A 144,179-nucleotide genomic window follows, 5' to 3' on the forward strand; every position below is an offset into this window, starting at 1 on the left:
AGTTAGCATCTTTCATATCATGTACAATGAAAAGAAGAAGAAATCAGTAGTTTTCACAAAAATGGATCCAAACTTTATAATCACCCTTTGTGTGTGTGTGTGTGTATATATATATATATACACACACACACACACACACATATATATATGAACACAGAACTGAATGTGTTGGCTAAATACGTATAAGCTTATTGTTGACGCAATGATCGCGATTGTCGAGAGCAATTGCACCCAAGTTTTAATCTTGATGTTACTTGTACTGCCTATGTTTTAAAGAATACAAAAACACATTTGAACACATTGTTGGTCTGAATCTGTTGGTTACAATACTGTATAAGTTGATTGTTGGCAAGATGATAGAGATTGTTGAGCGATTTCTTACATACCTAGCAGAGGAACGACAGAAGAACAACAGAAAAAAATATGAAAAACTTTGAAAGTTCGTGTTAAATGAGATCTAATGACGCAACGGACTAAAAAAACAGTTCGTAATTCGTGGTAACCGAAATTCGCGTTAACCGATAAAACTTTCTATAAGATACAATACATCCCTGCTGGGACCAACATTTTGTTCATGTTAACCGAGTGTTCGTCTTAAGCGAGTTCGTGTTAACGAGGGTTTACTGTATTTGCTTTCTCTATTTCTTGTGATTTTTTTTTAAATCTTCCCGTTTTGACTACCTCACCCTATATATATATATATATATATATATATACACCTGTAGTTTCCTTATTTTACGTCACTTTTCTGCATATTCGGTTAATACGAGTAGCAGTGATAAAGATGAATGATGAACCTATGAAATGGGCAATAAAAGAAAGACAATTGTACACTCACCGGCAATAAAAATGGGACAACCAGATCCTAAAATACTCGCTTCCCTGCAAAGTGTTATGTGTGTTGCCTAACTCTAAAGAGATAAGGGGATTTTAATAGTGAATTTTCAATGGCAACTTCTACCAACGCCTCTAGAGTTAGGCAATACACCTAACAGGGAAGGGAGCATTCCAGGATCTAAAGTGTAAATCACCAACCCTGAGACCTTCTGTAAACAAACCGTCTCACCGATTCGATGTATCACTGAACACGGACACCTTCCCGCACGCATAGAACTCGCCATGTTGAAAGTGGCACTACTTCCTTGCTGTTCACATGATTATTTTTAGAAAATAACCAATGTTATAAAATATCATTATGTACACAAATCTCTAAGCTCATTGAAAGTTACAATGCATATTCCTACAAAATGTTCACACTTATCTTGCCTTGCCATGTCACCAAGTTATTTTACGAAGTGCACTATGTTTGGCGGAGCAAAAATCGTTATTACGATGCTTGTCAAAGTTTCCATTTTGATCATCATCATCAATATATTTATTGGACTTACAGCATTGCATGTGGCTGTTTATGCCAATTATATATTTTATTTACATAAGATACAATTTACATAAAATCTACAAACAAATTTTCAAATATACTCCTATCTATATCAAACCTTAGAAATATACATTACCATGTTATATCATTTTGTCTAAACAAATGCAAGTAAAATATTTTCAATTCGCATGCAAGAAAGAGGCCAAATTTATGGGAAATGTTACTGGTGCAAAGAGTTAACCATAAAGGTGAAGCAATAAGTACAAAAGAAAGAGCATTGGGTTTAAAGTGAGACGTCATTTGCGGCAGCGTATCCCATACTACAAATTGGCCGTCGTTTTACCTTACGTAATGAATCCTGTAACAACGCTGGATTTTCGTGTGGATTATTTTACTTCTATGAGTTTGCAATGCTTTCTGCATGCACGTGGTGTTGTTTACAGAAGGTCTAAGGGTTGGTGATTTGAACTTTAGTTGTCCCATTTTATTGCCGGTCACCGTACAGTTGGATTCTGAAGTATTACGAAGCAAATTGTTCATCACCGTGTTCATTTTACGCAATGGGAGATTCAAGAATTGGACAAAAAAAAAACACCTAAGAAGATGCTCACAACCGTTGCAACAGTGTACGTAAAAATTCATTACTTAAAAACACGTAGGATGCAAGTGAAAAATTAATGAAAATAGTCTTGGACAATTTTCCGAGCAATACTTTTGCATCCCACTGTACATTCATGCCTGTCCAGGGTTTCAACCTGAGACATTTGGCCTTTGCTATTATTTTTCTCAACATTGTTATGTGTGCTAAATGCCATTATTATTATTATTATTATTATTATTATTAATATTATATGTGGCGAAAGAGGGAAACTTTTCCTCTTGCAAAGGGAAATTATGCGTAATGCTTGTGGCAACACTGCCCCCACCCCTCCCTCTCTGAAAAACCCATCCACAGAGCTATATGAAACTCACGTGACATCGTTGACCTTCTGCCCACGTTTATTTCGTTGGGGCAGGGAGAGAAAAAAAAATTGGAAGCGTGCAAGATCGAGAAACAACAATAGCAATCTTGCGTGGATTCGACAACAATTAACATGTCTTTAAGTTGTAAGTTAACAGGCAGGTAAGATGCTCGCTCGACCTACCTAATGTTCTGTATAGCTGGCCATGGTAAATTGTCTGGGTGTGTGTGTGTGTGTGTGTGTGTAACATATAAGACAGGCCCCCTTACTTCAAAGGGTTTTATGAGTCTTCCGAAACTCGAAAAAAATAAAATCATTACTGAAGTTTTTCTATTAAACTTACTATTTATTAAATATGTGCTGGGATGAGATGACGTCAGCGTCTGGGTTGCTGATTGGAGGATTCAGGAGTCGTGACTCGCTTCCTGGCTTCTTTGCAGAATAGCCGGCCTCCATGGTTAGCACAGCGCGCCACGACGCCAGGGGTAACGGGTTCGAATTCCGGCCTGGGCATGGGTGTTCATTGTGAGTGTCCGTTCATCTTATCAATCACGCATTCACATCGTCGCGATTAGCCAAAAGTGGCAGAAAGCGAAGTGAAATTAACCAAATCAATCAATCAATATATTCATATGTGTGTGTGTGTAGGTTCACATTAGGGATGGGTGGTTGAATATGAATTCACTTGTATATACAGAGTGTCCCATAAAGGGGTTTACACTATTTGAATGTTAATGACAGAAAGTATTACAGATAACCTGATGGAACTTGCTGTATCTGGATCTGTCATGATTAGTGCTTGTTGGCATTCATTTGTTTTTCTTTAATTTCAGTTCAGTTGCCAGTAGTGACAAGTAATTGACAAGATGGCTGGGGACCTTTCCGTTGAGCAACGGAAGTGGATTTTAAAGTGTTTTTGGAAATGTGTGAACATGAAAGAAGTGCAGAGACGATGTTAGTACACCACACCTATTTATGTCATTTGTGGGCCTTCAAATGTGGATCATGAAGTAAAAGTCGAAGTGAAATTGAAAAATAAGTTAACATATTCATCAACTCCATGTTAAAATGCAGTTTTGTATATCTTACCGAGATATGTGAAAATGAAATATAGATGATTATGGGCTGAATCAGCTTAGGCTGACATTTTATGTTTCTACTATTATTGTCAGATTAAAACGATGTTCGATTGAATGTTATAACTGCATTCTATTATTTCGCAGAATATGATTATCCTTTTCGGTAAGTGAACTCCGATATGCACGTACTTGTTGCACTGTGATACGATATTTGTAATTGCTTAGGCAGGTCTCCGAGCATATGTATCTATTTTACGTTTCGGTCTGTAGATATTGCATACTTTCATATGTGCTGTATTTGAGTCTTACATAATGTACGAAATTATTATATAGAATTGTAATTGCGTAGAGTGGTTTCCTTCCATGTATGGGTTTTAGGGTGACAGTGCTGCTTATTTAGACTGAAACACGGGCCGTTGTCAGTAATCCCACTATGAGTGCGGTACGATCGAGCGTATCACACTCGAGCGTGGGAGATTCGATCTAGTATTTTCGAGCGAAAGTGGTCCAATGCAGTATAGGCGAGGATATACGAGCGGAAAACAACCAAACACAGGAAAAACATCGTACACTTGCCTCGCCACCCACACCCGAGCGAGAAACAAGTGAGTGAAGACACTTGTGGAGGCGCTGCATTGTTCTGGCTGTCCCTCCCCAGGAGAGGAGAACAGGAAGCCGATCTTTTTTCCCACGGCTCCCTCGGCCAGGTGACCTTGCCTCGCTTTCTTCTCCCAGCCCGGAGGAGGCTGATGAGGTAATAAGGATCGAAAGACAGGAAGTGGTCTTCGGGTCCCACAATAGACATTTGCCGGCAAAGGAGTGTACTAGCTCTTGTAGGCTGAACGCCTCATTCAATATTTCATAGGCAGGCACGTTTCTATACCCTGTCTCAGTCATCTCTGGAGCAAGGCCGCTCATAGCGAAGAAGTACACGATGCTGCAAAGGCTGGTAACTGCAGTCGCTCACCCTAAACGCAATCCCGTTCCCTCTCACGTGTTCGTTGGTGGAGCCGTCTCGCGTCACTGCTTGCGCAGAGACTTGTTCTCGTTCGCCTGCTCCAGAGATAGTTGGGACAGGGTATAGAACTATGTTTCAGGAGGGGTCCGAAGAAAGTGTCTCACGTCTAGGGCTAGGATTTTAATGACTTAGCATATTTCTTTTGGTAAGGGTGATGTGTTCCCCAAACATATAGAAATTCATATTATGAAGAAAATGATTAAGTTAAGGCGCTTTTTAAGGACATATTTTGGCATATTTAGCCATTTTTGCGTGGTAGAGCATATTTTGATGGAATTTCGGTCATATTCAGCATATTTTTGCATTTTCAAGAAATATACAGTAATTTTTTAAGTGGATTCGTTCTTACTCTCATGTTTACTCGAGAGTTCATTTTTCTTTGGACAGTAGCAAAATCTTTTTCATTTTTATTTGAGAATTTAGAGCAAGTATTCATTGTGCATTGCAACAAAAAGATATGATATGTCCCCACGACAAAATAACGTGAATTATAATAATCTGCTTGACATATTTGGTTTTAAGAGTCTTAGTGATAGGAGGAAAATATTAGAACAGTTGTACTTGTATATAACAATTAATGGTGTTTTAGACAACAGCTTCTTTCTCGGTCAAATACAATTCAATATAAGAAAAAATAATCTGCGTAATAGAAATATTCTAACTTCTAAAATTTCAAAAACTCTGAAATATAGAAACTCACCAATAAATAGAATGTGTCACAGTTACAATATCCTTGTTGCGAACAACCAATGTGTAGATTTTTCACTTCCATTTGACAGATATAAAATAATAATAGATTCAGTGCTATAGAAAACCAAAGTGTGATAGAATATATGTAGATTGTTTAATATAAATGTTACCATTTACAGTGTGCAATATTTGTGAATTACGTATAAACCTATTGTATAAATGTATGTAGATAAGTGTATATATCATTTTAATGGCGCCCACGGACCACAGATTCGTGTAGAGGACATCAAAACAAACAACTTTTTTCAGTAACATTTTTCTCGTTGGTGCGTCGTTTCGGTGCTACAGTCGTTCAAAAAAGCCCGTTTTGCCGCCTGAATGCTGGCAACCACACACAACATTTGATTGCATTTGTGACGTCATATCCCGTCTTGAAGCGATGCGTTACAGGGTTGCCAGGAACACACATATTCTGTGAAAAATTACATAGCTACAATCAGCCACATTATGTGCCGTAACACAAAACGAGAAAACACGTTCTGTAACCTAACAGGTAGTAAACAAACGATACGTAAAATGGCAGAAAGAAAATAGAATTCAAGTGGAAGTGGTCATATCGAATTTTGTATCAGCTTGCATGTCAAATATTTGCAAATTTAGTTACCACGTTGGCATATACAATTTAGTCTATCCACTTCGTCCTTCTGATACTAGTTGTCTGTGACTCACTGAACAGGTGACAAAATAGAAATGAAAGAACTAAAAATTCCAAAGGTAAGCAACAGATAATACAATGTATATTCAGAGCATTATGAGGCAAGTGGGAAAAATGATTGAAAATACAGGGATATAGTAAGTAGTAGTACGAGTAATACAAGCTCTAAGACGACTATGTTTTTATCTACGCACCGGATATACTATTACAAATGTGAACAGGGTAGTATATTCGGTACTGATTCATCATTAGATTGTTACTGGGGTTGTACTTGTTTTAGCCGTAATGTAACAACGTGAACCTCGGATACTTCCGTTATCAGCACAAAAGTACCGCATGGCTTTGGTTTGGTTTGATTTGGTGTTTTAAGTCCACTTTATGCGCAGTAAGGCTAATCGGGACTGGACCTACAGTTTTAAAGTGGGATCCGAACCACTTGTGCCTCCACCGGGTAACGAACCCGGGACCCCTTGATTACAAGGCAATGACGCTATCACTGCGCCATGGGGGAGGCCCTAGTACCGCATGGCATCTGGATACAAACCTGTAGATATCAACCTTGCAACGAGATTTGCAAATATTTGACATGTATTGGGCGTAAACAGCCACGTGTAAGCTGTAAGTCCAATAAAATTTATTGTTGTTGGTATTTTAGATGTAAGCTGAGACAAAATCCGGCATGACATTTCATTTTGAATACGTGTTTTACCATTTCTCATATCGTTGGTCCACTTTCCCCTTCCCCTGAGATGACTGCTGATCTTCTGGCTGGTAGGCTATGATGTTCGGTCTACTGGACACGTTTCTCGTTTCGTTTTACAGCTAATAATGTGGTTGGTAGTTTGTCATTTTTCACAAAATTTGTGTGTTCCTTGCAACCCTACCGTGCGCTGTTTCGTCGCAAGAAATGACGTCACGGATACGATGAAATGTTGTGTTGGGTTGCCAGCATCCAGGCGGCAAAACGGTCTTTTTTGATCGGCTGTAGCGTCGAATTGACGCACCAACGTGAAAAATGTTACTGAGAAAAGTTGTTTGTTTTGATGTCCTCTACACGAATCTGTGGTCCGTGGGCGCCATTAAAATGACACCCTGTATATCTCATGTGTTACGTATGTGAATGAATGAATATGTGTTTGTATTTTTTTTCATGTAATTTCTATTGTATTAATCAAACACAGTGTAAGCCTTCTGTAATTGGAGTTTCAATCCTCTGTAGAAGTGCAAAGCATAAATAAATACGTAAATAAATAAATAAACTCAGGGCCCATAAGTGAACTAAAAATAGTACGTATGTGAAAATATCTCAGCATTTAGATATTGATGTTCGAAACAGTGCAGTTATAAGGGCATGTTTTGTAAAATTTTTAGGTCATAAGAGCATATTTTATTGGGCCTACCCCGTGGCTCAGTGGTAGCGTCGTCGCCTTGTAATCATGCGGTCCCGGGTTCGATACCCGGTGGAGGCACGTAGTGGTTCGGATCCCACTTTAAACTGTTGGTCCAGTCCCGATTAGCCTTACTGTGCATAAAGTGGACTTAAAACAGCAAATCAGCAGCAGAAATCAGCAGCATATTTTATTTTGCATATTTTGGTGACTTTAGGTAATAAATATCCTAACCCTATTAATAATAATAATAATTGACTGATTGATTGATTTGTTTAGTGCCTTCACGTTGGCGCAGTGTTAACGTCTAAGCCTTGTGATCAAAGGGTCCGGGTTCGATGCCCGGTGGAGGCACATAGTGGTTCGGATCCCACTTTAAACTGTACGTCCAGTCTCGATTAGTCTATCTGTGCATAAAGAAGACTTAAAACAAAGACTCAACAATATAAACAACTCAATAATTGATTTGGTTCGCTTTTCTGCAACTTTTGGCTAATCGCATAGATGAGGATAAGTGATGATATAATGAAATTGATGAAGAGACATGCCCAAGCCGGGATTCGAACCCGGAAAACCTGGCATCGTAGCACGCTGTGTTAACCACTCCGCCGCAATAATATAGGGCCTACGTGCCGTCACCAACGGCGGGCTGTCAGTGCGAGTGCTGTCGCCACTTTCAAAGCATATCTTTACTCCGTTTAATAAAAATCTGTATAAAATCGGTTTCGCAATGTGAATCGACAATGTTAATGGGTTTTAAAAGCAGCTGCAAAGAGCTTCAAAATAAGACCAAGGTCGTACTTGTAGTACGTACCCAATACTAAGAAAAAGTTGTTTCACAAAATTAATAATAACTTTTTTTTGTAGATTTTAAAAATCTTAAAATTGAGAATTGTATTTAAAACCTTTATACCTACACTATATTTAAATTTCATCACGATCGGACCACACGGTTTCTATTTATAGAATTTTAATGAGAGTGTACGTTTTGAAACCCCCAAAACGCTGTCACTTCTTTGTTTTCACGACGATAAAAATACGAAGGTATATTCGAGTTAAAAATGGTTACCATAGCTTAATGCAGAATTGAGTAAACTCAATTTTGATGTAACTCTGTTTTACGTAGGCCTACTCGTTAATTTTTAATTGCTGTTCAAAGTGGAATATCCATAATTGTTAATCCGATAAAGCTAAAGCCATGAAAATAGTCCAGTCAAGGTCACGTACAGTGTTGCCAAAATGCAATAATTTCAACCGACGAAATCAGCCGCATGCGTACAATCAACGGGAAAGATAATGCTAGGCAAATTGTCCACCGCTATTTTAATTACTTTTTTATTCTACATCCTGTGTTGTTTTAAGGAAAGAAACTATGTTGGTTCAAATCAGGCATTCATCTCTGTTTATTGACGTTATTATTTCAATTCATTGTCATCGCAATGTGTAATACAGACCGAATTAAAATGGTGGTGGACAATTCGCCTACTGTTTCTTTCGCCGTTGGGTGTACAACGCGCGAAGTGTCGACTGAGCAACTTATGAGAAGTGTGGCAACCCTGGAGGGCCATAAGCGGAAGATCCGACCTTGGCTGGTCTATTTTCATGGAGAGAGCAATCAATAGTAAGTACGTTTCTAAAGTCCCTGAACTCAGACTTTAAAAATTCATTGTTGCGCAACAATGCAATTTTTTTAGAAACTGTTGCTTGTGATTGTTTGTTGGTGTTGTTGGAACATACAAATCAACACTAGACGACAATGAACAACGATGCATGCGCAGTAGGCAGCAAGAATGAAAGCCAGATGTCCCATATCCGAGTATTCTGACTATTCACGTATCCACACAAATGGAACCAGGCCTCATCACTGAAAAATATTTTGTTCAGTTTGTTGACTACATTGTTTCACGTAAATCTGTTGAACCACTGACAATAATTTCTGCGTTTCTCGAAATCCAATGGGTGCAGGTCTTGAACTACTCGCACCTTGTATGCTCGGAACTTCAGACGTTTTGCAGCCCTGTGACAAGATGACAAAGATTTTCCTACCTCTTGTGAAAGCCGCTTCAGAGACTTCGTAGGGGAGTTCTGCAATTCTTCACCAACATCCACAAGAAAGTCTTCTGTGAAAATTGATGTTCGTCCGCTCCTTGGCTTATCTGAAACGTTTCCTGTTTCGCGAAACCGTTTTATTAAATCATACACTGTTGTTTTTCCAGGTGAAGGAGCGTTGGGATATCTCCTATGAAACATCTCTATACAGCGTTCGTATGATTTAACTTGAAAGTAAGCTTCCAAAACAGCAACCCTCTGCTCCCGTGTAAGACTCATGGTGAACTGAATTCGTGCGCGTTTTAAACTGGATATCTGGCTTTCATTCTTGCTGCCTACTGCGCATGCATCGTTGTTCATTGTCGTCTAGTGTTGATTTGATTTGTATGTTCCAACAACACCAACAAACAATCACAAGCAACAGTTTCTAAAAAAAATGCTTTGTTGCTCAACAATTAATTTTTAAAGTCAGAGTTCGGGGACTTTAGAAACGCAGTCTGTAGGTGCTGCAGTCGAAGTGCAGTTCGAAAGATTTTTCGCTTCCAGTCCAATGCTTCAAGACTGAACTGGACCGTTCTCTGAGGATGCTCGCTTCAAGTACGGTCTTGCATCTTTCCGACACGGTCTATGTTTTCTAGGTTAAACTGAATAAGGAGAGATAAACCAAAGGTTTGCAGCAGTTTAAACTTAAACCTGTTCTGTGTAAGACGTCAGAGGAAGTACGTGCCAAAGGAAATATGCACCCAAAAAAAGAAAACCCGTGACGTTTGATTCTAATTCACCCTCGTGGAATCACGACCCGGTACCCGAAGACCCAGTTCCCGTCTTCCGTGATTGGCCAAATTGAACCGGATTGCAGGGTGCCATGGCGGCGATGCTTCCTGCATGACCAGGCACCCACACATGGAAGGAGGACGTTATCTGGAGCTTTTAATAACGTCCACCGACGCACGCAAAGGGCAATTAGGGCCGACGGACGAATTAAACCAATATTTTTTTTCCTCTCCGGGAAATTCGATACCTGCTGCTCCTCAAGAAGTGGAAGGCCTTGGCAGTGTTGCCAACTTGAAATTTTTCCTCTCGAATTCAATTTCGGACGACAGCTTGGTTTGAGTTTGGTTTCGAGCGTGCTTTAGGCACAGAGAGGCTAATCGGGACTGGATCTACAGTGTAAGGTGGGATCCGAACCAATTTCCGCCCTCCCCCTCCAATCTTTCTACCCTTGTTCTCCTTCTTTTCACTTTCTTCCAATAAAAATATCACCATGTTATATATTTATGGTTTTAATTAGCAAAAATAATGGCCTTACTTTTTGTTACTGTTAAATAACACGTTTATTGTACGTATGTGTTTATTTATTACCTGCATAATGACATCAAAATAACAGTATATACTCTTCTCTTAAATTTGCTACATGATTTTGAAATATACTTATTATTAGGGCTCGAAAGTTGAATTCCAATAAATTGCCAAAAAAGACCTATAAAAAAGACCTAAAAATATAAAAAAAAGACCTAAAAACGGAAAAAAGGACGTATAAATGTGACCCAAATTAATTAATAACTTCAGTTTTAATTACATATTTAATTAAAAAAATACAACATTCTGGTGGTATGGAACACACAGTGCGAAAAAAAAAACTATATGAATGAAATGCATCTTCTTTCAGACATCATATATTTTTTTAGATTAACGTAATTTGAAAAATCATATTTGAAGATTCATATTTGGCCTAACCACACTAGAGTTACAGAAATAGGACTTCGGAAACCTTACCTCAGTTGGCATTGCAATAGTCATCTCCAGCGCGACCTTACAGGCAAGTTACGTTTAAAGGACCTTGTACCGTACCTGCTTCAGTCGTCCAAAAATGTTTTTCTCTCGTTTCAGAATCGGTTCAAATATATTTCTTTCTTTTTTTTATTTCCTTACTACAGAAAGGATGTTTAAGAGGTGATGAACTGATGATGATTCGAATTGAGAATGGGCAGTAAAAACGTAGTTGAAGAAGGTGAAGTTGCAAAAAAAAAAAAAGCCGTTAAGACCTAAAAAAGGCTAAAAAAAAAAGGACCAATAAGCCAAAAAACGCCGAAAAAAGCAAAAAAAGAACAAATAAAATCCACCTTATTCTGGCCTGCAATGACCCAGAATGAACATATATTATGTTGGGCCTCGTCTTCGGACACCTGGAAATAAAAGGATTTTTCCTCAACTTCCAATACTTATTATATTATGCAGCAGTAACTTCAATCTTGTCGACAATAAACCTAACTCTTTTGAAAACAAATAACCACGCAGTCTCTTGTTCGGATCCCACTTTAGACTGTAGGTCCAGTCCCGATTAGCCTTTCTGCGAATAAACTGGACTTAACAATATATTCTAAGAAACAAACAAACAAACACATACACACACTCATATAATCAGATATAAGATTCTGGCGCTAATCAAGGGGGGACGCCCGACCCTTAAGCCGGCCCCGATCAATCATGCTCATCTTTGCCATTAACCCAAGAGCTAGAAAACGACTTAAAAAACCGAAATAGAAGATGTATGAGTTGCAGTTTCAATAACAATTGGTATAAGTCTGTAATTTGCTCCAGAAATTTCTGAGCATTGTGCAAAGAAGAGTCCAAAAAATGTTAAAGTGAATACCATAAGAAAAACAGAAAATACTAATGAACATAGATCATTTTCAGCAACATAATTGGAAACACTGACAATGGCCGCCGCTGGTTACGTTTTTCGCCTTGTGAATCTGTCAGGAGTCTTTCGTCATGTCCAATACTGGCATGCGTGCCGTATCGGCGTCCCTAGCAACGCATGGAATCCCGTGTTTAAGCCTACCGAACAGGTCCCTGTACAAGTAGGTATGCATGTCGGATCGGGGGGCTGGCTACCTTCGACAGGCTGATATTTGGAGGCCGAAAGGGTTAAGTCCCGGCTGCCACTCTTCCTGATTGGTTGCCAGATAACTACGAGATCTGACGCGGAAAGCTCTGCTATACCTAGTAATTTATGTAAATGCCTTTCAAAATTGGTTTCTCTGGATGCATTCTTGAAATTGGTGAATACTTTCCCTTTCTTGTGATATTTTTCGAGAAAATTTGGGTGATCAGGAGCCGACCTTCGTGGCGGAGTGGTTAGCACAGGGAACCCGAGATCGAATCACGGACTGGACATTGGCGTTCTTTGTGAGTGTCCCTTCATCAGTTTCATGACATTCTCATCCTCATCGTCGCGATTAGCCAAAAGTAGCAGAAGAGCGACGTAAAGTAATCTAATTCAATCAATTAATCAATCAGGTGATCAAGAGGGACTTCATTTAGAATGATTGATTGAATTCACTGTTGCTTTAAGTCTACTTTATGCACAGATAGGGTAATCGGGACTGGACCTACAGTTTAAAGTGGGATACGAACACTGTGCAATGTGTCTCCACCGGGTATCGAACCGGGACCCTTTGATTACAAGGCGAAATTTTTAGAATGGAAATAACCTCACCGTTAATATGTCATGGCCGGGGTTAATATTTTTCCGACGTAAGTACAAAAAAGTAAATGCATCAGTAGAAAGAAAAAAAATTGGCAACTTTACCAAATTTGGTAAATTTGACTAAATTTTTTAGAACACTAAGTACACGTGCACTAGAATACTGCATGGGACCACTTAGGTTCGCTAGTACTCCGTATTCGCTCGAGCGTAATGTAACAATAACCGTAGACAATGTAAATTATCCGTCCTGGAAATTTCAGCCCACAATCATGTTTCATTTTCACATATCAGAATTTGATTCTGGTGAGCAGAAGTAACCATTGTGTAGTTAACCAGATTAATATAATTTTAAAGACTAAGTTTTAAAATATATATTTATAATGCACGCAACTGCAATTTATAACTTCTATATTTTCATATACCTATGTTAAAGTATTCAAATTGAAAAAAAAAATCGGTTAATCCCCGTTTTTGTAAATGAACAGCACAGTGTCAAGTTTAACGATAAATTCTAGCAATTTATGTACAGCAAATAATACTTGACGAAATAAAATTTTTCTGAGTAAAAATTAATCACCGAAATATGTAAAATACAAATGCTTTTATAACCTAAGTTTTGTCATGTTTTCTCTAAACTTATATCTGTAAGGTTTTTGAGCAGATAAAAAAATGATTTTTCTTTTTGATGTATCAATTGAAACAGGATTTATAAAAAGGAAGAGAAATCTGAGCGGTTCATCACTCATAAAAGCTAATATAAGTTTGTACTTAATACATAGTGTCTTTCATGTAATTTCATATAACTATTTCAGAAGAAAAAGAAGTAAAAGATGTAAAATTTAAAAGCATTTGTGCAATTTATATTATACCTAATATCAGCACCTTCTACCGGGATATTTTTACATACTTGTCGATACTTCACTTAATGAATTTGAAATGTATCTACAGTGATTCATGTGTACAAGTTTGCAAAAGTAAATTATAACTATTGCCAGCCAACGTAGTTTTGTAGTTAGTAAAGGTTCTATCCACTATCTATTTTATCCATTTCGGAAATAGCTAAGTGCATAAGCAAAGCTCTCTATACCACGAAGATGTTAAGAATATACTGAATATGACCAGAAATGCTTAAAATATGCTCTATTGTATAGGAAATGATCAAATATGCATAACGAAGCATCTTAATTTGTTATCATAACACGAATTTCTATATTTTCAGAAACATATCACCGTTAAGAAGAAAAGAATGCTGTCGCCCAAGCTTCAGTGATGGCGTCGTTTCACAGAAGAAATAATGACGATTCCTAGAAGAATTGTGTACTTTTGACCAATGTTCTCCATCAATGTTTGAACTTTGAACTTGAACGTTTGAATTGTGCTACTCAACTTCGAATTGATAAGAAGATTCACATGGACGAGGTACCGATTTTAAGGTAAGTGCTATTTCCTTATGTGTTTCTGTCTATGTACTCTAATACTAAGGCCGTTATGCGTTAAAATGTATATATTTGTTTGATCTGAAGTTAATCCTCGTTCTGCAGCGGAAAGTTGCATATACTCTGTTCCAGCTAACTGTATAGCAGGCAAGGGAAATCAAGTCTCTGCGCAAGTAGTGACGCGAGACGGCTCCACCAATGAACACTTGAGAAGGAACGGGGCTGCGTGGAGTGGGGCAAAGCGACTGCCTTCCCAGCAGCGTGTACGTGTAATGCTTTGCTCTGGCCAATAGATTTTCATCGCGGCCTTGCTCCACAGCAAGCTGGGACAGGCTATAGGTTCAGCAGTGTGCGAATCACAAAAAAAAAATATCCCCGGCAAAAGAAAATTACACTGGGGAACAAAAAAAAGATTTTATTTTGCGGCATAAAGTTTAATAACAGTTTCAGCACACAAAACATCTGTGATTGCCAATTGTATGATTGGTTCAGTTGAATTGACTCCAGTTATAAAAATAAACACACCATGGAAAATGTAGGAGATAAATTACTCTACGCTTTTCTCTGTAATATCAAAATTTGATAATGGGCTGAAATTCCCATTAAGAAACTTATTTATTTATTTGTACATTGTTGCTAGGCAACTTATGAAGCATTGCTAGGCAATATATCGGACACTCAACAAAGCTTAAGGAAGAATACCAAAACATAAAAATGGTTTTAGAAAAGAAATGAATATGCTGAACATAAGTGGCTCGTGTGTGTGGATTTGAAGATGTTGAATTTTTTACTAGGTCAGCAAAGTGGGTACGCAAAATATCCCTGTTTCCTATGTTTATGGAATAGTCGTGGTAAGGAAAAGCATTGGACGATATAAGTTTGACCCCCACGGGAAAATATTAGTGGGAAAAGCTAATATCATTCATGAACCGCCGATAGATAGGGACAAAATCATCCTTCCGCCACTGCATATTAAACTTGGGTTGATAAAACAGTTTGTCAAGGCCTTAGATACAAGTGGTGATTGTTTCAAATATATATGCCACACTTTTCCAGGACTAAGTATTGAAAAATTGAAGGCAGGAATCTTTGACGAACCACCACAAATTCGTACACTTATAAATGATGCCAATTTTACAACTTACATGTCTTACATCGAATCTGAGGCCTGGCTGAGCTTTGTGTCCGTCGTCAAAAACTTTTTGGGGAATCACAGAGCAGAAAGGTACCCCGATATAGTTGGAAATATGTTGAAAAATGTTGAGAAATTGGGAGCTAATATGAGTGTGAAGATACATTTTCTACATATCCACGTTGACAGATTCCCTGAGAACTTTGGTGATTTTAGTGAAGAACGGGGAGAAAGGTTCCATCAGGATATAAGGATAATGGAAGAAAGGTTCCAGGGACGGTGGGATCGCCACGTGATGGCCGACTACTCTTGGAGCTTACGGAGGGATTGTCCTTAAAAGCAATACAGCAGGAAATCGTATAGAAAACGTTTCACATAGTTTGTTACGTCATTGTGTACATATTTTCTTAATTATTATCATCATAGGCCTATATAAATTTATTTTTATAATAATGATTGTAATCACAAAAATAAATATTAAATTCTTGTTGGAAGTTCATTTATATGTATGTCTTATGTTTCCGCCATTTTGATTTAGTTGCATTTATTTCATAAATTAGAGCCAATTCAGGAAATATATTATTATATCATTATTCAGCAGCATGAAATTGCCCTAAATTAGCTCTCAAACACTGTGCCGCAATTTCACTGTTCCCCAGTGTTATCTTTATCCTTGCCAGGGATGTTTTATCCGCATTAAAAAAAATGAGGTCGAATCCATGCAGTATACCATTTCTTTGAAAATTGAGAAATCATTCGTATCCATTAATGGTCCAGCCATCAAAGATATACCTGACGAAAAGTATGCAGCCTTGTGGATTAAAGAAGCCCATCACTCTGCAACTGACCAACCTCACCAAATCGAGAAAACAGCTGGTAGTTTCCACTTAAGTTTTCATGGCGTTTAATCTCTTCTCTCTATATATAAAAATGGATGTATGTATGTGTGTGTATATATATATATGTTTGTTCCGGCATAACTCTCGAACGCCTGGAGCGATTTCAACCGAACTTGGAACACGTATCACTTGCAATCTCGAAAGAAATACTGTGTGGGTAAGACACCCCTGGCACCCCTATGGCCGGACATGTAAAAATAATCGAAAACGACCGATATTTTTGTGGAATCCATAGTTTTCGGGGACGATAAGATCAATAGTGACACTCTCAATACCGTTCAACTCTAAGTTCATCACCTATCGGGATGGGGGGTGGGAGGGGGTGAAAAATAAAATGTCAAAACTGACCTAGATTAGTGTCGAATCCATAGTTTTCGGAGTCGCTAAGCTAATTGGTGAACAAACTTGGTATACATATGACTTACAATCTGGAAATAAATACTGTGGGGGTAAGACACCCCTGGTACCCCTAGGGGTGGGGATGGGAAGGGGTGACATGTAAAACGACCGATATTAGTGTGGAATTCATAGTTTTCGGCGTTGATAAGATGAATAGCGACACTCCCAATGCCGTTCAACTCCAAGACACCCCTGGCACCCCTAGTGATTGAGGTGGGAAGGGGGTGACATGCAGTGACGGATTAAGAAGTGTGCTATTGATGCTGCAGCATTAGGCCCATTCCTGAAATAGGACCAGATGAAAACAGACGAGAATTTTCCGAAAGCTGAACAGTTTTCTCTTGCTATATTAACCTGAAAATAAATCTTAGAATGAAATTTCGAGCCCCAATTTCGGACGCCTAGACACAGCGTTACTTATTATACAGTTACTATTATTCTTTGCGCCGTGACGTAACTATAACGTCGTTGTGTTTATTGTTCACCGAAGATTTCAAGTTAATGTCTATCAATTTTACGTTAAACAGTTTACTTAGTAATTTAGCTGCGTTTCTTCCAATATATTGGCGATTGTTGCCACTTTATTATTGTTCGGCAAGTGTGACGTAGTAATTTTTTCACCTTGCAGCATCAGCCCCAGTTTCTTGGTCGCTAAGATGAATAGCGACACTCCCAATGCCGTTCAACTCGAAGTTAATTTTACACTATAGTTAGAATTCATTATTTTCCTGTCTAATAGAAGATTGGGATAAATAAATACCCGGGCAACGCCGGGCAATCAGCTAGAGTGCGCGTCAAATCTCCTGCATATGGCCTTGAACGGCTGAACAGCACTAGCGAATCACAGACTTTCGGCGTTGCCTATTCCGCTCAACCACGCTGTCTCTTTTCCGTGTGAGATTTCGACATGGCACCGCTGCAGTGCGCTGCTATTGGCTAGCGTCATATGCAGGAGATTTGACGCGCACTCTAGTGTTAGAACCAATGTTGTAAGGGACTTAGAACCTCAAAGCAATAGTTTTTAGTTTACTAACTGGTAACATATTCAAATTTTCATACTCCCTTCCCCCCAAAAGTATCTTTAGAAATGTATGTGTCATTAGGTATAACTTGGTCATATTTTGTCTCCGTTGGACTACTATTACAGCTGATGCTTTATAGATTTCAAAATAACTATTTCCGTTTCTGGGAATGCGTACAAATAAACCATTGTTCCTCGTTCTAGAAACGAGCAGAGACAATGATCTAAAGAGGGACAGAGATAATAGGAATATAAAAGCGGAAGAGAAGGCTGACTGTCAGAGGAAACAGGTGTAAGCACGTCTGCGCTGTTTGTGTAAAACTGATTAGGCATGTGCATCGTAATACAAGCAAGGCATAAGTTTAGAGATCCAAGATATACCCACAGCCACAGCCCTAAACATAACGGGGCGTCATGTTCCAGGGGGAGTGCAGGGGGCTCCACCCCAACTAGATCCAAGTATTCTTGGTAGCAAAGGTAAATGTTTCACTACCAGCATGACTGAAACTTATATAAGTAAATCATAGTCACATTTGTAGTATTTTTTGGTATTTTACTTCGCTTTTCTGCAACTTTTGGCAGGGTGAGTGATGAATAGACCCCTGATATTGCCGTAAATTACTATTTTCTGCCCTTGATCAGATTCGTATTGTTTCAGTATGAAAGCACTAAATGCCTAAATGGCCTATTCCGATTCATAGTGCCTACTTCGAGGAACCAAATGGTCGGGGACCCCTCCCCCTCTCCCCCCTGTTTTGGCACCCAATCGCCCCTACTGCTTGTCCACTGTTGTCTAATATGAAGTTTCCCAGAACAATTTTACGTTGACAGTTTCTGCGAAATTTATGCGTATCACTACCACTAATAATACGCATAAAAAAAAGAACCAGGGGCTTTAATTTTCATCATCTGAGTACATCACATTAAAATAAACATAGGGCTATATTTTAATATGGATTTTTAGAGGTGAGAACAAAGTTCAAAGTATCTAAATCCTAGTACTTGAAAAAAGGTCACAAACATAACGTAACAAGTACGAACATGAAAATGAACATTCTGTCACTATTTTTGCACTAAATCATTATTTTTCACGTTGCTGTTGAAACGTTCAGAAAAGTAACTATTGATTGATTAAATATGGGTAATTTTGGTCGCTTTTCTGCCACTTTTGGCCAATCGCGACGATGGGGATGAATTGTTATGGGCAATCACTAACACGTATGGGCACTACAGAAGCCCCACAGAGCATTTATACTGGCGCCAGAGCCTCGCTATTCTGCAAGAAAACAGTACAGGGTGCAAGAGAGATTGACATTTGGGTGTCCTTAGAAAGGGCCACTCCTTACATCATAGAAAAGTAACTATAATATTAGCTACAGTATTACTTCAAAATATTAAATTGGTTATCACTTCTAACCTTGACACTTACGCATAGACATTTTTTTTTTTACTTCAGAAATACATTTCAACAATTCGCGATCTTCGTAACGTAAAGAGATGATAATTATGTATTAAAAGAAAGGAAGGATAATCGTTGAGCCGAACCCTGTGGCTGAGTGGTTAGCACATCGTGCTGCGACGCCAAGGGTCCCGGCTTCGAATCCCGCTCGGGCATGGTTGTTTGTGAATCAATTTCATCATTTCATCACTCGTCCCCATGTTCGCAAATTAGCCAAGAGGCACAAAACGCGAAGTAAAATAAAATAAATCAAATCAAAAATAATCGTTGAAAATCAGGAAAGGGGAAATTTAGTAAGATAAAAGATGTCATTATTCCCAGACAGTTAGCAATGAGCCCAGCCAGGAAATATTAATGGAATGCTTATGTCAGTTACTGCCGAGTTGGGTTTACTGAGGGAGATTCAATCGTGAGTCGTTCGTGAAACAGGAATTGGGGATTTTCTCCGCAGTTCTGAGGAGATTCACGTCTATCGCTGAGACTGGTAAGAATCCTTACTCTGATATCCAAATATGTGCCGGGTCCAACCATGACGATGTAAAATGCATTTGAGTGTGCGAGTCCTTGAAAGTTCTTTTAAAGTTGTGTTTTCACCCCTCGCAGCTAAGACCACGGAGGATTACCATTATTTCTTATAAGTGGGTGAATAAGATCGAGCTTACACACCCCAGGAAATCTATCCCCGTACCAAGAGTTTGTTACCCATGGAGGCGAGCCCGTCTTTACAGTTTCCAGGTAACTGAAGGTACGATACGGTAAGATTTAAGTTAAAAAAAATAACAAAAGAATTATGAATAACATTTTTAATAAAAATCTGAGCAAATATTTGTATATACATCACTGATTTTTATAAGTATTTTAAGGACTGGCACGACATACACAAAACATGGCAATACATACATTCACATTCATAAATCATACTTACATATAAATGAAACATATAGACTGAATATCGGCATACTATGCAAATTATCTAAAATTTGTGTTCTTTAGATAAAAATACAAGATTCAAAATATTTATCTTCTTCTAGAAATCTACTGAAAACAATTTACACTGAGCAATGTACCATGGGAGAATATTATCACAGAATTATTCCGTAATTTTAAATTTTTCCGCGTTAAAATTTTAACATCAACCAGCACATATTGATTGGAAACATTTTCTTAATTATTGTTCGTTATCACTCCACAGAATGAAGCATACTGCTACATTATTATTCAGATTGCAATATGGCCACTAATTATCACCTTCATATGTTTGTATTAATAAAATTACAAATTGATTTTTGTTGAACAAAATTAATCTGATCAAGATAGTCTTCTTTGGAGATAATTCGTTACGTACACATTTATTATAAGTACCTAACCATAATATTAAAAATGTGTTCTTGCAGTTACTAGATTTTACTGTTAGTATGGAATTTCATAACATACGTTCAATGAAACTTAGATTTGAGGATGTGTTATTTCCTCACAAAAAATTACATGTGGATAGAGAATACGTCACGTGTTCCAGAAAGTTTCATTGTTGCAATGATGCCCAAGATTTGATAATATTTTCATAAAATATAAATGTATAGATTAAACAGAACTGCCCTGTTTTCTTTTTTATAATATGGCTAGAATATACATTCGTTGCTTTACACATTATATTTATAGTTATAAAAGTTCACTACTCTTCTTTTTAATTGTTGTATGGCACCTTATACTCAGGGATAGACAAAACAAGTTTGTTTCCGTATTCAAGTTATTTTATGTTTGGCAATTTTGTTTTTTGGAGCATGTGATGAACTCGTATAGTTTCACTGGCTAAATTTCTTACAACTATATGCAAGCCTTAAACCGTTTAGAATCGTCAACGATGTGTGAACTTACGCATTTGATTAAGGTGGTTGCATGTTCAATAGACAGAAAACTGTGTGAAAAATCGATGAAGCAGATAATGTTATAAAATATTATTAAGATATTCTGTAGGGCTTACGACAGAGTGATTTCTGGATAGAATTATTCGATATCGAGAGAGAAGAGACACCTTCACTCAACTCAACACCCAACTTTTTGTCACTTTTTTGCCTCCGCACTATTGCCTCTTAATGCTAAACCTTTTCTGCTGTAAGAAAGTAAACTTTCCTTACCCCAGAGTTTTGGCACCAAATCGCCGCCACTGCTTGCACTCTAAAGTTTACAATAATTTGCTGTTAAAATTTAACAGTGTGCACGTCAATTTACCAAACTGGGTTCGACCGCGTCTTTATTTGAATTTTAATAGAGTCATGTGAATGACATTTGATCATTAGAATGAGCCAATTGGAGTAATAGTTAATAATAACATTTGAGTTGCATATAGATAATGGTTGTAAATTGCAACTGAATACACCTTATCTATGTACATTTAAAAACATAATCATTATAAATTACATCAGTTAGATTAAATATGTAATGATCGTTTTATGGCAGCTAAAATTGATAACCTTACACATTTACCAGTCAACAGTTTACAGTTTGAAACCCGACGAGAAAATCTTCAAATCAAGCTATATCATACAAAATGAAAAGATCACTTTCAAGACATCTTCAATATCCTCATGATTGTCATATATTCATCAAACAAAAACCTTATTTTTTTGAAAAAACAAAATCACTTCTGTAAAAGAAACGAGCCGAATCAAATACTCAGTTTTATAAAAAACATTCTAGGTTGACTTGCAAAAAGCATACCTTACATAGAAAGAAAACGATGTACGTCGATAAAAAGTATACATTCGTCAACATATTATACAATGTATTCCACACTTTCACACATTCTAGTCACTAGCACAACCTTGGTACAAAAGTGAAAAATAAAGTTTATACTCTTTTCGCACAAAGGCAAGTCACTATTTTGGCACAATTCACTCATCTCTGCTCGTATCTTAGCAGGTAATATAGTTTCATATTGTTCGCTATCTATTAGCTATCGTTGTACGAAGGTTGTTCCCGACAGGGTGTACCTGAAAGACAGAAAAAAGACAGTGTTAAGCCAAGCAAGAATAACACACAAGTTAAAATGCAAGTTAGACAGGTACAATTTTTTCTGCACAACCTTACGTTATACATCTATATATTAATTCCAAGGAGAATTGTACAGTCAGCGACAATAATAATGAGACACCTATATCCTGAAATACTCGTTTCCTTGCAAGCGTTACGCCCGACCCTGTGGCCGAGTGGTTAGCACATCGCGCTGCGACGCCAAGGGTCCCGGGTTCGAATCCCGGTCGGGCTTGGTTGTTTGTGAATGTCCATTCATCAATTTCATCATTTCATCATTCATCCCCATCTTCGCAAATTAGCCAAGAGGCACAAAACGCGAAGTAAAATAAACTAAATCAAATCAAATCAAAAATCAAACCTTGCAAGCGTTATGTGTGTTGCCTAACTCCTCGGCGGTGTTAGAAGTTACCATTGAAAATTTGCTATTAAAATCCACTTATTGACCTAGAATTTGGCAACACACATAAGGCCTTGGTAGATATGATCCATAAAATGACATAAATAACCTTGTTTTAAGTCCCTTTTGTGTTCATATAGGCTAATCTGGAATGGGCCTACAGTTTAAAGTGGAATCTGAACTACCAAAACCCTCCACGGGGATTGAACCCGGGATCCCTTGATTGCAATGCAAGGACGTTACCCACTACACCATCTGGGTGGCTCAAAGTAAGTTCAATTTTTGAGCATAATAATTATTTACAGGAAGTTCATGTAGCCATGTTTTGGAAGGTCGAATTTTGAATCACCCTGTATTCACTATTGCGTCAATTATAACTAGGGAACGGATTTTAAGGTGCAGCACCTTTCCAAGCACATGTATCCCTTTTTACCCCCGACCCTCTTTTGATGCTTCGGCACCTTTACCCTTCCTTTTCTTTCATGTTATGTTAAAAAAAAATGTACAGAAAAATAAACTATTTTCACTCTTCTGAAGCAGCTACATAAAATCCCATAGTCTCATTTCGTAGAGATGGACGAGAGCTATAAAATAGTATAATATAATCATTTTAGCCCCAATAGTTCGCAAGATAATGTAGCAAAACCCGCGAGAGAGAACACAAACTTCAACAAAACCTGTTCGTCAGAACCTCAGTTCTCTACGCGGTCCGCGCGCATTATATATAGAAAGCGCAGAAACGGAGAGTTGAATAATGAGATTTTATCAGCACCTTTATGAAGACATTTTCAGGCCTTTTTTCCCATTTCCCGATCATAATTTTGCACCTTAAAATCCGTTCCGTAATTATAACTGTTCCCGAGTTGCCAGTCGTCTGTGTAGTGACTAGTATAGCGCGCTACGACACCAATGGTCCTGGGTTCGAATCCCGACCTGGTGTTCCTTCATCAGTTTCATCATATCATCACTCATCCTAATCGTCGCGATTAGCCAAACGTGGCAGAAAAGCTAAGTAAAATAACATAACACCATACCAAACCGAGTTGCCAGCGGGTATCAGTATTTAAAGTAAGATACACAGACGTAGTGTGGTATTTGAAAAATACTCAGTGTGGGGTTTCCTGTAACTACACATACAGTTAACCCCCCCCCCCCCATGTCAAAATGCCAAAAACTATAGGAACCAAACTGAGAATTCAGAAACATGAGGGGAAAAGTCCCCTTCATACCCCTTTTAAATACCACCCTACACCAGTGATGTGCCGTAGACTATACGTTTACGCCTACATGCGTTGTCTACACGTAATCTACGCGGGTTTTAGTTTACATAGACTACGTAGACAATCTAAAGTGCATTAAAATTAATTTTCAAAGGTTTCATGAAAGGAAAGTGACATTTTCAACTGTATTGGTTCCGAACGAAATGAAAAGAACCCTATTTACAACAAAATTTCTCGTCTCTTCTATTATCAACTATGGAAGAAGATAAATAGTATGCAAAAAACAACAACAGATGGCAGTCGTGAGGCAAGAGTGGTCTCTTTCCCATAAAACACTGGAATGTTGCCTATATTAGGTTTTTTCCTAGGTGAGAAATTGTTCGAATTAGGAAGAAAGAGTATGAAAAGTTCTCCTCACACATCAGCAACTGATACGCAGTATAATTTTCTTTTAATTCCACGGCGCCCTTTGCTAAGTTATCACATTTCGCCATGTTGTTTACATAGATTACGTAATCTACGTGTAGAAAATAGTCTACGTGTAGAATGTAGACTATCGTTGTTTATGCGTAGACGCACATCACTGCCCTACACAGACAGAGAAATCGAAATTGTGTGTGTGTGTGTGGTCACCTTTATATCTCTACCTAATCTACCTCCCGAGATATGGATTACTGATGAAGAAACAGAACCCTAATTACCTGCAATTAACTTCTAAAGAAAGAGAAGCAATGAAACGATCGAGACAAGCTTTGCATCTTGTCATTCGTTGTCAACGGAAGGCAGCTATCCTCGTGGCACATGTCATTCTTTTTCTCTTATCGGACTTAAATTAATAACCACTTACCAACAGTAATAGCGGTTGCAAATATTTAGATTGTTAGTATTCTGTTACAAAGTTGTCATGAAATGTTCTTTAAACATTACATTCACGTGCCAATTAAGTTAAAGGAGGATTAATGTATGCAGATTATTGGTTTTCTGTAGTGATGACAGACATGCGAGGCAACCTGTTTTTTTGCAGGTGTTCCGTTCTGTTACACACACGCATATTTTACACGGGGTACGAATTGAATTCTGACAATTCCAGTGGCCACTGTTAGCGGAAATGTTTCACTAGCGTTACCAGAGCACTAGCAGAGAAGAGAAGGACATGCTGTTCCAAAGTATAGGACATCTCAGTCAAAACGTAATACACAAATCATTCGCAACAAATAATACACGTTACCAGAACTCATAGGCGTAAATTGGCAGGAGAACGTGCCCCCCTCCCCCATCAATTTAGGTTTATTAAAATTGAAAACTTAGAGGCACTTATGTTAACCTATGAAGACCTGAATAGTAAGAAAATAGAAAGTAATACTTGTGACTTCGAGATTGTAACACTTATTCAGCAAACCATCCTTGGTGCTATTTTTATTGGGATGGAAACCTTTATGATTCTCTTCCCCTACATAGTAAAGCCGCAAATTCGATTCTGCTCCATCAAAATCAGGCTCCAACTTACACGAATGCTAGAACTTGTTAGCAAATAATACGGTATATACTTGACTCATTTTCAGTTTAAAAAATATAATGATTTTTGAGTAATTTCTTAAATACAAAATTCCGTAACTTGTAATCAGCACTAAATGAAAATTCCCTAACTTGTAATCAGTACTAAACAAAAATTCCCTAACTTGTAATCAGAACTAACAAAAAATTCCCTAACTTGTAATCAGTACTAATCAAAAATTCCCTAACTTGTAATCAGTACTAAACAAAAATTCCCTAACTTGTAATCAGTACTAAACAAAAATTCCCTAACTTGTAATCAGTACTAAACAAAAATTCCCTAACTTGTAATCAGTACTAATCAAATATTCCCTAATTTGTAATCAGTACTAAACAAAAATTCCCTAACTTGTAATCAGTACTAATCAAAAATTCCCTAACGTGTAATCAGTACTAAGCAGTACACTGCAGATGTTTTCGATCGTACTTCTCAGAGGAGACAATTTTCTCAAAATTTCAGGTTTTGTCAAAATATACTAAGAAACCCTGAACAGTTAAAAAAAAATTAAGTAAAAAAAAGAGTTTACACCTAGGCACCACGCTACAATATGTGCAATGAGGCGGCAGGGGTGGGGTGGGTTGCAGAGTATATTTCTTTGCTAATTCATTTACTTTACCTGGTTCCAAATCACTTTTGCTACTAGGTGCTCCATACTTAATACGTTAGATGAACAAAAGGAAGAATTTACGAAAATTTAGATCAAGTAAAGTGCTCAGTGAGGCTAACAAAAAGTGACTTTTCAGTAATAGAATAGTAATAGACTCGTTTTCGTAATTAAGTACTTTATGGGGATTATGACATGATCTGGGATGGGACGCGTCATTGCCTTTGGGGGGGGGGCACCTTGGTTGAAGAGGTTACTATCCTGCCTCCTCAGAATCTGAGCGGTACAAAGTACCTCTGTACGCCCCTGTTCCTGCACCGCTGAATAAACTGATTATATACACGAAAAGATATAAACAATAGCTTCGAATCTAGGGCTGTTTCTTTACCTAGTCGTTTCTTACACTAAGAATCAGAATTATCAGTCGAGGGGGAGCGTGACGTCATTCTTAGGTGTAAAGGTGCTGTCAATTTCAACGCCAAAGAAATTAACACTTTCCCATTTTAGCGGCGCCAAAAAAGTTAAAGAGTGTTGGATAATCTGGTGTATCACTGACCCATTCCACGACAAGTGTCAATTTACACCAATGGTAATGTCTGTTAAGCTAGAGTGGTATCATTGTCGCCACGTAATCAAGAGATCCCAGGATTGATACCAGGTGGAATCACATACTGATTCAGATCTCACTTTAATCTGTAGACCAATCGCGATTAGCCTATATGTAGATAAAATGGACTTAAAACAAAAACTTAAAGTATCCATACCATATTATCAGGTATTTGTTCATACACTCGATGAAATCATCAATAGCGACCATGTACAAACTCTTTTGCTAAGGAGTAATAAGTTTACTAATTAATACAATGCATATATTAAAGACGTGTAAACTACTTTTTGGTGAATATATTTAACCGTAATTTCCATTAACAAAAGAAAATAATTTAATATAAGCTTTCGAAAGGTAACTCAGCCCACAATTGGTCACATGACCCCGTCCTTTCTCCAATGAAACGGACCTAAGTTCGCGAGAAAGTAAGTTTTTCGTGTAGACAATGCGAACTTTCCATAGTTATATGATCCTTAAAGCATGCCATAACATTTCTATATTCCTTTAGCCAGACAAGGGAAAATCATTGTTTCCTACGTTGTAGAAATGTCAATGTTTTTTTAAAAATTAGTCTTAACAAAGATCCTGTCTCTACCAGCTAACGTTCATAAACTTGTACAAAAATTGACTGAAGAGTTTCGAGTTCGCTTTACAAACAGATAAGCTAATCGGAACTGGGCCTACAGTTTAAAGTGGGATCCGAACCACTGTGTGCCTCCACCGGGTATCTAGGCCTTCTCGATGGCGCAGTGGTATCGTCGTTGCCTTGTAATCAATGGGTCTCGAGTTCGATACCCGGTGGAGGCACATAGTGGTTCGGATTCCACTTTAAACTGTAGGTCCAGTCCCGATTATCCTTTCTGTGCATACAGTGGACTTAAAACACCAAATCAATCAATTCCGCCGTGTATCTAACCCGTGCCCCTTACGTTACCAGTACACCCATCTATGCCTGAAGGGAAACATAGCAGTAATTACACCAGAAGTTGTTTCCGATACTTGAAATTAGTTGGATTTAATTTTTGTTGATTAGCGTCGCTTTTATGTACCTATTGGATAATCGCGACGATGAGGATCAACTATCTGCGAAGCCTGAAGTCTAGAGAATAAATTACAGGAGAAAAATCGATCAGAAATTGTAAATACAATTATTCATATCAGTGAGATGATGATGGTGATTCTGGAGTTGGCAACCTGTTTTCTCGTGAGTTGGCAACATGCTTTCTTATGAGTTGGCAACCTGATTTCCTGAGAGTTGGCAACCTGATTTCCTGAGAGTTGGCAACCTGATTTTTTATGAGTTGGGAACCTGATTTCTTATGAGTTGGCAACCTGATTTCTTATGAGTTGGTAAACTTATTTCTATTCATAGCCTAGGACCACGTGACATAGTCAAACATCCCAGAGCTTAGACTCAGTATACGCCACTGCCGACACTCCTGTGCTAACCACTCTCCCACGGAGGTCGGCGATACTTGAAATTAGTGGGTGAGCCTTTCCTTAACGTGAAGGATTGAAAATCCTTTTAATGGAGAAAATATTATTTCTTGCAACACAGTTCCATATTAAGTTACATATTGTTCACATTCTAACGATTGTTTGAATTGGGTTTTTAAGTACACTTTATGCACATTTAGGGCTAACTGGGACTGGACTTAAAGTTTTAAGTGTGATCCGAGCAATTGTGGAATGTGCCTCCATCGGGTATCGAACCCAGAACCCCTTGGTTACAAAGGCGACGACCTTACCACTACAACGTTCCAAAGATATTATATAACTAAATCACTGATATTATCACACCATCTATGTATGTTAAGGCAGTTAGTTAACAATGACAAATTACACATAACTGCCAATTATTAACAGAGGCGTAGCCACAAAGTGGACTGGGGTGGGCTTCATTTTGGTAAGATAATCTTCCCCCCTCCAGCTAAACTATAATATTCTTCATGATATTTGAGTTTTTGTTTTAAGTTCACTTTATGCACAGGTAGGCTAATCGTAACTGGGCCTTCAGTTAAAGTGGGACGTGTCTCCGACGGGTATCGAACCCGGGAACCCCTTGGTTAGAAGGCGACAACGTTACCAATACACCTTCTGGGAGGCCTCACCATGGAAAAGAGGATACAATATTTACGTAAGAGCAAATAGAAGGAAGGAAGCAGAGAATGGGTAGAGAAAGTGAGCAGGAAGATAGGTAAAAGTAGAGAGAAAGAGATGAGAATGATGATTTGAACAGAAATAGTTATAGAAGACAAGAAAGGATGAAGGAAGGAGATATGGCTGGAAAGAATAAAAGAGAATGCGATTTGAGTGAGAATTTGGACAGAAAAGGTGATAGAAGCAAGAACGAAAGAAATAAAGAGAAAAATACATAGCTGGAAAGAATAAGAGAAATGTATGAAGAAGCGGGAAATAATTAAACAAGAAGAATATAACAGAAAAAGAGAGGGAAGAAAAGATTAAAGATGAAAGAGAGAGAAGAAAAGTTGAAATAAAAAATAAGGAAAGATGGAAACATTGAATAGGAAGATAAGATAGTAAGAAACAAAGGAACAAAGAAAGAAAATAAGAATCTAGAAGAAAGAAGGAGAAAGAATTCCATGACCACTGATGGAAGTGAAGACTATTCGTAAATGTTTCGTCCACCCCTGAACCTACTCAACAGGAAATTCTCTGACAAACCCACTATTAATTAACTGAAGACTAAAATTGGTAAACGCTGTAAGTGCCACAATAATTCAAACACAGTTTTCCACGTTAAACTGAGAAATGTGCCATGCTTTATAACGTGGTAAACGTGAAAAGTGGCTGGTAGCCCTCTAAGTAGTTCAAAGTGCGTGTAAGGAGGTCACTAGTGTGAACGTTCTTACGGGCTGATGTGCTGAACGATGCGATTTCCCAACACTTTCGCTTTTGGCACTTACAACGCTTACCACTTCTAGTCCTCAATTCATTATACTGAATAAAAGTGAAGGAAGGTGTGTGTTAAATTATTTTTGATTTCTATACGACATGCTGCATTGATCTTGACCATGAGTCAAACACAGGATTCGAACCAAGAACGCTAACCACTCCGCCACCCAGCAACCGTGTTATGAACCCGTGATATGATTACAAAACCATTTTGCCAACAACTAGTGGGCTACCCGAAGGACCACAATTATAAATAAAAGTATTTCATTCATATTTGCTCAGGCCCCATCCGATGGCGTAGTAGTAACGTCGTTGCCTTATAATCAAAGGGTTTTGGGTTCGATACCCGGTTGTTCGGATCCCACTTTAAACTATAGGTCCAGTCGCGATTTACCTATCCGTGCACAAAGTGAACTTAAAACTTTAATTCAATATTATCTCAGGTTCTCAGAGAGGATAAAAAGTTGGAAATAATCACTTACGTCAATGCTGAAATTGTCATTACAAGAACGAAGCATTTAAGAAGAGCTAAGTATCAAAGTAGAAAAAAGCACCGGTTAACATTTCTGCTATAAAGGTTAAGGCTGCAAGGGGAAGCGGGGGGGGGGGGGGGGGTTACAATCCAATAAGCCTTTAAAGTTACAAATATAGAATAGAGATCACTATTGGTACGATTACAGTCACCATAAGTGGCATTTTTCATGAGTATTCATATACCGGAAATCAAGTGTTTATATATTCACACTTTTCATGGATAAGGAATCATGAATGATCTGACAACTTCCAAAATTTTCGCGACACCTTCCTAAATTTTCGCGAATTTAATCATGTGCTAAATTTATCGTTATATCGCCCTAATACTGACCGTACCCAGATGCCACCTCGGCGGCTGAACGCGTTGAGGGGTCGACACGTGTTCGCGCTAGCTATTATTGCAGGTTAGAGTTCTGGAATGAGCACCCCTTCATCAATTTTATGTCATCACCATTCATCTTCATTGTCACGATTAGCCATAAGGTGGCTATAAAACAACGTAGAATAAGAAATTTAAAAAAATACAGATTGAGAATTCTGGACCAGCACTCCTGCTTTTCTCTTGTTTACATTTTTTTTTTCAGTTTCCTGTAATCTTAACAACAATATTCACGAACTTACATGCTGACGTGGCTAACGTAATTCACTACGAAACCTAAGGTTGGAAGTTCTTATAGTGGTCAAGGCATCGTGTGTGTTCTGTTTCGTCAATTCATCATTCATCTGTTTCGTCCCAATGGACCGAGAATGGTGGAAAATTGACGTAAAAGTAAGAAATATATAAATAACAAGATTTACACTTTACACATTTGTTATTTAAAAAAATGATTGCAAATGCACGAATTTTCGTCTAAATATTGAATACAAAATTGTGCTGAACCAAAAGTGACCTAATTATGTGACCTGGAGTCCCTATAACACTTGCATCTTCAAGTAGTGCACAAAATTTCATCATATTATCATAGGCGCATAACGACCAAATTGTCACTTACTATGTTTTAGCCCCGAACCCTTCAAATCATAAAAAATAGTTATTTCTTTGATTCCCGGGTCTGATGAGGTTAACAAAAGTGCAATTAACTTATAAATTGTAATACATTTACATTTTGGAGGGGACCAGTGCCCACTTGCCCCCGCCAATTTACGCCTATGTATATAATGTTTAAGAATAAAGCAAGAATATATATTATATCTTGGCTTACCTGGTATTTTCGTCCTTTTGGAGGTCGGTTTGAAGCCTCAGGTCCATCACTGGAGAAGTTCGTAGAGGGCGTTGATGTAGCTTTGGGCCATCTGGAGTGTCTCGTATTTTGACAACTGACGGTCGTTTCCCAATGATGGAAGGACTGATCGAAGACGGTCGAATGCCGTGTTGAGATTCTGCATCCGCCTCCTTTCCCTCGCGTTCGCTGCCAATCTTCTCTTCTTCATCACCACTGGACTCACGAGCTTTGTCGACCGTCTTTTCAAACTGGAAGGCAACTTCTGCGATTTCGCGTCGCAGGAGGGCTTGTGGTCCGGGAGCTCGAACCCGCACCTCTCGCACAGTTCGTCGTACATGTCCTCGTCGTCACCGAAAACGTCACTGTCGTTGGACAAGAGATCGTTGGGGATGGACTTCCGGTTGTCATTGTCGACGACACCGGCAACGTCCCTCTTGGGCTCCGGATGGACTTTGGACAGGTAGCGGTGGTAATGGGGCGGCAAGAGGGCGGTGTAGTGCTTGGACGGCTCGATGTCCGACATGGGACTCGGTGACCGGAAGCTGTCCGGACTGGGCGTGTGGCAACCGTCCGACAGGTTGTCCAGCGTCCGGTGGTGGCGGAGGGTGTCCGTTTTCGGGGTCGAACACAGCGACGACGGCGACGAGGGTGGGTACACTGGCGCCTGGTAGACGGTGGTCGGTTGCGAACCCGTGACCCCCGGTGCGTGCAGAGGTGGGGAGATCGAGTGAACACTGTCCGGGGAATCGCCGCACAAGTAGATGTACCTGAACATTTCAGCCATCGGTGTCAGCAAGCTTCGAAGACCATATCACAACCTCAACAATGGGCTTCCGCTCTTCACACCTGTTGCGAGGTTCTTCCGACAATGCAGCGACAGCACAACTTTCTTCCTCGGGATCCCCCTACCGACTAACCACGTCAAACTCTTCCGACCTGTTCATCAACATCCCCCACCACCTGACTTTTCATATATACCGGCGCCCTTGGCCAACAGCAACTTAAGGAGTTCCGACCAGCGCGTGCCGGCCGACCAATTAGAATCGACAACGGAAGTCACGTGTTCCAAGACGAACCTTCAGGTAATCCCACCGTCTGGGGGTCCTAGTTTTTTTCGTTCCATAATCATGTTTTTCCTTACCTGTTGTCTCGAGATGAATAGAGTACGGAACATGTGTTCCATGATTACCCTTACACGCTGGAGTTTTTGCTTCTGGAGTTGTGTCAGATGGCATGGTCCTGGAGCATCTTTTCTTTCATAAGCACGAGATGCGTTTTTGTTTTTCATTTTTTTTACTTACCCCCCCCCCTTCCCCGATCCCCACCTAAATTGCCACAAGGACTCGTGCGTGAGATGTTACAAAGACACAGAGCGAAATGTCCCATTCAAGCCTCCGAGTCACACAACCCCAAGTTTGCCATTTTCATCCGAAAAGCTAATCTTTTGTCAGCGTTCTTCGAAATCTTATCCTTTCTTACTTCAAGCGAAGTTTTTGGGAAATCCATGTCTTTTGTCGTCTAGTTTTCGGAAATCGTGTTTTTTGTATTGACAATGGAGGTCAACCATATTCTGTCTCAATGATGAACGCTTTCTTTGACTGCAAGTGACAGAGTAAGTGCCAAACACTGCACAAAAAGGCTAATTTGGACTGGACCTACAGGTTAAAGTCGAATAGAATAGAATGGTCCTTATTTAAGGAGGCGTGTTTCGGCCTCGTGGGCCGTTCTTACAACCAACCCTTGTCAAATATACAATAAAAGAATAAAAACATAGAAAAAAATCACATTGATCATGATAATATAGTGTGTACATAAACTCCTGACCCAATTTGAAAAATATATTTGCCACAACCTACGAAATTTATCACCATCAGGAATACAAAATATTTTAGAGAATACATGAAAGTTTCTTTACATGGCAATTTGGCAGTGGCGTCTCGTGGCCTCAAATTTGGCCGGGGCTTATTTTTTAAACAATTTAAAATATAATGACAATTCACATGAATTACAAAAAAAGGTATTTTTTTTTCTTCTAGGCTACAAAACTGGACTTACTTTATTGAAAGAATTTAAAATATAATGGCAATTCTGATTACAAAAGAAACAGGTATTGTTGTGAAACATACCTTTCTACGAACGTTGATTCCTGTTCTTCTGCTCAGCAAATTTTATTATTACTTTTTCGTTGAAGCCCTCTATGTTTGAAATGTATTCTTTTTCTATTGTAAGCAAGTGCCAAGGCATTTGGTCTGTCTTGTCCCATTGCATTTCTTAATCAGGTTTTAATACGCTTCAATGTGCTGAAACATCGTTCAGATTCAGCTGTTGCCACTGGAGTTATTAAAACTATGTTTGTCATTTTTACTGTTTCTGAAAAGGTACCCTCTAAATAATTTTAAATAAAAAATGAATGCAATCTACTGATAGAGTTTATGTTTTTCAACTCTTCACTACAATAAAGAACACGAAGTTCCCTCTTTAGTTTTCCCTCTTCTATGAAGGGATAATAAATCTGGGAAGATGCTTTTGTTTAAAGATTGTTCTCTTTCATTATGTCCTCGTAGAGCAAGTTCATGTCGACCACAGAATTTTAAGCAATCGATAATTCTATTTAATATATGCCTATTTTTCCGGACAAATTCATTGTGTCTTGTAATTGACAACCTATGTCCTTCATCAATTTGTGTTCGAACATCAACCCTGCCAAACTCACTCAAACATAGCGAATGAAAGCCACCAAAACCCTACAGAACAACACGCGAGATCGAACGCGACGCAACGGAGCTAGCCCCGAACCAGCACTCAAATCCATTGCACTCTTCCCTCCTCTCTCTGCTAGCATGTGACCTTCACTGTAGCGTAGGTGGGTGTAGGCCACGCCTTCCTTTGCGACGTGCCCCGGAAAACGATAATTGACATCAATGCCGCTAGGAGCGCTGTCGTATCCATTGCAACAGACGATGAATTTACGTGGGTAAAAATCGCCTTTTAAAAGACTGTGTGATAGATATGCGTTATGGTGATTGATAATTACGTGAATACGTCCGTTTTTCTTTAGGGGCTAAGCCACGGAAGCCCCAAGGGACGAGACGCCACTGCAATTTGGTTACAAATGCTCTATGTAGGAACCGTGGATGACCCGACAAATGTCTACACGCTAATAAAACTCCTGGCAAACACGGCTCAACATGTCCTCTGTAACTGTGGCTGTTGCTTGCTCAATTCTCCCCCTACGTTCCACAACATCACGTGGGAGAGGAGGGACATAAAAAAAGTTCTTCACATATCCCAATAGAAAATCGCAGGGGGTGATATCGGGGGACCTAGGGGGCCACTTCATCACACACTGGTCACCGTTTCCTGCACGACCAATCCAGCGGTTGGGAAGCTCTGCGTTAATAAATGCCCGAACAGCACAGTGAAAATGCGGAGGAGCTCCGTCTAACTGTAGCACATAGTTTTAGTATTCACAAAATCACAGTCTTTTTGTTGCAATGCACAGCAAAAATCAAATCGCCTGTCTTTATCTTGGGGATATAACTTTTGCATTAACTCGCCGTGATGAATCTGGCACTCTCTAGCGGCAGAAAATGGAACTACTAGAAACACCTGCAAAACAAAGAAGAAAATCAACTTTACTCTTTAAAATAATCTACTTTGTTACTCGATAGTGCTAACATTTTGTCTACAATAAATTTTTCAATGTGGGTCCGGAGTTTATGCACACACTGTACAATGAAGATAATATAAAGAATATACAATAATAAAATGATACATTGAATTGATAAGTATAAAAGATAAGTAATAAGTCTTCAGTAGTTCATTGTGTGTGTGTGCGGTGGAGGGGGGGGGGTGTTACGTATGCATTGTGTGATGTGTAAGTGCAGGTTCAATTGTTTACATATGATGTCCCGGTAATCTCTGGGGCAAGCGAACGAAGACAAGTCTCTGCGCAAGTAGTGACGCGAGACGGCTCCACCAATGAACGCGTTAGAGGGAACGGGATTGCGTGGAGGGGGAAAGTGACTGCAGTTACCAACCTTCGCAGCAGCGTGTACTGCTTCGCTCTGCCCAGTCCACTCCCCTTCTCTGCAGTTATGCGCGGCCTATCTCCAGAGATACCCGGACAGAGTATATGTATCTTCACCGGGTAACACACCAGGGACACGCCTTGATTAGAAGGTGACAACTGTCGGGGAGACAGACGCGAATAATACACAATAATAATAATAGTATAATAATGGCGAATATCGAGGACCTTCCGATAACGTAGTGGTAACGTCGTCGCCTTCTAATCAAGCGATCACGTGTCCGATACCCAGTGGAGACACATAGTGGTTCCACTTTAAATTGTAGGTCCAGTCCCGATTAGCCTTTCTGTGTATAAAGTGGACTTAAAAACTCACCGATGCCGAAATAAATGCAAATGGGTGACGTCGCAATAATCACGAATGTGAAACTGTGACTCATATTCCACCCTTGGTTTATTCTCATGTTGAACCTTCTTTGCTTTCATATTTGTAATTTTGTTATTTCACATTGTTTTCTCCACTTCTAGTGGCTCAAGAACGTGGAAGGGGGGGGGGTACACGGGTTCACTGTAGCTCCTACATTTGGGAGAGGGGCCACAGAACCCCCTAAATCATTTGATTGGAATTGTGCCACTTGAACACCTTTCAAATTATATGGCCGTTGAGAGAATCTCGTTTTTAAAGGTAAATGCAAAAAGTTTATTTTCTATACATTATCTCCTTACTCGAAACAATTTAAAGCTACAACAATGTAGTTATTACAGTATATTGTTGTACTACCCCGCCGTGCTCTTGGTAAACTTGATAAGGAACTAAAAAATTTACGATGAGTGTGAAACGATGGCTTTATCTGTTTCGGAATGTTTCTAAAATCTGTTTAAAACTTCTTGAAAATAACCATAATTTTTTTTAAAAAAAAAAATCCGATTCATTTTATGAATATTAACTTTTTATTGGCAGCACAAGGTTATGCAAAAAAAATTCCATTAAAAATTGAAAGCTCCGTGGAGTGTCCTGAAGTGGAATATGCAGGGTGAGTAGAAAGTCAGGTCACATAGGAAGTTTCTGACTGGGAGTAAAGGAAGCTGACAAAAGACGAAAGGGTGGAGGTGATTTTCCTGAGTGGCCACCTCGGTCTCCAGACCTGACACCAATGGATTTTGTCCTTTGGGGTCATTTAAAGACGCTTGTCCACTCAGTTAAGATTCAGAACATCCAACACCTGAAGGAACGCATTGCATAATGTGTAGAGATGATTATGCTGCAGAAGGTTCTGGAGAACTGGAAACGTCACGTGCACAAATGCATTGTTAAAGGTGCACACACTGAAGATATACTATAAATTTCTATGTAACCTGACGTTTGACTCACCCTGTATATCGTGCCTTTTTGCCTGCCTAGTTGGGAAATCTTCTCCTAAATGATACTGCTAAATAGCAGACAAGTCATTCAGCAGTGTGGGCAGAACAAAATTAAATTTTTCTCTGTGTAGAAAGACAGTATTTAAGTTGAAATAAATCTATTACTTTAAAGTTATAGCTCTGTAAGAGTCCTGCAGGACTTTTAAAAACACGTTGTATATTATGGGAAATATAGAATCACGATAAATTCTGTTCGTTAAACTTAGAATAAATTCAAATCATTTAAATACATAAACCACTTGTTGGGGAAAAGTAAGAGTTGTTAGAGCACTGGAACTTTTATTTCCAGATGTGAACACGTCCCAGTGACGCATTAGTGCCTGTTATAGAGACGTTCCACCATATACCGTTACGCGCTACAATCTGCAGCACACCCCTAACTCGCAAGCGGCGCTTCTGCCGACAATTACATCACAGCCAGATAGTATAGTACCGTTTTTTCCCCTGGACCAGCCCTTTCTAGCTGCGTCCTGGTGGTCTCTGAAGGTCGAAATGACCACAGCTGAAAACAAAAGAGTGGCCGTGACTACAGGGTACAATACGCCGATGACACCAGGGGAGTCATAAGTTGAGACAAAACATACCCCTTGCAGGAGACGTCTTGTTAGGACCGTGTTGTGAAAAATCGCTATGGTTTTTGCTAACTGTAATTTGAGAAGGGGAGAGCGAATCTGTGTTTGAACAAAAGACGCTCTCTGTTGGGGTTAATAAGCATGTTACCGGACTCAAGGGTGGTGGGCGTCATTGACAAGGTAATGTTTGGTCAGTTTTGTGACGAGAAACGGATGTGTTTTGTTTTTACGTTCGTACCACTGATAACCTTGTTAGCTGTTCGCCGACTCGGTGGCGAAGTGGGCTCGATACGACGCCAGAGGTCTTTGGTTCGAATCTCGGCCTGGGAATGTGTTTTCTTTGCATTGTTGTTAAAGGTCCAGGAATTTTAAATAGATTCAATTCCGGTCCAGGAAGCGTAAATGAGTTCTGGACCGAAAAGAACCTTTTTATCTGCAAGGAATTTCAATTCTTGTCCAGGAACCTTTCCTTCGGATCAATTTAAATGCGGTCCAGAAACCTTTTTTCAACGAAACAAAACACTACTTGGAACGAATTTAAATTTTGTGAGAAAGATGGTTTCGGTCCTGTTGTGGAACTCAATAGAACCGATTGGCTTCCTGGTGCATTAACAACCCTAGTTCTTTGTGGGTGTCCCTTCATCAATTTCATCATATCATCATCGCTCATCCTCATCGTCGCGATCAGTCAACAGTGGGAGAGAAGCGAAGCAAAAGTAAACCAAACTAATCAATCAACTTCGCAAACCGGTCCCTGGGGGTGTCAAAAGGTCCTCGGAAAGTCTTTTAGTTTCGTATTTGTTATCAAATTCGATCCTAAGGACCTCGTCCATATTTGTCATAAAGTTTTCTTGTACTGTGTGAAATTGGGAATAAACAAGAAGAAGAATATTATTCCTGAAACCTTTTATTATAAAGAAAATGTATAAATCACACACCGAAGACCACGTCAGGGCCTGGTCATAAAGCTTGTAACGCTCTTTGGGGGGGGGGGGGGTAGAGACGTTACATGGGATGCGTAGCTCAGATCTTTATACATTTGAAAATATGACACTCTTTCATATTTCTTACAATTTATTCACCAAAGCTTATACATAGAATATTTTAAAGTTCTTTCCCTAACAGCTAAGTCTAAAGCCCCTATCACACGGAACTGGATTTCTAGTAGGAATGCCCTAGTTGGCGCTGAACTAACTTTCTAGGTAGCAATCATGGCCGCCTGCTTGACTGGTTTGGAGGAATAGGACATGTTCTAATTGCTACTTGCTTTCCTCGACTGGATCCTGTGGAACAGCCAATCAGAGCAAAGTTTCGCCATGTGAAGATAATCTGTGAGTGTGCAAAGGGGCGTTTTTGTCTGTGGTTTCCGAGTGTTGTATACAGCATAAAAGGCGTGTTGAGTTACACCATCTATGCCGAGTGCACGGTATTTACATTTGAAACAACTAAAATATTCTTCCATACGTGTACAGTAAACGTTATAAAGTATGTATTTAAGCAGCGCCATTGGTTTGTACCTAATAACGTTTTATACGAAACGCTATTCCTCTCGGTTCAATAGTTATCGGCTTTTAAAAATGTGAAGTGATACAGGCATACCTACTGGAAATCCAGTTCCGTGCGATGCGGGCTTTAGTTCTCTGTACGAGAGTATCCAAGATTAGTCTAAGTAAGAAAAGACGTTCATTACCGTGTTCAGAGGTATGAACTGGCGCTGTCCTGAGTCGGGCAGCAGTTCCCCTGGACTTGGATACTGTTCCATATTAGCGTTGGGGGAGGGGGGTGGTATAGCAAAATATCTTCCTGTCCCTTTGTTTACCAGTGACCTTTCAAAGTTATTCTCAGTGGCTCTTTATACATAAGTCCATTTCCTCAATTTGCTCATGATGGCTAATCACCAGATTCCCAAATTTAGTCCATAGAGCAATTATCCATATTTGGGAAATCACACGTTCACTGTTTCCCTTGTTTTCAGAGAACTTTGAAGTTGTTTACTACTCTTAAAATAGTTCACCCTTTTATGGGTTAGTCATTCCTCAAATTGGCCTTTAGCCAATGGATTGGGCTTATTCCTTTTTCATGCGGGTTGTAAGGGGTGATTTTCCACGTAGTACACCCTGGACTGCATTTTGCACACGAACGAGGCTCTGGCGACTGGTACTATGGCCAGTATAATTCTGTGTGTCCTGTCTTTTGTCCTTGTGTGTGCTGAGTGCATTGATGTGCCGTAGACTATAAGTTTACGTATACATGCGTTGTCTACACGTAATCTACGCGTAGATTACATTGGGTTGTAGTTTACATAGACTACGTATAGACTACGTAGACAATCTAAAGTGCATTAAAATTAATTTTCAAGGCTTTCATGAAAGGAAAGTGACATTTTCAACTATATTGGTTCCTAACGAAATGAAAAGAATCCTATTTACAACAAAATTTCTCTTCTCTTCTATTATCAACTATGGAAGAAGATAAATAGTATGCAAAAAACAACAACAGATGGCAGTCGTGAGGCAAGAGTGTTTTTTTAATACATAAAACACTAGAATATTGCCTATATTAGGTTTCTTCCTAGGTGAGAAATTGTTCGAATTTGAATGAAAGATTATGAAAAGTTCTCCTCACACATCAGCAACTGATACGCAATATAATTTTCTTTTAATTCCACGGCGCCCTTTGTTAAGTTATCACCTTTCGCCATGTTGTTTACATAGATTACGTAATCTACGTGTATAAAATAGTCTACGTGTAGAATGTAGACTATCGTTGTTTACGCGTAGACGCACATCACTGGCTGAGTGCCTCCTTACAGCCTCAGCTTTTAACAGAAGTCAGAACATTTTAAGATTCTAGTTATGCAACGTTAGAGATGTTATTTGTAACGGTAAGGGGCTGGACCCCGTATAATGTGACGGGTGCAAAATAGCCTAAGTGCTGACGCAACCAAAATAAAAAAATAACTTTTTCATGCTGCTGGTTCGCAAAGAGACAGAGACTGTATGCTTTAGTGTTACACCCTGATATGCGTAAAGTGAAGTAAAGATCCAGTATTGCTGAGACTGGCACCAAATCAGTACCCTGAGCTCAAATATTACAATAAAGATAAATGTATTCTACTAAATGGTCCGTTGTAAAGGAGGGTTGAAAATCCATTCGTTACAGGCTAAAATAATAATAATAATAATAAGTGGTAGCGAACCTTAACCAGAAGCAGGCCCGAGAGAACCAGTAGGTGCGTGTCACTGTCACAGTTGGAATTAGTATTAAACTTTGAGGTCAACTCTTTCTACCAAAGTTATATTATACAGAAGTGATCCAGAAGCAGTGATGTGCGTCTACGCGTAAAGAACGATAGTCTACATTCTACAGGTAGACTATTTTATACAAGTAGATTACGTAATCTATGTAAACAACATGGCGAAAAAGGTGATAACTTAGCAAAGGGCGCCGTGGAATTAAAAGAAAATTATACTGCGTATCAGTTGCTGATGTGTGAGGAGAACTTTTCATACTCTTTCTTCCAAATTCGAACAATTTCTCACCTAGGAAGAAACCTAATATAGGAAATATTATAGTGTTTTATGGGAAAAAGACCACTCTTGGCTCACGACTGCCATCTGTTGTCTTTTTTGCATACTATTTATCTTCTTCCATACTTGATGATGGAAGAGAAGAGAAATTTTGTTGTAAATAGGATTCTTTTTAGTTCGTTAGGAACCAATATAGTTGAATATGTCACTTTCCTTTCATGAAAGCCTTGAAAATTAATTTTAATGCAATTTATATTGTCTACGTAGTCTATGTAAACTACAGCCCAATGTAATCTACGCGTAGATTACGTGTAGACAACGCATGTAGACGTAAACTTATAGTCTACGGCACATCACTGTCCAGAAGTGAGTTTCTAAGGTGGCCTATTGCTGATTTGGTTGCTTTAACTTCGCTTTTTCCGGCACTTTCGGCTAATCGCGAAAGATGAGAATGAGTGATATTGTGATGAAATTGATGAAGAGAAACTCACAAAGAACATCCATACCCAGACCCAGATTCGAACCAGGAACCCTTGGCGTAGAGGCTGTGGTAATCATTCCTCCTCGAAAGTCGGCTATTCGTCGATACTGTATATAATGCATGCCAGTAGAATGACAGCATTATATTCCTACGCGTCAGCAAAAATTTGATGCGGCTGGTGTTATGTTACATCCGGTGGTAGCGGGCCACGAGCGATTTTATTGTTGAGTCAGCAGAACGTGTCTGATCACCTTGAAGACATCGGAAGCGGTGGGGAGGGGGTCAATGGATTTGTCACGTTGTTTCTTGATGTATGCTAACCTAACACGTGTTTGTGTGTGTGTAGAGGAAATGCGCGCGCAACCATTGCGTATGATTCAAAGACATGAAGAAATGATTTAAAGATGGCGCCGAAGGTTCTGTACCCCCCGCAAGCTTAGCGGCTAAGGTTATTGCTCTGTAAAACAAGAGGCGTCGAGGGTTCGATTCCTGGTAGAGTCAATATTGATTGATTGATAGATTGAGTTAGTTTTTTTAAGTCCACTTTATGCACGGCAAGACTAATCAGGAGTGGAGCTACAGTTGAAAAGTGGTGATTCGGACCACTATGTGCCTCCACCGAGTATCGAACCTGGGACCCCCTTGATTACAAGTCGACGATGTCAATATTGAATGGTCTCGATTAGCCTGTGTGTAAATAAAGGCAACAAAATGGTTGAGTTCGAAAATCGAGTTGGGTTAGTGGTTAATGTTGTCACCTGGCAATGAAGAGGTCGCGGGTTCGATTCTCTAGGTAATTAAATTAGGCCAATTGTTTAGTCCCGCCATTATAGGTCCTCGATTAGTCCATCTGTGCATAAGTAGTGTTTGAATAAAATCAAGATGGCGGCCTTGGGTTAGTGGTTAATGTTGTCGCCTGGTAATGAAGAGGTCGCGGGTTCGATTCTCTAGGTAGTTAAATGAGGCCAATTGTTTTGTCCCGCCATTATAGGTCCCGATTAGTCCATCTGTGCATAAATAGTATTTGAATAAAATCAAAATGGCGGCCGCGTTTTGTGTTTAGCGGCGGCGGCGGCGGCGACCGGGGCGCGGGGCGGAGCGGGGCGGAGCGGGGCGGCGCGGGGCGGAGCGGGGCGGCGCGGGCGGGAGTTTTTTATTCCGCGAGATGTTTCAACCAAGTGGTTGAGGGTTCGATTCCCAATGTTGGTGAAAATTGGATATTCAGTTGTATTTGTTTAAAAGTTCCGATTAGCTTTTTGTGCACAAAGAGAAAATGAACTAATTGGAAATAGGATGTTTATGCTGTAATGAAAGGTCCCCGGGTTCGATTCACAATGTCAAATTGGCTGATAATGATGTTGTTTTTAAAATAAAAAAAGAAGTGTGTTGAGTCCCCATTAGTATTTAGGCAGGAACAGATATTAAAAATCAAAACAAAATGCCTTTTGATTGCAACGCAAAGACTTTACCGCTAATGTATAAAGATAAATTAGAATCTGTTGTTTTGCCGTGTGGGGCCCCAGTACCGATTAGCTTAAATGCATAAAGAGTAGGTAAAATAAGCAAGATGGCCGTCACTATTGTTTTGTGATCAAAGAGGAGTCACAGGTTCGTTTCAATCAAAGGAGGCAAGATTCTATGTTTCAATTCCATGTAAAAGTCTAAAGTTATGTTTCGATTAACCTCAATGCATAAAGAGGAATTAAACAAAAACAAGCAAAATGGCGACAGATGTGATAAAAGAAAAATTGAATTAGTTTTTTATAGTGACAAGAAAAAATAGCGAATCATTGTTAGAAATAGAATGAAAATAAAGATACTTGCCTTTGCGTGTCCAGCGCTGTGCAGAAAAGCTCTCATGCTTTATCTCCGACAAGTCCACAATACACATTTTTTTTATTGTATAGTTAATTATTAATGTTGTTATTAACACAGATTCTTACCAGTGTGAAGAAAAGCTCTCATGCTTTATCTCCGACAAATCCACAATACACACTTTTTCATTATATAGTTAATTATTAATGTTGTTATTAACACCGAGTTTTACCAGTGTGAAGAAAAGCTCTCATGCTTTATCTTCGACAAGTCCACAATACACACTTTTTCATTATATAGTTAATTATTAATGTTGTTATTAACGATTGTTACCAGTAAAAATATAAACCATGAGGATTTTTAAAGGGGTGATAAGTGAAAAAAAGCCAAGACATATATTTTATCCCTGTTTATTACCAATATTTACAAAATTCAAAAGAGCCGCACACACACACACACACACATACATATGTAAAATGTTTATATTGTGTCACCAGTTTATCAGCATGTTATTTAACAAGTTTTTATTCTTCAAGTTTGTTCACTCACCCACATAAGGAATTGTGTCACTATCATATCCATTTTCTGCTGCAACCACTGAATTAAAATGTTTCACTATTATTTCCACAAGCATGTTCTCGCAAAAAACAAACACTTCTTTGGAAAGTCTTTTTCCGTCGATGTTTTGTATAGACAAAGGCTCAGGTTTTGTACATCCATGTAGATGGGAAAGCACAAACTTCTCCTTATTACATGCATGGACAGGGGAAATATCTGTGCAACCGAAACATTGTTCGCGAAGGTCGAGAATGCAAGATTCCACACAGTTTCCAAAATATGATTTCAGATACGGCGACACTGTTTCACACATAACTTTCGCATGCTCGATGCACACAAATATCTTCATAAAGTTCCGCCACGAACTTTCTGCGATGAACACTATCTCCAGGGAACCGTAAGCTGGTTTCTTCCTTATAATGATCTGACGGCGATTGTACAGTGTGGTTATCAGCAATTCATGTTGCTCACTTAGTGGGTAGGAAACACGAGGCTGCTCACCTGGAATAGCGATGTAATTGTCGATTACTGGAAACAATTCCTGAAGAGCGTGCCACTCCTGCAACTGTAGTTCAACACCGGCCGCCCCGCTTCTGTGTAGCCTGACCACAGGTTGGAAATCCAGATGAGAGGAAAGTCCGATTGAGATAACTTTTGTTTTCGAAGCATTCAAATAGTAGACGTGATCAAATAATATCGACTGGCGTATAAGACTAGTTACTTGTTTTTGTTCTTCAGGTAAATGCTGATCGCTCTCTTTCTGAAGAACCCCCTTGAAATTAGTGTACGGTTGAAATCTTTTTTTCAGCGGCATCGAAATAGAGGATTCCATGACTAAGAACTGCGAGATACTGCATGTCGCAGCGTGCAGGTATACATTTGAAGAAATGCGTGGGTGTGTTTTTGAGACGCATGCGCGCGTAGCAAACCAAGCATGTGCTGGACAAAAAAGGTGGAGGGGGCGGGGCATTACAAAGATCAATGGTGAGAGAAAAATCAGCAGAATATCATAAACGTCATATTGAGGAAATATTGGATAACAAATATTAATTAATTTAATTAAAGCATCAACCGCATTGTCGATCTGAAATTAGGTTTATAGACAGGGGGCAAAATGGAAAATATCGACGATGTTCTAGTGTTGGATTGTTTCTGTATTTCCATCGGTATAATCCTCCACCACATTTGAAGCATACTGTTTTATCCTCTTTTTGAATGTAAAATAATCCTGCTTCGGACAGAGCTTCTACAAACGGGAATTCTTTTGATTGCCAGTTTCTGAAAGAGGACAATCTAGCATTGAAAGATCCCATCTCTGGATATTGCGTCATTGTTCTGTAAAGACACAAAACAAGATAAATATTATAAGTAAGCTGTTGTAAACTGTAACGCTACAAAATTATTAATATACTATTAGGACTATATGTAACTTGTATAAAATTTCAAACAGTATTTACTGTCAATATTTTCTAGTATACGTACCGAGTATTATAAATTTAATTTACGAGTCAGCAAATAAGTTGTTATAATATTGTCGTTTTTTATCGGTACTGGGAATAAAATTTGAAATTTATGCATGGGTTTACCAGAGGCTCTATGGAATAAATACAGAAAACAGTAATGCCCACAGTACACAGACCCGTAACTTTGTATCTGATGAGTGTTGTACGTATAGAATTTAGAGTTATTTTCCAAAAATCGCAAATGGTTATGCACATGTGGAGGTTTTCCGTAACTATCAAAAAATTCCCCCCGGGAGTTACTGTCTATGAAAATTGCTACCCAGTGCTTCCCGGGGCTATCTTTGGGATCTGTATTTACAATCAACGCTGCTGGTAGTTCCACATGTACAGGTAATTCATTAGCTGCGAAAACCCCAACATGATGATTGTCAAAGGCTCTATTTGATATTAACCCGTGAAGCAAATTTAAAGTCGACAGCATTGCTGGACACTAAATAGTAATATTGTGCAACTCACCTTTTTATACTTCAAAGTAGACGGTACACGTCACAGTAGATTCCAGAACCAATTTGATCTGGGCCACCAAGCTGTTTATCGTTGTTGAAGCAATGGAGAGCTATCTAACACAACGCTGATGCTCGGAATATGTAGGCGGGGTTTACAAACGCGCATGCGTACAATGCTATCAGGCATTTGTTGTGCTGTTGTAAAATGAATTTTGTACTATAACAAAATTGTCTGTATGTGTGTGTGTGTATATATATATATATATACAGACACACACGCATATTTATTTATTGATGAAGTGTATATATATATATATATATAATACAATACAATATAATATATATATATGTAATTTGAAGATACAACATATCAGTAAAATCTAACAACTAGAAAAATATTCATAACATTCGACTTTTATATATGTAATTTAAAACATTCTTCACAGTTTGAGAAATGGAGTGCTTGTGGAAACACCCGTTCTCTGCAATATTGGCTGGTCCATCAGGATGTGGAAAGACATATTTTGTGAAGCATTTTCTCCAGTGTTTACCCCAAATGGTAAATGTAAAATTCAACAATATTTTGGTGTGCTACGGGGAATGGCAATCTGCATACAATGATTTCCCTGGTTTTGTACAATTTCGGGAAGGAATGCCTAATATTGACCAATTTGTGCCAAATTCTGGACCTCATCTTATTATTATCGATGATCAGATGAGGGAATGCGATCAAAGAGTCACAGATTTATTTACAAAAGGGTGTCATCATCGTGATATTAGTCTTTTCTTTATCACTCAAAATCTATTCCATCAGGGAAAAGGGAATAGGGATATATCTTTAAATAGTCATTATATTGTATGCTTCAAAAATCCAAGAGACAGAGCCCAAATTAATTATTTATCTAGACAAGTATACCCGGAGAATCCAAATTTTATAAAAGATGCATATTACAATGCCACCGCTGAACCCCATGGATATTTGCTGTTTGATCTGAAGCAGAACACTCCGGAAGAAGTACGTTTTCGGTCGCGGATATTTCCCGACGATGATATCAATTATGTATATATTCCTACAAAAAAAGCAAGCATAATCACTAGTCGTTTATTCTGTCATCATGGCTCCAAGAGTGAAACACGCTAAAGTGCTCCAAGTTTTGTCGGATGCTAAACCAGCTCTTCGCACAGCGATATTACAAGCTGCTGATTCTTCCTTAGTTAATTCAATCTGTGAGTGTTGTTACAATGTTCTAAAAGGGAATGTTCCTCTTTCAACACCTCAGAAAACAAGATTGAGCCGGTACAAGAAGGTGATACGTAATCTCTCTGCCAAAGGACACTCTACAAAGCAGAAGAAACAGATACTAGTGCAACACGGAGGATTTCTACCTGCGTTATTAGCCCCTTTAATAGGAGGTGTGTTATCAAGTTTATTTAAGTGAAAAAAAATCTGAACATGGAGCATGCCAAAAAAATGGTTATAATACCTCAAGAATTTATGGATAACATGAGACATCCTGTTATGTCTGCACCGTCTACATCCTTATCGCAATTGGATCAGGATATGCAAGTAATTTTGAATCTCAAAGGTCTTTCGGATGATGAAAAATGGAATCGTTACAGTATTGTGCTCCAAAAATTTCTGTCTATTACTCGAAAACAAAGAGAACCTGTGTCGCTACCGATTACAGAATCTACTGAGAAGTTGACTGATATGAAAGAAGAAATTCTAGCTGCTACACCTAGCATGTATCGTAGAAAAGCCGAACTGTTGTATGAATGTCTTTTACATAATAGTAATATTGATTGGGATAAATATGGGGCAGTTTTTATTAACAATAATAAAATTGAAGGCTCAAATATTGTCGATCTAGTATCGGATATAATTCGACCACGAAAAACAAGCAATCCTGTTGGGTGGCAACTATTCAATAGAGCTCTGGCGTTATCTAATATTCCTCAAGAATATATTGGAAACCCCCGGAGACAGGAGTTTATTCAACAGATTGTTTTTGGCAACCCCGGACGCCATATTCCGCTGTCCGGAGCTAACCAAGAAGAGGCACAAGAATTAACAGAAGCAGAAGAAGAAGAAGAAGAAAAGGAACCAATTTCTTTTGTATCATCATTTCCAGGGCACAAACGTAAACGTACTGTTCCAGTTTGGTCAAGATACAAACCATGAGCGAAAAAATATTAGAGAATATCTGGTACAATCCATCTCATCCAGCATCCTATTCTACAGCTTCAACACTATGGAAAGCTGTAAAAAAATCCATACCATTGTCAACAATCAAACATTGGTTGACAAAGCAAACTGCATACACTTTGCATAGACCTGTAAAGCGTCGATTTCCGAGAAACTTTTATTTTGTGCATAATATCGATGACCAATGGCAGGCTGACTTGAATGACATGCAGAGTTTGCGGAATCACAACAAAGGGTACAGATATATACTCACAGTTATCGATATTTTTAGCAGGCATGCTTGGGCTGTCCCTGTAAAAAATAAAACTGGTGTATGTATAAAAAAGGCTTTCCAGCAAATTTTCAAACAAAGCAAAAGAAAACCTTTGAAATTACAAACTGACAAAGGCCGTGAGTTTACCAACAGTATTGTGCAGGAATATCTCAAGAAACAAAATGTAATTTATTTTACAACAAAGAATCCTGATATTAAAGCTAGTATTGTTGAAAGATTCAACAGAACTTTAAAGGAACGCATGTGGAAGTATTGTACTAAGCAAAGAACCAGCTGTTATGTTAATGTACTCCCAAAGCTTTTGAAAGCTTATAATCATAAAATTCACTCGAGTATTAAAATGGCACCAGCAGATGTTACTCCTGAGAAGGTTTTGAAAGTATGGCACAATATGTATGACAAAAAACTCAAATCTGATTCATCTCCACTATTGTCATTGAAGATGCCATTCAAAATAGGAGATACAGTGAGAATAACAAAAACCAAAAAACGCTTTGACAAAGGTTACATGGAAAATTGGACAAGAGAAATATTTGTGGTGGAACGTATTTTGAAAAGAAATCCTCAAGTGTATGAATTAAAAGATCTACAAGGACATAAAATCGATGGAACATTTTATACGGAAGAGTTGCAATTGGTCCGCTTACCGGATATGCATGAAATTGATAAAATCCTTGCGACCAAAGGTAAGGGAGCCAGTAAAAAGTTGTTAGTTCATTGGAAAGGTTACTCCAGATTATTTGACAGTTGGATTAGCGCATCGTTTTTGGAGTCAAAAAAAGAGAGAGAGAGGCATAAATTTTTGTAGGTATTCTCATCAGTGGTACAAATAACCTTCATAACACATCATGAGAAAAGCAAACGCTTTCTACCTTACTTTGCCTAGTAACAGTTCCATGAAATATTTCCCAAGTAATACTCTAACTAATTACACCACAAAGCTTCAGAATCGTGTGGAGTTGGACACCAACAAATGGGAGATGGCATTGGTAGAAGTGCATTATCCTTATTCAATACTAAACATTACAAGATTTAACAACTATATTCAATATAAATCTATGGATGATGTCAAATGGAACGAACTTCGAATATCCGAAGGCTATTACGCATCTATAAACAGCATTGTTGCAGAAATCAATAAATATTCTCAAACATTAAATTTTAGTCTCCGAAATCATCCTGCGTACAAACATGTGACTGTTGATATATCTACCAAGCAGAGAAACATAAATGTACGATTGTCACCTCAACTGGCACGGATATTAGGTTTTAAACCGACCGATGATCTATCAGAAGTAAAAATTGGACGCTCGCCTCCAAATGTTGTGAGAGAAATTCCTTCCCAGATGTATATTTACACAGATATTGCGGAATCACATATGGTGGGAGATGCTGTCGCCCCTCTATTACGTATTATAAACATTAATCCTATGGAACATACTTTTGGAAGTGATGGTGTGCAAATTTTCGATTCACCACATTACATCCCAGTGCAGAAACATAATTTCGAACAAATAGAAATTGACTTAAGGGATAGCACTGGTGCACACATCCCATTCTCCTTCGGACTAGTGTGTTTGAAACTTCATTTTAGACGTTGTGGTGAAAAGCTCTGATTATGAATGACCCATATTTTCAATACTACCATCAACAAGCTGGATCTGGTGTGGGTAACATATATTACGGTGCTGCCTATCAAAAAGGACATGGCATTGGAAGTTTTCTTGGAGGACTTTTTCGGTCAGCTTTGCCTCTTATCAAAAAAAGGAGCGAAAGCTGTAGGGAAAGAAATGTTAAAAACAGGGGTAAATGTGTTAGGTGATGTTGTAGACAAAACACCCCTAAAACAGTCACTACAATCCAGAATTTCGGATGCCAGATCAAATCTTAAAAGAAAAGCTGAAACAAAGCTAAAGGAAATGATTGGTTCAGGTTATCAGGGGCATAAACATTTCAAAAGGAATCACTCTGCTTCGGGACAGCGAACTGGAAGGATCGCTCAGAGAAAGAAGAGATCCAGTGCCAATACAAACACCAAGAAAACAACCAAACGCAACCGTAAGAAAATTCAAATAACATCAGATATTTTTGATTAGATATGGCGCTAATTAGGGAGAAATCATGTGAGTGTTTTAAAAGTGAATTGGATATTTTCTCGGTAAAACCTACTCAGACAAGCATCTTAGAACACCACACCATCGGATACAAACCTGTTAGTTCTCTGGCAGATAATGCCCCCACCGAGTTTGTAATACCTGGACATGGTGATGATTATATGGATTTAGCACACACAATGTTGAATATAGATGCCAGAATTGTAAAAGCGAATGGTCAGTTATTGCTACCCACAGATAAAACAATTGGACCTGTCAATGATTTTCTCAACGCAATGTTCAGCGAAGTACAAATCTACTTAAATAACAAACTCATCTCGTTTCCATCTCACATGCACCCATACAGGTCTTATTTTGAAAAAGCACTGAACTATGACATATCTGCAAAATCATCTCATCTCCAAAGTGCATTGTGGTACAAAGATACAGCAGGCGCTTTTGATAACGTTTCGGAAGACAACAAAGGCTTTACAAAACGTAACCAACTAACAAAACAGAGTAAAACATTTGATATGTTTGGTTACTTGCATTCTGATATTTTCAATCAAGAGAAATTTTTGATCAATGGAGTGGAAATGCGAATAAAACTGATTCCTTCGAAAAACACTTTCTGCTTGATGGGATTAGATGACAGTGAAGGCAAAGTGGAAATTCTGGATGCTACACTATATGTGAGAAAAATATCGGTCAGTTCATCCATCAAACTTAGTCACAATCGCATATTGCAAAAACATACAGCAAAATACCCTCTAACAAGAGTACAACTTAAAGCTGTAACTATTCCAAAAGATATTGTTTCAAAAACAATTGACAATGTGATACTTGGACGTCTTCCGAAACGATTAGTTGTGGGGTTTGTTACCAACGATGCATTCAACGGCACTCTGTCTACAAACCCATTCAATTTTCAACATTTCAATTACAACTTCTTTACTTTATATGTTGATGGAGTCCAAATTCCCGGCAAACCACTTCAACCAGACTTCGAAAACAACAAGTACATAACAGCATATCACACATTATTCTCTGGAACAGGGATACACTATATGGATTTGCTTCACGGGTTAATATCAAATAGAGCCTTTGACAATCATCATGTTGGGGTTTTCGCAGCTAATGAATTACCTGTACATGTGGAACTACCAGCAGCGTTGATTGTAAATACAGATCCCAAAGATAGCCCCGGGAAGCACTGGGTAGCAATTTACATAGACAGTAACTCCCGGGGGGAATTTTTTGATAGTTACGGAAAACCTCCACATGTGCATAACCATTTGCGATTTTTGGAAAATAACTCTAAATTCTATACGTACAACACTCATCAGATACAAAGTTACGGGTCTGTGTACTGTGGGCATTACTGTTTTCTGTATTTATTCCATAGAGCCTCTGGTAAACCCATGCATAAATTTCAAATTTTATTCCCAGTACCGATAAAAAACGACAATATTATAACAACTTATTTGCTGACTCGTAAATTAAATTTATAATACTCGGTACGTATACTAGAAAATATTGACAGTAAATACTGTTTGAAATTTTATACAAGTTACATATAGTCCTAATAGTATATTAATAATTTTGTAGCGTTACAGTTTACAACAGCTTACTTATAATATTTATCTTGTTTTGTGTCTTTACAGAACAATGACGCAATATCCAGAGATGGGATCTTTCAATGCTAGATTGTCCTCTTTCAGAAACTGGCAATCAAAAGAATTCCCGTTTGTAGAAGCTCTGTCCGAAGCAGGATTATTTTACATTCAAAAAGAGGATAAAACAGTATGCTTCAAATGTGGTGGAGGATTATACCGATGGAAATACAGAAACAATCCAACACTAGAACATCGTCGATATTTTCCATTTTGCCCCCTGTCTATAAACCTAATTTCAGATCGACAATGCGGTTGATGCTTTAATTAAATTAATTAATATTTGTTATCCAATATTTCCTCAATATGACGTTTATGATATTCTGCTGATTTTTCTCTCACCATTGATCTTTGTAATGCCCCGCCCCCTCCACCTTTTTTGTCCAGCACATGCTTGGTTTGCTACGCGCGCATGCGTCTCAAAAACACACCCACGCATTTCTTCAAATGTATACCTGCACGCTGCGACATGCAGTATCTCGCAGTTCTTAGTCATGGAATCCTCTATTTCGATGCCGCTGAAAAAAAGATTTCAACCGTACACTAATTTCAAGGGGGTTCTTCAGAAAGAGAGCGATCAGCATTTACCTGAAGAACAAAAACAAGTAACTAGTCTTATACGCCAGTCGATATTATTTGATCACGTCTACTATTTGAATGCTTCGAAAACAAAAGTTATCTCAATCGGACTTTCCTCTCATCTGGATTTCCAACCTGTGGTCAGGCTACACAGAAGCGGGGCGGCCGGTGTTGAACTACAGTTGCAGGAGTGGCACGCTCTTCAGGAATTGTTTCCAGTAATCGACAATTACATCGCTATTCCAGGTGAGCAGCCTCGTGTTTCCTACCCACTAAGTGAGCAACATGAATTGCTGATAACCACACTGTACAATCGCCGTCAGATCATTATAAGGAAGAAACCAGCTTACGGTTCCCTGGAGATAGTGTTCATCGCAGAAAGTTCGTGGCGGAACTTTATGAAGATATTTGTGTGCATCGAGCATGCGAAAGTTATGTGTGAAACAGTGTCGCCGTATCTGAAATCATATTTTGGAAACTGTGTGGAATCTTGCATTCTCGACCTTCGCGAACAATGTTTCGGTTGCACAGATATTTCCCCTGTCCATGCATGTAATAAGGAGAAGTTTGTGCTTTCCCATCTACATGGATGTACAAAACCTGAGCCTTTGTCTATACAAAACATCGACGGAAAAAGACTTTCCAAAGAAGTGTTTGTTTTTTGCGAGAACATGCTTGTGGAAATAATAGTGAAACATTTTAATTCAGTGGTTGCAGCAGAAAATGGATATGATAGTGACACAATTCCTTATGTGAGTGCCCGACCCTGTGGCCGAGTGGTTAGCACATCGCGCTGCGACGCCAAGGGTCCCGGGTTCGAATCCCGGTCGGGCTTGGTTGTTTGTGAATGTCCATTCATCAATTTCATCATTTCATCACTCATCCCCATCTTCGCAAATTAGCCAAGAGGCACAAAACGCGAAGTAAAATAAACTAAATCAAATCAAATCAAACCTTATGTGGGTGAGTGAACAAACTTGAAGAATAAAAACTTGTTAAATAACATGCTGATAAACTGGTGACACAATATAAACATTTTACATATGTATGTGTGTGTGTGTGTGTGTGCGGCTCTTTTGAATTTTGTAAATATTGGTAATAAACAGGGATAAAATATATGTCTTGGCTTTTTTTCACTTATCACCCCTTTAAAAATCCTCATGGTTTATATTTTTACTGGTAACAATCGTTAATAACAACATTAATAATTAACTATATAATGAAAAAGTGTGTATTGTGGACTTGTCGAAGATAAAGCATGAGAGCTTTTCTTCACACTGGTAAAACTCGGTGTTAATAACAACATTAATAATTAACTATATAATGAAAAAGTGTGTATTGTGGATTTGTCGGAGATAAAGCATGAGAGCTTTTCTTCACACTGGTAAGAATCTGTGTTAATAACAACATTAATAATTAACTATACAATAAAAAAAATGTGTATTGTGGACTTGTCGGAGATAAAGCATGAGAGCTTTTCTGCACAGCGCTGGACACGCAAAGGCAAGTATCTTTATTTTCATTCTATTTCTAACAATGATTCGCTATTTTTTCTTGTCACTATAAAAAACTAATTCAATTTTTCTTTTATCACATCTGTCGCCATTTTGCTTGTTTTTGTTTAATTCCTCTTTATGCATTGAGGTTAATCGAAACATAACTTTAGACTTTTACATGGAATTGAAACATAGAATCTTGCCTCCTTTGATTGAAACGAACCTGTGACTCCTCTTTGATCACAAAACAATAGTGACGGCCATCTTGCTTATTTTACCTACTCTTTATGCATTTAAGCTAATCGGTACTGGGGCCCCACACGGCAAAACAACAGATTCTAATTTATCTTTATACATTAGCGGTAAAGTCTTTGCGTTGCAATCAAAAGGCATTTTGTTTTGATTTTTAATATCTGTTCCTGCCTAAATACTAATGGGGACTCAACACACTTCTTTTTTTATTTTAAAAACAACATCATTATCAGCCAATTTGACATTGTGAATCGAACCCGGGGACCTTTCATTACAGCATAAACATCCTATTTCCAATTAGTTCATTTTCTCTTTGTGCACAAAAAGCTAATCGGAACTTTTAAACAAATACAACTGAATATCCAATTTTCACCAACATTGGGAATCGAACCCTCAACCACTTGGTTGAAACATCTCGCGGAATAAAAAACTCCCGCCCGCGCCGCGCCGCGCCGCCCCGCGCCGCCCCGCGCCGCCCCGCGCCGCCCCGCGCCCCGGTCGCCGCCGCCGCCGCCGCCGCCGCCGCTAAACACAAAACGCGGCCGCCATTTTGATTTTATTCAAATACTATTTATGCACAGATGGACTAATCGGGACCTATAATGGCGGGACAAAACAATTGGCCTCATTTAACTACCTAGAGAATCGAACCCGCGACCTCTTCATTACCAGGCGACAACATTAACCACTAACCCAAGGCCGCCATCTTGATTTTATTCAAACACTACTTATGCACAGATGGACTAATCGAGGACCTATAATGGCGGGACTAAACAATTGGCCTAATTTAACTACCTAGAGAATCGAACCCGCGACCTCTTCATTGCCAGGTGACAACATTAACCACTAACCCAACTCGATTTTCGAACTCAACCATTTTGTTGCCTTTATTTACACACAGGCTAATCGAGACCATTCAATATTGACATCGTCGCCTTGTAATCAAAGGGTCCCAGGTTCGATACTCGGTGGAGGCACATAGTGGTCCGGATCACCACTTTTCAACTGTAGGTCCACTCCTGATTAGTCTTGCCGTGCATAAAGTGGACTTAAAAAAACTAACTCAATCTATCAATCAATCAATATTGACTCTACCAGGAATCGAACCCTCGACGCCTCTTGTTTTACAGAGCAATAACCTTAGCCGCTAAGTTTGCGGGGGGTACAGAACCTTCGGCGCCATCTTTAAATCATTTCTTCATGTCTTTGAATCATACGCAATGGTTGCGCGCGCATTTCCTCCACACACACACAAACATACGCACGTGTTAGGTTAGCATACATCAAGAAACAACGTGACAAATCCATTGACCCCCCTCCCCCCACCGCTTCCGATGTCTTCAAGGTGATCAGACACGTTCTGCTGACTCAACAATAAAATCGCTCGTACCCCGCTACACCGGATGTAACATAACACCAGCCGCATCAAATTTTTGCTGACGCGTAGGAACATAATGCTGTCATTCTACTCATGCCAACAATCAAAAGTTTGAGACCAGCACTTTTCTCTAATAAATTGTAGGAACGTGAATAAACATGAGTAAATATTTTTTCTTGAGCATAAGAAATATTTTCTAAGTAACTATTGGGACTCCTGTACCTAGGGTGGCGAAAATGTAACGGTTTTGTGATTCTTTTCTTTTTAAAAAAGGTTACAAGTAATTAGTTATACAAGGTAGCGCAAAAGCCATCACCTGATTTTCTTAGCCTATAGCTTGGGTTTTAAATTAAACAAAGTAGTTTTTGGTGTTAAACTTTTATTGATACTTGTACGTTTTATGTCCTCAATTTTTAAAGATAACATCCAATAAATGACCACCATTCGAATTGATGCAAATTTAGGCTCTTTTTATTGCGTTTTCCATGGTGTTGGAAATCTGCGGGGAAATGTTTTCAATTTCATGCTGAATATTGTCTTTTAGTTGCTGTAACGTCTCTGGCTTATTCACATAAACCAATGACTTCAAATATCCCAAAGGAAAAAATCTGGAGCGGACAAATCGGGGGACCTGGCAGGCCATGGCAAATCACCAAAACGGGATATTACTCTGCCCAGAAAAGTGTCACGCAAAATTGTCACAATTTTTCCACGTTCTTGTGAGATATTCATTTTCGCTACACAATGAATTTCGTGAGTAGGCTATATTATATTTATCTGACGAAACACTACTGATATAAACAACAAGATGTCAAAATAAAGGTCAGTTCAAATAGGATGATGACTTTTGCGCCACACTTTAGTAGCTATTTCTTTCAATTTCAGAAATTTATCTCATATTAGAGGTTTGTAAATTGCCATAGAAGCTAAACTATGGCCATTGTTGGTTCACCTTTCGTATATAAGAAATTGTGTTAGGTGATGGATACACTCACTAATCTATCTCAAAGCGCGTTGTGCTGTTCCTGAACACATTTTGTACATGTAAAAAATATAATTAAATTCGCCATATGGTATATGAAACAACTTGAATGTATCAAGTATAAGAACAGCATTGAGTTTTATAGATTTGTTCACAACCATTTTTTACAGTGTACGAAAACCAAACGAATAATTTAAATTTAATGAAATGGAGTTATATAAAGAGAAGTAGTGGTGCGTGTTTCTTCAGTAGAAACAAAAGAATGTGTGCACGACTTGACCAAAAAAACAGATCATGACCTAAACGCCATCAATAATCAAATATTTCTGGTTAATTCGCTTCGCTTTATCTAAAATACATCACGTTTTGGATATAAAACGGAAGCATGTCTTGTGGAACAGAGGTGCTGCCATCTGTTGGTCTATAACCACAATGAAGCGGGCGCACAAGCCTTCCATGCTATTTCTTTGATTAAAAGAAATTAAAATATTTCAAGAAAATGATCGTTTACTGTACTTGCGTGACCGTGGAAGCAAATGTTGCGTAGGAGATGATCACAACGCAAGCTCGAGTCGAAATATGGGCGTTGTACATGTGTAATAAACACCTAGGAGTTTTATTGCGCCGTTTCCCTTGATGGGAGAAAATGAGAGACAAAACACAATCTTCCAGACACGAGAACATCCGACCGATGCCTTGTTAGTGGTTGTCATAAATGAATTCTGTCTGAAGGGCAGAAAAGGATTGTAAAGTTATGTTTTCAAAGACACTTTTCCGGAAATGCAGAAGTATATTAAGGGATTTCTTCGATTCGAATTATAGACGCCAGAGACTCGCTGGTCTGCAAAATGCAGTCCACGGTCTGTTAGAGTTACTACAAAGATAACATTTGACGGAATACCATATCTCTTGTAATGACGTCCAATTCGGAGGTGTTGGTTAGGGCACTGTACGCAGTGGCGGCGATTGGGTTCAAAAACCGGGTGAGGGGGCAAGTACCAAAACTGGGGGGGGGGGGGCAAAGACAGTATATTTCCCTTTGTAGATGAGGTTTAGCATAGTGCGGGGACAAAAGTGGGGGGCAAATGTTCCCACTCGCCCTCTCCCAAACGCCGCCACTGACTACAAATTAAGCTTTTTACTTTGGGGTGGATGGCCACTCAGTGACGTATTTGTGATTTATTTATTTATTGAACACAACGGGCAAATGTCCAATTACAGTATTCTACATTTTCTGCTTTGAGATTGTAAGTTTACATGATTTCATGATAAGAAATATTCTTGAAGTTGCAGAAATGTAAATAAACATAAAACATGTCAACGCTAAATTAAATGTATACAACAGAAAGTATATAGTTACCAAAGCGAGTTATAATAATAATACATGTTAATTGAAGAGAGTGGAATAAAATATCAGACTATTATGTACAATAATAGCCTACATGAATGCAATATTTCAAATATTACAATGCACAACGTATTATCTTTACACTCAGTATTTCAGATCTTTACCACCATGCACATTTTGGAAATTTGTCTTTTTTCGGGGGGTGGGTATATAAATTTGTATATATGTTGCCAGGTGAGTCGATAAACGAAAGTATTTCCTTGCGGTTCTAACTAGGTACCTTAGCGATTCTAACCTAGGTAAGCATGTATTGTGGAATAGATGTGCTGCCATCTGTTGGTCCTTCTTTAATCCACAAGGCTGCATACTTTTAGGCAGGGATATCTTTAATGCAGGGTGCGAAATCCTGGAGGGATTTCCCCCACCAACAATCTTGGCCTCAACCTCCCCCCCCACCAAAAATTTTCTGGGGGAGAGTTTTTGTTACAACAAACAAAAGATAAACAATTACTTTTAATTTCAAATATACTTTCTAAGAATAATATCGAGAACATATACAAATTAGTGTCGTTGTGAGTGTTCAATGTTTTTTTCTCTCTCAAGAGCTCAGTAACAAATCTACATCAATACGCACAATAAAAGTAAAACAAGAAAACGCAAAACAATAATAACTATGAAATCTAATTGATTTATATTAACATAAAGCAAAAACTAAATAAAAACTTACACATAATAAAACCACTTCAACTATTTCATAATTTATTAACATCTTTAACCAGTTAGTAAAGGAAGTAGTTTGCTACATTGTAATATCCGACATACATAAAAGTAACAAATTCATTTCTTTGTGTGTAATTAATAATAATACTATTTTTAATTACTAATTTAGTAATTTAATTTAGTAATTTATTTTTACTTTTAATAACATTATAAATAGGCTATGTATTGTATAATTTTTATGTATGTTTGTGGGGGAGGGTGTGTGTAGATCTTTCCCCCCACCAGTCGTAAATGATTTCGCACCCTGCTTTAATGGGCACGAATGGTTTTTCAATTGTGTTTGTAACATTTCAAGTCCATATTCTTTGAGGGGATGAAAACATCCCTGGCAGGAATAACACTCATTTTTTTTGCCGGGGATAATTTGTGTGTGGGGGAGATCCCCCCACGTTAATTCGCACACTGGGTTAGGGCCTCAACCAGCTTCAAGTGGAGGAGGTCACCGATGTCCTTGGAAGTATCCAGCCTCAATATTTTCTTCCCAAAAGACGTTTTTATTGCTTGCCAATGCGGGCTGAAGCAACAGACGGCGTGATCTCGTGGCAGGCGCTCTTTTTGCCCACTTCTGTGGCTGCATCTATCTTCTGGTCGAGGGGGAAGAAGACATTGAGGACTCTTCTTGCACATGGAGGCAGAAGACGTCCCGCACCTCACACAAGAGATCTTCTTGTGCCTTTGCGCCTTCTAAGAGTCATCCTCGATTCTCTACAGTGACAGTGTTGCCAATCCTAGGGCGCAAAATTTCCCTTCGGAACTTAATTATCCTCACGTCACCCCCCTCCCCTTCATTTACCCTAACACGTTTAATCCCGCCTAGAGAGTAAATGGAACATAACAGTCTTTTCTCGTGGAGTCAGGCTGACCTCCGTGGACCTTGGTGGAGTGTTTAGCATACCGCGCTACGACGCCAGAAGTCCCGGGTTCGACTCCCAGCCGCCCGAGACTTTATGTTATAACATATTTTTCAATTGGCTTCGGATCTATTATTGGGGGTGAGATCTTTACATATCTGATGAAAATCAGCCGAAATAGACAAACTTGACAAAGCATATTTTGACATATTTCATCAGTTTCGCGTTTTTACAACATATTTCTTCAATTTTGTTGTAATAAGACATATTTCTGTATAATTTCGTAATTCTCTCGCACATAATCGGTTATTTCATATTTTTTTCTACTTAGCTTTAGCACAACGGATATTTCATATTGTCGATGGCAGGATATGGAAATTGCGGAGGAAGAAAGGTGCCGTCTTTTCTTAGTACAGAACAATAATACCCCACTTTTTTTTATCTCGCCGACAATTGATAGCCATGCAAACATTATTGAGGAAAAATGTTCTCTCTCATTGTTGCACGGGAAGTAAAGAAGTTTCGTTCTCATTTATTTTGCCTTTTTTGCTTTTCACAAAAATCAGTCAATGAAATGAGTGATGAAATGATGAAATTGATGAAGGGGCACTCACAATGAAGGTCTTGTGTCCACTACTAACAGTACAAAACACTACTTGCTAAGTTTCATTGATTGGCTTAATATACTTGATGCAGATGTGCACACCAAAGTAAATGTTTAAAATGCCAATAGATGTCGCTAGCTGCAAGTTTAATATGCAATCAAAGTTGCATATTTTCTGCGACGGAATGATTTGTTTAAATAGAGAAAAAACAAATATATGCTCACCAGCAGTAAACTTTTTTGGTAATCATTACCAAGATTGGCATATTCTTTTTAAAATATTAAGTTTAGTTGAGACTTCCATGTATTTTTATTTGAGTTTATGAAAGTTTCCACGAAACGTTTTTTAAGTTTTATGTAGATGTAACACTCGAATTCCCATAATCTGCTAGAGGTTCGTTTAGTTTCTTGAACTACCCAGCCTAGGAACTTCCTATATTAAGCCATGCCTTTTCCTAATTTTCACCCAATGGTTCGTCAGGTGCCTGGGCTTGCTTAGTGTTCACGGGTTCCCGGAATAATCAATTCTGCTGAAATGGAGCTTTGATAGATTGATTAGTTTAATTTACTTCTCTTTTGGCTAATCCCGAGGATGTGGATGGATGGTGATGATTGATTGATTTGGTTTATTTTACTTCGCTCTTTTTGCCACTTTTGGCTAATCGCGAAGATGAGAATAAGGGATGATATGATGAAACTGATGAAGAAACGCTCACAATGAACACACATGCTCAGGCCAGGGATTCGAACCCTGGGTCGGAGGGCGCTGTGCTAACGACTCCGTCATGAAGTCGGCCAATGAAATGAACGATGTCAATTTCGAGAAGGGGGTGGGATTCGACGAACAGGTTTTATCCTCTTCCCGACGGCCATGACTTGTAATTAAGTGAACACGGATTAAATCCCTTCAGTGTTTTGGATCTCCACTTTTCAACTGTAGGTGAAGACCCGAGTCAACTATTGTAGACATTAAGATATTTGACATGTCCCTGCTTAACAGCAAATTCCCTCCAACAAAAGGGATATTTTTTTCGTCAATGAAAATATTTCCCTTTTGAGGGATATTTCCCTCCACCTGGCAACACTGATCCGTGCTCATCTGGATCGTCTGTTCCTCCGCCAACCTGACCCACCTACCATCTGCCACACGCCCAAATGACCACCACTGTAATTAGTGCTTGTTGAGTGGTGGCCCCCTTTTTCTTTCGGGATAACAGGTGCCCAAGTCCCGAACTAAATCTTCAACAATATCGGTCTTTGGGCCAAAAATGCCTCCTTGATCAGGCGTCGGCAACGGCCCAGAAGCTCCCAAGGCCTTCCAAATCGCACACCTCGCCAGAATACAGTTTTACAGCCCCGTGGCCCTGTTTCTAAACAAAAATTAGTCACAGGGATTGTTCGTTACCATCTAAACTGCTCTGATTCGCTTTGGACCTATTTTTCAGCGAGCTCTGTGTATTCTTTCGCCGCCAGAACAAACTTTGATTAATGTCCAAGTCCCTGGGAAACGAATTCCTCTCTTTGTACCGTTACCGTTATTCGCCAATCAATCAATCCGGTATTATACTAACGGTTCGCACTATAGTTTTGGCACTTTCATATTGGTTTAGTTTCTCTGTATTTTGTAAATCTGCATTATAATCCAAAGTGTGTTGCTACAACATTGTCAATATTATATCTTGATTATAGTATGAGCAATTCCACATGTAACAGATTAACACTTTAGAAGCATTTTTATTTCTATTTTATTTCTTTGTATACGATTCATGAAACATATAATGAAAAATTTAACCCAGGAAATTTACGAGTAATAGTCTATCTTCTTGCATAGCAAAATTTCTCCAACTGTATTCTGCCAGCACTATACAAAATAAATTTGAAGGGAACAGCTGACACAATTGGCAACCTATGAATCTGGGTTTTCTGAATTAAATTTAGTGGAATAGTACTTGATGACGTAATTTTGTACAGACAAATTTTAGAGTTTGGAAACACATGTACTGTATATTCCAGGAGCGTATATTATAGGCTTCCTAGGCTATCTACGAAGCCTAAAGCCTATGGAGTAAAATACTGAAGAAGAATAAATTTACTCATTTCATTAAGAAAATATTGACGATTCGAAGTTGGCAACCTGAATTCTTAGGAGTTGGCAACCTGGCTACCGTTGGGATGGCAACCTGGCTGCCTTGAAAACGTAGCAGGTGTCACACTGAGCTGGTCCAGCTCTTGGACTCAGCATACGCTACTGGTATATTCCAATCTACAGATGTTCTTTTTTTTTATGTACAGTACCTGGCACTTGAATAGAAACTGTGAGTTACTTTAATCGTTACTATTTTCTGAAAATTTTCTTATAAACAAATGATACACAACCAGTAATCATTAATTGTTGTAAAGTAAATATACACCGTGTCCATAAATATACTGTCATACTTTAAAGTGGTATTACGTCGCTTTGGATAATCGTATTTAAACGAAATTGGTGACATTTGAAAGAAAAACTCAAATATTTGTGTGCATGTCAACAATGGACACCAATATCAGCAATGGACAACAATGAACGAGATCAAACATAGAAACTGAAATAAATTCACTCCTGACAACAATGGACGATGCGGGTTCATTGTTGGATATTTAGCAGGCAGGCAGGTTACATGTGAATGTTTTCCTTTAAAATTGTGTTGTTATTACAGAAGATTTAAGAACGTAGTTGGTGTGTTTTAGAATATCATTACACGCAGAGTTTGGTGAACGTGTTGGTGTGTTTTATCATTCCACGCAGAGTTTGGTGAAGGTCTTCTACAATTGGCCGCCGAGGTCACCTGAGTTGACGGTCTGTGACTTTTTTTTATGGGGTTACATAAAAGATTGTGTCTATGAACCCACATTGCCTCAAAACCTGCAAGAACTGCAAATTCGCATCACTTCTGCAAACCAGTCCATCCCTGTGGATATGTTGGAGCGTGTGTGGCATGAATGGGAATATCGCCTTGATGTCTGCAGGGCCACTCGTGGGGGCCACATTCAATGTCTATGAGTTGTAAAAATATTTGAGTTTTTCTTTCAAATTTCACCAATATCATTTAAATACGATTATCCAAAGCGACGTAATACCACTTTAAAGTATGGCAGTATATTTATGGACACTGTGTATTAAGACTTACATATGTTATATTTATGTTTCTGGTTCGTAATGTAAGTACACTATTACAAGTAAATGATGGAACGAGGAGTCAGCTTTGATTGAATGGTTTTATTTTACTCTATATTTATGCATATACCTTAAAGAAGATTCATTCGCTTTATTAGGCATGTAAATATTATATTCAATTGTTAAAGGTAATTCCATTAGAAGCTCGACTCCTTTTCAATTTTTGGCTATCACTTTCAAAATAAATGCAACAATTACAAATGATGAATTGCAATAATCTTAAATGTTCCAACTTTTTGCATGCAACGAGGCATAGCTCCTTTGCTGTAGGCGATTCCATGAAAATTCTTTCACCTTAGCATCCATAAAAGACACACGGGGTTGCCAAATTTAGCTCTTCCCCATATAAAAAGTAACTGTTCGTAACGCTGCTCTTGTTGCAAAAATAACGCTGTTTTAGTTAAGGCTACTTACTTTTTAAAGTAACTAGTCACAGTTAGAATTTCTGAAAAAGTAAGTGTTACTTGTAGTTGTGTTACTAGTTACTTCCAAACACTGAAATGTAACACCAAGATAGAGTGTGACAAGTTTCCACATTTCGACTGGTTGAATCCATTGGTGTTCCTTAGTGAATTGTCAAGCAATTGGGTAGTTTATGATCAGTGGCGGAGATTAGGGGTGGGGTGGGGTGGGGACTTTTAGCCACTTTTGCCCCCGCACTATGCTAAACCTTATCCACCAAGGGAGAGTAAACTGTCCCTGCCCCCACCAGTTTTGGCACATTGTTCCCCCCAACCAGTTTTGGAACCAAATCTCCGCCACAGTTTATGAACTTAATAACACAACACTTATCTATTTTAAGTCGAGCAGAAACATAATTTATAGATACTTCCTTGTGCCATTGCTCATCTGGTATGTACACTCACCGGCAATAAAACTGGGACACCTAGATCCTGAAGTACTCGCTTCCCTGCAAGACGATATGTATCTTGCCTAACTCTAAGAGGATTTTAATAGCAAATTTTCAATGGCAACCTCTACCACCGCCCTAGAGTTAGGCAACACACATAACGCCTAGCAGGGAACCGAGTAATTCACGATATGGGTGTCCTATTTTTTTGCCGTTGACTAATGACTGTACATGTAGGAATGTTGTCGAGACAAGACGAGACATTATCAGAGGCGCAACCACGAATTCTTGTCTGGGGGGTGCAAGTACTAGGATAAACATACCAATAATAATAATAATAATGCTAATAATAATAATATTATTTTAACATTATTATTTACTATTATTCTTGTTATTATTATTATTGATTTGCTTTATTTTACTTCGCTTCTTGTGCCACTTTTGGTTAATTTACGAAGATGGGGATGATTGATAATATGATGAAATTGATGAATGGACACTCGTAAACATCTATGCCCAAGCCGGAATTCGAACCTGGGAACAACATTATTATTATTATTATTATTATTATTATTATTATTATTATTACTAGTAGTAGTAGTAGTAGTAATAGTAATAGTAGTATCAAAGACGTTATTATCCTCGTAAATTATGCAAGAAGGGGGTAGAAGTTGGTGCTAAAGCATTGTGTTCGAACAAACTATTTGAATTATTTTTCAACACGTTCAATTTCACATTAATAATGGAAAACAAGCACATAAACTATTTTTGAAAGACAGAAAGTGATTGATAAATGCATTCCAAATATAATTATTTTTTACATTAAGATGTATAACTTTCATGCACGATATGTTTCACATATATGCAACATGGAGCGACGTGTACACTAAATTATGTATGTATTCAAAGATTATTTAATACATATTATATAAAAAAGGTAAAGTGTTCCCCTGTGCTTAGCACCACGCCATGAAGGCGTATAGGGGGTGTAGGGGTAACGCCCCACACTTTCTTGATCCGGTCGTGAGTGGGGGTGATGTGATCAGCATCACGCCCCTGGCCGCCTTTACCCCCCAGGGTTTCTCCCAGGTACCCATGTTATTCGACGCTGGGTGGGCGCCGGGGCCGCTTCCAACGTTAGAAAAGTTCCCGGATTTGAACCTTCCGGGGATAATACATATTATATACATATATTATTTAAATACATTACAATTAATCCAACTCACAATAAACCAACAGCAAAAATTACATAAATTGTCGCGCTACGACGCCAGGGGATCCTGGCCTATGTCCATTCATCAATTTCATCATATCATCACTCATCGCATCTTCGCAAATTAACCAAAAGAGGTACAAAACGCAAAGTAAAATAAAGCAAATCAATTAATCAATACATAGATTCCCTCAAATGTGCACGCTCCCTTTCCTCAAAACAATTGTTCATGCATCTGCTCTCCCCCCCCCCTCTTGTGGTTGCGCCAGTGCTCGATATTGTCTCGACTAGTAAATATCTGTCTCGGTCTCCCACTTATGGCTTAATCGTGACCATTTCTTGTACTACTAACCTTATTTAGTATTAGAAAAGGTTGCTTTGTTACCTGTCACGAATTAATTAAGAAATGCAAGAAAAGTTCGCATTTAGCAAATGACATCTGACTTCTACGAAATCCCTTCCGAAACATGTAAAGCCAGCCAACAAAGAAAAATAGCATTGGCTTATATAATATAGCCCCTTTTTTTGTCGATACATTTTTCAACATTAATTGCCCCTGAATCGTGCTGTGTGGTAAACACGTAATTGAATAAAACAAGAACCAGTGACGTGCATTTTCCGTATAAAATGAAACAAGAAAGAAGAAGACGAAACGCTGGGCGGGTATAACATTGTTTGTCCACAAGAGCAGCTTTTTTTTTCTATTAGTAGCATGTGGCGCGTCGTGAGAAACGGTTCGAAAAAAGAAGATTACAGACTCGCTTCTTGGTAAGTTGATGCCAAAAAGTGTTAGGACACGGGTTGAGACGCCTTCAAACAAACGCTCTATTATTCAAGACAAGAAACCTTTTACTGCGGTTTGCGCCGAGATCCGTGACCACTTCGTGAGAATGTTGCTTCGAGAGAAGTCTTTATTTTCTTTTCGGAATGCAATTGAAAAAGAGCAGTTGCATGTATCTGAACTGATTGTGTGTACACTTGAACTTATGTGCATCGCAGCACGGGCGCACTGGCATAATAAGTAGGGTCAATTAGTGTGGCAATTTTAATGCAAATTTAATTATTACAATCACCACTGCTTCTTGATATATACATTTTCGATGTCTACGGGTGGGGTGGAGGGTTCTATAATATACTAGCTGATTACCCGCCCCGGCGTTGCCTGGGTATTTATTTATCCCATTCTTCTATTATAGTTGTACGTGGGAGAAACATGGCGACCTTAAATGCACTCCGCAGTACTTAATAGACTGCCCTCGTGATCGAGAAAGCAAGTCTCTCTCTCTCTCTCTCTCAAAAGTCATCATGAATGTCACCAATTAGCTTAGCGATTCCGAAAACTATGGATTCCACACTAATATCGGTCGTTTTTTATTATTTTTACATGTCACCCCTTCCCAACCCCACCCCTAGTGGTGCCAGGAGTGTCTTACCCACACAATATATATTTCCAGATTGTAAGTCACATGTGTACCAAGTGTGGTTGAAATTTCTACAGGCGTTCGAGAGTTATGCCGGAACAAACATACACACATACATCCATTTTTATATAAAGGGTCTTTCATTAAGAGTGATACTTTTTAAATTTTTTTTAAAAAAATAAACTACTCAACGTATCAAAGTAAATTGTACTTTATTTTGAAGCTTAGACATTGCAGTTATGTTTTGAACAAAATATCGTTCAAATGTCCACCATGTCTTTGAACACACTGACTCCCACGATAGCTCCACTGAACCTGATTTCAGTGGAAAAATCATCTTCTCAGACGAGGCGCATTGTTGTCTTAGTGGATTCGTCAATATGCAAAATTGTCGTTATTGGAGCGAGAAGAACCCACAAGTGGTCCATGAGGTGCCATTGCATTCAGAAAAATGCACTGTGTGGTGCGGTTTATGGCGTGGCGGCGTCATTGGACCTTATTTCTTTCGAGATTATGAGAGAAGAACCGTTACCATCAATGGCAACCGCTACAGATTCATGTTACACGAATTTCCGGGGCCAGAACTTGAGACCATAGATATCGAAAACATGTGGTTCCAGCAGGATGGTGCTACGTGCTACACAGCTCATGCTACGCTCGATTTGCTGAGGGAGAAGTTTGGCGACCGGATCATCTCAAGACGTGGATGTGTGAATTGGCCGCCACGGTCGTGTGATTTAACACCCATGGATTTTTTTCTTTGGCGCTACATCAAAGCCCAGGTCTATGCTGACAAGCCACGAACTTTGGAACATTTGGAGGCGAACATTCGTCAGGCTATCGCAGACATAACGCCACTAATGTTGGACAGAGTGATTAACAATTGGAGCCATCGTGTTCAAAGACATGGTGGACATTTGAACGATATTTTGTTCAGAACATAACTGCAATGTCTAAGCTTCAAAATAAAGCACAATTTACTTTGATACGTTGAGTGGTTTATTTTTTATTCAAATTTTAAAAAGTATCACTCTTAATGAAAGACCCTATATATATTGACTCTCGTACTTTCGACGTAGCCTTTGGCCACGTCTTGTGCGCTCGCATACGTGACCTTCGGCAACGTTTTGGGTTCCTCAATGCTCATAATGTATTTGAAAATATCGACATGGAGGAAGAGAAAGGATTAATTATGTTCTCTTATTTGAGGAATTTAGAACATAACGTTATGTATGTAACGGCTTTTATATTCTACAAATATACCAAATATATAAAATTCTCTAATTTTTTAATAATAAACTGATTAAGCAATAACCGTTTCAAGATAAATATTGGATGTTTTATATAAACGAATTCCATAGCGACACTAGATTAAATTGGAAAACCAATATTGCTACGTTTCGGAGAGAGTAACCCCAGTCCAGCTTAGGCCAGAATAAAACATGAGATACTCAGGGCAACTAAAACCGAATGATAACAAGGAATTAAAGGAAACGACTCGTTTAACCCACTACAGAAGGTACGAACCGACATATATTCTGAAAAGGTTGATATAATACATTTCAGATACTGGGTTAATTTTCTTTATACAATTTCAGATTAAAATGTTTGCCTTTTTAATACGTCAACTTTCTTCTTCTTTGGAAATTCTTCTGGAGGTCACCGTCTTTTATGTATATCTATATGTCTATATTTCCACAGGCCTCTTCTTCTATGGAATGGACTGATGAGCTTTTTCTTCTATATAAAATTCCACATGCTTTTACTTCTATGGATTAATCAGTTTCTTCTATGGATTAATCTTCTTCTTCTATGCTAAATTCCACAGACTTCTACTTCTATGGATTAATCTTCTTCTTCTTCTATGCGAAATTCCACAGACTTCTACTTCTATGGATTTATCAGCTTCTTCTTCTATGCAAAACTCCACAGGCTTCTTCTTCTATGGATTAATCAGCTTCTTTTATACAACTTCTTCTATGCTCCCATTCTATGGAATAGACTGATGGTTTTCTTCTTCTATGTAATAATAGGTTTCATCTTCTTATATGAAATTCCCCAGGCTTCTTCTTCTATAGACTTCTCGGCTTCTTCTATATGGAATTCTACAGGCTTCTACTTTTATGGACTACTCTGCTTCTTCTTCTAGAGTCTTCATCTTCTATGGACTACTCGGCTTCTTCGTCTGAAGATTTTCTGCTTACATCTGCATGCGTGTATTCTTCTCAGATTACAACCCTTTATCTGCATACATTTATTCTTCTGGGATTACAACCCTTTATCTGCATACATTTATTCTTCTTCCATAAGGTCGCTAACTAGCTTGCAGCGCCACCGCCTAATACGAGCAGAAAAATGGGGTAATCAAGGGGCGCCGCTTGTCCCGCGCTCGACCTTGATCCGGGTCTGCAATAGATGCGCCTACACAGAAGTGCTTGGGGGCAGTCACAGAGTTGGCTCCACACCAGGGAAACAACCAAAATGTCCTGCAAGAAATCTCATTCCTGCTAGAACGATAGTCACAAAATCGTAATCACTTTCCGACTTGTTTAAGTTCTACATATTATCATATAGGCTATACATGGCAATCATTTGTTTTTCTAGCCTCAATCCTATTTCATTATTATTCTCAGTTCATAAATTAAGATAAACATAATCGATTCCAATATTCAAAAACACTTTCATTCGATTTCCATACTCAATGTTTCTATAATCAACGTTCCTAATACATTCGTCACGTGCTGCCATCTATCGGCCATTATATCAAACATCCGCTAACTGTTCTCGCCATGCGGGCACGTGACATAATGTCCCCCTCCTTTGGGTGGAAATTTTCTCATCGCAGAACTTCGTAGATGGAGGAAAATTTTTCTCAACTACATGTTTAACCTCGCTGCACGTCCAACGTTTCTTAACTCTTCGTTCGTCCACTGGCTGTTCTGCATTCCATCTTTCATTCTGCATTTGGTTTCTCACTAATTCCACTGCTTCTCTTTGTTCTTCATTCATTTCTACATTTCCTCTTTCATTAATCTCGTTATAGCTATTTCCTCTATATTCACGATTACATCTACAAGATCCTACGTTTCTACAAGCAATGTACTTGGTGCAGAGTCTGAAGAAGACCTTGCTAGAAGGTTGAAGCGTTACGTTTAGTTTGTTTTATAATAAAATAAATTTCTGCCTTGGTCAGGATATTGAGTTTTTCATATCATGGAAACAAGGTTTAATGGTGTTACCATCATGGAAGTACAGCGCCACATTTCAGCCTGGTGGCGGAAAATTTAGCTATTTTTTTATAGCCATCCTCTTCCCCATGGTCTGCATAGTCGATTCACCAAATTTCAGAGTTCTAGGATTCCTCAAACAGGCTACAGAGGGCTCTGAGTTTGGTAACTTTAATTCTGGCCACCTGGTACATGTTAAATTTGTAATGACTTTCACAGTCATAATAATAATTAAATATATCCACTTTGTATTGTGTCGGCTCAAAAACAGCCCACCGTAATATTATTGCGGTCAGAGCCCACGAGCCAAACGTTCCCTTGCCAATTTTCCATTCATTGGCGTCGCCAGAAGGGGGCTAGATGGGTGGATGTCATTACTCGATCAGTCAGCTCCTTCTACCGCCTCCGCAACAAAGTATAACCTATTACCCTAAACATGCATTTTTACATATGTAAATATACTCTTGCACCTTCATATGTTTTTTATTGGTGACGTTACTGCCTTGATGTAACACTAATCTAAGAACTAGCTTTCATCTATTTTTTTGGTCTTATTCTTCAAAGTTGGCGCTACTGATAGATTTGATTCGTATAAAAGTATTAAAATTTTTCAATATGCCTTACCTGTAAAATTAATGTCTGGGGGTTTGCTGTTGAAATGCATATCTGAATGATATAATTGGACAGAGGTTGAATCGGTTTCCCTTTTGCTGTTTTGGCTACACACCCGCCACCTACAGGCAGACTTCGGAACCACAAAGCAGACCACCGCTGGGCGACCACAAATGACGCTACGCTGACAGATACGTCACCACAGGAAGTCGGCCTTCCAATTTCGATTCTTCCTGCTGTCATTCACTGGCCGCGTCTTCCGAATTCCCTTGTAAACAGAAGCACCTGCTGAGTGACCACGAGGATGAGGCCATGTCAATGAAAGGCTATCAATATGCTGTCGAAGATACCTTCTACGAGGGGAGGTTGTTTTTCGTCTGTAAAGGCCTCAATAGAAGGTGTTGTGCATGGAGACAGAGGGTAATTTAACACTAATATGCGCACACGTTGGTTCGTTTTCGTATAATAAACATTATGGGGATCCGCAGTAACAACGATTTCAGTCCACAACTTAGATTATGGAACGAAGATGTCTGTCGTGCTTAATGTATTTAATTAGCGCTTGCACATCACACGATGCAAGTAGATTGAATATGTGTTTATCTTATCTGCGACTTAATCAACCTTTGCCCTTGTACATGTTTAGTTCATCAACTGTGACTTCATCAAAGTTTGACCTTGAACGTGATTTAGTTTATCCAGTAGCGTACGCAGGATTTCGTCAAGGGGGGGGGTTATTTCTAAAACTTTATCCAAATTCACATTACCTTTGATTTATTATACTTTAATTAAATAATAATAATCACAGTTAATTAATAATACTTATAATTAATTAATTAGCTGAATTACTACTAAAAATACTACTAATACCACTACTACTATTATGTAGTAGAGATCTACATAAATATACCATTTATGAAAACAATAGAAAGAAATTACTTTCTAATCATTCAATTTTTATCAAATCCTGGGAGCATTTTTTTGTTTTTGTTTTTGTTTTTTGTCTGGTCAACGAGGTGAGACATTTTAAGGGTGAAGAAAATTCATAAAACAAGAAAATATATTAAAATAAATGGAAATAATTAAAGTATGGAACTCATCCAAGAAGCTGCGGTGGTCTGGTCGGTAGAGCGTCTGACAATCACGCGGGAGATCCGGATTCGATTCCCGAAATTGGTTGGAATTTTTCCGGCTTCTTCTCCGCATAAATGTCCCCGATAATTCACATCTGGATTGTCTCACTGTTCTTACCAACAAAACATTTTCCAATAGTTAAGCTTATTGTCGTTTGAATAATTGTCTAGTCAACAAGGTGAGACTTTTTAAAGAGAGACATTCAAACGTGCTGCGGTAAATAATACAATGGGAAGGCAGACTGGTGACTGTATTCTTGTCCGCCTAGCCTTTGTCTATGCATTAGCCTCTAACAACGAACCAAAAACTTTCTTTAGTTAATTCTCATTGTTCACACAAAAAAAATACATGTTCGTTGAACACTGGCGTACGTAGAGGCATGGCCGATGGTTAGAGGCACATACTTTTGGTAAATAAAAAAGCAAAATTTCAGTATAAAAACAGAGTCAATTTCGGGTTCAAAAGCTGTAAATAAAATGAAATTTCGCTGTTATAGCGGTGAAAAAGCGGTATATAAAATTACATTTTGGTTTTAAAAATGTGAATATAATCCAATTGATTTAAAAACTGCACTATTACACAAAATAAACATATCCCTTCTAATAGCACATTAAATCATTACCAGAATATTAAGTTTATTCCTGTATAGAGGAGTCCATTTTTGCTTTTCAAATATTTACAGCAAAATTAATCAATTTTCCGTGAATTGCATAACACACAGGATACTTCAGACTTCAGAAAGTGTCGCGTCGGTATATAAACTGTAAATTTCGTGTTTAAGAGTCTGTTTCGCATTTTGCAGTTCATTTCGCATCATTTCGTGACAAAACAGGGTAGGAAAATGCACCTCACACCTTTCAGAAACATTAAAAATTAACATTAGAATGTGTTATTTCAAATTTCGTTTTCTTTTTGTCAAAAACGAAATATGCATGCCTCTACCGATGATGCTACAGCCCCTACCAAAATTTTGAGAAAATCAGAATTTTCAAATAAAAATCCGTTAAGAACTTTAAAAAATCAAAATGTGTAAATACGACACCTCTTTTAAAGTGAGTCCCGATTACCATTTTTGTCTTTGAATACAATTTTAATAGACTGAAAAGCTCCAAAAATACGAAATATTTTATTATGCATCCTGCCCTCCAAAACGAAGCCATGTGTTATCCACATTTACTATTCCGGCCCCTCCCCCCCAAAAAAAACTGCGTACGCCAGAGTATTGAACATTGTTGCAACTGAAATACAAAACATTTTATTTTTCTTTTAAATCATAGTTACCCTCATATTTCACTTTCAAGAACTTGTGCTTATTTTCAAGGCTTTCTCTCTGAAAGACGCGTGTGCTTGGAATGCTGTGCTTTTCTCCATGCTACATGGAAATAATAATTCAAATTATTATTATTATTATTATTAGTGGTAGTAGTAGTAGTAGTAGTAGAAGATGTAGTAATAGTAATAGTATTGTCCCAGATCTTTGACTGTGGTAAATTGGCCATTTAAAATTTTTCCACAGCATTTTTCATAATATTTCACAAGCTCAAGGGGGGGTTTAAACCCCGTAACCCCCCCCTTGCGTACGCCACTGAGTTTATCAACCACAACCTAAACACGGTTTGCCATTGTACACTCACCTCAATTAGTACTCCAGCAGTTTGTTTCTTTATACAGCATATTTGCAAAAGATACAATTCAACATACACGTGCATCAATATACGCGGTATAAAATACACCTTACTACAGAGTGTCCGAAAAGTCACGCAACCCGGTGTTTACGACCGTATAACGGAATAGCGAAACGGAATGAGAAGAAACGCTTTCTGCCAAGAGAATGCCCTGTATATTGGGAAAATTTAGAGAGACAAACATATGTAAGAACATGCGTGTTTTAATAACAAATAAGCAAAGTGTTGCCAAAGGCGGAAAAAAAATATTTGCAAATCGTGTATATTGATGCACAGAACTCACTGAGGTAAATTATTGCAACATTTCACAATACCAACGAACAATTTGGATGGCCATCTAATGAATTTGACAGAAAAATAACTTTGGCGAAGTTTCAAAAACATTGCAGAAGGGAATAAATGGGCTGTTCCAAAAATCGATGTTTTCACAATATTACGAGGGACACTGGCAACACTGTTCGTGTCACGTGTCACTAACAGACGTGTTTCACCTCAGGCTATCACACCAAGGCACTTTTAACGACAAAGGAGAAAGTTGGTTATTCTCGAACATATGCAATAAATTACATACACCTTGCAACCCTGAAATGTGGTTTCAATTGGATAGGTATGTCAACAGCCAAAATTCCAGGCATTGGTCGACAGAAAACCCACATCAGTTGCATGAACTACCCTTGCACTCTCCGAAAATCGGTGTATGGTGGGAACGTTATTCTTTGAGACAACAGTGGATACCGCTGTGTACGGGGATCTCATAATGCAATTCGTTGCTCTCCTGGAAGAAGAAGAACGTGATGTTTGGCTACAACAAGATGGTCCAACTTGCCATACATCTAATGAATCTCTTCGTATGCTGAGAGAATTTTTTTTGGTGATCGTCTAATATCCAAGGATTTATGACCCAGTCGCTCGCCCGATTTAACATCTGGAGATTTTTTCTGTGGGGTTACTTAAAGGGGAAAGTATACCAAACGAGACCCAGAACATTGGAGGAGCTGAAACGAAACATTACACAGGAAATTAATAATATCGGTGCTGCAACCCTCAGGAAGGTATCTGAGAACATGATGAAGCGAATCAACTTATGTATCCAAGAAAATGGTTGACACTTCAAACATTTGCTTTAGTTTGTAGTGATACCCACATTTCAGGGTTGCAAGATGTATGTAATTTATTGCATATGTTCGAGAATAACCAACTTTCTCCTTTGTCGTTAAAAGTGCCTTGGTGTGATAGCCTGAGGTGAAACACGTCTGTTAGTGACACGTGACACCAACAGTGTTGCCAGTGTCCCTCGTAATATTGTGAAAACATCGATTTTTGGAACAGCCCATTTATTCCCTTCTGCAATGTTTTTGAAACTTCGCCAAAGTTATTTTTCTGTCAAATTCATTAGATGGCCATCCAAATTGTTCGTTGGTATTGTGAAATGTTGCAATAATTTACCTCAGTGAGTTCTGTGCATCAATATACACGATTTGCAAATATTTTTTTTCCGCCTTTGGCAACACTTTGCTTATTTGTTATTAAATCATGCATGTTCTTACATATGTTTGTCTCTCTAAATTTTCCCAATATACAGGGCATTCTCTTGGGAGAAAGCGTTTCTTCTCATTCCGTTTCGCTATTCCGTTATACGGTCGTAAACACCGGGTTGCGTGACTTTTCGGACACTCTGTACTACAGTCCAGCAGAATTAACTTGAAAGAAATAGCCGCTCGGTGAGTGATGCAACTGCGCTCGAATTGGCTAGAGCGGGGGACTTACCACTGTAACGGGCCAATGGAAATCTACTCTAGAGCTTCGTTGACCATATACATATTTCAGTTTATCAACTTCGACTTGACCAAGGTTTTCTCTTGAGCATGTTTCAGCTTGTCAAGCGCGACTGCGAATTGAGAGAGAGAGGAACAAATTAAGAAAGAGAAAGGTCTTTCTGTTCTTCGTACGAATGTTAAGGCAGAGGGAGAGAGAGAAATAGGTGCGTGAAAGAAAGAGCGAGAAAGAAGTGAAGTGAAAGAAGCCGGAGGAGGAAAGAGAGAGAGATAGAAATAAATCAAAGGGAGGAAGAGAGAAACAAAGAATGAGAGGAAGAAAGAGAGAAAGATAAAAACTAAAGAGATAAGGGAAAAAGTAGAAAAAAGAGAGAGAAGACATTATCAGCAGCCGTGGCCACCGAAACAGACCCCACATAAAAACATTTCACCCGCCTCTGAACCCACCCGAACAACCTGAGAATCTTCCCCAACTTTTTTTTTTATCTAATCCTCTCATTTTTGACGGACAAGAGCTGACCCCCAACAAACACCCTTGGAAAAGGATAGGAAGACACCAAGGTTGGATCCGAAACTTGGAAGAAGAAGCATTAATTCACAAGAAATTCCTAACGGAAGGAACGAAACGCTTTTTTTCCTCACCTCTCTCACCTTCACAAAGAAGCCTGGACACTTCCTGGCCATTTTTTTGGTTGAATTCACGGCGGAGCCTTTTGTCTGAGCTGATTCACTAATACAGCCAACTCCCCTCTCCTCCTCGGACAGGTTAATTTGTCACTTTGCCACCGGGGGGGGGGGGGGCACGATGACGGGAATTCAGGATTGATGACTCGGTTTTTACTTTCTGGTTCTTCTGGAAAATGAAATTACGGGAGATGCCAGGGAAGGAAGTGAGTGGTCTTCCAATCTTCTCGCCTTGGTTGTCAGGTCAGGATTGGATGACCCATTGCCGGACTAGCTCAAGACTGCAGACATTCCGAAAGTGGGGCAGTGAGCAGTAGCGTGCCCAGGATTTTCGAAAGGGAGGGGTTACATACCCTACGCATTTTTTGGTACTTGCTCCTCATTTTGCCATCTTTTCCTATCTTCGACTTTTTTTTTTTAGAAATTCCGGGCCAAAGAGGGGGTTATAACCATCACCAAACCCCCCCCCCCTGGACACGCCACTGGCAGTGAGACACAAATCAAGTTAATGATATTGTTCAATATTAGTCAGGAAGAAACTAAGGACACTTAACTTCCTGGCTAATACAGCGTGGACATTAAAGTCTTTTCCTAACCAAAAACTTATACTATAGATGGATTTCAGGTGACGTCAGGATAAGCACAGCCGCCATGTTTTCTCGTTTGCAAAGAAATATCCACCAAGTAGCGTTCGTTACATATGCACCAACCACAAGTTTGTTTTAAATCACTAATGTTTGTGCTAATATCTTCCGCCTGTATTCTTGACTTCCGTATGCTTGCAAGAACTGGCCTCCATCATGGCTGCTCGATCCCACAATGCAACAGTTTGTGACGTAGGTGAAACACACCTTGCCATCTCCTATGCGTGATTTTTTTTTTTTTTTTTTTTTTGCCGGAATCCGGGGCGGAGTAGTTAGGACAGAGGTCCCGGGTTCCAATCCAGGCCTTATCGTGGATGTTGTTTGTAAGTGTACTTTCATCAATTTCATCATATCATCACTCATCTTTGCGATTAACCAAAAGTGGCAGAAAAGCGAAATGAACTGAACTAAATCAATTAATCAATTGTAACTGTGTTGCAGTCAGTATCATTCAAAATGGTGTCTGCGCAGGAGAAAATCAGAATCAGCATGTAACCGCTTTAGACTTCATAGATAGCCTAGTTAACAAAAATAAAATGTCAAAAAAAATCCTTTGTTTTACTTAAAATCTGCTTTTTATCATTTGCATATAATTTAAACAGAATAGCTGACTGAAGAAAATTAAACTAGATTCACTAACAGCTTTTTATTGTGAACAATGAACCATTAATATTATAGAATCACGTACAGCCCCTCCCCCTGGAAAGCTTGAAAAGGATTACGAAAAGCATCTCCCAACCTGTCTGGTCAACGTGTTAAACCATTGAAATTTCCAAATATCAAGTTATTTCGCCACTTTTTTAAGCATAAAAGAATATTTAGTATGCTCGAAATCCTTGAAAACCTTGTAAAGCATCAATTGAAAGTCGTTGGTTGATTCCAACACGTATCAACTGTAGGTGATTTCTAAGTCTCTTGCAGAAGTTAATAATTTCATATTACTGAACTATTTTAGGGGGGGAGGTCCGTCAAGAGGCTTCTCGTTTCGTTGTGTGTGATCACAACAAGACCACGGTTCGAAGTATTTAGACCAGGGAGACCAGAAACTTGTCGAGACGAGACAGAGCGAAACAAGCTTCTACATTCATAAGTGTCGTGCAGTCTTGCCTGGTACTATCTCTTGCGTCACTGTATCGAGTCTCATCATTGTTTGTTTCTTACTTGTTCTTTTCATGTGTCTCCCTACAGGATACCTATAGCTGTCCTTGAGATGAGTCAACAACAAAATTTTCAGAATCCCACCGGGGACCTATTCCTATCATTTTAATCCTATCATAATAAAAGCGAACACAACTGAAAATTTTAGAACGCACCTCATTGGATCACCCTTTATGTACATGCCTTGTTCCAGAACGCAAGATAAGTTACATCATTTCCATTTCCGATATATCTCAACAGATGCAATCTTCACAAATAACAGGAAATCAAGGGCAATATACCGTGTGCCTCGCGTGAAAAGAAATGAACGCCATTAACCCCATCCTTTCCTAATGCGAATATAATTTCACCCTGTGCAAGGGCAGGGGTTTGTGGAAGACGCGGGGCATTAGGCAAAACCCGCTGTAAAAAAGAGAAAGTTGCTACTAAGACAGAAGGGGATTAGGACCAGGGAATAAGATATTTCAAAGAAAGGAGAATCATATTTCATTACCCGTGTGCTTGCTTTGTAATCAACTTCCACTAAAAACTATCAATCACGGGTAAATGTGTTACATTTTAGTGTCTAACGTGTTAAATGCAGTCAGAGAAGAATGATTTTCGTCACGAATCTCGGTGGTGTAGAAAAGATTAGTGAAGTAATGTGCTACGGTAATACAAGAAAACCCCACCCAGTGCAGAGGTGCAAAGAAGAAAAAGAATGTACCAAATCATAGTGTTTAAGAATGACAAGGTGTGATCACTGTCTAGTTAGTGAGTTGACGACTACGCGAGCGCCGCCAGTGGCGGTGCGGAGGAAATAGCAGGGCCATCGCGAGCTGCAGAAGAAGGGACGAAAATTTGGGAGTGTGATAGATTACAGAATGATTTCTTCGACCTAAATGTAGGGCAAGGGCAGTAGGTGGTTTGTGCACTCGAATCTAAATTCAATAACAAAGGATAAAACCAGTGCGTGACGTTGCTTTTCTTTGAAAAGAAACGAACGGTTCAGCGTGGCCAATCATGCACGCAATATTCACTAGTAAAACTATACTTAGAGGAGGAACCATAAGCTGAGGAATGTTCTCGTGAATTCCTGCAACGTTACGAGGCTCTGGTGATAATGCTAGGACAATCCTTTGTGGAAACTGTGTGGTATATCGACTTTTGTGTGCCTAGTGCTCTTTTACACCCGAGTTTCTATCAAAGCTGCACTTGTTTTATTTCTTAGATACATTTTCTTTGTTTTTGATAAGCAGTTCACCTCCATAGCCATTAATTACAGACAAGACATATGTTCTTTAAATTTGCCGAATCAAGTTAGTTAACTGAAGGTAACTATGTCCCCCAGTGGCGTACGCAAGGGGGGTTACCGGGTTTAAACCCCCCTCCCCCTTGAGCTTTTGAAATATTATGGAAAATGTTGTAGAAAAAATTAAAAATGGCTAATTTATCACAGTCAAAGATCTGCGACAGTAATAATAATAATAATACTAATAATAATAATTTGAATTATTATTCCAATGTACTCGTAGAATGGAGAAAAACAACATTCCAAACACAATCTAAGCGGCCACAAAGTTCAATTTTGCAATTATTTTGCAAAAAGTCGCGCAGTCTCTCGCGAGAATTGTGAAAATTCCTTGCTTCGTCGCAGTGTGCCGACCTTATTGCAAACGTTCTTCCCGGTACTGATTTCACATCCCCTTGTGAACTCTCAAGTGATGCTGAGTCTACATCCACATCATTAAATAATGTTGAAGAAGTGCTTTGTGAATCACCTAGAAGTTATAAATGTGTTGGAATGTCTATAAACTTACTTTTGAACGAAAACATACTCAGTGGAATTTGGCAACATGTATTCTCGCGGCTCATCATCATCCTGGGTGAGTTCCATAGGTAAAGGTATTGTAAATTTCCCCGTGCATAGCACCGTGCCATGAAGGCACATGTAGTGGTGTGCTGGAGCCCACACATTCTCGATCTCGGCAGCCTTTATCCCCCAGGGTTGCTCTCAGGTACCCATTAATATGAGTGGGTGCGGAGACAAGGCTGGATAAATTCCAACCAATTCCTGGAATCGAACCCGGATCTCCCACGAGGTTGTCAGACTAGACCACCGCGGACCCTTGAATGAGGTTCATATTTTGATTTCAATAAATTTAATATATTTGCTTGTTTTTATGGATTTTCTTCACACTTAGAATGTCTCACCTATCATATACAAATAACAGTTGACTAGACAATTATTTCGTTGGAAACAAAAAGAAATGTAATTTTGTTCTATTGCTTTCATAAATATATTTATGAAGATCTCTACTACTTAATAATAGTAGTGATATAAGTAGTAACAGCAGCTGCATTAGTAGTATTATTAGTAGTAATTAAACTAATTAATTAATTGAAAGTATTATTAATTATTATTAATTAATTAAAGTATAATAAAACAATGGTAATTGAATTTGTAGAAAGGTTTCGAAATAACCCACCCCTTGATGAAATCCTGCGTACGCTACTGATGTCCCCGTATTAGCAGCAAAGTACACATAAACTTTGAGTTGACAACTACGCGAGCGCCGCCAGTGGCGGTGAGGAGGAATTAGTGAGTCGTTCTCGGTCTCACTTCGAGGTACAATGATTTCGCTCTCATTTCAGGCTCGAAATGAAAACCTCGATTTCGTCTTCAGTTTATAAATAATAGATACCAAAAAAATAAAGTTATTGAATGGAACAAGAAACATAATTTCTTGAAAATTAATCAACTCTTGTAGCATATATTTAAACAAATAATGAGACATTTACCACTTGGTATGTCTTAGTACCTCCCTTAGCAAAACGAATTTGATTAAGGATAGATTTTTCATATTCTTTCAGTGGCGTGCCCAGAATTTTCTTAATGGGGGTTATGTCTTCTTCTTTTAACAGTCATATCTATGATTCGTCAACTTTTCTTGCATGTGACTTCTTTTTAGGAATGTTGGGCCAAAGAGGAGTTCGAACTCTGGCGCTCACCACCATCACCCTCCTTGAGCACGCCACTCTATCGTATCGTACCCAAGGTATTGGGCAAGAAGTATAAAGTCTTAGCATAGCAGGTAATAGAGAAAGGAATGCTGAATAAGTAATCAGGCAAAGGTCGGGTGATTGACTTGGAAGGGGTATGTGGCATGAGTGTTGGAATTGTCAGGAGGTGTGATGAGTTGGCGAGAATACGAGAGAGAGTAAGGACTACGGATTGTGAGAGAGGAGCAAAGTGGGGAACGACTATTGGACGATGGTGTGTGACAAGAGACAAGTGATAGTTGAGAGGACAAGCGTGGGAACAATCTTCATATATTTGTAAGGCAAGTAATATCCTTTTCTTAACCAATCCATATCGGTTCAGTCATGGAGAGTATAAAACCCATATCCAATCTAAGCTAATTTCTATCGCCATTCCTTTAAAAGGTAACCTCTTGCATTTATCACATTTAGGCCAAGCGAATGATAACCATCTGAGAGATGAATGAGGAATAGCTACATCACCCAATTAAATCTAGAGGTTCTTGGTTCGATCCCAAACGCAGCATGGGAGTTGCGTTACGTGGTGGAGGCTGCTTAGGGCTTCTCATCCATTTTTTTGCAAATGCGATGCGAAAACACTGCAGTACGTGAAATACTGCTATTTTCATCTATTTCATCCCGAAATATGATGGAAATAATAGAGCCTTCTAGCTTTTCAAATTACGTACGGGAGATATGGCGCCGGAATTTTCACTTGTTAGCGCTTCACGTTGTGTTAATAATCAATTGTTACCAAAGATCAAGAAAAGAAAGCAAAAGGTAGGCCTAGCAATACGCTACGCGGTAAGGCACAAATAAATAAGGGTAGAGCTTCAACTAGGTTATTCGGCGATTGGGTTGTGTAAAAAGGAGAATCAACATTAGGATGTTGCATAAAGGTTGGTTAAATATTTTAAAGATGTGTTCGGTACTATCGTCACTCTGTTACGCGATTGTTGAACCTAACTTATCAAATTTCCGGGAGAGTAAATAATTGCTAATAATGTCCTGTCAAAGCCACGGGGGGATGAGAAAAGAAAACAAGCAACTTAGTGCTAATTTTAAGCTAATCAAGCATTTTTCCTGCGCATAGGCTAATCATAGAATCATGGCTCAATCTAGATTTATCCACCCCAACATTCTCGAAACTATCCAGTTTCAAGGTAACATTCACGAGGATGTATTAAAATTCATTGACAAATTTGAAAGTTTAGCTATTCTTAATGAGTGGAATGACTCAAAGAAAAGGCAATTGCTACCGGCATTTTTGGCTGATTCAGCATTGGAATGGTTCAATACTTGGAGTCGAACTCAGGAAGCACAGGATATAGATTTTGTAACTTTAAAAACTAAAATTGTGGAAGAATTTACGGAACCGGGGGACACTTTTCAATTAGAAGAACAAATCAGATTACGCTTCCATCAGGAAAATGAACCTGTTTCAAAATATGTGAGAGAAAAACAGTTATTGTTATTAAAATTAGATCCTGCCATGGACATTAGTGAGCAAATTAAGCAAATAAGCGGTGGTTTACAACCTAACTTTATGAAAGAAGTTTATAACAGGGAATATGATTCAGTGCATGAAATGTTACGAGACCTGAAACATGTTGAACAATTCAAATATCTTGTGCAAAAACGTAAAATTCTAGAAACTGAATGTGAGACAATGAAAGCCCTGTCGTGTTCTGAATCGAGTCGAGCCTACATGCCGACTCAGCAAGCTATCACGTTGCAGCGCACGGTCAATGGTCATGTTGACATAAGTTATTCTCAGGCTAATCGGGAGATCGAGGAAAGATTAAATGCACTACAACAAGACCTTGATCAATTACAGTCGAACGCGGGACTCCAGTCTCATGAGTCAGATTTAGTTTTGCAATTTCAGAATCTTGAGGCTAAAGTAAATGCACTTGCAGAACATCGGAAAAAACATTCATTCACTGAGTCATCATTCTCATATACAGTTAGAGAAAATGAACATAGAAATAGAAACAATAGGAGAACCTATTATCATAATAGTAATCATAGAGCTCAGAATAGAAATACTTGGCATAATAACCACAATAATAATCTCGACACACAGTCGCAAAGCTCGCATAGGGGGCGATGGCGCAATGGCGGTAACCCTCGATTTCAGCGTTCGCATTTTTCATCTTCATCGCCGCGAACATTTTTGGAGCAACAACAGGGGCGCGAAGATCCAAATAATCATACTAATCAGGATGTAAATGCAAATTACTCTACTTTTCGTAAGAACAGAAGCAATTTTAAACGAGTGAGACCTACATATGAAGGGGACCTAGGTGTAGGACCTTCGGGGAAAACACTAACGGTCTCTACTTTTCCTTCTGAAGATCTGATTTACATCAATGTGAAAGTAGATGGGGAAATTCGACAGTTCATCCTGGATAGTGGAAGTCAAATTTCGGTTACGGGAGATAAGAACATACCAGTCAATGCCAAGCGATTTAATATAAACACTGCGATTAGAGGGGTCACTAATAGTCAACTGACGGTTAAGGAAATTGTGTTACTACCATTTTCTATACATAACCAAACATTTGTTCATCCATTTAGAATTGTTAAGGATTTTAATCAAATTACTATATTAGGAAATGATTTCTTGAAGGGACAAAAGGCTAAGTTAGATTTTGAGGAGAATAAGCTTACATTGCATAGATTCGGCACACCTCCTAGAAACCAAATTAAAAATGAGAATAAGAAAGCTTTTGACGTGTCAATCAAAGTTTCTCATTTGTTACATCATGTTTTGCAACCAGAATTTGTAGCTGCTAAAAAGATAAAAGTGAAACCCAGGACGCATTTGTGCATTCCATTGAAATTGGCTAATTCATATGACAAGGATAGAACACTCTTGGAACCGGACCTACAGTTTCAAAAGAAAACGGGATTGATGGTTGCCAGAGCAATTATTAATCCGGATTCGAATCTTATTTGGATCACAAATCCTTTAAATTATAATGTTACAATTAAGAAAGGCACTATTATCGGGAAAGCTGAAACATGGGATAGGCCAATCATGAGTAACAATAATGATGAGAATAAGGATGAAATTGGTGAACAGGCACAGGTTTTTGCGACGGAAGAGTCAGGGAACGTCAGTGACGCACGGGCGGACCCTAGTCGGTTTGATGTGAATCCGAATTTAGAACCTCAGCAAAAAGAGCAACTTTTGGCTGTTTTAATGAAATATCCACATGTTTTTGCGTGGTCAAAGGATGATATAGGTAGAGCCACGAATTATAAACATAGAATTCAACTAAAAGATGACACAGAATTTCACTTAAAATCCTATCCAATTCCAGTTCACCTTCGCGATGAAATTAAAGATCAGATTGAGACTTTATTAAAGCAAGGTGTTATTTCTCCTACAAAATCACCCTTTAACTCTCCAGTTATCCTTGTAAAGAAGGCAAAGGGGGGTTATAGATTATGCCAGGATTATCGCAGATTGAATGTTTCGTCTGTATTTGACGCTCTGGGTGTGAATAACATCAATGAAATATTATACAATATGGGGGGCAAGAAATATTACTGTACGGCAGACTTGAAGAGCGGATTCTTTAATATTCCTCTCACCGAGGACAGTAAGCAATATACAGCATTTACAATACCAGGAATGTCACAATATCAAATGAACGTCGTGCCACAGGGCCACGTCAGTTCATCAAGTGCAATGACTCGTTGCATTCACCTAGCGTGCTCAAATTTAGATCCCAATCACTTTGCGCATTATGTGGACGATTTATTTTGCTTCGGAAATACCTTTGAAGAAATGCTCGTAACTCTGGAGAAAATGTTACAATGTTTACAGGCCGCGGGATTGAAACTTGCAATAGAAAAATGTCACTTTGGATACACTGAGATTATTGCTTTAGGACATAAAATTTCAAAATTTGGCTATCGGATCAATGATAAAATCATTGATTCTATCAAGAAATATAAGACACCGACAACTGTGAAACAAGTTCGCACATTTCTCGGATTAACATCTTATGTCAGGAAGTTTTTAAAATCATATTCCGAGATGGCACTTCCCTTGCAAAAATTGATAGGAAAAAAAAGAAGAAATTTCTCTGGGGGGAAGAACAGCAAACTGCGTTTGAGAGGTTGAAAGAGGCTTTACTTACAGCTCCTGTATTAATGGCATATGATCCATCCAAAGAAGTAAGGGTATATACGGATGCAAGCAGTAAGGCTATTGGCGCGGTGATTTTACAACCGAATGCGAACGGTGATTTTCAGCCTATTTCCTATTGCAGTAGAGTTTTAAAAGACCATGAAACTCGACTTTCAACCATCGAGCAAGAATTGTTGGCAATCATATACGCATTTAAGTCATTCAGATTCTTTTTACTTGGGAGACATTTCGAATTATTTACCGACAACCAAGCAATCACATTCATTCGCTCCTCAACGCAACTTTCAAACAAATTATTTAGATGGTACACGTTGATGGCCGAGTTCGATTTTACGCCAATTCACTGCAAAACTACACAAAATATGGCGGATGCTATCAGCAGAGAAACAGAACATGATCCACAGTCTGAGGACGAGGAGCTTCCAGAGCCACGTACATTGTTATTGTTAGATGAGACAATTGATGTTGCTATACACCAACGAGAGGATTCTTATTTTGGAAATATCATAAATATTTTGGAAGGAAAAGAAGACGAGGGGGGCAACAACCCACCCAACCCCTCCCTGCAGAGGCAAGCTTGCTATTATGTTATGGAAAATGGACTTCTTTATAGACAACATAAACTGGGAGCTACGACTAAAAAATTATTATGCATACCGAAGTCACTTCGCAACACTGTCATTGAGACATTACATAGTTTACCAGCTGGAGGAGCGCATTACGGCTTCACTAAAACATACAAAAATGCACTGGATAGGATTTACTTTCCATTTATGAAGAACCATATTCAGAAAATGGTCAAGGAGTGTGTAATTTGTCAGCAGAATAAGCGCATAAAAGGAGCACCATATGGAGAACTTCTAACGTTCAACTCACAGAAACCATTCGATAGAATCGCTTTAGATTTTAGCGGACCGTATCCACCAAGTGGTTTGCTCCGCCATAAATATATACTAAGTGCAATCGATCATGGTACTCGATTTTTAATTGCTCAATCAGTAGCAGACACTTCAAGTGAGACAGCAGCTAACTTCCTTTTTGAAAATGTAATTTTACGCTACGGATGTCCGTCTCATTTAGATACAGACAGAGGTACTTCATTCACAGCTAGTTTATTTAAAGAACTATCGGAGAAATGTGGAATCCATCTTAAATTCGCTCCAGCAGCTAATCACAATTTAATTGGATTATTGGAACGATCACATGCTATTTTACAGGGACTTATGAAAAACTTCGTGAACTCAAAACACACAGACTGGCTTTTATACTTGCAATCGGCCGTGTGGTCGTACAATGTTAATTACCAGGAGAATTTGAAGAACAGTCCATTTTTTCTTCTTCATGGATTTACGCCTAGATTAGTCTGGGAGAGCGGACTACATTTAACGCCCAGTGTGAATGTGAACAACGAGATGAGATTCAAGATTCTCGAAAAAGCACGAGAAGCAGCTTATGAGTCTCTACGGAAACGCCACCGACAAGCAAAAAAGTACTACGATAAACGTCATCAGTCCATTGAATTTACGCCAGGAGAATTGGTTCTAGTATACGATGGTAGTCATCGTGTACACACCGCTAAATGCTTTTCGGGAGTATATAAAGGACCTTGTAAAATTATAGCAAAAGAAAATCCCAATGTTTACAAAGTGGAATATAAGACAAAACGGGGACAGACAGTCGTAGACTCAATTTCGGTCCAGAGATTGAAGAAATACTATGCTTCGGAACACGGTAGCGGCGATGAGAATGTAAATGGTGATGATGAGACTGAAGAACAGGAACAGTCAGGAGTGAATGAGTGAGAACATACCTTTTACCCTGTACGTAACTTATTTTTCAGTACTCTGATGCACTAAATAAATTTTACATCTTGCAAATACTTTTTTTTTTTTTAAACGAACAAACACTAAAATTATGTGAAATATTATTGTTTAGCCCTTAATAATTGCACGGCAGTGTAAAACTAGTTATTACCACACTAAAATCATTAGTTATAACACGTAGACATCGAGGTTTCATAATAATGAACAACAAGTACAGTAACGCGCAAAAATAATAATAATTTATATTATTGTATTCACGGATAGTGAACAAAGGGAATGGTGATGAATATAAATTGCGCGGAAGGAATTTTCCTCAGATTTCTGTAGGCCTGCAGAGAACTGATGGAAATAATCTTTTGTGAACTACAAAAGATAAATAGTATAAGTCAATAATAGACTTTAGTATTTTTTATGAATAAAATGTGTTAAACACATTCGGTAAGGAAAATGAGATTAACATTCTCTATGATTTAGCGTGGTTAGTCAAAATAGGGTTTAAACAAGTACACATTTTAATATTTCAATTGTTAAATTTAAGTTAATTACATTTATAATTTTAATAACTAAATAAATGACAGAAATATGAGATTATCAGTTTTATAAGATTTAAATAACGTTAAATAAAGAGAACAGTTATAATAAGAGCTGACTAGGCATACAGCCAGTAAATTATTCAATTAAACAAGTTACAGATCAATAATAACTAAATAAGAATTGCGATAATAAGAATTATAATATAAATAATAATAATAACGAAGAGCATAGTGAACATATTGAGTTCTTGGATACTTATAAAGCTCAAATCAAATGTATCACATGGAAATAATATAAATATTAAGATTACTTTTATAATTATACGCATTCTATATTAAGAGTTAATTATTTTATATATCTTTCTTACATAACTTTACATAAAAGCTAGATTTGAAATCTAACATGAAGATTAATAAGTCAATTAAGAGCATAGGAGAAATAAGTAGTATTTTAAACATACAGTTACGATCATGTGTTATCAGCAGCCACTTGTCACATTTTGTTAACAATTTAACGACATAGTCATGAGATGAATTACGACACTCTTGAAGAAGTAAAGTATATTTCATTAAACATGTACATTACATTGATCCATCTAATTTGGGATACTACATTCCAAATACGACTCAATTAGTTTATTGAATGTTATAATCAAGTTACTTAGAGTACTTCCTATTTTTTTTTCTTCCGCATGGTAGAAATTTCCCATCTTGTAAAATTCCCACTTAAAATTTCCCTCACATGTATTTCACACTTCTCGAAGCGATATCCAAAGTCAACTTCAAATGCCTTCATGGTAAAATATCTTTCGTCAGCAAAAGGATAAAGTTCAACTCGAACGCAACGGAAATGTCCTTCCTCCTTAAGCAATGGGGAAACTTGAGTTACATTCAGAAAGACAGAACAACTGAAGAAATATGCAAGTTAGGCATTCTATTCGTTTCTTACGGCAACGATATCTACCTACATCGGCAGGAGCAACATTCTCTCTTGACATGAAGTAACCAACACGTTGCAAATTAAACAGCAGATATCTCACATTCCACATTAGCCGGCGAACTGAATAAACTGCCGACAGAGCATTCTTTCAACTCAGGCTATCGACTTCAAGGATACAAAAGAACATGCAACCTTATGTCCGTTCAGAACGATATTTCTTCATCTGGCAACATTTGGAATATAAATTGCAATTAAGTTTTCATTTTTATGTCATTTAATTTTAGGTGATTATATATATATATATTTAGTTAAACACTACCAATTATCAACTTTTATTTTTTTTCTCTCCATATTTTTTTTGTATACACAATTGTATATTATTTTCCTTGAATATTCTTAGGCTGATTGCAATATCATTAAGGGAGAAAGAGTCTATAATGGACAACGAAATTTCGGATTCTTAGAATATTATCTGATGCATTTCAATTTATGTGGACAATATTAGCAAGTGCAAAGGAAAGTTTACAATTACTCTTTATTAATGACGATATTTTATCAATATTATACTAACAGAAGGACGATTGATCAACACATTATTTTTAGTAATATTTAAAGTATTTTATTCAATTCAATGGTTATTTATAAATATTTTCAGACATCAATTATAATTTAAATTTTGCAGTAGTATACAGTATACACTCATAAAATCTTCAAGAGTATTTACAGTATTCCATTTAATTCATATGTAAAGTTCAATTTGCTTTTAGTAATTATTAGTAGTTATATTTATTTATTTTCTCTCCTCAACATTGTAATTATATTTGGTGTGTAAAGGATGGCATTAATCAGAATTTGGGTAATTTTTAGTAAGAGTAAATGTTATGACTGAATCGGTACTCCTTTTCAAATTCCATTTCCTCAAATATAACAACCCTCAACTACAAGATTTTTCATACTTGTAATATTTACAAGCACTACTTTCTTAAAATAAGGGTGACTTAGAGGCGCCCTTGTCTCAACAAAACCTCTACACATACCGACATATTAAGTTCTCTCACATACAACATTACACTAACGATCAGGAGGAAATGCCTGTTCGGTATATGAAGCAAATTTCCTTTCCAAAACCTACCTGAATTGCCTCACAGATAATTCAAATTTTAACGGTGAAATGCACATTTTAACAATATTATGAAACCATGTTAACGGTCCTCAGTTCAGCTTTTTCACAGATGTCAACGTCTAGAGATGGTCACCAGCTAAAACCTTGGAGAAATAAGAAATCAACACGAATTACACCTGAAGGACGCAGAGAAATTATTTGTCCTACGATTTTTTTTTGAGAATTTCTCAAGATTTTTATTTCTGAGATTTTTCTTTTATTTTTTCGACACGTGGAAACAGGAATTACAATTATACCTTTCATCAATTTTAATTACGCAGTTCAGCGAAATCAGTTGATAAGCACCAAATCGTTTAACACGGATCTCCTTCATTCTATTCTAATTAACTCCTACTAAAGTCAAGTAATAGTGACACCTGATATTCAACGCTGATAATACATACATCGATTTGAAGGAATATTTACATACAACTAAATACTTCACATTCACAATTCGACGATATGCAGTTCTCTACTGTACGTTTTTCATCAATGACAATATTTGTAGCTGCAAAGTTAATGCATCAAAGTGAAAAACATTTTTCACGGCCACAAGGAACTAATATATACATATATACGTGGTTTGGTTCAAGAAGAAACTTCATTGCTATGCGCAAAGACTATTAAGTGATGATAACAAGAGTAAAATAATGGTATTTTACTTGAACTTTTTGTGAGAATCAGGATAACTCAAGGATTATTTTATGGACAAATGTTAGTGCTGTGATTTTATCTATCGAACACTATTATATTCTTATTTTCAAATACATAAATTCATGTACATATATTATTATTCAAGGACAGTTATTGATACAGTGTATATATTTTGATTAACTTCAAATTTTCTAATTAAATATTTATTGTGATAGTTGACATATATTATAAATAAAAACGACAGCGATATTTACATGATGCACTAAAGTAAGAGACGGTGAAATTTACATCGATAATATGACATATGTGTGCAAGTGTAACTCGGATGAGTATCACAAACGTTGCTGATTTTGTAAATATTAACTTCAAAATATTTAATAGTGTTGTGCAGTGTCAGTGTTTACAGGATCAATTACATACTACTTCGCTAGTGTGTCATTGAGACATAAATTTTAACAAGATCCATTCTTGTGGAACAATGCTTTTATAATTTTCTTACGTGGTGTCAGAGTGTTGCATGCTTATGCACGGACTTTGCTACGTCATCACGTAGTATGGGAACTCAGGTGTGGAGCGTAAGCCTCTCAATGAATACGCGCACGAGCAGATTGTCGAGTTAGCATAACAAACTCACGTGCCAGTGTTTACCTTTTATATGCTTTACGCAGACATGTATTTTTTCTTCTTTTTTTTTTCTATCGAGACTTGTGATATATCTATATTTTCAGGACCTATATTATTCCATTTACATATATTCTGGGTAATGGTATGTTATTACAATACTTTTAGTATACTATATTTTATAATAAAAAAATCTCTCCATAGAAAGGATCGATATGGAATAGAACTTTAAATCTTTCATCTTTAGTTGAAAATCAAAAGATTTTCTTTAGGGGGTAGAGGAGCGTATCGTACCCAAGGTATTGGGCAAGAAGTATAAAGTCTTAGCATAGCAGGTAATAGAGAAAGGAATGCTGAATAAGTAATCAGGCAAAGGTCGGGTGATTGACTTGGAAGGGGTATGTGGCATGAGTGTTGGAATTGTCAGGAGGTGTGATGAGTTGGCGAGAATACGAGAGAGAGTAAGGACTACGGATTGTGAGAGAGGAGCAAAGTGGGGAACGACTATTGGACGATGGTGTGTGACAAGAGACAAGTGATAGTTGAGAGGACAAGCGTGGGAACAATCTTCATATATTTGTAAGGCAAGTAATATCCTTTTCTTAACCAATCCATATCGGTTCAGTCATGGAGAGTATAAAACCCATATCCAATCTAAGCTAATTTCTATCGCCATTCCTTTAAAAGGTAACCTCTTGCATTTATCACATTTAGGCCAAGCGAATGATAACCATCTGAGAGATGAATGAGGAATAGCTACATCACCCAATTAAATCTAGAGGTTCTTGGTTCGATCCCAAACGCAGCATGGGAGTTGCGTTACGCTATGCTTTATATTCTAATTTAGCCAAGTCTCGAACTGCACGAGCCTCACCTTGGTCTCTTTTCTTTCTTATTCGGTTATTTCACGTCGCTTTTTTTACATACGTGGTTTGTTAGGAAAGTAATGAGACTGGCAACACTGTGCACGAACCGGCAACGCTGCTGCACCCACCTTCACACGGCAGGAAGGAGAACGCTTGCCGTTGACTCAGTTCAAGTTTCAACTTGCTTGCTACAGTTGCTACACGATTGTTGAGAGCGTCTGACGTGAAGTTGCGTTTGTGAGGTGCGTTACGAAAATGGACTGGCAAAAGTTTGAACAACGTTGTGCCATCAAATTTTGTGTTAAGCTTGGCGAATCCGCCACTGTGACTTATGAAAAGTTACAAAGGGCTTATGGAGAACATGCACTATCTAGGGCACAAGTGTTCAGATGGCAGAAGTCCTTTTTAGAAGGCCAAGAACAAGTGGAAGACGAACCTCGTGCGGGAAGACCTTCAACCTCAAAAACGGATGACAATGTGGAAAGGGCGAGGTTTCTTGTGAGGTCACCACCACGACAAACTGTCAATCAAACTTTTTATCGGGAAGTCCTTGCAAGACTCAGAAAAGGGTTGCACGTGTGCGACCAGACATTGCACGCACTTGGATGCTGCACCACGACAATGCAGCATGTCACACGGCAGTCTCCATCAATGTAGTTTTGGCAAAAAAAAAAAAAAAAAAAAGCATTCCTGTGGTTCCTCAGCTCCCTTATTCGCCGGATCTCAGTCCCTGTGACTTATTTTTATTCCCCTTGCTCAAAAACCTCTTGAAAGGACGCCATTTTGATACTTTGGATAATATCCAGAAGAGCGTAACCGACGAGCTAGAAGGTATTCCAGCAGAAGTCTTCCAGCACTGCTACGAATAATGGAAAGAACGCCTCCATCGCTGTGTAGCTGCCCAAGGGAACTATTTTGAAGGGGATAACCTTGATTTGTAAAAATAATAAAATTCATCGTTTACAGAAAATCAGTCTCATTACTTTCCTAACAGACCACGTATTGGTTAATCGCGACGAGAAACGAGACTCTCGTCTCTCTAGACGAGCCCAAGACCTGTCTCGCACTGAAACCATTCGTAGTTAGGATAGCCACAATGATAACAACGTCCTCCTCTCCTACTCCGAAATAAATATCAAATAAATTACTCATCTCTGAGCATGCTTTGCAAAATTCAGCATCAGCAGCGGTGTTCCAACTCCATCAATGTCACTCCAAACATGGAACACGTGGTCCAAGTGGTACAAGAAGTAAGCATCGGCACATTACATGCTACTAGCATTAATTTTCGGTCGAGAACAAAGCAGGCCACCCAAGAAATGACAGTGACAACTCATATACCACGCTGTAGCCAACTCGTAATTCAATGTTGACTGAGTTTTGCGCAATATTTACTTTGCGCGTTGTGGTTTTGCATATATCCTACATCAGCTACACACCTCGGAGCACTGTTGCATAGGAGCGAAATGGACCAAGATATTTCAAGACGGCTTATGCTTTCCTAAGATATTTTAAGATGGCCAGTGGCGCAACCACAGGGGGGGAGGGGACATTGCCCCCGAACCTTGGACCGAAATTAGTTCTAGGGGGGCAAACATTGACGGCCAAGTGTACCTGCAGGGGGCAATTACCGCCCACAACTTCAAATTTTATGCAAATAAAAATACTTTTCCTAACATTTTCTTGCTCGCTTCGCTAGCAATACCTGCCATTCTTAGTCTTATCAAGTTCAGAACCCTAGCTAGGTGACGGCGGGAGTCGGCCCTGGGCGCCGAATGATCTAAATGAAAATAAGTTCTAAAATTTCATTGATTGTGGTTTTAAGTCCACTATAAGCACATAAAGGCTAATCGGGACTGGACCTACGCTGTGCCATGTGCCTCCGCCGGGTATCGAACCCGGGACCCCTTGATCACAAGGCGACGATGTTACCACTACACCATCGGGGAGGCACAAAAGTTGTAAAACAGGGAATGCATTGGCGTCCCGTGAAGTTATTTGCGCCCTATTAAATCAATATTGATTTTAGCTTGCAAAGAAATTGGATCCAAAAATTTTCTTGCTCGCTTTACTCGCAATTTATCATTGTTCACTGTAATGCATTGTAAATTACCAAACAGAGAAATAAGACTTGTCTTCATTGCTTTTGTTTTAAATGCATGAACAATTGTTTTGAGGAAAGGGAGCGTGCACATTTGAGATACAATTTATGTAATTTTTGCTGTTGGTTTATTGTGAGATGGATGAATTGTTTGTCTAATGTATTTAAATAATACATGTTGTATCTAATATGTATTAAAAAAACTTTGAATACGTACATAATTCAGTGTCCACGTCGCTCCATGTTGCATATATGTGAAACATATTGTGCATGAATGTTATACATGTTAATGTAAAAAATAATTATATTTGGAATGCATTTATCAAGTACTTTCTGTCTTTCAAAAATAGTTTGTTTGCTTGTTTTCCATTCTAAATGTGAAATTGAACATGTTGAAAAAAAATTCAAATACTAGTTTGTTCGAACACAAATGCTTTAGCACCAACTTCTACCCCCTTCTTGCATAATTTACGAGGATAATAACGTCTTTGATACTACTACTACTACTAATAATAATAATAATAATGATGTTGGTCCCGGGTTCGAATCCCGGCTTGCGCATGGATGTTTGCGAGTGTTCATTCATCAATTTCATCATATCATCACTCATCCCCATCTTCGCACATAAGCCAAAAAGTGGCACAAGAAGCGAAGTAAAATAAAGCAAATCAATAATAATAATGTTATATTATTATTAGCATTATTATTATTAAAATTGTTATTATTATTAGCTTTATTATTATTATTATTATTATTATTTATCCAGGTACTTGCCACACCCCCAGACAAAAATTCTTGGTTGCGCCTCTGAAGATGGCTCAATGCTTCCCTAAGATATTTCATGGCTCGTATCTGTGTATCGCTCGCTCTAAATTTTCTGTTCAGACTGTTTTCGGGACTTAAGAAACGGAAGTATAACAGTATATTTACAGAACCTTTGAAATATAATTTGTGTATTTGGTGCGTGGAAAGAGTATTAAGCAAGGTTACACTCTGTCCCTGGAACATGCGGAGCTGACGAACGAGAACAAGTTTTCTGCGTAAGTAGTGACTACAGAGGGCTCGGCAGTTGAACGCGTGAGAGGGGAAGTAGGTGCATGGAGGAGAAAACGCGGCTGCAGCTACCAGTCGTTTCCTGTAGCGCACACTGCTTTGTTCCGACCACTCGCTTTCTCTCCTTCTCTGCCGTTATGCGCAGCACTGCTCTGCAAATTCCCGAGACGGAGTGTAGTAGCCAATGCTGTTGATGAAATTGTGATAACCGGGACTGGACATGCAGATGGATAGATCCACTATGTTCCCTCACCGCGGATCCCTTGATTACAAGGCGATAGCACCATCGGGAGAGGCACTTATCGGGGCATTTCAGTCTGGCCAACCTTCGTGGCTGAATGGTTAGCACATCGCGCTACGGCACCAGCAGTCATAGCCTGGAATCCCGGCCTGGGAATGGCTGTTCTATGTGAGCGTCGCTTCATCAATTTCATCTAGTGTTGCCCACGGGACGAGACGGGACAGGCTTTTAAAAATTCGAGACGAGACGAGATTGATCATGTGTCCCTTTGACAAACGAATATTTTCGAGACGAGACAGCATTTCACAGCATTTCCACGAGACGAGACAGGCCAAAGTCTCGTCTCGTGGGCAACACTAATTTCATCATATCATCACTCATCCTTATCTTCACAAGTAGTCTTTAGTGGCACCAACTTAATTAAAGCATTTTAAATCTTCCCGTACTGCTTAGACTATTCTAATTTATCTTACACTACGCAAGCCCAAGTACCTAACAACCCTTTGGGAAAATATGATGGAAGATAGTACTTCACACTCTTCCTCCACTGTTCTATTTTGCTAATACAATTTACATAATCTACACATAGAAGTTAAAGAATTTCTTCAATTTATTTAAATAATACCAAAAGCATTTGAGTTAGATTATATTTTTTTTTCATCTCCAAATTAACTCTTGAACTTACTTGCAGAAAATATTTTAAGAAATTGAAACACGTGCGTTTTTGGACATGCTTAATGCTACAAACTATAACAACGCCATCTTTTATTTAAATTATCAACCACAGGACAAAAATTGCTTCAAAACACATTGTACAAGGGACAAAAAAATATACCTCCCACAGAGAATATAACGTAGGCATACTCTTAAGGATATAACTGGAATACAAATTGTAACTTTTCGAGCAACATGTTTCCCAATAACCTCGCAGATAAACCCTTCAACAACCTTTTCCTCGCTCCTGCCGCCCCACAAAAGCTTAACCCTTTTACCTGGAACTGACCCATTTACATGCTCATAACTCTCCTCTTTTGTTTCGAACCCCTTATTTGTCTGTAATTAAGAAGCCACGGACAGGCGAGCAAACACCCCGAGTTATCAACACGCATTTTTCATTCTTCAAAGTGTCATGAATAATCGCTTCTTCTGACAACAGGTTCATTAATTTTAACAAATTGAGCCTAGGCGCTGCAGAAGCCTGTTTGCTCGCTTTCCATAGTTCTCACATTAGATCTGCATCCGTTTAAAGATCTTTATCACGCAGAGCGAGTTTGTTCCAGGAAGTCTGTTGTAGTATTTGAAGACTAAAATTGGTGAACGCTGTAAGTGCCACAATAATTCAAACACCGTTTTCCACGTTAAACTGTGACGTTTACCACTTCTAGTCCTCATTTCAGCATTGGCAACTTCGAAGCGAGTTATACTGGTCGCATTTTCAGCTGGCGGTTAGGAAACAGCGAATCAGCGATCAGTTTAATTTTCTTCGACTGACATCGGGCATTTTCGAGTCTCAAGACGCCGAACGCTCTTGGCGGGTAAACAAAAATTGAGAATCGGATACACTACATGTTGCCAAATGTACTGTAAAGCGAAAGAGAGTTCTCCGACAGCACCAGAAATCAACGGGGGCTAATGGCTCAACTGCACACGTGGTTAGGCACAACGAAGTTTCTGGAACGACCACCCACAGGTCGGTATGCAACTGGCAAAAACGGACGTACGCTTGGCAACGTTGCTTCGGTAGAGCGATGTTAATCCTACAGCTTTTATTTCGTAACTGAGTTTCTTGCCACCTATCGAGCCACATATCCTCGAAAGACGACTGGGGGACAGAAATAGCAATGAACGTCAGCCGCCAGCTAGAAATGCGACCAGTATGAGGCCGAACGGAGTTGGACTCCCTAGTACTGGAACGCCCTAGTTGGCGTTGGGCTAGCTACCAGGTGGAAATGATGGCCGCCAGACTGACTGCTATGATAACAACCAGGGAAGTCGGAACCGGAGGGGGGGGGGAAATAGTATTTTGCCCCCCCCCCGGTCGCGAGCTAGAAACGATACTAGGTATATTTTTTTTTCCAACTTGTGTTTCGTTTTGGAAAAAGATGGAAAAATATTTTGCACTAGTTAAATGAACGTGGCCTCAAGTTTCGATACCAGCAAGAAGTACGTGACAGAAAGATCAATGTGCAGATAAGAATCGCAGCCACGTCTCCGCAAATCAAGTGTAAGGTGGAATTATCCCCTTAGAAATTCCCCGCTACGATTTTACGGACAAATTCGATCGGTGTGAAACAATAAAGCCCGCGTACCCCGATGGGAAGGGGACAGAGAGCAGGCTGATTTTAAATCTCTTAAAATTCGAGACGAATGCTAGACGACGCGGTGGTCTAGTGACTGCTACGCGGAGACTCGGATTCGATTTCCGTGCTGGGTGATGATCTAAGGTCGCAAAAAGCGGCTCCCGGGCTCACCCACCCTAAAATGGATGGGCACCTGGGGGTAAATGCGGCCGAAGCATGGTGCTGATCACATCACCTCCAAAATGTCCGAGATCGAAAACATGTGGATCCTACCCCCACATCCCTTAAATGTGCCTACATGGCACGGTGCTATTAGCACGGGTTAAAAAACGAAATCACACGTGAACATAAGAATGAATGGTGTTACCTCTCTCCGAGGTCTAAAACTAAGCCGTCAGCCCTGAACATGACGTTTAAAACAAACAGTAAATTTTAATAAATCTAAATGGCCAAGTAATGAAAGTTCCTCTCTTGGTTGTTCCGCCTCTTCCCACAAGTGCTTTCAGTATTGCCTGATGTGAAAATCAGACTACATATATTTCAACTGTGGATATTCATATATTCATTCAATAGGTATATATTTATTATTTATGTAATAAATAAATATATATATATACAACAATAAAATAAAATAAGCTATTTTATAATATATATATATATATGGGGGATGAGATTATGAAAACTTGCCCCCCCCCACTCCAAAATAAGTTCCGACATCCCTGATAACAACCAATCAGAACGAACGTTTGGTTATGTGAAGATAATCTCAAGACCTCCCCGATGGCGTAGTGGTAACGTCGTCGCCTTGTAAACAACGGGTCCCGGGTTCAGTACCCGGTGATGGCACTTCCACTGTAGTTCGGTTGCCACTTTTAACTGTAGGTCCAGTCCCGATTTGCGTTTCTGTGCATGTCGTTTTAAAGTCTTGGTTGTGTATATTTTTTTTGTAACGAAAACGAGGTGCATTCGTGTTTATTAATACAGTAAAACCTCGTTAATTCGGAATTCTATAAGCCAGACTTAGCTTAACCCGGACAGGCAAGAGGGGGGGGGGGAGAGCAGAATGCAAAGTTTTAAATGTGGCTAGAAGTCAACAATCGCATTCGTCATATTGCTCCGTAACGGCTAAGAATACGAACATCCAGTGGCGTCGCTAGGCCCTTTTGGGGGGGGGGGCTTCAGCCCCCCAATCCCTCGATAAGCCCCCCAATTTTTAGGTATTATTACATACAGTATTTCGCAAAAATATATTTGAACAATTGTTAATGCAGGAACATACCTCTAGGTACATATTCTGGGAAAGAATCGTTTCGTTGTGACAGTTTTTTTTTAAAAACCACGATCTTACATCTGACACGTCATGTCTTTAGCTGGCAACAGTGCAAACGGTAGCCGTCATTTGTTCTACAGGGAGGTTATTTCAGTCGTTTACCGCCAGTGTGTCGGCCGTTCGGCGGCTTCTTCATGCAACAGGTCCCGGCAAATTGCGTTCAGGAAGTCCGTGACAGAAACAGCTAGTTTTGTAATGTTTCCACTTTTCACAATTACAGTTATAATTACAATTGAAATAAGCACGTACCTTGTCGCAAGGATGCTGGAAAAGGTGTCCTCCCAAATACAAATATTTCCGGCACCTTATTTCTGACATCTAATCTTGGATTAGACATCGCTACTTTATCTTCAGTTGACAGAAAGGGAAGACAGCATCCCGGCGCATAAAGCAAACCGAAAGCGTAAAATGATATTTAAAAGTAATAAAAATGATGATCACTAACCTCCTGTGTTATAGGAGATGTTGAAAATGACCTCCTTCAACAGCAATACAACACGTTTATTAGGTTCAAGAGATCCTGTCTCTCGTAATTGCCTGACCACTTTTCTGCAAGAATTCGTTTTCACGTAATTATCGTACATAAAAACTCTTTGTTCAAGACTATATTTGTTTAGCGGCATAACTAATGAATGAATAACAATTAACACACAATAAAGCACTGGCACGGAGTAGCACACTAACTCAATAACACAGTATAAACAACACGCGTACTGATAAACGCAAACAGAAGTGAACATGAGCGTAGACTCACAGTCACTACGTCTGGTAGCCGACAGTGTTGCTAACCATTTTCCGGAATTTTCTTTACTTACAACAAATTTTGACTTGTTTTTGAACCCTCAATTCTTGAGTGGTTTTTGTGACTATTAAATTACAAGTGCCTATCGCTGAAATCATGGTTGCAAAAAATTACCTAAAGAACTTGACATACACCATCACATCCATAGTACATTTAATGAACGCCAATCCAAAATACATGTTTCCGAACTAATGCAGAATGTTGCAAATTGCAGTGACAATTCCTGTGACATCAGCATCGTGTGAGAGGAGTTTTAGCTGTTTGAATCAAGAGATTTTTGCGTAATAGTATGGGCCAAGACAGACTTTCCTCACTTGCAATACTGGCCATAGAAAAGGTAGAGTGTCATGAATTGTGTGTGGATTGTGTTATTGATAATTTTGCAAGAAATTCGAACCGCAGAGCATAGCTGATACATAAAGACATAGAAAAACAGGACATCTGTTTTCATAAAAATTAATGCAGTAAGTCTATGTTAGTTTTAATTCTTTATGCTTGTTATATATTATTGTCTTATTAATCACTTTGCTATTTTCAAACATTAAAAATATTTACAATAGTAATAAGTCATGTATCTGGTTGCAGCCCCCCCAAAGCAGATGGCCTAGCGACGCCACTGCGAACATCCAACGTCCATGGGAGAACTTCCCAAAGAAAAGGCAGTCAACCACTGATGAAATTCTGTTTTCCGCAGGCTTTCGGGATGAAGCCGCATCGACACAGGAATACCCTCGGCACATTCTCGTAAAACTCTGGTCACTATAATACATGGCCGCACAAACCTATACCCTTTAAATACACCATAATAAACGTACTTTGTTGCTATAAATGGAGTTTTAATGCATTTTCTACTGTTCTTTTAGATTATTTCAGTTAATCCGGACTTTCGTTAAACCGGTCAACTTATCCCTCCCATTAGTCCGGATTAACGAGGTTTTACTGTATTGAAGAATTTATTTGAAGCGACCAGATTTATACACAACAGATATGATTATCCGATAATGAGAATCTTTATTATTATCAGTTTATTATATGTTTGACTAATAAGTTGAACACTTGCGAATCGCATTTGTGAATACATATCCTGGTTCGTTGAGAACCATTTTGAGTACACCTTGATTAGAGTAAGGTGGGGCAAGACTGCGCGGTTTGAGTTCATAATTTTATATTCAAGCTATGAAACTACAGACACACATGAAAAAAGCAATACACATTGCACTATCCTTTGCTAACTAACAGTAAATTTCCGAAAGCTGAATGAACAATATTTCTGCATCAAACAATTACAAAACCGTGACCATGCAAATGCGTAGTCTTACCCGCACCGCGGGGTAAGACTGCGATCAAGTTCGGGTAAGAATGCGCACTTTCTACACAGAGTCACATTTGTATAGAAAGAAACACAAATCACCTTAAAGAGTTCTTCTATCATATGGGATACATTTCTCCTGTCATTCTCACACTAGGCACAGTGAATCTCGTCCTGCACTTGGGTAAGGAATTGCTAATACAAATTACAAATAAAGGTTCCTGTTTCATACTAGGGATGGCCAGATCCGGATCCTGGCGGATCCGAAATCCGGATCCGGTTGGTTCCGGATCCCAAGGATCCGGATCCTAAAATTTTTCGGATCCGGATCCGGTACTTTCGGATCCGGATCCAGAACTTTCGGATCCGGATCCAAAAGTTTTGGATCCGGTTCCGGAATTTTCGGATCCGGATCCGTTTTGCCATCCCACATGCGCTTCTTTGGAAAGTAAGAATGTGGTTATAACATATTGTTACCTGCTAATACCCGTGCGTCCATTTCGATCTTCAGCCGAGAGATTGGGAGAAGCGTGGCGGGCGACGCTGACGGTTATGCCGACATTTGCGGCCTGTAATGCCCGCTTATTTTTATGGACATATGCAGACATTTATATAAATATTGCAAAACGAGCACTAACCTGTGTTATAAGAGTTGTACAAACTGATATCCACCAAGTGCCAAGAGTGTAGACTTTCGGGGAGAATACGTTGAATAGCCTGAAACTTTCGTGCCTGTAGCTAAAGTCCTTCTGGGTCGAGCCGAGAACTTAGCAGCCCCCTCGTAACGTGAACCTTGCGGGTGGCATTCCAATCCTCTCACTGACACAACACACATACACACTGCAATAACACAAACAAGTAACGGCAAGTAACAAATAATAACACTCTTGCGCACAGTACGAAATTAACACGCTCTTGGTTTACATCTGCTCGCCACTATATTCACCGCTCTGTCGCGAAGGAACAAAAAACTCGAGCACGGATTGCAAGGAAGCTTACGAACACCATTGACTTTTAACGGTTTCGTCTACAGCGTAATCTTGATACAGTGTTGCACATTCGAAACCTCCAAACGATCCCCATCGGCACAAAACTCTTTCAAGGATATGAACTTAAGCAGGACGTTACTGGTCAAAACTATGATTAAAATGTTTTATTATCTGTGGCTCTTAACATCGTTTCTAAAGCGTATTTTTTGTGTAAATAAGGGCAGAACTTGGATGAATTACAGATGATAAATTATAACACAGGTTAGTGCTCGTTTTGCAATATTTATATAAATGTCTGCATATGTCCATAAACATAAGCGGGCATTACAGGCCGCAAATGTCGGCATCTCCGCCAGCGCCGCCTGCCACGCTTCTCCCGATCTCTCGGCTGAAGATCGAAATGGACGCACTGTATATATATATATAATATACATACATACACACACATATATAGTGTGTGTACGCGCGTGCGCGATTTGTAATTAATTAATACACTTACAAGGGAGGTCTAAGTCTCCCCCTCCGATTTCCATGAAACTTGGCAGGTGTATAGAGCCCCCCTTTCAAATGTCAAGATGAGGAGAAATTAAAGTGGGGATCTGACCCCGAAACCACGAAAATATGGCATAGGAAGAAACAGGGGGCATAGGGCCTCTCTATACACCTGTCAAATTCCATAGAAATCGGAGGGGGACACAGGGGTCAGATGATCCACACGTCAATTTGTACTCATCTTGATATTTGAGGATGGTTTTGCCCCCTAAAACAGTTTTTTTAGCCGAAACAAAAAAAAAACACGTATTTCTTCCTTTGGGCCCCTCTATACACCTAACACGTTTCATGGAAATCGGAAGGGAACACAGGGGTCAGATCCCAGCTTCAATTTGTCCTCATCTTGACATTTCAGGGGAGGTTGCCCCATAGAACAGATTTTTTGCCCAAACAAAAAAAAAACACGTATTTCTTCATTTGGGTCCGTTTATACACACACCTGCCAAGTTTCATGGAAATCGGAGGGGGAGACAGGGGTCAGATCCGCACTTCAATTTGTCCTCATCTTGCCAATTGAGTGAGTTTTGCCCTGTAAAACCGTTTTTTAGCTGAAACAAAAAAAAACACGTATTTCTTCCATGGGCCCCACTATACACCTGCCAAGTTTCATGGAAATCGGAGGGGGACACATAGGTCAAATGCACACTTAAATTTGTCCTCATATTGACATTTGAGGGGGGGGGGGGTTGTCCCCTAAAACAGTTTTTTAGCCGAAACAAAAAAACACGGATTTCTTCATTTGGGCCCGTTTATACACACACCTGCCAAGTATCATGGAAATCGCAGGGGGACACAGGGGTCAGATCCTCACTTCAATTTGTCGTCATCTTGACATTTGAGGGGGTTTTGCCCCCTAAAACAGTTTTGTAGCTGAAACAAAAAAAAAAACGTATTTCTTCCATTGGGCCCCACTATAGACCTGCCAAGTTTCATGGAAATCGGAGGGACACAGGGGTCAGATCCTCACTTCAATTTGTCTTAATCTTGACATTTGAGGGGGTTTTGCCCCCTAAAACCGTTTTTTAGCTGAAACAAAAAAAAACGTATTTCTTCCTTTGGGCCCCACTATACGCCTGCCAAGTTTCATGGAAATCGGAGGGGACACTTAGATAACCTCCCTTGTTAGTCTTACACTTTGTAATTACCAGGCTGTCCCAGAAGTCCTGCACCATCAGCACACTGAGCTCCAAGAGGTGAAGTTTGCGAGGGTAGGTTGTGCTACCAGTGAAAGGCTGTTGGCAGGCATAGAGGACAGATTCGTGGGATCAAGTGAAGGCACGCACAGCATATGTAGCGAGTGTTCCCGTGAAGTTAAAGTGGGCACGATGAGTGAGGACCAAATTGCACTTCGTGCAGTGCTACCTTTTTTATGGAAAAAACGACTAACAGCAAAAGCGGCAGCGGAGGAAATTTGTCGTGTGGAGAACGAAGAAGTGGTGAATCGATGGACAGCTTCAGGTTGGTTTAAAAAATTCGCTTCAGGCGATCTACACCTCGAGAACAAGGCTCGCACGGGGTGACCTCCGATGGACATTCACGAGTCTCTGCAGGATGCTGTGAATGCTACACCACAATCCAGCACACGTGGGTTAACAAGAGTGGTTGGGGCATCCGAATCGACAGTAAACCGTCGCTTGCATGTCATGGATTACACCAATAAACAACCCCGACAAAGTCCGCAAGAGCTGACAGAGGTGCAGGCCAAGCGCAGAATTGCAATTTGCCAGATATTGCTACAAAACCTGCGTGATCTTCATTTTTGGAGGAGAATTGTAACAGGAGACGAGAAGTGGGTGTTTCTGAAAACCCTGATACACGTAAACAGTGGGTGAAAGAAGACAGGAGGCCGTCGCTCATGTGAAACAGGACAGATTTGGGAAAAAAAGCTCATGCTGAGTGTGTGGTGGAATATTGACGGGATTGTCCATTATGAATTTGTTCCAGAAGGTCATGCTGTAACAGGTGAACTGTATTCTGAACAATGACGGCGAGTGTATGCCATTCTGAACGGGAAATAACCAGCATTAACGAGGAGGAAGAGGTTACTGCTGTAAAATGACAATGCTCCCAGTCACCGGTCTCGAAGAGTGACCAACACACTAGCTGAGCTTGACGGATTTGAGTTGTTACCTCATCCCGCCTATAGTCTGGAAGTTGCACCATCGGATTACGGTTTGTGTCCCTCTCTCTCACATTTCCTGTGTGGTCGGCACTTAAATTCATATGATGAGGTAAATTCTGCCTGTCGTGAGTTTTTCAATTCTAAACCTGCCACCTGATATCGCCATCAGATTGAACTGTTATCGCAGAGATGGGTGAAGGTAATTGAACATGGAGGCCTGTACTTTGCTGAATAAAGTTTGTCTTTGTTTCTGATATTCTGTGTTTCATTTTCCCCCTTGTATGGTGCAGGACTTCTGGGACAGCCTGGTATATAACACTGCATATATTATAATGTTTTATTTTAATTTGTAAAACTGTAAGTGTAGAACAATTGCATAATTTTTGTATAACATTTCTATTTTGTTATATGAGTTAAAGGTTTCATTCTGGAATGGAATGTCTCACATTTATGCGTGTTTCCATTTCCAATACATTCGAATGAATACATATTCGTTTCAATGGCATTTACAAAATCACCTCCGACATTTTATGTTAAACAAGTAAGATTATTTTTGTGCACGTGTGTGTCAGCCGATGCGTAGCAAAGTGTTTTGGGAACAACACTTGAAAAACTAATGAAAAATTTCTGTGTAATCGAAGATGATAATACCGTTTAAGGTGTGGTAATATTATAATGGGATCGAGATAAGAAACTCTCGGATCCGGATCCAAAAAATCCGGAATTTTCGGATCCGGATCCAGATCCGGAACTCTCGGATCCGGATCCAGATCCGAAACTTTCAGACCCGGATCCGGATCCAGATCCGTAACTTTTGGATCCGGATCCGGATTTTTCGGATCCGGATCCGTTTGGCCATCCCTATTTCATACGAGGTGCAGTTTTCATGCCACCACTCGTCACATGTAGAACACTGGATCCAATTCTCTACTGGAGGTTCGCTGTACTTCTCATTACAACCTGGGCAATTGTACTTTTTCTTCTGGCGTTTTCTGCTTACTACATCTTCAACAACGATGTTCCGTTTCTGTTTCCCCTGAACTTTCTTCTAACTCTTCTCAGCCAACTAGGCTTCCAAGTTGACTTTGAATGGAGATCCAGTTAACACCTGAGACTGCCTTCCCTTTCGTCGGCGGTGCTGAATATGCTCTGCAAGTGGAAGTGGTGATATCTGGTTAACGGAAATGTGGCCGTATGATCCAGTATTGTTAACTCCACTTGTTGAAGGCTGCTCACCTGGAGTTTAAGCTGATGCATGAGCCACATTTGCCTGCTGTGGCACGTCATTGGTGGATGGTCCAGTATTGTTAACCCCACTTAATGAAGACTGCTCACCTGGAGTTGGAGCTGATACATTTGTCACAGTAGAGGGATGAAGCTCGTCCTCAGTGAAGATGTCTTGATTGAAAGGGCATAATCCAGTCACTTCAAAGTAATTCATGGCATTACCAACTGTAGCTGCCTTCCCATATGCCTTTGTAAAAATGGATGTCACTTAGAAAACTGTGATTGGGCGACCCGGATGGTTACTCATCCACTTATCACACTCAGATGAATAAAACGACTTCAGTGGACCAAAAAATGATCTATCTAATGGCTGGGCCTTACAAGTCACACACTTGCACCTGCAAGCCACACACTTGTGGGGTAAAACAACTGCGAACGTGCGCAGTCGTGCCCCGTGCTGCATTCCTGAACAAATAACGTGATGCTGTCCAGCCATTGCACAAAGCAATGGAAACTAATACGCAGGTGGACTAGGCATTAACACAGCTTCTTCTATCCATCAATATCGTAATATTGTATACATTCACAGTGACGTAGTACTCAAAACACGTAGTACCAAAATAAATAGCAAACACCCTCAAAATCTTTTCACTTACCTCTCTCAGCACAACGAATTTCAAACGTATCTTCACCACTGTCCACAGCTAGCTACCATCTTGGACAAAGTAACGGTGGCGCAGTGGTGCCAACTGTGTGTGATTGTCACCTCGAAAAACCGGTGCGCAGTCTTACCCGCCGCGCAGTCTTACCCCACCTTACTCTACCATATTTTGTAGTTCCGTTTCTAGGATCTTACAGATACGACGACGCATATATTAACAATAACAACTATTTATTACTGCCAAAACGGTAAGATACAAAATTGTACAAATTTCTATGACGTCTTCACCTCGAGACCGCCATTCTACGGGTACCCACAGACTCTTCAATCCCGCGTAAAGTGAGCATAGTTGCCAGTCCGCAACATTCCCCCCTTTGCGAACATTACGCGCTAACAATAGTATTTCTACTTTTACACGTACACTAGCTAATACTAAATTATTTTACATGTATATGCCCTTACATATTTTCTCCATTTTTGATTTAGTCACATTTTTAGTTAGTATATCAGCTTCTAGATTTTCTGAATTTACATGTTGAAGATACACATTCCCATTTGCTACATCCAGTTTTACAAAATTATATTTTCTATTTATATGTTTAGTTCTTGCCTTTACATTGTTACTTGAGATCCAATCAATTGCTGATTTGCTATCAGTTTTAACAATCACTGGTCTATTTACAAAATTTCCAACATCTAATTCTGATATTAAACTTATGATCCATTTTATATCACACAAACCTTCACATAATGCAATCAATTCTGCCTCACAAGTAGACAAAGCAACCAAATTCTGTAATTTGCTTTTCCAGCTGATGACTGAGTTTCCAACCTTGACAAGATAGCCAGTACGAGATTTTGCTTCTTCTGCAGTACTCCAACTTGCATCCGTGCATAATTCAAGTTTACCACCTTCACTTGAAAAATTTAATGCATAATTGCACGTGCCTTTCAAATATATATATACTCTTTTTACTGCTGCTAGATGTATTTCCCTTGGATCTTTACTATACCTTGACAATTGACTCACACAAAAAGCTATATCTGGTCTTGACCCTACAGATAAATACATAAGTGAGCCTAACATTTGTAAGTACTTTGTTTTATCAACTGGTTTTGACTCTTCAAAATTATGCAAATCTTGGTTCAAATCACCTGGTGTTTTCACTGGATTACAATCATGAAGTTCAAACTTCTTTAATATTTTTGAAATATAACCCTTTTGTGACAACTGATAACCTTCTTCAGTTACAATTATATCCATACCCAAAAATGAACTTAAGCTATTATTCTCCTGAATTACAAAATATTTCTGAATTATTTGCATTATCTTATCTATGCTTTCATTATTTGGACCTACTACCAAAAAGTCATCAACATATACTCCTATGTACAAAAGTTCTTGTCCTGTCAGTTTATAGATACAAGGATCACTTTCCAATCTTTTGAAACCTATTTTGGTGAGAACTTCGTTCAGTTTCTCATTCCAACAAAGACCTGATTGTGGTAACCCATACAAACTTCTTTGTAATTTACAAACTTTGTTTTTATGCCTATCTTCCATGAACCCTTCTGGTTGTTCCATGTATACTTCTTCCCTTAAATTACCATATAAATATGCAGTTTTGACATCATAGAGTTTTACTTTCATTTTGTAATGTGCTCCCACAGTTAACAATACACGTACTGATTCCATTCTTATTACTGGTGAAAACGAACTCTCATAATCAAGGCCTTCTCTCTGTCCGCAACCAACTGCCACCAATCTTGCTTTTCTTTTGTATATTGTCCCATCCATGTTCTCCTTTGTACTAAATACCCATTTGCTTCTTACAACCTTCATGTTCTCCTCTCTGGGAACTAATGTCCAAACATTATGTGATTCCAATGCTTGCATCTCTTCGTTCATTGCAATCTTCCAATTTTCACTGTACGTTGAACTCATAGCTTCATCGAAGGTTTGTGGTACGATATCTTGTGCAAAATTTGTTTGTTCTCTTGCTTTTATCCTCTCAGATCTTTTCACACCTAGACTTTTAAGTTGATCTTCATTTCTTTTCAAATTTTCTTTGTGTCTTGTTTTTAACACTTCGTTTGTTTCTCCTTTCTTCCGTCCACTTCTTTTGGCTCCACTGTCTTCTATGGTTAACTCATCTGTTTGTATTTCTTCTGGTAGATCTTCAGGTGTTAAGTCAAGAAATATGTCCGGTCCTCTTTCTTCTACCTTCGATTCATGCAAATGGACATTGCTGTTGTCATATTGCTTACTTTCCCTGTCTTCATCATGTTTATACTTCAAGTTGTTGAATTCTAGTTGCTCTTCCAAATTACAATTCAGCAGTAAGCCTCCACAGTTTCTTTCATCGAACACAACACTTCTAGCTTCATGTATTTGTTTTGTTTTGGGGTTGTACAGCCTGTATGCTTTCCTTTTTCTGGAATACCCAACAAATATTTCCTTTTCTCCCTTTGGTTGAAATTTGCTTCTACACTTCTTCGGAATGTATCTGTATGCCACACATCCATATACTTTCATATGTTTTACTGTAGGCTTCCTTCCCGTCCATCTTTCCATTGCAGTTTTTGTGCCACCATCCTTGGTAGGTATACAATTTTTGATGTACGCTGCCGTTGCAACAGCTTCAGCCCAAAATTCTATGGGTAACCTTGCATCAATTAACATTGTTCTTCCCATATCTAGTAGTGACCTGTTTGCTCTCTCAGCAATGCCATTACTTTGTGGACTGTATGGAACAGTTAACTGGTGATCAATACCTTCTTTGTTAAACAACTCTTGAAATTTACTGTTAACAAACTCAGTACCATTGTCTGACCTTACACTTTTTATACAATTGTTAGCTTCCTTTTCATATTGGCTTTTAAATTTTACAAAGTAATCAAAAGCTTCATCTTTAGTTTTGAGAAAGTATACAAACACCCTTCTACTGTAAGTATCTACAATAACATACATGTATTTAGCACCCCCCAATGACTCTTTTTCTACAGGTCCACATAAATCCATGTGTATCAAATCTAGTGGTTTCTCACATACATCATTGCTTTGTTTAAAAGGAAGTTGTACAATTTTTCCTTTTGTACATGCATCACACAATTCTAATTTTTCTGAAGTTTGCTTAAAATCTAAATCTCTTACCATATCACTGTCCTTCATTTTATTTAAATATTTTTCATTCAAGTGACCTAATCTTCTGTGCCACATGTATTTTTCATTGTTTACATTAGTTTCCATAGTTAAGTATGCATCCTTACTATGACTTACATCTGATCTTACATAAGTTTGTAACGTGTACATACGATTCTTTTCCTGTGCTTCTGCCACTAACATGCCATTTTTGTCAATTATCCTTGCACTATTTTTGGAAAACAACACTTCATTATCATGATTCACCAAACCTCTAACTGACAATAAATTCAAACGCAAATCAGGTACATATAATACATCATAAATACACACATCGTGAAGTTGGCCATCATTTGTGACTGTTGATACCTTAATGTCACCTTGCACTTTGGCCTCCATCGATTTTCCTTCCTCCGCAAGTTGCACTTCACTTTGCACTTCTCTTCTATTTATCAGCCAGTCTTCTTTATTTGTCATGTGAGATGTACAACCAGAATCTATACACCATACCTGCACTTCTCTTCTGTCTTCCTGCATGTCGTATACACTGTAAGCAGCTTCCATGTTGTCTTCGCATGTGAATCCAGTCTGTTTCATTTTTCCCTTCGGTGTTTTAGATGTAGATGCAGAGGTAGACGTAGAAGGTCTCCTAGCTTGAGCTTTCCCACCTTCTTTATTGTGCCAACATTCTTTCGAAAAATGTCCTACTTTTCCACACGTCCAGCATCTTCGCACAGCTTCTTTATTTTTCCAATATTTCTTATCCCGTGCCTTGTATGCCTGTTCGGATTTTTCATTGTAGTCCATTTTATGTAACCTAACCTCTTCTTCTTTTAAGGTATCTTGCACTTCTTCAATTGTCGCACCCCTTTGTGCTCGTAATACTGCTGCGACGTTTTCATACTTTTGATGAACACCCCGTACAATATGATACACTACTTCTCGTGTCGTAATTGGTTGACCCAATGCAGCACTTTTTGACATTATGTTTCGTGCTCTCAAAACATATTCGTCAACACTTTCCTTCTCACCCATTTTTATATTCTTCATTTCCACACCTATATCTATTATTTTGTCCTGTGTGTTTCCCGTGTGAATACGTTTAAGTTCATCCCACACTGTTTTTGCACATGTCTCGTTAATGAACAGTCCAGCCTGGTCGGGCGATAAAGTAACAACTATGACACCAAAAGCTTCGTCATTTTTCTTTTCCCAAACAATTCTAGCTTTTTCTTCTGTTGGTTCATCATTCAATATTGCATCCTTGTACAATCCCTTACTTCGCAGCACTGCACTTACCTTTAGTGCCCAGACATGATAGTTGCCATTGTTCAGTAATTCTATCTTACTCACGTCTGCCATTCTGCTAACCACGAGGCTGCTACCACTGTAGTTCCGTTTCTAGGATCTTACAGATACGACGACGCATATATTAACAATAACAACTATTTATTACTGCCAAAACGGTAAGATACAAAATTGTACAAATTTCTATGACGTCTTCACCTCGAGACCGCCATTCTACGGGTACCCACAGACTCTTCAATCCCGCGTAAAGTGAGCATAGTTGCCAGTCCGCAACATTTTTTCTTTCGAGCCAATTTCTAGCCCAGTGTAGTCACACAGTGGTTCTCATCTCACTTTAAACTGTACACTCACCGGCAATAAAAATGGGACAATTAGATACTGAAATACCCGCTTCCCTGCAATGCGTCCTATGGAAGTTGGCTTTTGTCGGTGACTGTACGTCCAGCAATAATGCAACTCTATCGTGATCTGTATTGAAATATGTTAAGGAACAATATATCAGAGATCCAGTTTATGCATTTAGTTCAGAGATGCATGGTTCCAAGAAAATAATACTTTTTTTACATTATTGAGCGAGTAATGATTACTATTACGTGCCAGAATGGGCGAAACCAACGATAAACATATGGGGAAATAGTTGGTAAAAACGACGATAGATAGCAGCACAAGCGCAAAAATGGAAAATAAATTATTAACGAACTAGAAGGAACTAGAAAGTTATAAAATCCAAATAAAGCAAGTAAAAAGGAAAAAGTAGTGATTAAATGGTTGTAAATAAAGGATAAAAACATAAAGGAATAAAGAAAGCTTAATGATTGACATAATCCTCACACATTGTACATTTAGAAGATTAAATAGGTTAAGCAGTAGATTCAAAATTTGGGTCTTTTCCTTCTGGCAAGAAGTTTGTTTGTTACCCTGGTGGCGCTATATCCATATTTGTCGCCCCGCTACTGTTTTATTCGCATTCCAAGAAAAGAACCTAGAGATTAGCCGTGGTGTGCAGTGAGGCTCCTAACGTGTGGCATACACGAACAGAGGTAGCATTACGATTTGCTACCCCAGTCTGTGATTCTAAAACGAATCATTTAACAAATAAATCGATTCATCACGAACGGTTCGCCAGTGGCTCTGAATCCTGAATCTTCCGTCAAGACTCTAATCGAACTGAGCTATCATTCCACGCTTCATGCCCATTGATATATATTTCGAGCATCAAATTACCGGAAAAGAAGACGAAGAAGAAAATGAAAAAGACTTTCAATTTAGCCTTAATAGGATTGCATGTCGTGAGTTTATATTTTTTCCCCCCCGACCAGGCCCGTTTGGCCTTTGGGACCAGGCGGCGGAAGATCACAGCAAAGAGAAAACCCTTCTGGAACTGTTTTCCTCTGGGACATTGTTCTGACTTTCGTAACCTTGGGGGAGTGCGTGAAAAATAAAAGATCCACCCGTTACACTTCCACCTTGGATGACTCGGGACACGAAACGGTCTGAAAAAAATTAACGTCTGAAGGCTGATATTTGTTTCGCAACTGCTATAAAAGCTCTTAATTAATTTTTGGAAATGTTTAATACCCCATGTTTTGCATTTTGCGCCGAACTTTCCAGAGAGATTTCTTCCTTAGAAGGTTGTCCCTTTGTTATTAAAAGTACTAACCAGTAAACAACTAAAAAATTACCAAACATGGCTGGAAAAACTGAAAACATAGCTAACATAAAAATTGCATCTTAACTTTTCATTAATTGTGTTTATTACATAGTTATGAAATGGCATATTTTATGTTTACAATCCCATTTTCTTTGAGGGTGATAAAAACAGGGATAAAAATAAGTTTCTTTCATTGAGTTTAAAATATTTTGTGGGGGGAAATGCCCGCCACCCCACCCTCATTGTCGCACTCTGCATGCTCCAGATGGGTGAACAGTATTCAAGACTGGGGGGACACCAATGTTTTTAAGTATACGGAAAGTGCATTCGAGTTATTGATTTCGGTGAATCTGTTCAGTAGGCCTAGCATTATTGCCTTTCTTGTGGTGGCTGGCACCAGCTTCCAACTCAGGGGTGCCCACAGGGGGGATTATGGTGCAGACTACCCCATCGAGATTTGGGAGGGGTATTTTTACCCTTCAAATAACATAAAATTCAACATTTATATATGTTTCCAAAATGTATATGTGAAAATTTTACACCTTAAATGCACCATATTTAATCCATTAGATGAAGAAAAGAAAGTGTTTACGGGTATTATCGAAGAAGGAAGGGGGGGAGAGAAATATCCAACTCTTAAGTATTAGGCCTTAAGGCTCGGCTGGACCTTTGGCATGCAAATGGGCGATTTTTTTTCAAATTTTCCTCTCCATTCGAAAAACTTCTTGGATATTTCAAAATATGAAACATTACATCAGCTTAGAATTCCTTCTAGAGCATTGACGTGAATTTTCATGTAGTTTTCTTTCACTGTTGTCTAGATATTATCAATAGTTTTGGGATTACATAAGTCTATTAAACTATTGATAATATCTAGACAACAATGAAAGAAAACTACATGAAAATTCACGTCAATGCTCTAGAAGGAATTCTAAGCCGATGTAATGTTTCATATTTTGAAATATCCAAGAAGTTTTTCGAATGGATAGGAAAATTTGAAAAAAAATCGCCCATTTGCATGCCAAAGGTCCAGCCGAGCCTTAAATGACACGTGGGTTTTTAGGGGATTCTGAATTAAACGTTGGGGGGGGGATAGTATCCAACTCTAGGTTTTAGATTATGGCGGGTATTTAGTTAGAGGAGGATTGAGCATTACATTGAGAGGAGTAGTCAATTGTTGTGATTACTATTGTTTTAGAATCTTGCGAAAATTCTGGGGTGGAGACTGAATTTTTTGGAGGAGACAATATCCGCTCTCCAATATCAACAGTAAGTCTAAAATTGGCATGGAAATTTTGATGGTACGATTGAGTATTAAATTTGAAAGGAAAGATAGGAAACTCTTGATAAAGTGTTAAATCTTAAGATTGTCAAGGGATTTCTGTAGTGGAGAGAAAGTTCGAACATTAAATTTTGGAGACTGTATTTAGACTAAATATCTCGGGATCCTAAGAAAGTATTGACACCCCATTAAATTGATATTCTTGAAAGCCTGCAAAGAAATGGATGTAAAAATGTTCTTGCTCGCATTCTTCTGTTCTAATAGTGCGTGTTTGGCGTTTTGCTGGGATGAATGTGAAGTTTTATACTATAGCTGCATTACAAGACATGAACTATATTATCGATAACATCACTTCTAGAAATATAATACTTAGTGTTGGTATACTGTACTGCTTAATTTAAAGCAGATGTATTATTTGGAACAAAAATATATCTAATTCGCATTTCTAACTTCTTGTCACAGGAAAATTTTACTTTAACAAGTTGAATTTGCACTGACGATAAAATCCACGTAATTTTTGTTATGGATTTACTAAAGTAATTATATTTACCCCAAGAAAACAGTGTCTCATGAAACAATAATTGAATCGGTCATGGCGGGAGCATGTTATTTGGTTTGCTATGGTTGAATTTTCTATCTTTATCTAAAGTTGTGTAACAATTTGTGTTAAATTCTCAAATTATGAGTTTTATAAACCCACTCACAAACACTATTTATATGCATATTGACATAATTTCATTTACTACATTTAACCAATGTGCTAGCTTTAAGTTTTACGTTGAACAATTAAAAAATATAGACAGTTTAACAATTGTATTTCGTTGAAATAGACGTAAATTATTACGTATTCATCCAAACTATATTCGGGGGATTATGATGAACGATTTTAGGGGCGGTCTTGAGTGATGGACACCCATGTTTAGGGAGATCAAGTATAGTGTTCAGTAAAGCTAAGAAAAAGTTACTTTCGGTAGACACGCTGTCGTAATTAAATACTTTGTGGGGATTACGATATGGTTTAAGGGTGCCGAATGATATGATTTGAGAGGACGCATGACTTGATTTTGGGGGGGATGCGCCATTGGCCTTGTGGGTGATGGACACCCCTGCTCCAAATTCAGTACGAAATCACTTTTAGCCGCAGAGTGAGATAGGCCCTTCCTGTGTTAACCCCCTTGAAATATTATACATCGCAAGTAAATGGTTTTGAAGACAACACTACATGTTTTCTACATTTTATTAAATTCCGATACTAGAACAAGTTGATATGTTAACTGACCTTTCACATAGCCTTTGAGAGACACGTTATTTGAAGCAAACGTTGGAAGATGGCAGCACAGTCGTTGTAATGAAGTTAACTGTCTCTGATAGGCACTTCACAAACTAGGACCTTAAAATTGTAAAGAATAATTTAGTATGTCTGTATTGTTAGTGATAAAGTGTATTCTGGACAAAGTTATACTAAGTTAGTGAAATAAGAGTAAAATAAACTCACGAAGTTCCAAATAAAATTCTATGAAGGTCCTACAAATTGCAAAATCGGTTCTTCTTAATTTCGTGTAATGTTATTTTGTTATTTTGTTGCGTTAAAATTGCAAACAGCAGTAATTTATATATTTTTTTCAAAATATTAAAAATGGCAATAACAGTCAGTGGGGAATAAACTGAACGGCAAAACTGCAAATGAATAAGAGTGAAAGAATTGAAAAAAAAAAAAAGACCGAATAAATGTGAAAATTTCACTTTTACTTTGGTTCCTCTCAAACTTTAACATTTCGGCAGGGAATACTGTGACCATATAATGCGTAGCGTTCAAATGGAAGGGATGATCTTCATTCTATGATTGATTCTCTTAGAAAGGAAGCCGCGTGTTATGAAGTGAGGCTTATGAGGCCCGTCAACCTTCCTGACTCCAGGTCATATCTCAGTCAGACTCACGCTGGGCGTCAATTATTAGGAGCTTCCATTTTTTCCCCCTCTTGCTACAGCCTTCAACCCCAGAGATGCTGCAAATTCTGGTCACATACCAACCGGTGATTTGTCAATGTTTGGACCACCAGGAACACCTTCAACACTCAATCAGCGCATGCGCAGATGCAGTCTTTTCACGGTAAGAGTTTCTTTGCTGATTCTTGTTATTTAGCGTCGCTCTTCTTCCACTTTTAGCTAATCGCGAAGGTGAGTGATGATATGATGAAATTGATGAACGGACACTCACAAAGAACACCCATTCCCAGGCCGGAATTCGAACTCGGGACACCTGGAACGCTGTGCTAACCACTCCGCCACGGAGGTTGGCTAAATTTCCTCCTATAATGCCTCTGTAGTTGTGTACGAATTTGTTGCACGGATAATAGATTTCATCGCACACGCTACCAGACACAGCAATAGTCAGTGCACATAAACTTTGTAAACAGTTTTCAAAATGAGAGGACATACACTCCCACTTGAATCTTTTGGAAGTTTGCCCAGTTGTTGACTTCTATAAGGAGTTGTTATTTTACACATTTATTCATTGTTGCTCAACTTACACTTTTATCAGTGATTGCCCATTGTTGTTAACGAAAACGTATAAATGTATACGCTTCTTGTCTCTGTGTATACCTTGAACATGATTTGTTACTTATGACTTGAAAATGAAGCTTGACAGCAATATTTTTTTGTGAGAGCAATATAATTTTTTAAGTCCACTTTATGCACAGATCGGCTACAGTTTAAAGTGGAATCCGAACAAGTATGTGCCTCTACCGGGTATCGAACTCGGGATTACTTGATTACAAGACGATGATATTTTTCTGATCCATACGTTATAGGTCAATCTTTCTTAACAGTTAGTAAATGTACAGTGTCTCTCAAAAGTTTTAGGACAACGACATTTTCAACTAGGCAACTCAATTTACACAAGGCGTTGGTGGGTTGCGTGTAGAGTTAGGCTCAGTTTCTGGGTTGCCACATGCACAATAGATATTTATGAAATACGCGAAAGAAAGAAATCTGAGTATTATTGTATAAAACTAGAAAAAAAATCAGAATTACATTTGTTGCAAATGAGAAATACTTTCTGAAAGAAAGAAAATCGATTTTCTAGTACTTCATTGCTGATGAGTCTACACAAAGAAAAGAGGAGAGAGGAAACGGAAGAGGACAAAAGAGAGGAGAAGAGAGAAAGGTGAAGAGGAAAAGTAAAGGAGGGAAGAAAATAGAGGACAAAAGTGGATAGGAGAAGTAATGAGGAAAAAGGAAAAAGATTTGTGGAGAGATGAGGAAAATGGAGCAAAGAATATAAGAGAGGATGAAAACGAGAGCAGGGGAGGGGAGGAGATGAGAAGAAGGGAGTGGAGAGTAGAGTAAAAGAGAGAAAAGGAGATGAACGAAAAGAAGAGGAGAAGAGTGCAGTGGAGTCGGAAATCGAAGACAGGAGAGGAGATATGAGGACTGGAGAAGAGTGGGATGGAGACATGATGCGAGAAAAGTAGGGAAGGCGTTATGAGATAAAAGCAGAGGAGAAGGAGGGGAGAGAAGAAGGAGAAGAGAAGAACAGAAGAGACTGGAGACGAGAGGAGAGAAGAGGTAGTTGCAGAAAATATCGTCTCAGCGTTAAGAATTGATGCATTGATCAAATTATCGACATGAAACATTCAATAACATTTTGAAATGTATTGGAGAATGTATTAGATCGGTGCGAAATGCCTTTTGGCTGAGTACAGATCAAGAAAAAATCTTCCACGTAAGATCTTTGATTTTACCTGCGATTATATCACTAAAAGCATGAATGTAATTTTTTATATTTATAAGAATTATCCTTTTTTTTTCCACTTCTCGGTTCGTTGAAATGCAGATTTTGTAATTTAATAGTTTCCCTCCCCACATTGTTAATTCTAAACTGAATCATTCCGTTTCACACGGCGTGAACAATGAACACAGTGGGATATGCCTAAAACTTACGAAAATTTTCTGCCATCGGGGGGGGGGTTCGAACCTACGACCGTCAGCTTGTAAATCCTTAAGGCTCGGCTGGACCTTTGGCATGCAAATTGGCGAATTTTTTTCAAATTTTCCTCTCCATTCGAAAAACTTCTTGGATATTTCAAAATATGGAACATTACATCAGCTTATAATTCCTTCTAGAGCATTGACGTGAAATTTCGTGTAGTTTTCTTTCACTGTTGTTTAGATATTATCAATAGTTTTGTGATTACATAAGTCTATTAAACTATTGATAATATCTAGACAACAATGAAAGAAAAGTACATGAAAATTCACGTCAATGCTCTAGAAGGAATTATAAGCTGATGTAATGTTTCATATTTTGAAATATCCAAGAAGTTTTTCGAATGGAGAGGAAACTTTGAAAAAATTCGCCCATTCACATGCCAAAGGTCCAGCCGAGCCTTAACGGTAACCACTACTCTACAAGCTTTCGCTACTGAAAGCAGGTAGAAGGAGCTGACCAACGTGAAATGTAGATGCAACTCTCCTCCTACATGTAATGTGCAAAGAATACTTATTTGTAACAAAGAAAACGAAGGTACGCGTAGTACGAATCGGCGAGAACATTTAATGGAGAATAGTACATGATGAAAACTTTTCAGTGTAAATTGGGTTGCGTAGTTTAAAATGTTGTTGTCCTAAAACTTTTGAGAGACACTGTACTTGTTTTCACCAACTGCAATTTCTCACACGCTTGTGAATCTTTGATCAACTGTGCCACAAGGAATGTTTAAATTGTCTCCATGCTACTATATTGATGCGTTCAACTGGCCCCGTCTCAAAATTTACTGGGATTGCAAGCGTCGTTGCTCTGCTTGTTTTTTGCTGATGAATCGTTCCGGGTTTTGTGTGTTTTGATGAGTCTGTTGCGCCACAAAACCCGGTAGCGCTTGTAGAATGTTGCTTACCTGACGTCATTGTTAACGCAAGGATGGAATGTGACAACTGACTTCCTGACCGAGTGTCGGTGAATGGTTTTGGAAAATTGAGATTTTTATGATGGCTCCCTTGTTTCATTCCACAATATGGAATTTTATAGTTAGGTTATATCTAAAGTGCTGCCTTTACGAAATAGCTTAATAATAATAATACATTCACTTAGAGTTTTTATACCTTTTTTGACCTTGAATAGTGAAATCTTCGGATCTTATGATTCGGAAACATTTCATTTTTCCTACAAAAATGACTGAATTTCGTTTACAAATTTTGTGAACTTGGGCACCATCAGACTTTGATACATGGATTCAGTCTTCCTTGCATTTGTAAACTGCTGGCTTGTGCCAAAGTTTCTTTTCTATATACACACGTCGTCATGATTACTTTGTCATGTTTATACCGTTTTTGTTATAACTTCCATCATTAATGCTGTAAAAATTCACTAAAATTCAAGACACCAAGCGTGTGTCAGCTGTTTCCCTTTCAAGCATTTAAATCTTTCCGAGAGGGGAAGAAAAGCACGAGGGAGAAACATGTCACGTTCCAGGGAAACAGATGGCGCGTCGATCGCTCTTCACAATCACCGTTTCTCGTAGAAAAATCTAATCTTCATTGGGCTCGTTCCGCTAATTATTGTATCTTGCCGTTCGAATTTGTATTCTTACACTCTCCCCCATAAATTATGGACATCAATCTAGAAGATTTAGTGCTTGTTCAGAAACGAGCTGCTTCTAGAAGGTTCCAACGTGGAAGTGTTGTGACACTGGCATTTAGTGAAGGAAGAATGCCTTCGACTGTGTTCCTATAACTAACGGTACGATAATATGGCAAGGCAGTACACTTCCAGCATGCGTTACGAATTACATTTATACACAGCCTATTGTTACTCTTTTAGAAAGCGTATTGAGTATAATAAGGCATTGACAAGTTGGATATATTGATACATTTATGTCTGGATCTAATATGGTGTCAATGTTCATTTAATAAATTGTAAGTCCATGTTTCGCTTGATCGCTTATCGGTTGGAAAAGCCGATTAGTCATTTGTCACGAACGCTTGGTGTAATGCATGTTGCCTGAGGAACAAAATGGCTGAATGAGAAGCTTAAATGCTTATTACATCCGGTGGTTATTCCTTCTTCACTTTGATTTTTCGTTTAATGCATTTTGCTTTGCAGTAAATCTTTCCGTCGTTATTCTGGTGTCGTTTATTGCTTCTAGCATTTCCTTCAATTGGTGAGAGTGTTTACCAGCCCCCCCCCCCACCCCCGCCGAGATATCTAGAAGGACTTCATGTAATTCGAAAGGTGAAATCGTAGCGTGAAAATAAGGACAAGAGGTGCCGTGAAAGACAGTACACTAAGTGCCTATGCAAATTTCCTAGTCGTTGGGGATTCTTTATGAGGATATTCTTAATGGGAGGGCAGCACTACTCCACGCTTTCCCCCACTTTTAGCACCGCTGACGGCCCCCCTGAGAAAAATCCTGCGGGCACCTTGGTGTTTAATGTAAGTGCAATACACTATATTTCTTACTTTTCCAGTTATTTTATGTCGCTTTTCTACCCCATGGGTTAATTGCGACGACGAGGATGAACATAACGATACATCCAGGGTCTCAAACTGGGGCCTCTGGCTTTGTGGTGCGTTAAGCTGACCACTCCTCCACCGGAGACGGGCAATACACAAATATCATGCATGATTAATTTTGAAATCTTCCCACATAATCGCTGCAACTGCTCTTCACATATATAAAAATAAGAACGTTTGAATAGTACACCGCATCGGGTTCCACCGTTCCATTGGTGTGTAAGTATAGCCAAGCAAGTTGTTCACCACTAACTTTATTCTGTATATATGTTGTACGCCAGTGGAGCCGCGAAATGTTCCAATATTTTCACTGATGACACTTATTAGTTACTCAACAGATGATTTTACACATAAAATGCTTCTGAATTTGAATTTTGTGTTTATTTTTTTTATTTTTTTTTACTTATTTTGAACTTTTTACATATTAAATGTTTCTGAATTTGAAATATGTGTTTATTTTTTAACTTGAGGCAAGCAGCCTAACCACTAACTGACGTTGCAAGTGTTAGATCGGCCTACATTCTGACTTCGGCACAGCGGAAAAATCTTGAAACACTAAGGGCACCGTGAAACGAAAAAGTTTGGGACCCCCGTTGTACGCAATGAGAGCTTCATGAAATGAAACAAAGCGCCAACTAAGATGTTGGCAACCTCTGCAACAGCATATATAAAAATCAGTTCCTTGAAAACACGTAGGATGCAACGCAGAATTAATTAAAATACTCATGGGCAATTTGTTGCATTCCACTTTACGCTGTGACGCTCTTATTTCATTTGCCGTTATTGACTTTTGATTTCGCACTGATTGCGACATTCAGAGATCTACTTTTTACCTCATAATAGCCAGAAGAGCTCAAAACGCTTATAACAAGATCATAAAACTATCCTGAAGAATAGACAGACACGTTTTTAATGTACTACGAAAGTAAAAAGCGATTGGGTGCCAAAATGAAGGGGAAGGGGGGTCAGGGACAGTTTATTTTGTCTTGGTAGACAAAGCTTACCATTCAGAAGCCATAGTGAAGGGCCAAAAGTGGCAAAAAGTTTGGGGGGGGCAACTAATCCTAATCGCTGCAACTGCTCTTCACATATATGAAAATAAGAACGTTTGAATACTACGCCGCATCGGGCTCCACCGTTCTAGAGGTGTTCGGGATCCCGAAAAGTCGGGACCGGGATCGGGAAAAAAAATCCCGTCCTGATCCCGACTTTTCGGGATCCCTAGCAGTCGGGAAATACCGAATGGTCATTTTGAAAAGTCGTTAATTCTCGACGTTTTCTGCATTGTAAATGTCTGGAACTTATCGAAAATTGTTCGTTTTTGCGAAAACAATGACTGAAAGTGAAAATGACGTGTAGAATTCCAGATTTCCAGAGCTTCCGAAAATTTTGAACATTTTCCGTTCCGAAAATTTCCCGACTTTGTCGGGAAATTGCGATTTTTCTCGTCGCGAATGTCGGGATTTTAAACATTTCCCGTCCCGACCCAAAAAATTCTGTCCCGCACACCCCTACACCGTTCCATGGAACAGCTCCATTCGTATCGATGTCACGTTGTGAGTGACCCCCCACACGGGATACAAGTATACGGAGATGTGCAATACTATCTGGCCGATATACTAACTTGGTGTAATGGTACGAAAATTGTCCATCGGTATTTTGATTCTTCTAAGATTTTTTGCATACACCTTGCGATGCTTTAAGAAATTTAATTGATCTGATACTGAAGATGATGCTGTTCTCTGCTTACTAACCATTTCAATTTAATTCATAACCGTCATATTAAGGAAAATAGAGTGATTGAACATGGTGATTGACAATTCGTTTTTGGTTCTGGGAATAAAAGTGCGTTCTTTTCAAGATGGCAAAATATTGGAACACATTTGTGATAAAGTGATTTGATTCAGATTTAAAGAGAATGTGTTGAATTGATTATTGGTAAGAATTGACAATATAGAGAAAGTCTGTAATTCACTTCCTAGTTCTTATACTCACTTCTTATGCACTCCTGGTGAAGTATCTGGAGTTACGTAGGGTGACCAGATCCTTACCAGCAAAAAACAGTACACACACATACCATGACAAACTTTCTTCAAAAAAGGAAGGACAAAAGTTTTAAGAATAATTATTCTTTTATTTGATGAATCCCCAAAGTATATGAGTGGCATAAAACAAAAATGAAAACTAAATGTATTTAAAATTTGAGATATTAAACAAACTACAGTTGTGAGCAAAATTTTGTTGAGAACATGTCACTTACACTTTAAGTCTTTAAAACAATTCCAATAACTTCAAATTAACAAATATTACATACTCAAATGTACCAATATTTAAGTATCATCCTTAATGGTTCTGTACTTTTGCTTCGAGTGAATTGCATGTAATAACTTTGTATTTTCCATAACCATATCATGAAGTTCACTACAGGTACAACTGAAATTATATTTAGTTATTATTAGGTGTTTCAGAGTTTCAGTTTTCAATTGAGATTTCTCAGCAGTCCACATGTTATTCATTAATGAGAAAACTCTCTCAGTGAGTGCATTTGTGGCTGGAAGGCACAAACTGAACTCTACAATATCAAATACCTGGAAATACATTTTTCCTGAAAATATTTGAATATCTCAACCCATCTTAAATCTACTCTCATTTGAGTAGTGTTCCATGCTTTCAGTTTTTCAAGAGTAGCATACGCTCTTACATTTGAAATTTCATCAAAGAGATAAGAATCATTAAGTTGCTTTCCTGACCATTTGTTGAAAAATTGTACGCTATTTTGCACCCTGTCCCATTCGATCATCGAAACCAGTTTTACCCAATCCAACACAGTCATTTCAGAAAAGGGAGAGGACCACTGCTTAATATATTCAATACAAGTTGAATAAAATGAACGCACATGTTCCTTAAAACTTGACATACAAACAAACCCATTTTCCTCCAGACTTTTCAGTTTTGACTGCACTATAAGAGGCAAAAAAAGGCAGATATATCTGTCAACTAATTTTTGCTTAAGTTCTGCAATCAATGCAGAACCTTCTATCACAGAAACATATTGACCCTCTAGAAAGTGAACAAAGTCATTAAAAAGTGCTGCATTGGAATGGATAAAATAAAGCCATATTTCAGATAGGGGGTCCTCAAAGAACATTTTAATGATTGTGGGACACTTGTCCTGTGATAGAAATTATGATTTCAATGCTGGATAGAGTTTAAGTATGCGCTCTACGGCTGGCAACAAAGAAAGCCACCTAGTTTTGCTATAAGAAAGAAGCTTTGAGAACTCTATCTCCACGAAGTCACAAAATTCACGTAAAGCATGTTCATGTACTTTATATATGTAAAAATATGAGTATATTTTGTGCACCACACTTTCTATGCAAATCGGTAAACAGTCTATCGCAGTTTGTACACAATTATTCACTATATGTGAAGAACAACCTACACCTACAAGTGGTTTGTTTAAGCATTCCTGAACAATACTGTAAACATTTTTTTTATCTTTTCTTGCTGCTCCTCCAAAGTTGCAGTCAATGTTGTATTCATTTAATGTCTTCAGAATATACGAAGACACAAAATCGGACGTTTCACCATACTGATCTTGAAAATCCAGAACTTTAACGTGCACTCCGCTCAAAGGAAGGAAGTAGTGCACCAACAATGGAGACAATTTCGTAGCTTTATGGTTCGACGAATCTGTGTAAACTGTAATGTAATTTAACTGATCCAACTCTTTCTGAAGCTCTGCAATTGCATAGGGGCTTATCACATTTGTCACGATCGCTTCACATTTTGTTCTTGCACAAGCATATTGTAGTTCGAAGCACTTCTTAACAAGTTTCGAACTACAGTCTGTAGAACGAAACGATTGATTATGTTGCACTGTATGAAATGCAAAACAGGCTTCTGCTGCTGCCAATTTCTGTTCTTTAGGCCCAAAATTCTTTTTTCGAAAAAATTTCGAAAGACTAGCACTAGATGCAGCAGCAGCGTCGACATATTTGTGTTTTGCCGTTTGCAGATGTGTTATTCCAGACCTTCCACTGTTTGCAATTGAAAACTCACCTGAACATTTTTCACAATGAACATCACTATCTCTTTTGCCTCTCTTAAGAAATGGATAGAGAGATTTCAGTTCTAAATTAAATGCACATTTCCTCCTAGGAGGCATCTTCACCCGACGGTGTTGAAATACGAGACGTGCACTTCAGGAACGAGACTTCCACTCTAAGCACCCAGCAACAACTGGACAGATCGGCGCCACCTGACCCTTTTGTTCGCAACTGTCTACAACCTGCTCTCTGCCGTGGTAACTACGCATTGTTCTAACCGGATGTTCATTCTTTCCAGACCGACTACAACAGAAAAATATGTACTGCATAAACTGTTGACATGGAAAAAACAAAAGAAAATATAAATAGAAAATAAATATTTGGACTTCGGAGACCGGAGTAGAAATCAGGACATTTCGCAGGACATATGTGAAAGAAAGGACATATCTTAATTTTATACATGGCTTCGCATTCTGCAGGACAGCCCATCAAAAAAAAGGACTGTACTGCGAAAATCAGTACGGATGGTCACCCTAAGTTACGATGTGTGGGTCGCATGTTAAAATTGTACATTGTAAAATAACGTTATTTACCGCGATAATTCTCCATATGGCGTGTTCCGTAGTGATGAAACATTCTTCGGCTGTTACGTGCTACAAAGATAGGAATTTCTTATTGAAAATGCTCATTGGCCCACAAATCATTCACGGATAGCTATTTCAGTTAAAATGTACTATCCTTTGGACACCTCTAATTTTTTCGTTTCGTCAATTTTTGACATTCGTACTTACGTTTCTGCTTCGCGGAACATTCCTGAAGGTGTATCAACGTTGTTTTGATGAAATAATTGCAATTTTTCACATTACCAGTACGTCTTTCTGGTAGGCCTTTTCTCTTGCCTGAGACACAATATGGCGAGTACACCTTCCTACATAACCGCGCGTCGTGCTTGTCTTTTATCGATTTTCAATTGTTATGCAGTGTTCCAACCTTCGGAACCCGAGAAATGCCCGTGAACAAAGTTCATCAGATCTATTTCTTTTTCATTTTTTTTTTTCGCGTTGTTTTACGAAGAAAATTGTAATCTTTCGTGGCGCTATCCGTGAATCCTTTTGTGGGGGATATCCGTCCTGGAATAAGTGGGAAACATCTAGAAATTGCAAAATAAGCGAAAATAAGGCGTTAGTTTTCGGAATGGAAGCTGTCGATTTTCGCGAATTTTTATGTTTCACAACCAAATATATATATTCCTGATACTACCACGACACCAAATTTTAACTATGTTTGCCTAACCTAACCGAACTAACCTAACCACGCGCCAATGGTTCGTGGGGCTAGCGCCAATGGTTCGCAATTATTTCCAATTTCTAGATCCTGATACTAACACGACACCAAATTTTAACTGTTTCCTAACCTAACCGAACTAACCTAACCATGTGCCAATGGTTCGCAATTATTTCCAATTTCTAGATCCTGATACTAACACGACACCAAATTTTAACTATGTTTCCTAACCTAACAGAACTAACCTATCCACGTGCCAATGGTTTGTGGGGCTAGCACCAATGGTTTTCTTTCTTCACGACCCCGTGTTCAATTAGAAAATCCACTGGATCCTCCACACCCAATACTAACTTCACCACGCATCCAGGACACGCCATCCTTCTAACTCTCGTTGCAAACACAGTCAGTTCGAAACACTGGATACCCAATGAACATGAACAAAACACAATCACGATGCATCATGATACAGTCACGATGCATGATGGAGTACGAAGGTGTACGCGCCAAACGCTATTCTCCGTCGGAGAATTAATTTTCAACGAACAACATGAATTTCAGCTATGAAACATTCCCACATCACACAAAACACCTTCCCGATGTTCGACAATGCTACAGGAACTTATTACTGTAAGTAGTTTCTTCTGTAAATAAATAAATGTGTCCGAAGGATAGTAAACAAGTACCGCCATTTCAGGTAAGGTTATTTTAGGTTTAGTTAGGTTAGGCAAGCATAGTTGGTAACACTTTACTATAGCGGAGACGGATTTCTTCAAATTTACAGGAGAAAGTACTTACGCAAATCATTTTCTGTAGCGTTGTTGATGTTCGGGAATGTAGTTTTGATCCATTTTAATGCATGTGGTTTTCTACGAAAATCTATTCCGGAACGACTTGAGATGACCGGCCCCCTTTCGATTTTCTTCATATTTGGCATACTCACTAATTAAGGCCTCATAATCACGAATCTGAAGTTAAAATTTGTCGGAAACGTCTAGAAATTGCAAAATAAGCTAAAATAAGGCGTTAGTTTTCGGAATGGAAACTGTCGATTTTCGCGAAATTTTTTGTTTCACAACCAAATATATTTAATCCTGATAATACCACGACACCAAATTTTAACTATGTTTGCCTAACCGAACTAACCTAACCACGTGCCAATGGTTCGTGGGGCTAGCGTCAATGGTTCGCAATTTCTAGACGTGACCGACAATTTTTAACTTCAGATTCGTGATTAGGAGGCCTCAATTAGTGAGTATGTCAAATATGAAGAAAATCGGAGAGGGGTCCGGTCATCTCAAGTCATACCTCTATTCCAATGTCTGTTATATCGGAGACACATTTCTTCATTTTTACAGAAGAAACTACTTACGGAAATGAGTTTATGTAGTATTTTGAAAGTTCGTGGAGATATTTTCTCACCGTAGAATGCTGCACAACAAGAAATAAGCACTTTTTGGGTCTATCCGTCAATGGTTTTTGGAGCTATCCGTCAATGGTTTGTGATGACATAATGAACACGAAAGTAGGTATTTTTGGTTAAGAAGGTTGAAACACTGCATACCCACTCCAAATCAACAAAACACAAGCACGACGCGCGATGATCCACAGCTGTGCGTGCCATATTGTATGTTCCGCAACGGAAGAAAGGACCCAAAAGAATTACTCGTAATGTGAAAAATCGAAGTTATTTTCGTGTAAAAAGCATAGTGGCACCTTCAACTATGTTCCGCAATACACAATTGGTAAGTACGAACCATTTAAAACTGAAAATATCCGATAGAAATGTGTCTCCGATATAACAGACATTTACCAATGGAAGGAAAGGAGTGCTAATGGAACCTAACCTAACCTAGTAGGCATACCTCGTTCCCGTGATGGTTCGTGGGGCTATCGTGAACTTTTGGGCTAACGTCAATGGTTTTTGGGGCTACCCATGGATGGTTTGTGGGAAATAAGGAACAACAGTAAGTACTCGTTAATGTAAGAAATAGACATTATTTTCGTTAGAAATTCATTATTTCACCTAAAGAAATGTTCCGCAATGCAGAATAGTACGTTAGCGATGTAAAAAATTGCGAAATAAATCATTGATAGGTGTCTCCGGTATAGTAAAGTAGTACCGCATAGTTATAATATTTCGTTTGTAAAACTACGCATATACTCCACCGCTGAATTCACATATAATAAGGATAGTAATTTCTCAAAGTAGGTAATGTCTGCTCCCTAGTAAATAACCTAACTGCTTCAGCAAAAGGTTGAAAAATACCACAAATCCCAACCCTATTGGGACCCCTACGAATTTGAATATATCCTAAAATCCTACGTTCAAACAAAGTAAGAAAAGCAACTCTAATTAGAACGGTAAAAATTTACTATCCTTCGGACACCTCTAATTTTTTCGTTTAGTCAATTTTTGACATTCGTACTTACGTATCTGCTTGGCGGAACATTCCTGAAGGGGTATCAACGTTGTTTTGATGAAATTAATTGCAATTTTTTACATTACCAGTACGTCTTTCTGATAGGCCTTTTCGCTTGCCTGAGACGAACTAACCTAAACACGCGCCACTGGTTCGTGGGGCTACCACCAATGGTTCGCAATTATTTCCAATTTCTAGATCCTGATACTAACACGACACCAAATTTTAACTATGTTTCCTAACCTAACAGAACTAACCTAACCATGTGCCAATGGTTCGTGGGGCTAGCGCCAATGGTTCGCAATTATTTCCAATTTCTAGATCCTGATACTAACATGACACCAAATTTTAACTATGTTTCCTAACCTAACAGAACTAACCTATCCACGTGCCAATGGTTCGTGGGGCTAGCGCCAATGGTTTCCTTTCAACGAACAACATGAATTTCAGCTATGAAACCTTCCCGATGTTCGACAATGCTACAGGAACTTATTACGGTAAGTAGTTTCTTCTGTAAAAATAAATAAATGTGTCCGAAGGATAGTAAACAAGTACCGGATAATTTATCTTCATTTTTTAATCCTAAATTCAATGCACTTCTCTGCCATTATAGTAATTATTATTAATCAATATATATTATATATAATATAAATATTTGGTCCTTTCGTACTAAAACATTTTAAACATTAAGAGATAGAAACCAACCTGGCTCACGCCGGTTTGAACTCAGTTCATGTAAGAAATTAAAGGTTGAACAGACCATCAAATTTGAAATGCTACCATCAAATGATATCTTAATCCAACAACGAGGTCGCAACCCCTCCTGTCGATATGATCTCTCAAGAAAGATTACGCTGTTATCCCTAAGGTAACTTATTCTTTCAATAAGTTAAATATGCGATATCGTCTGAACGGATTTCTTCAAATTTACAGGAGAAACTACTTACTGAAATCAGTTTCTGTAGCATTGTCGAAGTTCTTCGAGGTATTTTCTATCGCGGAAACTGAAAACTTCAGCATAGAATGCTGCAGAACAAGAAATAATCACTTTTTATGTAAGGAACTTGCATTTTCTGTAAAGCGACAACATTATGCCGTTGTTTCCATTATGTACCTGCAGATGGCGCGAGCGTCGAAAGTCATGCGGTCTCACCAGTGTTTCCAAACGTGCCTTTTTTTATGAGATTTTTTTTCTTTTTTTTTAACTATGATTACCTAACCCAACCTAACTTAACCTTGCTGGAAATAGTCCATGGGGCTATCGTGAATGGTTTTTGGTGCTATCCGTCAATGGTTTTTGGAGTTATCCATCAATGGTTCGTTGGACTTTCGTGAATGGTTTTTGGGGCTATTCGTCAATGGTTTGTGATGACATAATGAACACGAAAGTAGGTATTTTTTTGGTATTTATGATCCATGACGAGTGCACGCCATATTGTCTGTTACCCAAGCGGAACAAGGAAGACAAATAATGACTCGTAATATGAAAAGTTGACGCTATTTTATGGAAAAAGTCATAACTTCACCTTAAAGAATCTTCCGCAATGCAGAATAGGTATCAATGCTAAAATGAATGTAATAAACGAGTGAGAGGTGTTCGGGCGATATTGCATAATTACCCAGTTAGGTTATGCAAGCATAGTTATAACATTTTGTTCGTAAAACTACGCATATACACCTATATAAAAAAATTGAATTGCTTTTTTTCAAATTTCCAGACGTGACCCCCAGTTTTTTACAACAGATTCATGATTAGGAGGCCAAAATTAGTTAGTATACTGAAAATTAACAAAATTGGAGACTTTCTGTATATTGTCAATCCGCTCCTGATTATTTTATGCTCTGCCAGGAATAGCGATTATGTAGCCTTTGAACTATTCTGAAATCCAGGAAAATCAAAGGCCATGACTACCTTCACCGGACGGTGAGAATAACTTATGGGGCTATTTTCACCAGGTTGTGAGAATAGAAAGTGGTGAAGACCAGAAATCACACTATCAGGTATTGGAAGTATTAACCCTTAACCAGGTGCACCTCTTTCACCACCTTAAGTAGGTGCATGGGAGTATTATTTATAATCAAGTAAGATACATATGCACCAAATAATACTTTTATACGATTAAATTGACTATTTTCAAGAACTGAAAGTAGTTTTTGAATATAGAAAAGAGGTGCAATTAATTTTTTAAAAAAATATTGGCAGACATGGTATTTTCAATATTTCAAAAACCTTTCTCGCAATAGTTAAATCAAATGATGATAATGAGGAAAGTGTGGAATAAGCAATACAAAAAAATATTTTTTGTAGGGTATACACTTGAAATATTTGTGTAAATTTAACAATATCAATTTTTTGAAGAAATACGAATATATATTTGTAGTACGTTTTCTCTTGAAAAAAAATGAAGTTCCGGTACATATCAATTTTCAAAATCTCAATTGTTTTACACAACTAACAAAACGGGACCATTGTATTATTTTTTTTTGATCATATATTATGTCAAATAAACTTGTCTCGTTTTTAAAACTTCATCTTCATTGGCAAATTTGACATTTCCTTCCCTTACAGAATATCTCCGTAAAATTTCTATGTACGTCTCACAGTAGTGTCATCTATGAAAATTAAAATCCTCGATAGCAGATTTGGCATTTTTTTGCAGTTGCAAGAGATCCAGGATGACGTAAAACAATGTTCATTGCAATGAATGAACATTGTTTTACGTCTTTTGTGAACATTCGAACATAAGCAGGGAGCTTCTTTCCATCGAGTTATTTTGTCTTTTCCCAGGAAATAAGTTTCATCTTCATCAGGGATATCATTCACATCGTGATTTGTCTTAGAATTAGTATAATGTTCTCACCCAGGAACATGATATTCTATATCATGATCTGATTTGGACTCAATTATTCATCTTGAAGCACTTCAGATGAACTGGGTTCGAAATGTCCTCCAACAGCCACCGTATACGCCCGTGGTGTCTTTTATACTTCGAGTTTTTGAACCACTTCTTACAAAAATTAAACATTCATTTTAAAACACGGTCACACAACACAGATCAAGTAAAAACTGTTAAAATATTTCACTCACAAAGCATATTAAGCAAAAGTTCTAAAAAAAAATGAACAAGAAAAATCACATACGTAACTAGGCACGTGGGGGTAAGTTTGACCCCCATCAACTTTGGAACAGCTTCTTCACCTTGCTGCAATTACACACACAATGAAGGAAATTACCTCGACAGTTGAATCATAATGTTTTAGGAAGGTACTAGATAAGCTAGCACCGAAGGCAACCAGCAAGTGTCTGGGCATTAAGAAATACCTACCTGGGGGTCAAATTTACCCCCGCGTGCCTAGTTAAGGGTTAAGGAAGTAATTTAATAGTAACAGCCCCAAACCTGACCTACCTAATATAATAATGAAAGCATTCAGGAATGAAATACCCCTTCATACCTATGTCACGTGACATATTAGCAGCATTCAAAATACTTCCAGAATTATATATTGGTTTGCAAACAACTGACATTTCCCTTGAATAAATTTATTTTGTTGCGTTCTGTAATAGGTGGAATGGAATGGTGCATATGTGAATTTTGATTGTGAAATTGTGAAAATTCATGACGTGATGGGAAAAAAATGGATGTCATTTCCCTAATCAGCATTGAAAATACTTCCAGAATCGTTTATTGATTTGGAAACAACAAAAATGTCCCTTTTGTTGCGTTATGTAATAAATGTACTGTAATGGCGAATATTAATTTAATTTTGAAATTGTAAAAAATTCTGACGTGATGGGAAAAAATGGATTCCATTTTTGGAATCGGCATGCTGAAATTATTCAGAGACAACAGTCATCTGGGAGACATCGAAACCCATGTCGACCAGTGTTGTTATTATTTGCCTTTTGTAGCAAGTCGGTGAGATTTTGTTAAGATGGTTTTTCTTACAATACTGAGTTTTAGTAAATATTAGTCTCCTACTTGTTCTGCATTTGCAGCGCAAGTGAGTTCACTTATCTCTCTTTAATGATCATCTATGCATGGTAACCAGTGGTTGCACCCGGATTAATCCGGCTGTCTGCCAGTCTGGAAAAATCATGGAATTATCTTTTTCTGGAAAAGTCAGAGAAATTTACTGTGTTTCTGGAAAAATCATATTTTTTGTAGTTGTGCACTGAAAGTAAATTCATAAACAAATAAAAAAGACAGACAAGAATTTTTAAATTTTTTTGCAGCCAAACTATATTTCAGTTTGGTAATTACACTGAGTTTTACATGTGTTTACAGTAGACATTGCATATTAAATACTCCTGAAAGGGGGGTCATAGTTTGCACTATTTTCACTTCCTTATTTCTACATCAAACCCCAATCAACTTTTAGAAGACTTCTATGAAAGTATGCCAGTGAGACTGAAAACTACTAGCGATGTGCTTCATTTTTGCTTACCCTGACCACAACAATCACTTGTCAATCACAGGCCAATGGCATATATTATCCCTTGCATTCCAAGAAAGTGGTCAAATGCTGTAAACATCCAAAAACAAATTACAATCTTATTGAATTGTGTAGTGAAATATAAAAGAAAAATCATTCTTGCTTAAAAACACACTTTTTTTAAGCTTTGCAATACAACAATCATGAATTAACAATGAAATCAAATATTAAATATTTAATACAGGTGACAACAACAAGAAAGTAGGTATTGGAGGTCCAAATTGTGTGCATTCACTTAAAGACAAAAGAGCTTATGCTTTTTTCATGACTAACATAATATTGATAGGAGACACATTCATGACTCCAAACTAACTAGGCATTTGCACATTTCATACATGTCATACCATTTGACCAATAATGGTAAGAATTTACAATACCGGACCCATTCGTAATTTCTATCCTACTTCTTATACTCACAAAATACGTAGTCCTGATGAGGTATCTGAGGTTAACATGTGGGGGTGACATGTTGAAATTGTTAATTGACGTGTAGAAGTTGTAAAATAAGCTTTTCAATTACCGCAATCGTTCTCTATATACAAGCATGGAAACCATGTTTGTTCAACGTAGAGTTCACTTGTTGTGTGGTGTGAGGAAGATGGCGACTTTGAAGGTAGGAAATAAAGTTCTTTCTTTCGTAAGTTTTTTAACTTTTAGTTGGGTACATATTAATAATACAGGGCATTCATTCATATTTCACATAGTCAATAATTTAGGACACTTGATCACGATTGTGTAGTTAAAATTTATCCCTCAAGTGCTACGAAACTGACATTTTTTTTATGGTGCCCCACAAACCATTCACGGTTAGGTTAGGCAAACATAGTTACAATTTCGTTTAAAACGTAAAATATTGAAATAACCATTGTTTTCATGGAGCAATCCAGGGTTTCTGTTCCGATTGCGGACCACTCAATTCAGTTTATTTTGCAATTTCTGCACTTGACCCCCAAATTTTAACTTCAAATTTGTGATTAGGAGGCCTCAATTAGTGAGTATGCGAAATATTACACAAATCGGGGAGGGGTCTGGAATTGTAAATTCGCTCCCAAATAATATATTTTCATTATTTTTCTATTTTTTCTTAGTTTTTTCATCCAAAGTGCAAAAAATTCAGAGGCTTGTTTGCCTTTGTGAAAAGCCTATTTAAGTCATGATAAGCAAAAACGTTGCCATTGTGAATGGAACACCGTTACCACATTCAGAAATTGCACAATTTAATATATAATTGGTTTCCATACTTTTCTGATATTTGGTATTTGCAGGGTCTACCAAAATGTCACGTGATATTTTTTGCAGAGTCCAGTTACCCTAAAAATTATGCAAAATTTGGATTTTTCATTTATTTTGCACCAATATTTTGAGAAAAACTTTTTTGTGATTATGTTTTCTTGTTATTCGTGGGATATAGTTGGAGTGAAATACTCACCCACAAATATTAATAGTTTGAACAACATTTAATTAATACAATTTTCAGGCATTGGTATCTGCGTCAGTGGGAATTGGTATGCCTTAGCTCTAATGTATACATCATGTATGAATGTATTGTACACACACATTCATATCCAGGAATCTGTAAAATGTAAAGGTGTGGTTCTGGAGACAAAAATACGTTCTATTTGATGTGTGTATGGTTTTTGCCATATTGAGAGGTTGGCAATGCTGGATTATGATGCTGTTATGTGTAGGTGAAATTCGTGTGGGGCCGTGATTGTGTACATGTAAAAAGTAAGTAAAGTGCTCCCCTGTGCTTTGCACCATGCCATGAAGGCGTATAGAGGGGGTGTGGGGTTAGCGCCCTACAATTTCTTGATCATGGCCGGAGGTGGAGGTGATGTGATCAGCACCACGCCCATGGCCACCTTTACCCCCCCCCCATAGTTTCCTCCAGGTACCCACTTTATATGATGCTGGGTGGGCGCTGGAGAGCTTGAACAGTGGGAAAAAAATCTCTGTTCTCCTCTGCCGGGGATCGATGCAGGGTCTTTTGCATGGTATTCAGACACCCTAACGACTGAGCTACTGTGGGTGTGATTGTGGACATGTAATTTTGAGTTATTCTTAGGTTATGAATGTTAGGCTGGTGTATGTACGTTAGGTGGTAGACTACAACACAGAATTAAGCATGGGAAGGAAAGAGAGGACCTTAAGCTAAAATGAAAAGAAATAGGAAATTTTTAAACATTCTAAAACATTAATGTAAAGCATTTTCATGTGTCTGTAGCTTCATTTAATCGTGGAGCTCAGTATCGGTGAAAACTTCCATTCCATTTTATTCATGACGTATATTACCATATGCAATGCAACACATACTGTGAACATTTCTAATTATGGCATATTTATCATTTTGATTAATTTCCTGATTATTTGGAAGGTGTACTATCCTCCCTTGGTACCCTTGACCCTCTGAATCTCCTCGAGAAAGTGAAATATTTTGCATCGTTTATGAAGAGTATGTTGTTTATGGATGTTTTTTTTGTTGTTTTTAGCTCTTGGAGATGTGTTGAAATAAAGTAGTCTATTACCTTAGCATGTTACCTTACCGGAAAGCAGAACAGCCAAAGGCTATGTGCAAGTGAATATAGCATCCAATATGACATTCCACAACAGCAGTTATAATTTTATGTTGTTAGCAATTTCGGGGCCGTTTACCCACCATACTCCCTCAATTTGTTTTGTTCATTTGAGTTGGTGTTTTAAGTCCACTTTATGCACAGTAAGGCTACTTGGGACTGGACCTGCGGTTTAAAGTAGGATCTGAACCACTGTGCCATGTGCCTTCACCGGGTGTCGAACCCGGTGCCCCTTAATTACAAGGCGACGATGCTACCACTGATCACAAAGTATGACCCACGTTATCAAAAATCTACCATTTTGGAGTGCTTTTGCTGCTTTTTATTATTAAAACCTTTTGTATGCACACTCAAATAGTGAAAGAACATGTCGATAATAACTATTGGTACCAAACCTAGCAATGTAAAATTATAGTTGCTGTTGTGCAATGTTGTTTTGGGTGCTAGATTAGCTTGCACGAAGCCTTCAGGCTGTTCTTCTACTAACACATTTCCGCGAGCTAAAGTCAACTGCAAACATACATAAACAACAAAATATTCATATACCATGCAAAATATTTCACTTTCTCTAGGGGGTACAGAGGGTTAAGGGTATCGCAATTTCCAACATGTTGTTTCACTATTTTAGTGTGCATACAAATGGTTTTTATTAATAAAGAGCGACACATGTACTCCTAGATGGCAGGTTTTTACTTATTTCAGGATCAAATATCTCCATTCTCGAGGGGGGGGGTACAGTAGATTAACTACCCCTTCTCTCTTGTCAGCAAATAAATGCAAACCAATTTTTTCTGTGTGATTGGTGGGTCACAGCCCTAATTTTTTATACTCTAAGCAAATGCTAAAGAAATGAAGTATAAGATAAACTATTCCTATTTTTCAGGAGCAAGATCCTTGAGCGTACCCACTGAGCACCAGAAGCTGGTTTGATGGAAGAAGATGAGCAGTCCTCACACATCATGGAACTTCAGTGACCTCTGCTGCCAATAGAGGACCTAGAAGTTGTCTGAGGGAATTAAGTAATTAGCTTGCGAGTATGTTCTTTTGATATAGAGGCTTTATTTATATTTTTAGATGTTATGGAGTGTGTGTGCGTGTCTTGTCAACATGTAGAAATAAGCACTAACAAGCTAATTCTATTCCTTACAAATTATGGTTCATGTTGTTGTTTAGTGAGCTGTCATGCTTTCGGTTCGCTTTACACAGCACCACCGAGTGCATTTGTGTGGTGTTGCATGGGCCCACTACTAAGAGTGAAGCAGCATGGGATCACCAAACCATTGATCGTGAGCCACCATACACTACAAGTGCTTGAGGCGATATCGAGGGTAACCTATGCAACTAAGTGTCTTCATGAAGATTTCACCCCCACCACAGGCAGCATACAGCATAGTAACAGGGTTCCTACGCATCCTGGAAAACCTGGAATTTTAAAATATTCCTTCCAGGCATGGAAATGTTATGAAATTTCACATTTTTCCAAGCTTTACCTGGAATTTTGGAAATTGTCCTGGAAATTCCTTTGCCCCGTTTTATTTGTATGAATTGCAATAAGTTTTCATTTAAAACAGGCCAGTGTCATGACAGTGGTTTATTTACTTATGTCACCTTGCTGTGTACTGTAGTCATAGTTGTGATAAGTTTTATTTTTGTGATTGAAGTATAATGCCCTGCATTTTTGTATTATTTTGTATTGCTCATAGGTAGAAAATATGATGATAATAATAATGGTTAAAAAAAGGGTTTGCTATCCTAAATATTCCAAGTTTTCCAAGGATATTATTCTTGTTTATTTGTAATAAAAGATGTGTTTATTTTTTCTACCTTTGTATTTTTTCTGTATTATTGTAAAAATTAAATAACCCTCATTATACTAAGAAATGAAAGGTGTGGAAAGGAGCAGGTGTAGGGGAGTTGGGAGCCTGCATTAAAAAAAATAGAACTATTTTTTTTTAATAATAGAAAATATGTAATGATGTGTATTTTGTCATGCTTACTTTCTACACTTGTCCTGGAGCAATTGTAGAAAATCCTTGAAAAGTCCTGGAAATGTCCTGGAAAAAATTGCATGATTTTGTGTAGTAACCCTGAGTAAGTATTTCAATAAACAATATTCCTCTAACATGTTACAATCATTCTCAGTCTAATGTGCAACTAAACCTTCACACTTGGTATCAGTTGCATACAGGAGTAGACAAATACATAGTGCCCGCTTGGCATGGTGCCACTTAATTTTGATTTTGGTTGCACTTACTCCGATGTGCTGGTGCTATCCACTAATGCATCCATTATCGGCCGTTAGGGAACATGGGTGTCCGTGGTGTCTGCCACTGCGGAATGGAACTTCTCCCGCTGGGCATGTGACACAATCTGCTGCTTCCTGGGGTGTCGCACTGCCCTCCGGTAACAACTCCTACACATGTATCAGGCCACGGATATTAACAGTATTTTCGATCTGGTTACACTTTCCGTTCTTATCTCCCCTTTTATTGTTTCCTGCTTCTGTTACACTTTCCTCTTTAATCTCTATATTTCTTTTTTCTCTCTCTCTCTGTTCTTCTGTTTCACCTATTCTCACTTCTGTCTATTATTTCTACCTCGGTTTTTCTCACTTCATACTTTTCTCTTCTTCATTTTCAAATTTCTCTTTATCTTTCTGCTCACCGTTTTTATACCATCAAGGACTTTCATTACCATCAGCACAATGGAGTCATGGGAGAAATATTTTTTTAAAAAAGAAAGTCTGTAAAACGTTTGGTACTGGGGTTCCGTATAATTTCAAAGAGTTATACTTTGACTAAACCTGACATTGTGATGAAAATTGGCTCTGAGAAGTACAAGTTAAAACATGTGTAGTGAAGAAGTGTATTGTTTAGTATTGATTACAAATTTGGAAAATTTGCATTTAAGAATTCATTAAGAAATCATATTTTTTTAAAGGCGAAAAGTGTAAATTTTACATTAATTTCTAACATGTTCTAGAAATGTGCCTTATTTATTGTGAATGTTTTGTGTCCTATACATCATGTCCTACCTTTCCCTTATAACGAGCTGGTAACCCTAACTCTGGTGCAAGAATTAATTACTTTTAATCCAATCTTGTATTAATTCATAAATGAAATGTTTTAAGATCACATTTTAAAATGTCTTGGTTGGATTCATGGCTCTTTTTTTTGCGTATATTTGGGGAAAAAATGCTGGCTACCAAGAAAAAGGTGCTTGTGCCTGCATTAATTGTAATTTTGTGTATCCCTCATTATGATATTGTTCAAATGTTGCTGTACATACTTAACTCCCTTAACCCTAGCTTGCCCACACTGTACAAGAATCTTACCGGGCAAGGGAGGGGGGCCCTCAGAGAACCCCACTTAATTTTTATCACTTAAATTCAAGAAACCAATTTGTTATTGGATCACTGCTTCCTTTGTTGTTTATACAGGAGCAGTCATATAATATTTACAAGAATACCATCATTAATAATAAACAAAAAACAATTATTGCACGAGTGACACACACATTTTATCGTTCACTAAACCTCATAAAAATCTATTAATATTGCATCAACACTTTTTTATTTTATTTTATACATGTGCAACTACAGTATTTAAACATATATAATGTGCACCCCAGTTTTTGATGGGGAAAAGCAACAAATAATTATACCTCATATATAATGTGCAGTACAATTCAGGTTCAAGAAATGGCTTTCTTAGTTGTATGTCGTAAAGCTGTTGCTATGCCGATCAACAGCGTGACATGATATCAATTCAATGAGTCACCTGTTACTGTGTGGATGAAGAGAAGAATATTGTCTTGTGTACACAGAGTCACCAACCATCTTCCTCCACTATGTTCAGAATCCCAAAGCTTTCACTTCTGTAACCATCTTGTTTATTCTGTCGTAGAAGAAAGCAAGATCAAAATTACGTTATGGATTTGCAGCACTTAGAAAGTTATTTTCTATTGCTTCTTGCCCAATAAATACTGTTGATACACATCCCATGTGATAGGAGGAGCATGATCGAATTCTGCCAGAAAAGCACGGTGCTGCTTTTCTCGGTGTTGCAAAATGTTCCATTACAAAGTGAAAAATTATGGCAATGGCCATTTCTATTTATAGTGTTTTTTAAAATAAAATATTGTTACTAAAGAAATCCAACCTATTAACTTGTATTTTCGCCTTTTGATATATTCATGCAATATGCACTGACGATGCATTACGCCTGCTATCGTCTACAACACAAAACACTCCAAACAAGTACATGGTGGGAATTATGGTGGACATCGCCGGGGCATTTGACAACTTGTGGTGGCCCAGCCTCAAACACTCAAAAACATGAACTGCCCAGGTACACTCTTCCTACTTCTGAAAAGTTATTTCTCTAACAGAAAAGTTAGCATCAAATATCCGGATCTACAAATGAGTAAGATTACGTCAAAATGTTGTCCTCAGGGTTCCATTCTGGGACCCGAGCTTTGGAATACTAACTTGGAGCCTGCGCTTATGAAACTACAAGACCATCCAGACATAGACCAGATCATAGCTTATGCGGATGACATTATCATTTTGAGCTTGATATGAAACCGAGAATGACATTCATTTCAAATATGACAAACCCGAGAACGAGACAAACATCTTGATGCGAAACCGAGAATGACATTCATTTCAAACTATGACAAACTCGAGAATGGGACAAACCATTTTTCAACTCGATATGAAACCGAGAATGACATTCATTTCAAACTATGACAAACCCGAGAATGTGTCAAACATTTTGAGCTCGATATGAAACCGAGACAGAACTGAGACCCTGAAATTTTGAACTCGTGATGAAACCGAGAATTTCTTTGCAGTGTGTTAGCCCTGTTTTTCTTGCTAGCAAAGCCCCAGATAAATATTTCACATTTATTATGAGATGTAGGTTTTTATATAATTATGTAGATTGTGTGTTAAAATATTTATATATAAATGTGTGTGAAAAAATATAAATATGCTGACCAAGGCAGTAATTTATTTTATTAAAAACATAAACTAAACGTAACTTGGGTGTGTACTTTTGTACTTGATACAGAGTCTGATGAAGACCTTGCTAGAAGGTTGAAACGTTACGTTTAGTTTATGTTTTTAATAAAATAAATTACTGCCTTGGTCAGCATATTTATATTTTTTCATAATCATGGAAACAAGGCTTAATGGTGTTATAAATGTGTAATGCCTTAGTTATGGTGATTATGCACTGAATACTTTCGGAATTGACTTCCTTAAACATTGATTATTGCAAGAAAATTAAAGTTAGAGAATTTTTGTCAGTTGATATACTGATTTATTTGTTCAAATTTTAGAATTAAATCATACTATTGCTTGTAACAGGTATGTGAACTTCACTTCTGCCCATCAGACATTGAGAGAGAAACATGGGCATATGACGATAGGACAGGGAGAAGAATTGTTGCTCCTCTAAAAAAACCTAGGCTGACAAAAGAAGCTGTTCCTTCATTGTTTCCAGGATGCCCATCTTATCTCTCATCATCCTGCACAGACAGAGAAGGAGTAGAACAAAAGAGAACCAGACTGGAGAACAGTGCGATAGAGAAAGCAATTTCAGAAAGCATAAAGTCCAAAGAATCGTATGATGCTCAATTTAAATTTCTGTCTTTAGAAGAACTTTGCTCAAAGGTGCAAGACGAAAAACTTCAAAATGTGTGGTCAGTGATAAAGAAATCGAATTGTGTATTATTTGCTATAATAAAATTCACGCCTGTACCGACAATTGGTGCTTCTGTTGTTGTCACAAGTGACCTAGAAGTTAATGCTTTTCTGGGCAAAGTGAAACTGAAAACTGTACGGCAGTCTCACACGTTACCCAAGAAAATTTCTTATGTAAACGAACTTCTATCCATTTTAGATGAACTACAATTATTATATGAGGAACCCTCAAATGCCGAGAATTCACAAAATTACGTGGAAGCTTTAGAAGATGTTCTTGAAAATCTTAACAACTGTACTCCTGAGAATAAGCTACCAAGTATTAATTTCTTATCAGAACAATTTTCGCTTCTTTATTCTAGACAAAGAAAAAATTCCTACAGTCCAGAAATGCTTGTTTTTTCGAGTCTCTTATTTTCTATATCTCCTCATGGTTACAGATTTCTGCGCTCTTCAGGCAATGTAATTTTACCACACCCAAGTACTATTCGTCGAATTTTCAGCAAATACCAAATGAACCCAAAATTTGAAGAGCAGGCGACTGGTTTTCTGCATTACATTAAATGTAAATTCCCGCTATTAAAACCAAATGACCACACCGTCACATTAATGATGGACGAATTTCATATCAAACCCTATTTTCATTTCGAAGGTGGAAGCATTTTTGGAACTTCGTATGATAGTCAAGATGCAGCATCGTAGTACATATACTTCCAGTTGGTTCATTATCTGCAGAAAACTTGTTCAGAGTTACTAGACACATTGTAATTGGCCTCGAAACTACTGGGTTCAAGGTAATATGCGTTGTTAGTGACAACAATTCAATAAACCGCAAGGCCATGTCTTTCTTTTGTGATCCTCCCAAAATATCTATTGTGTATCCTCATCCAGCTGATACAAGCAGGCCCTTATTTTTTTTCTATTGATTCTGTGCACCTCATAAAATGTATAAGGAACAACTGGATAAATAAAAAAAAAAAAATGGAAATCAAAGTTTTGTTACCCAGTCTTTTCTTCAAATGAAAATAACTTCAAAGTGATGACTGCTTCCTTTATGACACTGAAAAAACTACATCAACTAGAAACTGGAGAACTCTTGAAGTATGGCTATGGACTATCGCTGAAAGCCTTATGTCCTTCCAATTTGGAGAGGCAGAATGTGAAATTGGCATTAAAAATATTCAACAGATTCATTCCAAAGGCACTGCTTGAAATGAATGAACATTGTGATTTGCCAGATGCAGGTTCAACAGCTAACTTCATTGAAATCATTTGTAATTGGTTCGACATCGCAAATGTGAAGACTCCATACAAGGGAAAGCGATACAATAACATCTACCAAGATCCTTTGGCCAGTTCAGATGATGATGCAAGATTAACATTTCTCAATGAATTTCTTGACTGGCAAGAGTTGCGGCAGAAGCAAAACTGTTCAACCGGCACGTTGACTAGAGAAACCCATGCAGCACTAAAGCATCACACACATGCCATCGAGAAAATGACCAGATATTGAACAGAAGAGCTGAAATTTAAATATTTTCTCCCTGACAAAATTCAAACTGATTCCCTTGAGGGAAGATTCGGCAAATACCGGATGCTTGCTGTCTCTCAATACAATGTTTCCATTACCCAGATCTATGAGTGTGAGACAAAACTTAGAGTGCAGAATTCATTGTCTTTAACTTTATCTTCTGAAAAGTATGGTGAAGTCGTTGTTGAGGAGTTTGACAAGTCTTCGGAAACTGTTGTTGACAACACGGAAGACGAGATTACCTCAATACATATCCAAGTTACACAGAATGATTTTGTAAGAGTGAAACCAATATTGCCAATCATTACTTACTTGGGAGGCTACTGTACTTACAAACTCCTAAGGAAAGTAAAGTTGCCAAGCTAATCTAACCCTTGATAAGATGCTTGATTTGGATGTTACTTACAAATTCACCAGAAATATCGATAGGGGAGGATTACTTTATCCACATGCTGATATTGTGAATGCAGTTTCATACAACTACGTTACCGTGCAGAAATTACTCTTACCAGAAAATGAAAATAACTTTCCTAAAATTGAGAAACTAAAGGCAAGCAGTATTAAGTCTGAGCTACCAAGCATTGATGGATGGCGAGAACATATCAAACGATGAGTGTAGTGAGGGACACTGTGTGGAATATATAGTGAAATCTGTACTGCAAACCTCAACAAACACACTGTTGGAAAATTATTGTGCCAAGAGAAATGATTGCCCCAAAGTTAAAGCAAGTATTAAGAAGAGGAAACTGGAAACCTTGAAAAACTAATGAGTGAATGAAGACTTGGTATATTTATAAAGAAAAAAAGAATATGGTTGTACAGGGTGGGCTGAAAGTCCCTTACCACCCCTTGTAAAAATCGTTTTAGTGGATGGCCCTTGACGGCGGCCATCTTGAAAGCCGCCATCTTGGATACAAGTCCAGTTTTGTAAATGGGAAGGTAGGCATGCGATACATGATTTTAGGCTAGAATTTGACAAGGAAAACAATGGTGAAGTCGTAATGTTGAAATCTTCATTTGTTAAAAAGTTACAGGCATTCAAATGTTGGAATCACACTTTTACATATGGTGCTCTACATGCTCTACGTGAGAGCCCTCCAGCGCCACGCACGTGTGTAGTCGTTCACCCCAATTGTCCATGACCCTGCTAAGTGTGTCAGGTAAAATATCGGCACAGGCTGCAAAGATCCTTTCTTCCAGGTGAGCAACATTCCTGATCTTCTTCGCATTTAAATGACCCCACAAATAAAAATCCAATGGAGTCAGATCGGGTGAACGTCCACTCAATGGGACCACGATGCCCGATCCACCGTCCAGGAAATTGTTCATGCAGATAATCACGGACATTTAATCCATAATGGGGAGGTGCACCATCCTGTTGGAAAAATAAGGGAAATGTGCCATCCTCGGACAACACGGACGGCAGGATGAGATCACACAACATTGCCAAATAATGATCAGCATTAAGGTTACCAGGAATAACGAATGGACCAATTAGTTTGGTACCCCATAGGCCGCACCACACCATAACTTTACCAGCTCCTACCAATTTACAGGGGTCAACCCAGTGAGGATTGGTAGCGGACCAATAGCGACAGTTTTGTTTGTTGACCTCTCCTTGCACATAAAAATTCACTTCATCGGAAAACAGGATTTTTGAGGCAAATGTGGGATCTGCTTCAAGTTAGGCAACTGCCCAGTCACAGAATTCCAGGCGTCGATCTGGGTCGTCTTCTGATAAATAATGTTGAAGTTGCAATTTGTACGGATGCCAATTGTTTTTCTTTAGGATGCATCTGATGGATGTACGGCTGACACCACATGCCGCTGAGAGGCGACGAGTACTGCGGTGTGATGTTGCAACAGATGCCAACACTGCTATGGTTGTGCCTTCGTCTGTTGCAGTAGTGGGTCTTCCAGACCTGGGTTTGTCCGCTACTGAACCAGTATCCATGAATTTCTGGAAGAGGTTGGCAACACTCACATGAGATACAGGATGTCGATCTGGGTGCCGTTCATTAAATTCAGCTGCTAC

General features: G+C 38.4%; 1 protein-coding gene across 1 annotated transcript; it reads right to left on the minus strand.

The window, feature by feature from the left end:
- Positions 1 to 31,190: 31,190 nt before the first annotated feature.
- LOC146003822 (uncharacterized) lies at positions 31,191 to 31,991 on the minus strand. Its single transcript, XM_083142245.1, has one exon. It carries the CDS (start codon positions 31,989 to 31,991, stop codon positions 31,233 to 31,235), a length of 759 nt encoding a protein of 252 aa, XP_082998371.1. The 3' UTR covers positions 31,191 to 31,232.
- Between the last annotated feature and the right edge of the window lie 112,188 nt (positions 31,992 to 144,179).

This window comes from Lepisma saccharinum, chromosome 20 (assembly GCF_977018435.1).
Source record: "Lepisma saccharinum chromosome 20, izLepSacc3.1, whole genome shotgun sequence".
Classification (NCBI taxonomy): Eukaryota; Metazoa; Arthropoda; class Insecta; order Zygentoma; family Lepismatidae; genus Lepisma; species Lepisma saccharinum.

Bases quoted from the DNA above. Each gene is read 5' to 3' on its own strand.
- LOC146003822 (XM_083142245.1), bottom strand. From the start codon at position 31,991: ATGGCTGAAATGTTCAGGTACATCTACTTGTGCGGCGATTCCCCGGAC.